This window comes from Nylanderia fulva, unplaced genomic scaffold, assembly GCF_048542155.1.
Source record: "Nylanderia fulva isolate GAGA-0341 unplaced genomic scaffold, ASM4854215v1 Scaffold18, whole genome shotgun sequence".
Lineage (NCBI taxonomy): Eukaryota > Metazoa > Arthropoda > Insecta > Hymenoptera > Formicidae > Nylanderia > Nylanderia fulva.
In genome coordinates this window covers 1929150-2044500 of record NW_028190055.1, presented here as the reverse complement: position 1 = coordinate 2044500, position 115351 = coordinate 1929150, and the positions used below count along the sequence as shown (strand labels likewise).

Genomic DNA, 115351 nt, shown 5'->3' with positions numbered 1-115351 from the left:
TTTGATGTTTAATTAAACTTGACATTATATGTAACTTACATTGAATTTTAATTAATTAAATTTATTAGACTTTTAATTCTCTATTAATTCAAATTAATTCATCTTTTAATTTAAATCGAGTTAGATTCAATTTTGTTGAATATAGTTACTTAGATGCATAAAAAAATTGAGAAATATCTGAATCGCGAAATTTCGTTAAGGACACAATTTTCTCGATTGTAAATTCCTTTAAGGATAATTTCTCTTGTTAGCATCTTTATATCCTCTACATCTTTTTTAATCTGTATATTATATTGTATTATGAGAGACGTTGTTTTCTGTGGTCACACAATATTATTTTCTTTCACTGTCGTTTTATTACACCTTCTAATATTGCTTTAAATATTCTTTTTTTTTTTTGCATACAAAGCAAGCAACGAAATCGGCATCAAAGTTGTCCTGTATTTGCGAATTTGCCGATCGGCGAGCGCGATATTTAACGTCTTGGATCACTTTCTTGGCGCTTTCTCGTTAAACAATAATATATATATTTAATTAATTAACAGTATCGCTTATTGCTGCTGTTTCGTGCATTGACTTGAAGGTGATGCCTTGCTGAGAACGAACCAAGCTGCGTGCCATGGTAATCTATTTGAAACTTAACCAGAATCATGAGATGTTAGATATAAACAAACATAGATAGATATGATTTCACAGATATACGAATTAAAAAAATAAGCACAATGATAAGACATTAGATATAACGATAATTAACGATACATAGTTTCTAGAAGTATCAAAAATTTATAATAGAAATACATATTTAGCGAAATTAGAACATCCTAAAAATCAGAAGCGCATTAGTCTTACATTGTATATCGTATCTTTTCTCCCTTCCTGTATACATCTAGTTAATACTTACACGAGAGACAGCTCCACGCTTAATTTACCTACTTTTTTCTAACATAAATTGCGAAAGCTAAATAAGATACAGGAATTAAAAATCCTGAAATTGAATAGAAATAAAGATAGATATATACATACATCTAATTGAATACTTACAAGAAACAGCTCCACGCTTAATTTACTCCCTTTTTTATAACAAATTATGAAAGCTAAAGAAAGAAAAAAAAGAACAGGAACTGAAAATCCTGGGATCGAACGGAAATAAAGAAATAATAGGCGTAGAAAAACAAAATAATTCATGGATTTATTAAAAATAACACAGAAGTTCGAAATGACACAACAAATCAGAACAATAAGCCGCGCTAACGGATTAAGAAGTCTGACGATTATTATAGCGTATCACAATCGCGGGATCATTACACACAGATCGATTAGGTGTCTCGATCTTTGAGAAAGTCCCTCGACGATATTGCCAACGATCTCAAGGAAAGTTTCGCGTCACGTGGTTCATGATTTTCGATCGCTGTCGGAATAACACTTTCGAGACATTTACGTGCAAATATATTCTCTCATGCCCATTTCCTACTTATTAATCTATTATTGCATAAATATGTTTCACTAGCCGCTCAGCGGAATATATTTTCTCATCGCAAAGTCTATAATTATTCTAAGAGTTATAGTGCATATAAATTGCATTCACCTTTTACCACTTATCTAACTAAAGCAATCCCTGAAAAAATAATAGCGTTAAAAATAAATAACGCGTATTATAATTTGTGAAATGAAATATTTGTAGTAATTCCTGTGCAGAAGGTATAATTGCAAAATGACGTTTCTAACATTTTTCCGGGGATTTCTTCAAGTATTAAATTAAAGTGATTTAAAAATAGAAAAGAGAAAAAAATTATATATATTATATTGAATTTATAATTTTTGTAAATATATTTTGTCGCATAAAATAATTTGCGGTTTATAATTTGCGCAATTAGAATTTATATTATAAAACGTAAATTAAATTGACAAACAAAATATTGATCGCTAATTAAAAGTATTACCACACCACGTGACGGTACTTTTCCTGGCGAATAGTCTGTTTGGAAATCTCTTTAAAAACTGTTCAAATCAAACACCGAATATATCTCTGTTTCGAGATATTCCTAAGTCTTTAAACAAAATTCTCTAATAACAGTTGTATATCGCAGTTCAAAGAATTTCCAAAAACTTGTTCGCCGAAGCTATGAGTATGAAATAGTCTCTACGAGGGTCTCAACCCTAAAAGTAAGTGTAAGAAGATTCTGTGATCGGCCTTTTTTACTTAAAAAATAACATTTTTATCCAAAAATATTTTAGCAATTCACATTTTTCTCTCTTTTGTATTCATATAAATATGTATATATAAATACATAAAAATAATATATAAATAGGCAAATAAAACCTGTAATGTTCAAACACAAATATCGTAAGAAGATTCTTCATTTAATCAAGATAAACTCATTTGAACTATGCAAGGTCTACCAAGCCTCTCTCTTACACTTTCTGTAAATAAAGTATATCATTTAGGGTTAATATTTAAGGTCTAAACAAAAACAAACATCCATCTCCAGGATGACTTACTGTCTATCGTGAATCGTGTATCTATAAATAAATATTAACGCTCGATATATTTCTCGCTATCGTTTTCACAGCTTCTAGGGACTACGCGTTACCTACGGGAAAAAGCGCTCGATGTGTTCTGTTACACGGTAACCGTAAGAATTGCGATTATCTTTGGATAAATTGCTCGTAGTTGATGTTGCGCGGGTAAAACGTAAAAGAGATAAAATTCGGTCGCATAATCCAGAGACGTTCGCACTGCAATAATTCGTAATAGAAATTTGATTCGAAAGACAGAAAACTGATTCGTCGCACATTATGTGGAGATCCTAAGAGACCTAATTAAGAAAAATTAATATCACCCATATTAAAAATATTTAATTCTTAATGTAATTTTAAAAAATACAATACGCGATCTCCAAGTGCAAAAATGACTGACGAACAATCTAACACTCGAAATAAAACGCGAGTGCAAAGATGATCTAAAGCGTACAAGCCGCAGCATATTTGTCTAAATCCGACTTTCTTTTCTTCCCTCTCCTTCTCCCTGCCAGAAATTATTATACTCTGTCGGCCTGTAATAAAGATATTAAAAACTACACCAAATCACGCAGCATCGTTCGACTTAACGGCATCACTTTCCCTACTACATTTTTAGGGATGTTCACTACTCGCTACAATTAAGAGACGAAAGCGCACGATGAATGAAACAAGTTTCCGGATATATTGTTCATATTTTCGACATTTTTCCCCGATTTTTATAATTCTTTTATTTCCTTTCTCAATGTTATCCAATTACTGCATGTCCGTTTAAAGTAATATATTATGACTAAAAAAAATGTAAAACTCTTTTTTTTATACGTAAAATAAAATGATTAATTATCATGGCAGAATACACAAAAGAATTTGACAAGAGAATAGTTTCGTTGGTTTCGATCATCATGCACTTTTGTTTGCCCAGATATTTCGATTAGCGCGGTCACTTGTCGTCTACAAAGACGCGCACATAGCGCTGGGAGAATTCACAAAACGCCATCTAAAAATTTGTTAATCTCACAAAGCTCTACTATTTCTCTTTCTACTCTCCCTTTCTCTATTTTATCTTCGTATGGTGTTACAATGAATAAAGATTTTTCATTTAACACTCTAAGAGTTCCCATCGCTAGGTGCGCTAGAACAATATGGTCTCTCTATGTAGTTCTTATGATTAATTCGCTAATTAAATAGATCTATCTATGCTCTTACTTGTATTATCTATTATTATAAGGCATGGAGTATGTTATACTTGTCCAGTCAACTCTTTCTTCTCTCTCTCTCTCGCACACTTTCATTCATACTTTCTCGCTTTCTTCCTCTTTTTCTCTCATTCATTTAACTCCATCATGCGATACCCTTTTTTCGTTTTTAAATCTATTCCGCGAGTTATCTATACGTGTAAGTGTTGTAACGATTCCGTTTCTTTTCCGTTGGAAACTAATTTCTTATTTACGGTATGCTTAGCACGCAGATAAGTATGCACACTCTACCACCCCTCTTGTGATCCGAAAAGAGAATTGGACTCTGAAAAATTTTGCGCACGCCTCTATAAATTGGCACACTGTCTTTTTTTCTATTAAAGATTTTTTTGGCCGAGTCGTGCTACTCGCATGAATTCGACTCACTTAAATTTATTCCATTCCGAAATTCGATTTTTGCGCGGCTATCAAGATAAACAGTTCGCATTCATTTCTCCCTTTACAACTTGTAACAACGCGGTCCATTCTCTGTTCAGAGCGATACGCTAATCGCATTTAATATAATCGTTAGGCGCTTGGTAAAAGATGAGGGGCTCCGCTTCGAGAGAGGAACCTCTCTTCATACATCTCCTTTCGCTCTCGTAATTAATCGTACATTAATAATCGTACGTTAACATTCGATGAGACTATTTACAAGCTCGTTTATCTACTGGGGTGACTATGTGAACGATCGAAGAGTCGAAACGCTAAGCATGTAGGTACCTCTATGTTGTCTCGTGTCTTTTGCATGCGCGTATGTAAGCACGTAAAGATACGAAGTTGCGATTTTGTTGGCCGTGAAAAGAGAATATTACTTTTGTGGAAAAAAAAAAATAATGTAAAGAATAAAGATTTGAATTAAAAAAAAAAAACACATTACTATAAACTCAGCACTGCTGAAGCGATAATGTGAAGCTTGAATTTAAACGTTAATACAGTTATGTATTATCTCTTTTTTCGCACACGGTTTTGACATTTACTTTTGATCGCGATTTTTCCCGACAATTTTCAGTGTACGTAATAGCAGCGGTCGAATTGATATTTTTTTAAAGAAGTAAAATTTTCCGTGATTAATTTTTTGTAGTGAAAAACAAGTCTCTCTAGCAATAATCACAATTTGAAGTATAATCGCATAATTTTATTTCCATGAATACGCGGATCAAACTCTATTGTTGAGAAAATTGTCGAAAGCTTGCCTTGTTTCGCTTTGATTTTGGCGCGTAAATGAAAACGAGTATTACCTATTGTTCCATCGATGCGCAAATTCGTAAACACGAGAGCTTGCTGCGTGACTGAGTGTACGTATGAGAATGTGAGTGTATTGTACGATACGCGATGTGCATGCATGAATACATATGTATTCATCTACATATATGTATACATGCATCGCGTTATGTCGAACGAATTTCTGCAAGAGACTGTCGTGAGTATCGGTAGTTAAGGCCGATTCAGTGTTTCTCGCCCGTTCTCTCTTTCTTTCGCTCTGAGAGCGAATATTTCTCTCTCTCTCTCTCTCTCATAATATATTAAATTAAAATATATTAATCACATATTAAATTAAATAAATTTCTTCCTTTTTTTAGTCCAGCGTATGATTGAACGGAAACGAAATGACTACGCCGTATAAATAAAATAAAATTTCATTAATAAACTTAATGAGATAATAGAAAATATCATCAATTGAACCCGTTGTATTATAAGTAACGTTAGGCCAGCAATAAAAGGACTACTATTTTATTTTAGACTGTTCAATTAGTTAGAATTATATAAGCAAGCAATAACAAATCATACGTACTACGTTATACGTACAAAGTTAGATTTTTAATACTCCTTTTTCAATTAAACATCAATACCATTCGTTAGAAAATATTAATTGTGCTAAAATGATACTTAATTTCATGATTATTAATTCTTTCCCGTCGCTTATTACTGGTTTTAAGAGTACATTTCTTGTCACTTTCGTTGTTGATGAAACGAAAACAGATAATCTGAACCGGGCTTAATCAATCGATCAATTTTGTAACTTAATAAATCGCAATCGTAGATAACAGGCTGTTTTCAGGCCAGATGAGAGAATCGATAAAAATCACCGTGCCTTAGAAGATAGATTTTGCACGATCGCACTTATCGAACTGCTTCGGTAACGATCAGATCGATGAAAGATGCGATCGTACGAGAACACTTTAAACGTTTCGTATTATACATATCGTCATCAAAATTTGTATACGCTCATGTCCATTCTTCGCTGTAATTCGTTTTTTTTTTTTTTTTTCGTTTTCTTTTTCGAAACGCTTTTATAGGCCGGCCTCCATGCCGCGCGCGCGAACCTTTATAAAAATCATATATTATTATTATATATATATATATTTATCACCAAATCAACAAATAAATATCCTAAATATATTAAATATGTGTAATATATATATGTAATATGTTCTCCCAACAAATAATATATATATATATATAAGTTCATCTATTTCGTTAATAATATAATTTAATATACATAGTAATATATATGTATATGTATATTACTATATATATATATATATGTATGTATATACGTATTTATAATATATTTATATATTACTTCTCATTTATATATACTATATTTATATATTAGGCATACTCTATATGTGAAAGTCTACCCTTGTATCCCGGTAGGATCGGACTGGTCCGTCCGACCTTGCTATTTTTAATAATATTTCTTTTTCCTTTTTTCTTTATAATATTGCCTTCTCACTATTTATCACCCACCTTCACTCTAGAAGGGTGCGTTCTCTTTCATTAGAGCCACACGGATCTCCTCCTTCGCATGTGGTCGTAGCTCACAGCCGAAACCAAATAAATTCTAATGCATTCTTGCACCGAATCGTTCCTTCGTGTCGCGTCTCTTTAATATCTTTGTGTGCCCATGCAGCTTTCTTTCTTACATATGAAAAATCCATATTATCGCGCAGACAAAAAGAAATGCATTATTTGAATCAGAAGCACCTGTGTTAACAGAAGAAACGCGCGTACACAAAGGAACGACTTTTTCAGGCAAGAACGCATTCGCGTAATAATCCCTCGTCGTTATCTCAAATTTTTAATAAACGTAATAAAAACTTCCCTGATTACAATCAAATGTCCATATTGTATAATCTATTGAATGTCCGTAAAGTAAACTTCCTCTCCTACGCTGCTTTCGTCTGTCATGCATTCACGATCACCATTAAAACAAGAGTGCAGATGGAGAAGATAATTTACGATAAGGAAAGGAAATTCATGATAAATTAACAATATGAATATAATTGACTGTACAGTCTAAACATAATAACCCGATACTAATGACTTTATTATTTTATAATGCAGCTAATCTCGCTGTATTATAAAGTTTTATCAAGCAATCACTCATTTCCATCTATCTTAATTTTTCTCTTCTCGAAATAACACGTTTCTATTATTTCTCGCGAACTTGTCATACACGTTCTATTAAACAGATTTATCTGTCACGCTTCATTTTCGTATTTTTTCAAAATACGCAAGCACGATTAATAAATCTTTCCCTGTAGAACGTTAAGAAAAAATCAACCATCCCTGCTAATAAAATCTCCGCGATTTCCATAGCAAAAAAGAAATAAAGAAAGTTAATGAATATCCTGAAATATCGTCTAAATCGTATTTCGAAACGATCAACGAAATATTTCAGCTCTCTTTTCATCAAACCTTGTCTACCATCCTCGGATCTCCGTACTTTATCCTATCCTGTAGGATGATCACACCTTCTCGACTCCATGTTCGACTGGGCTTAAACCAGTAATTAAATGTATGAGGCCGTCGCCGTTCGTAGGGTGGAATGAAATGCGCCGTGAAGCGTGTGCAGAGGCATCAGCTTTTCGAGATCTGCCTGCGTGGATGACGCGAGAGACAAATCGCCTCCGTGCCCTTCCTCGTGATCGCGTCTTAGGTGCTCGTCGACGCACTGTTTGTCACTATTATTATTACGATAATCGCCACGATCTTGCTGCGAGCGTTGCGGCGAGTAAACCGTGTTGGATGAAGGGTGCGGGAGGACGCGACGGAACTGAGAGGCAGGCTGCACCCTGCACGCACCCTGTACCCCCTCTCACTTGTCCTCGGACTCACCTCGCGGTGACGTGTCCGTATCCTGTCTATCGCTGTTATCAGAGAGTGTGAAGACGATCGTTGTAATTTTTTTTTTTTATACCCATCTGTTATATATCTATGCAAAACTTTATCCTTTCGGCTCAACTGGCTGCACTAGTTCAGAGTTTACTCCTTACATTGGAAGAAAAGAGATAAATTTGAAACTACTGCAGCCAGTTCAGCTGAAACAGACATTTTGTGTGAACGAACGGAAGTATAAGAAGAGTCTGCCAAGACTTACCATATGTATCGTATAGACTTCATCTTGAGAGCGGTGGAGTTCTCTTTGCATTTATATGCTAAGACCTGTTTCACGCTGCTAACGTCCACTGACGGAAACCTCGACGTCACGTAAGCTGTAACAGAAGATATTCATTAAATTTTAATTTTCGAGGAAAGGAAGGTTTACAGAAATGTTTGATGTACATGCGTTTCTTAATGTATCCCTCCAAGCATCGTCATTTTCATCGCGTTTACTCACATATAATGGCTTGAACCTTAGCCTTATCGAGGGCAGGTTTGACAGGACGTTCGGTAGCTGTGCCAGCGCGGCTCCAACGTTGACCTGTGACGGAGCACGTCGCCAGCTCCGTCGGGCTGAACAATATCGCGGCTAATCCACGTGTCAACTTGCGATAATCACTCCATTTGACGGCTCTGAGCTGCTCCTCGCAGACAGCTATACCCTCACCTAAATGGACCTGTAAGAGAAGAGATCAGTGCTCAAATTATGACATTGTTATTATTCACATTTATTTGTGAGAGAAACGTGTAGAAAAATTAAACGTGCAAAGACATTTGCATTGTCGAGCGAATACTGTAAAAAGATCTGATACAATTTAAGCTTGAAGTAACAAAGGGATCATTTATTTGTTTCAGGGATGTTAGAGAAGAAATTCATTGATACTGACCACACCGTCCGACGAAAATTCTTCGAATCCACGGAAGGCAGGCATCGCGGTTGGCGGAGTCGTTCTCATATCCAAGGGTAGCCATTCGCTCCTGGAGGGCGAATTTCTGCGAACGGACGGCGATGGATGTTTGCCACCTCTGGTTCCGAGTCGCGGTCTACCGCGACGTACTCTTCGCGCTGGAATCATCAATTGTGAAAAGGTATGCATTTAATTTTGTGTTTCTTTCTGCGTCGCATAAACCTCGGAGAAGAAATGTTAGATGTAACTCTACCTGTTATTATGCAATTATCTTTGCAACAGACATGAAATTCAAACTTTGCCAAAATAATTGTTATATAAACAATAATGTTATGATGTTTATTTTATGAAAAATATGCAAATGATGCATTCTTCTACTATATGTATAAGTTGGAAAAGAAATATATTATTTAGATTATTATTTGATGGTCCAACAAGAATTACAAAGTATTATTAGCTGATGAAAAATATTTCCGGATGAGCCGAACATATATAGGATACATATACAAGTTTTCTGAAAGGATATATTTATTTCTTTTTTATTTTATAAAAAAAATGAAATCTAACATATATGAAAAAAGAAATCATTCATTTAACTTAAAACTACGCAATATTTCCAAAAATGTGGAAATGACGATTTTAGAGGTTTAATATACGTATAATAATAAATACTTTATGCTGCATAATACTTTCAAAAATTAGGAATGATTATGTGCAGATAAAGCAAACTATTTTTAATGAATTTTGAGAACAGTATAAGAGAATATCGGTAATGTTGTCACTTTGCAACAATCTTTTTAATCGAGGAATCGATTCTTGTGCCGATTTATCAGTCTGTCGATACATATAGAGGAACGTGAATAAAACACACACAGACTTTTCATCACTTATCAAACATTCATGTAATCTAACTTAGCTTTCTAAAGAAAACGATCTTGCAATCGTGTTTCACTCTAACTTTTATACACTGTAAAAATATATATAATATATTATATATTTTTTTAAATATGTAATATATTACATATTTTTTACAGAGTGATAATTAGTAAATTTAATTAAGCCCTCTCCCTCACAATTACGCATTAAATCGTTCTTTCAATATCAATATCATAATATGGTTTACTGTATCGATGTATTAAAAACATCACGTTGATAATGTCCATCTTCGTCGAAGAAACTTATAAGTTGATTCGTCCGTTTGACATTACGATCTCAAAAATATTGAAGAATGATATCTCCTGAGGGAGACTTGGGGCGTCTGATAGACTGATGACTCCACGGGATGATCATGATTACGTTCCAACAATCTCTTCCTCGGAAGAAGAAGAGGAGTCGGCAAAAATGAGGGAGGAGGATGATCTTCCATCCTCCGTGACCACCATGACCTTCCGTTGCAACGATGTCATCTCTAGGAGGTCGGGAGCGGTCGCATGGGCCGACCTGAGGTGTCTGCGTAGATTACTGTTGTTGCTGTAGACGCGGGCACATTGCGGACAAGGCCGCGGATTGTGCCAGGTGGAGACGGCGCTGGAAACACTCGATATTTTTAACGAGGTCGGCGACGACGACGACGGTGGTGATCCCGTTCCCTCCGTATCGAAGTTGGCGATGGCTGCAACATACCAGCCGACGAATCTAGATTAGTTTCTCCATCCATCCGTCGTCGTCAGCCAAAAATCACCCTCTTCCACATCCTCTCCTATCTCATCTCTTTTCTCTTTCTTTTTTACATTTCCTTTTTTTCATCATACTCTTGTCGAGCGCAGCTAAGACCGTTTTAAGCTTACGGTCTAATAAAGTCGATTTTCCAATCGTCCCGAGATAATTAAAATATCAGAATATCTTGAGGTGACGTGCTGGGAGATTATAAATCCTTTAAATTGAAGATGCGGCTAGAAAGTATCTTAGAAATCCATCGATATTGTATTTTAATGTAGAATTATATTATTTTTCAAACATGTTCCTCTATACGTGTCGTCGAGTATCATGATATATTATTTCAATATGTCTGTTCAAAAGTTTTATGTTGGATCATATGTATCAGCGGTGTGGAGTGATTGAAGGTTGATTTAATGTAACATGTACCTTATCTGCTATCGCCTAAAATTCTCGTGCAAAAATAACGTAATACACAATATATTCCGTACAAATGTGAATTACTTTATTCAAATGTGTCGGTTTGACAAAATTTCGAATACAGAATCGAATCGCTACGACGGGATATTGCGCTCTAAGCCAGACGGAAAGTCTCTCGTAATTCGTGATTGCAACAGGAATTCGTTTTCGTAGCCGAAAGAGTTCGCGTTAGTTAATTATTACCTTTTTTTCGTAGTCGGAACGTACAAAAGCGCGAACGTAAAATAGGAACGTCGCTATTATGGTAGGATTACGCTTAGTAAATCTGCGTAGATTTGCTGGAAAAATCCCGTCATCGAGTATAACGATAACGAGGTCCTCGTCGCACATTGATATTGCAATTAAATAATGAGACTCGCATTTCGCGAGTCTCAACAATGGGAGTGTGGGCGAGGGGACGGGGTGAGGAAAAAAGCACACTTGATTACAGATCTATGGCTACTTGATTGATGCATCTGTTGTCGCTAGCGAAATTAACGCATGTGTTTGTTTATATGAGTTATAGGTTTCTACATGCTGCGCGATTCGACAATGTCGCGCGATCCTTCGCAAGCTTTCTTTCTAACTAACCATTTGTGCATTTTTCAAACAGATTTTTGTCAGTTTAGAATAATAGCGAAACGCTAAAACATTTTTTTTCCGTCAAGCAATCGATAGCTAATAAATACGTGCTACTTTGACGCGAAGATAAAATGTCCGATTCGAACTTTTTTTTTTACTATTCTCGTTCATGTTTAATTTTATTAATTCATATATCGATAAAGAACGATTTTATTGACCGCTCGTAATAGAAATTTATTTTCTGATTTATGCCACGCAAAACGATTATTTCTTTCGAAACCATATACATCTCTAAAAAATAAAATTAATGCATGCATTGAATTGATACATGTTGAAATGCTTTACAAATAATTAATGTCAGTGCAAAGGTTGCCAAAATAAATTAGTCTACCAGTCTAATAATAAGAAATGGACGGCAACATATAATACTAGTCTTTATCTTTGCCAATATCACATTTGCAAATATCATAATTTTTCGAATATGTATTTTAATCCTGTCTCTTGCACTCCCTCTCTATCTCTCGTGCGATGATGATTATAGTACAACTTAAAAAATAAATGTAAAAGCTATCGTAACGATGCAAATAAAGCTTTTATACAATTTCACGATTTATTCGGTAGTTACGAGTAATCGTGACAATTGCGAAAGTATAAAAAAAAATTCAATCGTTTGCGGCATTCATCATCATGCACAAAGGTTCAAGAGTTCTTGCTCCGGATAATTTCTGATAAATTAAGTGCAGCATATGTGCAGTAAATTGCAAGCGCACTCGATGCAAGCTTAAGCTACTTGTAGTGTTGGGCCTCGGATACATGCGCATACGAATTTCTGTAGTTTCTGTATATATGTAACTACATCTAAATATTTCCGTTCAGATAAGTCTGACGTATTTGAAATAAAAGCGATATTAGTAAAAAGATTCATCTCATATGTGAGATATACCGAAATTATATCTAGAAAAAGAGTCGTTTACGTATTTTCGTAATCTAAAAATTAATTATCACATTATTGGAAATAAAAATTATATATAGATTGATCAGTATAATATTCTTACAATTGTATCAAGCGATACAACATTCAATAGATAATTCAGTCTACGAACTTTGGATAGAGATTCAAATTTATAAAAATATAAAAAATCTTCTGTAAAAATAGAAACAGATTTAGATGAATTTCAAAAAAGTAATACCTGCACATGTATCCAAATACTGTCATATTATTTTGTGCCCATCACTTACTGCTAGTCAGTTAAATATAACGCAGTGCCGCATATAATAAATAAATTACCGTGGCGTATCAAATCTCAAGAAAACATTGTGGAAATGTTAGCCGAAAGTAAAATATATGTCTCTCAATAAGTTATGAATTCGAATTCTTTTTTGATGCAGAGCTCATTCTGTCCAGATAATTGCTTGTTGAAAAAAAGAAGGTCTATATTCCTTGAAGCATAAATCAGATCATTTGTAACTTGCTTTCGCTAACTTTCTTTCGTGTTTATATTAAGCCAATATTAAGTCACTTTTGTGGAGCATATATGAGCTCAGCCTAAAAAGAGCACTTTATCAATTTTTTATTCTATCGGTTTTGTCGCTACAAAATTGCTGTCTAGCAAGTGTCCTGATAAAAAAACAAGGGCACCTTTCAGACATTAAAACTTGTACTCTACTTAAATACAATGCAATAATTGAATAAAATAATTGAAACGATTGTACATTATAAAGTTTGCCTAATAAAAATTTACTGGATCAACAAAATCACACATATATTTTCTATATTATTCTCTCATCTTTAAACTGTATAAATAAATATATATATATAAATTGTATAAATTTTGTATAAATTATCAAGTATAAAAATTGAAGAATTTTAACATGTTAGATTTTAAAAAACTATATGGAAATAATTAAACATAAAAATGTATACTCTTCTTTCTATTAATTTACATAGATTTCATTTTTCTTATGATCTTCGAATTTCTATCAGGAACTCCGACAGGTTCTCTTTCGCACGTGCAATTTTTTTTTCTTTGCGCGTGACAAAGAGAGACATTCATGAAGCCAATACGCATTTTCTCATCAATTATCTGCTCAGAAATTCCGCCAAGTACAACTTGCTGTACTTTTCTTTCCTGTTTTCTTTTATCTCTCTTAGACGCCTTAATACAGTACATACCGCACGTACATACACACACACATACACGCACGCATACTTGCATTCGTCGAAAATCAGTCGTATATCCTTTTTTTGCAATTGCCATTATATAATATATGTGGGATAGCACGAGACGCTATTGACCTGCCCGTTTACTTAGAGAATAACTTACTTCGGATACGCCATGATTTGAATAAATATACGTAAATATTAGCATGTAGTGACTGACTACTTCAGAAGCGAAATATTCGTATTTTCGATACAGTCGTATTGGAAAAATTGCCGCTATTTACATCGAAAATTTCGCACTTTTGCTTTTCGCGCATACTAAAATCTAACACTATCTTAAGCTTATATATTTTTTGAAAAAGTACACTCGGAAAAGATCGACATGTCGATCGGGAACAGAATTTACATAAAAAATTATGTAGAATATATATTGCGTTAAAAAAATGCGGTTTCTCACCCGAACGAAGAAACAATGCCTCTTTTTGCGCTACAATATTTTCGAAAAAAATTTACAATATTTTTTTTTTTTTTTTTAAATATATATAACTTAATTTTTTAAAGAAAATTTTTATCTTATGCAAAACATTCTATCGAAGAATTTTGCCAAATTTATATGTTTTTTAACATATAAGATTAAATTTTTATATTTTTTTAATTAATAATTCGACCTCTCTCTAGCAGTAAAATAATGACAACAAGATAATAATTAAAAATATTAAGTACTACATACTCTTTCACCAAGCTTAACTCTCCTTATATATAAATCATAATATTAATATATTAAAAATATATTTAGTAATCAAAAACGTACATTCTTAAAACCATAATTTATTAAAAAGATTTTTAGAAAATATTTTCCTAAAATAAAATAAAAAATTTAATACTGTTTCAATTTTTCAATTACAGATATTAATTTTAAAACTAACATGATATTACTAATATATATACTCAATGATTCATCACGTTTTCAACAAATAATAATTACATTAACTTCATAAAAAAACATTGTTTTTTGACTAGATTAAAATTTTCATTTCGCATCATTAAATAAATAACGTAAATCAAATTAAAAGTGCAAAGTATGCTTCGCGATACTACATATACAAGAAGATGTCCATCGTTCAAACGAGAAACCATGTATATTACCTTCATTTAAGGTAATATTCCCTATAGCTACACCTATATGTTAATAACAACTAGCGATCGAATATACGAGTTATCTTTTGTAATGTGACGCGCATACAAATTACATAATAATTTACATATATACAACACATAATTAAAATGCGCTAAAAGATACTGGTTTTTATGATGAAGAAAGCCGTCGCACACTGGAAGTCGTGCGACGCGGGAAAAACCGAGATAATATCCTTTCGAACATAAAAACATCTTCGAGACGGCAGACACGCATATATGCGTTCAAAGTTTTAAATTAACGACGGCAATAATAATTATAATTGTAATAGGAGAATAGTAATAGTAGTAGTAATAGTAGTAGTAGTAGTAGTAGTAGTAGTAGTAGTAGTAGTAATAGTAATAGTAGCAGTAATTGTGGTATTGATAATAATAGGATTCGATTGATAATAATAGCGATAGAATAGTTATCGTAATAGCAATAATAGTCGTAACAACGCATAATACAAATGCTAAAATCGCAGTTTATAGGATAAAGTTAAAACTTATTATCGCAGACAAAAGATACTTTTTTTTTTCAGTGAGCTTTTCTGTACCTACTCATCGAGTTGTTTTGGAAAAAAATGGCAAGTACTGTTGGTAGTTTTCATCACAAAAAGAGATACTATTTTTTCACGACTACGCGATGTATGTCGTCGATATCTCTTATTCTCATTTAATTTACAGTAAATTGTGTATTGTTAGACCCAGAAAGAATACTAAAATATTGCGGGGTTTTTTTTCGAGCATTATTTCCTATAAGCTGTAAGTGTGCTTGTTATTGATTAATAAAAACCGTCACCGTTTTCTCTTTTTCTTCTTCTCTTTCTCTCCTTTCTTTTTGCTCTTTTGCTATGTCTCCGTGTTGCGGAATTACGGAATGTTTGCACACATTATTTGTGAATTCGTAATATAATCGTAATTATAACAGTGAATGTTCGGAATTGTATTGTGATATTAGCTAGGTAACCGGTTTTTAATGCCCAGCGAAGTCCGGCCTGTCAAATGATGCTTACTATTATGTGACATTCTGTAACACATCACTCTGATATACACAGTATATGGAATCTCAGGCAAAGGATCGAGTAGACACCAAAATGACTGAAAGCAGTAGCAAAACTTTTATAAATAGTATTAATTGCAGATCTTACTGTTACTAACGAGAAAAAAATTAACAAATATGAATGTTATCTCTATCAAGTAGTGTATAAAAAAAAGGGATGTATTAAATCTACGTTTCTTATTCTACAAGACACTGCATTGTAAAATTCAGTAGTTGAATTTTCACAACTGGAATTAAATTATATATAGTATTATGTGTGAAAAATGCACCATTATAAAAGAAACATTATTCTGTATTGATAAGAGAAGCAGAACGAAATTCTCTGTATATGATCCAAAGCCTGAGAGTTGATGAATGTAACACTGCTTGGCAAATGTATAACAATATTATAATATGATATGCAACATTTATAATCTAATCTTATTTCGGTACTAATTGTCAGTTGTGCTGGGCATCCATTCATATCATAAACGAAAATCTCGAATGTACATTCGTAGTACATTTTTAACGTGTAAAAAAACATTGCAATCGCTTACCAATGTAATAACAGATAATAAAAATCGTTTGTATAATATCGGCAATCTGTGTTATAGTTGCAGTTGTTGCAACTTTTCCCAGTACTATTGTAAATTGTATTGTATGTAAATATATTATAATATATAGCTGCATCTGTTTAGTAATTTGATTGTATGTGAGGTAAGGAGCCTGTTTATATGAATGGTACGACTTAAAAGGTTACGATTCTAGGGGACATACCCTGTGCCCCATTTCCTAGAATCGTTATTATAAATCGTACTTATGGAACTATTGTCATCTGTAAAATATAATATAAAAGATCCTGAGTTGTACTGTGTGGTACTATGGCTATGGAATTGTGCGGCAGATATCTATGCTGGTTTACTTTTATAGAAAGTTAAAATTAAAATGTTCATAACTAATAAAAGATGATAAAAGCAAAATTATGACGGAAATGAATAATTATTGAAATCTAAAATAGTTAAAGAACTGTATATATGATATAAATGTATCTGAAAAATATTAAAGATATTACTGAAAGCTTATACAAAAAAAAAAAGAAAGAAAAAAAAATTACAATTAATTATTGCCTTTTTACTTTCTGTAAAGAATATACTGTAGAGTTTTCTCTTGCAAAACTGTTGCTACATGTATGAACTTTACACAAAATGCTATCGCGTCTCTTAACATTTGAAGAATTCTTTGTTTAAAAATCGATAAAGGTAAATTAAAAATTAAATATATACAACTAAGAAAAAGAATATACGGCTTATATATAAATTACATAAATATCGTTTAAGAACGTAGTTAGATACTGAGCATTATATATAATCTGTTTACACAAGAACAGTGAAATAAATATTTTTACGGTATTGTCATAAACATATGTATCTATCACTGATAGAGTATTTGAAAAACACTCTTATATGGACGTGCTTATATAGACGAGAAACCAGCAGAGACATTGCCTTCTTATTATATATTGTTAAATTCAATCTGCTGCATTATTGCGATCACGGTTTGTTGATAACTGTTAATAATAAATATTATTACTCTGTTGAGCTGTCAATTGGCTGTATATTGCAATGTATGCATGTGAAAAATATATCATGTTATGAGCTATGTCATTGCACATTGCGTTGCAATAATAAAGTAAATATAATCCTCTGTAAGAATATAATATTGTAGTAAATATCTGTAGTCTGTATAACACTGTATAGCATTAAATAAAACAACAAGTATCCAGCTGCAGAATTATCAGTACGAGGTGGGATGGCTGCTCCACCATCGGCATTTTAGTCGTTCTCTCCCCCCCCCATCATCAGCGTTCATCTTTACGATGAATAGGCACGGGACTTTATATGTAAACTAGTCTCCCAAACCTATATACACTGTCGACCTTCGTATGAATGATCATTCGAATGATCTGTATAGGCGTCTTATTACGGACGAAAACAATGAAGTGCGCGACTGTCAATCATATTTGACTTCTTGTCCTCCATTCATGTTTGTGCGACAAGAATTGCATACGCGTTTCTCAAAAAGATTTAAAATTATAAATTATACCCGTGCACACACATACACACCTCTGTGCACAGGACCTGAATTATTAAATACGGAATCAGCCTTGTGTCGTAACGTTATTTCTAGCTACTTGTCGGTCAACTATGAAGATACGTTCCCTATTGAATCACAAGTTCACTAAAGAATAAAGATAAAAACTCGAAAACTTTGTTACTATATCACAAAATGATACAACAAACTGGGCACGATACAGATTAAAAAAATAAATAAACATCCTGTACACATTAGTGATACGTAGCATCGAATTGCAACATACCACTACCAAAATGCTTTGAATCACTAATCTGCGCCACCTCTACCGAATAAGCATTATCGCCAGCTTGTGCCTGATACGATCTGAGCTTTGGTTCCGTGGTGCCACCACCACCACCACCACCGCCGCTTGCGCCACCTTCCTCGGTGATATTCCGGGAAGGTGGAGCAGGAGCCGCTAAAAGCACCTTATTATCCACCTGAGTCTGAGCTTGAATCTGAGCTTGTGTTTGAGCCTGAACTTGTGTTTGAGTTTGAGTCTGAGCTCCTCCCTGAACCTGCGTTTGTGTCTGTCCCTGTCCCTGGACCTGAACCTTAACTTGATGCTGGTAGATTTCTTCCTGACGTTGTCTGTCTGCCACACTGAGGTCGTGGAAACTGACCAGGTGACGCTTCAGGTACAGCTTGGTCTTGAATGGCTTGTTACATAGAGGGCAAGTGACACTCTGAGGGTTGTGGATGAGGCGCATGTGCTGCCGCAGGTTGGACAAGTTACTGTACATGCGGTTGCACACAGGACAGGGGCGTGGGTCCAGCGAGTGCAGTTTACGCAGGTCAGCTGCAACAACACACACAACTTGCTCTAACCGGTAGCAGCCCACAGCATTGCACGTTACCACAGCATAGCACCACGCCTTTTCACACCACGTATATTATCAGAATGATACCACCCACCACAGGACAGCAACAACCAGCAAACAACCCTATTTTTAGCGCTACCCAATTTTTGCTGCCTGCATGGTACAATACAAAAAGAGTACCCCCCGCAAGAATATCACTTGCAAGGATGCAAATATGTTTGGCAGACAAAAACAATGGTAATGCAGTAAGAAAAAACATATAGTTTGAAAACAATGGTAAGCATGAATCGATGAATAATGAGAACTAGTAATTAGTCAAAATCTTTTTGTTTACATGTTCATTGCACATCTCCTTAATTTTTTTCTTTTGTATTTTTTTTTCCAGTAGAAGATATGTTAGCATGATATGTAGACACATTTGTTTTGATATGAGGTAGCATATGACAATTTTCAAGTTAGGAATTATTTAAAGAAAAAAATTATTAATAAAATTTGTGATTATCTTCATAGTTAGAAGAAACGATCCTAAATTATTTTACATATAACTTAAGAACAATATATCATAAAGAATGAATAATATTATAAGATTTAAAATCTGTTACAATTCGACATATTATTTAATATTTCTATCTGTTCATTCATTAACAACTTTATTAATAAAATTTTTTTTATAAATATTCATTAATAATAGACCCCTTAATGCAATTCTATTGTATGAAACATAAATGACATCACATAAACATATTTATATATCATATTTAATTCAAAGCAGTATGTACAAGCCGATTTGAAAACTTGTCACATGTATGTAAAAATGGCATTTATAATGAGTAAACGAAAAAGCAAATGATAATAAGATAATCTATGTTGAACTGAGTGTTAACATTTTTTAAACAAGCAATTATCTTTTATATTAAATATTTTTTCAGGGTTAGATTTAATCTAGTGTATGTATGTATGCATTAATATACACGTGTAAGTGTATATGCATTAATATTAATATACTATGTGAAGCAGGAAAACAAAAGATTATAAAGCATATTGGGATGGGGTTGTTTCTTGAATATGTACACGCAGGACATAATTGTTAATTATTAAATATTTTTTTCCGGGCTATTTCGGTAACGTTCATACAACACAGCTGCTTAACTGCAAACTGCACTCTGTGGACTCAGGCCTGTTGCAGCCTCCGAGTGTCAAATGTCCTACCGCCTACCAAGACCTACCGAGCTACACACGAGCTTACCATTTCAAACCATCAAGATTCCTTTCTGCTTCCTTGTTTCTATTTCACATTTGACATTTGTGATGTAATGGCTAGGTTGTTGCTGTTTGTAATGGTGCTCGCACTACCAAAAAATAATAAATTTTGACTCACCTTGCTGCTCCTGATTTAATTCCGTAGTCCCATGACCTGATGGACCTGGCATTCCTCCTTCTACATTTTGGTTTCCTAAAATTAAAATGTTAAAGTGAATCTTAGCACAATTTTAGATTTAGTTTTTATGATGTAAAAGTAAAAAGAAAAAAACCTGAAAAATTCAGTTATTACAAAACATTTATACAATATAAAATATTTATTATTAAATATTAATATTTTTATTTTAATTTTTTCAGATAATCTTCAAAATGATTACCTTGATAAGATGATGGATAGGATGGCAATACTTCCATACCACTATCCAAGCTGAGAAATCCACTGGGTAATGTGTTAGCTTCTTGTTTTGGTGAGCAATCGTCATCACTGCCATATTCAGGTAATTCTATTTTTGGCTAAAAGTAAAAAGTTAAAAATAAATATTATAAGTATATACTATTATAAATATTATATTGTGTATGTATAGCACATTATACAATATAATCAAAAATATGTTTTCAGAATTCGACAGTGTATAATACAATATATACCTCAACAATATCGAGATCTTTATAACAATCGAGCTGAACTTGAGGCTCGATAAGTGGGCGCGAGCGAGGTGCAATAGTAGCACAAGGCGGTATAGAAGGTGTTGGACTAGAAATTGTTGGAGGTGAATCACTTTTTTTACACAGCCTTTTCAGTGGTGGAGGGCTCGAAGGTGGTGGAGTTCTACTGCGTTCATCGTCAAAGCTCGGTGAGATCAGATCACGGCCATTTGATGCATGGATGTTATTTGTCTTCAAATGCTGCAAAATATTGAAATTGTACATTATGACATGAGCATTATGCGTACATATAACGAAGATGGAAGATACTAGGTTAATGTCAAACCTTTTCGTTGTTGTGCTGATTATTTTGGGAGTCGGTGAGGCCACGAATTTGAAGAGATTCAGCTGTACGTAGAAATGTAGGTAATTCTGCCTGCGAGATATTTACCTCTCCAGCGTACATAAATTCCAATAGCGACTGTAGATGTTCAAACTCAACATCTCGCATAAAAATTATTGGATGCTTGCAAGGATTTGTCTGCAAAATAAAAGGTAATATTATATTTTACTATTAATTATTAATTTATTATAAAATATTTATAAAAAAAGAAAAACAGCCATTCTATTTATTTTTTTACATCAAGTTATACATATTATTGCATATATAATTTTCAATTTGATAAATTAACTATATTTTGCAATGTTTATGGTTCAAAAACGACTATATATATATATATATATATATATACAGGATGTCCGGTAACTAACGGAGCAACGATTACAAATGGATTCTTTGGTCAATTTGGGAACAATTTTTCCTCAGCGAAAAAGGTCATCATTTTTTACAACTTTCCAATATTTGTCATTATGTATCTTTATAACTAAGCCTCGAATTAAAATTTTATTATAGTAGACTCTACCTGAAATTAACTGAAGAATGTAATTATGTTAGACCTATAACTCCAAAACGTTTAGTTTTCAAAAACCCCATTTTTTTCAATCGCTTATAACTCGAAAATTATTGACTTCTCAACATTTTTGCTAAGGAAAAATCGTCTCCAAATTGTCCAGAGAATCCGCCCTTAATCATTGGTCCGTTAGTTACCGGACACCCTGTATATATATATATATATATATATATATATATATCGTGGAAAGTGCTAATATTTAATTATATTAATGATACAATTTTACATATATTTAATTTTGATGCCTATTTTTTCCTCATGTTTCAGATCCCCGACATCTATAATTATAGAATCATAAAATTGACGATATGGAAGTCTTCTAATTAAATAATGCATCTCATTTAGATAATCCTACTCGTCGTATCTCTCTTGAAAAAGATGCGGGAGAGATAACGGAGTAGATTACTGTTGCATAATTTCTCTGTAAAACGCGAGCACGATTAATCGTACGAACATATATGACGAGCTCGACGTCCATTTATCGACCTTCCCCCAACTCTTCGTCGGCGCGTTAATTGCCGGTCAGCAATTACAAATTTTATTCGACGCGGTCGCGAAAGAGCCCGACGACGATCATGGGGAGGGTGAACAAATACATGCAACATCGTGACGTAATCGCGAACACAAATACGCCTCGCTTTGAAATGAGGCGTGAAGACGAAAAAGATAAGAGAGACCTAACGTCACGTAAATAGGTATTGTGTAATTTTGGAATTATTCATCGCGCGAGATGAGACGAAGGAAATGCATGTTACGTATACACACGCACAGACAGGGAGGTGGGCGAGCAAGAGACAGAAAGAGAAGGGGTGGAACGACGAGAGGAGGAGGAGGAGGGAGGGCGGTTGCCAGAGGACGCGAAGGGGTAGAGGGGGGGAGAAGAGGGACCTTAACGTCTAAGGTGGGGAGCGAGAAGAAAATGGTTTTCTAACCTTGAACAGTTCCTTGAAGTAAGGGCTGCACGCGGAAAGGACGACCTTGTGCGCCTGGAGTCGCCTGCCATCGCACGCGAAGGTAACGTCGACGAAGTCCTCGTCATCTCGCAGCGCCTCGAACTGGCTCGTGATGTTCGCCTGAAAGTTATTCCACCGCAAGCAAAACTGCTGCTGGCTATCCGTCATTCTCTTCGCACGCTCGACTCCCCTTCAACAACACCTATGATCACACATGTGGGGGCTAACTTAAAGTACCATACGCCCGTGGGAAAAACTTAACTCTCTCATTACTGTAAAAATGTAAAATGTAAAAAGAGTGAATCGATGACTGAAGAGGAAACGTACGATATAAATAATGACAATCGATATCCAGGTTGCCAGCTGTCAAGCGGAAAAATTCTCTAGGCGGGAAACCTCGGTCGCGCCTCTCGCGAGGCGCGAGAAAACATCTTCCTTTTCGCGGACGCTACATTATTGAAGCTTTATGCTCTAGGCTTCGGTTCGATCACGCTTTTTCGCGTAGGATTTCAACGTTTATAACTTGTCAAATTTTTATATACATTTTATATACATTTATTCGGACACTAAATTCGAAACTTTGTCTATTATTTATATCACAAAGAATGCAAATTTGGAATATATATTGAAGGATTGTCAAATGTCAAAATATCTCTTCGAGTTTCATCTCGGAAATAATCATCGAATAACTCTTTTTTTTTTTTTTTTTTTTTTAATTAATTAATTCTTTTAAACAATCAAATTTATTCCAAGCATTCAATTTTGTTTTCAGACGCATATATTGTTCGATTTAGAATCGGGAATGAAAAAAAAAATATGGTTAGACTCTGACTCGGAGCATTTCGATGTTATTGATATACGAGAATCCATTCGTTGATAACGATAAGAAATTGGCGTAAGTCACATGTTTCTTTAATTGTTTTTTTTTCTATTCTCCTAAAAAATTGCATAAGATTCTCTTTTACATGTCAAGCGTATCGAAAGTGAAATGTGCGGCGATTATATCGACGTCGATGGCCGATTCGTATTCACGGGTGGCGAGTTACGTCACTACTCGGAACGAAATGTCCCTAGACGTTCGCGTCCAGTTGCCAAGTTCGGACGGCGCGTGCGTCATCGCGACCCCTCGCGCCGACTGTCGAAACTGACGGCGGACGAAACGGATATCGAATTTTCGGAAATAATAAGCTACACATGCAACAATGCTTCGATCCTACTGTGAGTATACACATGTGCATGCGTGTTGCGTAATTACGAATGCCCCGTTCCTGGTATACGTGCGATGCAAAAATATGGCCGCTCCGTTGCGGAAATAAAAAAGCCCATTATATCGAATCCTGTCATGATTAATGCAACACGTGTAAATTAACGAGAGATTTTAGAATGATAATTAGAGGGCAAAAAAAGAACCGTTAATAGCGTTTTTATCACTGACTGAATATTAGAATCTTTTATTTTTACAAGGAGGTATAATGTGTATTATTTATATATATATATATATATATATATATATATATATATATATATCGTTTGAAAAAATATTTCAAATATATTGGAAATATTTTTAAATATATAATTTGATATATTTTATATTAAGAAAGAACTAAAAAGGATATTATTTAGAAATTTATTCCATTATGAGTGTTTATATTTAAGTAATAAGATATTTGTTCAAATAATAGAGAATTGCGAGTAACTTGTTAAAAAAAACAATATAAAATATTGTGTAATCAATGTAAGATTAATATTCAATGATATTTAATAATATCAAATGCAACATTTATTTTTGTATTATTCATATATGTCATTTGAAACAAATGTTTCAAATATATTGGAAATATTTACCTACGTAATTCGATATATTTTATATTAAAAAAAAAAACTGAAAAAGATTATTAAAAAAATTATTACATTACGAGCATTTCATTTAGGTGGTAAAATATTGTTCAAACAATAGAAAATTGCGAGTAACTTGTTATAAAAAAAAAAACAATATAAATGTCAGATGATCAATATAAGACACAATATTGAATAATATTTAACGATATCAAATGCAACATTTATTTTTAATACGACGGGAGGTCCATCGGTTCTCGAGCGAGCGTCGGAGTTGCTCCGGCGTGAGATTAGCCGCAGGTAGACTCGAAGGGCGTACAATTATATCGCCCGCGAAATTTGACACCCGGCGTGGTATCGGCGACGTTCGTCTAAAAGCGAGGCACTCGGAAACGAATCGAGCGCGTTGCATCTAGATACTCTACGTGCACCATGACTGACTGACTCGGGATCCTCGGCGAAAACCGATATACGCCGTGTGTATTTTGAGTCATGGCGCACATAATATATCTAAGTACGGCGCGTCGACTCGCCGGCGGCCAACTTCAGACGGGGAAGGCGCAAACAACGCCGAGTGTACCCTAGAGTCGTGCGCGAGGCGCTCGTGAAGAGGATCTCGTAAAGGCCGTACGCGAGATTTTATCTTATATATTTAACATCTCTCTCTCTCTCTCTCTCTTTTTCGTCCGCCCGACCTCTCGTTATCCCGTGACTAGCTTCGCGTCGTTCGCGCTGAAAGACGACGGACACGCGGGAGAGTCGCGGCCGACACGGGAAATGTCAGTGACGTAAAGGTGCACGCGCTCGCGTCGAGCCCTTCGCCTGGTTTTTGCAAGCAACAAGAATAATGTGCGCCAGACATCGACGCACGGTAAGCTCATATCTCTCCTGTTCCTGTGCTTTCTTCGCTCCTTTAACCTAATTCCGTCATTAAGCTCTCTTTCCCTCTCTCTCTCTCGTCAAGTTACTGCGGGAATATCAATCGATACGCGTATTAAAGGAGCACGCGAGTGTAGCTCGCGGTTCGATGCACGCGTCGCCGATTCGCGACGTCAACAGCTGATCGAAATCCTTCGGCTCCGAATCGCTCTTTTATCGTGTACCCGTGTCGCGATACGCGAAGGGAAGGGGCGGACAGGTGTATCCGGAACAGTGAAGTACATCTAACGTGATAACGCGTACCTTGTACTTTGCACCGGGTATCTTTTTTTCTTTTTTTTTTTTTTTTTTTTTTTTTTCCCGCAAGACAAACGTTGTTATAACCTAAAAGATGAGTTCTCCAGTCAGTCGTAGACTTCCTCTCTGTCTCATATTTCTTTCCCCTCCCATCGCCTCTTCGTTATGCACTTTGCTTTACTTTTTTTTCTGCAAGATTTCTGCATTATAGACATTATTCGATGACGATGTACGATTTCTATATGATGCATGGATTTATGTAACACAGATAATGGTTACTGTGAGAATTCTTGCAAAACACATTGTATTACAATGATCGCTTCTCACAGACTTGTATTTTATGTTCGCACAAAAGTATAGATTTGTTTTTATCTTATAGAAATTGGGACATGGAATGAGACACGATGAATAACAGTTCTATGAAAATGGTAATTGATAAAGAAATAAGACAGCGATTATAATTAGAAAAGACAGATATACATAATCATTATGAGAATTGCATAACTTGTCAATTTTATGACCACTTTAGTAGTGCGCAACCAAATAAACTCAATAGATGTAATAGTAGTGAATAAGGTTTATTGTAAAATTTCAACAAGATTAATAATATATTCTTTTATGTGATTTCAGTACCTGCAGAACATCTTTCATTGGTGATTGTGGTGGTTTCCCATAGTGGAAACCGAAAACTTTATACTACGTTACGGTGAGTAATTTCTATTAAATTTATTTTTCAGAAAAGATATATATATATATATATATAAATTTTTTTTAAATATTTCTAAGGTTTAATCAGATTTTGTTAAGACATTTGTAAATTAGAAAATCAGTTAAAAAATAAATAGATTAATATAAATCATATAAGATATTCTTATTAAAGAATCTAATTCTCAAAAATGCAAGTTTTTTTCATTTTTATCTGGCTTTCCCAAAGATGACACATCTTATCTTCGTTTGAATAAACAGTATTAAGTATGAATTATATGACAAGAGGGATGATGATAGACTCCTACCTTTTTGCGACTCCAAATATTACTTTAAAGCTTTATGAATCTCGCGACCACCCAGCGGAAGCACCATAGAGCACTGAAAAGACTACATAACTATTGTATCATATCAACCGAGCATTACCTTAATCTTGGTAGGAGTCGAACGGACTTGGCAATGTACAGTCCGTGCAGAAAACACGATCCAAATGAATATCGGCTTTGTTAATGAGATGTCCACTTCTTTGGAATCACTTCATCGCGATTGAGTCAGTTTGCTCTTCGTTCTCGTGACTAAAGTATACTCTTGCAGTTACAATCCATTCTAGACAACATAAAGTATTTTTTTCAGCAGAGAAGCGAAATTATAAACAAATCTTATTTTTGTATAATAATAGTTTTGTATAATAGAAATATACATTCCTCAAATATACAAAATTGTGTAAGTAGCGCTTCTAGAAATTAAAAATTTATATATATTTTTTTTCTGTATAAAAATTATTTTCTATTAAAAAATTATTCTATGAAATTATTTTTATTAAAAAATAGTTCATATATATATATATATATATATATTTATAATAATTTTGTCAATGAAAACGCAGAGAGGAACTGTAGAGTTATATGTGTTGATAGATAAATATGTATAATATATAAATGTTAATTTTTTATATCTTGGTTGTGATGTTTGTGCATCATGTTTTTGCATTAATCTATTTTACATATATATTACATGTATTATTTAGAAATATTATTTTCCACATGCAGCGCGTTATAAGATGTCTTGGATGTTCTTTTAACAGCAAATTGTTATTAAACTTTAAATTAAAGTTCTATTAAATTTTATCTAAAATTAATTAAAGAATAAATTGCTTATAATTTGAACATTATTAATGTATCGATATTTTCGCTAACATTGTCTAAATTGGCCAGAAAATCTGTTATTACAAAATATCCAATGGTTTTGAGACATATCTTGTACAGCTAAACAAGATACATTCGCATAGTAACAAAGTATTAGACATTGATCTTAATAAGAAAAATTGTGTACTCCATAAATGCGTTTCTTGTAATCTTCAAGAAAAAAAACTTGAATATATTTTTCTAGATGGGAAGTGTATGCAACGTACGTATTATATCAATGTACGATGCGCATAATTAAGAGCATATATACAAAGTCGTCTTGAAACCTGCAGTTCTAATATTACATGATTAGATGCAACAGTTGTGCAAAAAATAAACGTGTAATTTAATGTACTGATCGATAAATAATTGATGAGAAAAGAAACCTATATGACTGGTACCAACCGATACAAAATTATTAAACATTGCCTTTAACGAACGATTAATGTTTTTGATGTTTGAATAGTTGATGATGATGAAATGGCTCCGACACGTGTTGGAGCAATTCTTCGTTATTGTAACTATTAATGTTGTTGTAAATTGTGTACCTATAAATTTGCATGTAATTAGCGTGCAAGTTTAACATAGCATTCAATACATTCTAATGAATTTAAAAAAATGTACATATAACACTTTATCTTTAAGTAATTTACAATGACTATTATATAACTTTTGGACAACAAATATTTAAAATAATTTATATATGGAAATGATGCAAAATCAAATTAATAGCGCATTTTAAATTTTCTTATCTATAGAATCTAGACTATGATTTTTTGTCGCATAATCATCAAATCTTTTTTTTCTTGCTTTGTAAAAAAGCATGCATTTTGAAAGAGCAATTTTACGCAAGATTGTACAATGTGTTATCAGCCAGAGATAAGAAAAAACATTTATATTGCTTTTACATATTGGCTCGACGCACATCCTGCAGAGCCTAATCAAGTTATCCGAGCGAAGGATCGAATTCGCCAAATAACGTTTCGCGGATTTTCGCGCTGTATTATTTCGCGCGTCGCAAATTGCAGTCTCGAAAATTGCAGGCTTACCTTCATATACGGCTCGTCCGTCTCGATTCGTGTCTCGCGCGCGCCACGTTTTAATGTTTAAATTACATCAGCTGTGCAAATTGAAAGCTTCGCGCGCAGTCGAGCAGCCGCCGCTCTTTATCGCCGAAGGTTGACGGAGAGATCGCCGCTTCTTTATTTGCTTCGCGAGTCTCGTGATAAAGCGCTTTTCCGTCTCATTGACACTTTGCGGATCGCACGCGAATATAAGTATGTTGCTGCGCGGAATTGCATTCGCGGAGGCGCGTCGTAATTCGGCGCGGCGCGTCTTCAAGAACCGTGACAAAACTCAGGGTAACAACGGATGCGAGCGAGACGCGTCGGATTTCCCTTACGATGGATCATCCACGCGAAATATGCGCACGATGGCGATGATGGTTTATCGACCCACGGAGCAGCCGCTGTCTCCCGTTTTTTCGACCCCGTTTGTAAGTTGTGAAAAAGAAAATTTAAATTAAAAATTAGGGGATAGTAAAATAACTAGAGCGTAAAGTAAGGTATTTTAATCAAATATTTTAAATATCTATGTGTATGTGCGCGTGTATATATGTATATGTATGTACATATGTTATTGCCACCGGTTGCATCAGTAAGTCGCAGTTTACGTCACATCAAGAAATGTTTTAATTTTGTAAAATATGAAATATTCTATTTGATTTTTTTGACTTTTCAGATAATTTGTGTTAAATTATATTTGGAAAAACGCAGTTTCTTTGCTCAATGGATTATGAATGTTTATGTCTATCGAAATGATAAACAATAAGTGGAGTTTTTTCCACTTTATAAAATTGCATCTTAAAGAGACTTTCTTAATTTGCGTCTGAATTTAATAATGCGATATTGATCGTAAACTCATTGTCAGAGTATACGAAATACAGTGCGCGATCAATGTTCAAGTAATCAATGGTATACATTTGAGGTAGATAAAAAATTCAGCTGCGTGATTATTTCGCGAAGTTAAACTAAAGATTTTTAAATATTTTATTTGCCATTACTTAGGGAATTTGCCTTGAGTAATTTGCCTCACAATTTTTAGTATTCGTTCCATCTCTCGAAAATATAGATATTAAAGTGCTTAAAATAATTTGCTGTCGAATATATCAATTTTTTCACGGTCTTCTTTTACTTTTCGAAATTCCCTTTCTTTTAGTCGCGTCGTCGGAATTATTGAGTTTCGCATGTATTTATATATTTATATGCAAAGTGTGCTTCTTAATTTAATTTTCTTGAAATATTTCCTGCTTTATTTTTACATGTCATATGATTGACTGGACTAACTATATTTGCAATTGCCCGTGCCAATCTTCTAGGAAATCATCAGTTGAAGGTAGAGTCGAGCACAGATCGATTATCTTATGACATTTTCGCGTTTTTCCTAGCGTAGAATATAACATTGTTTCTCATAACCTTGCGTCACGTTGCGTTGCGAAGCTAGAGCCGTCCAAGAAGATCGGAAAGTGAAATTGACGGCGAAACACTAACGAGCCTTGACTGACGTGTAGAAAAAAAATGTGCAAAATGCGTCTCGGGCCACTTCCGATCGCGCAGCTGCGCCGCGTTCACTAAGATGTTGAGGTTTATTCATAAATATCTTCCGCAAATTTACGTAACGCCCGCGTGTACCTTCTTTCTTTATCGATTATGCTCCACGTAAATTAAAGCGAAACGCGTCGTGGAATTAAAGTCCTCTCTGACGTCCCAACTCTTGACGATAATAACGGTATAATTCTGGATTCTGATACGTGTTAGGGACTATAGACAGTGTAATCGCGATTAAAATTATCACCGTATCATTCGCACTGATATGATATCGATGATGACGAAAAAAGAAGTGAGTTGCTGTAGAGTCGACAATTATCAAGTTCTGCAAAATAAGTTGCCTATTTTATCTTCTATTCTAAATATAATCATCTAAATTATTTATTCTCTACCATTACGTGCATAATATCGATCCTGGAATTTTTTTGTTTAATAGGGCTGTAACTTTAGATCCTAGAATTATACGGTTAAAAATTGCTACACTATATACGAATTTAATTCCTGAATTTAAAATCTGTATTGATCTTCCTTCTGCGAACATTCGCATTGATAGAATCAATGCGATCTTCGCAACGGCACGGACTACGAATTTCGTAGACAATATTATTGTGCAGGAACAGTCGAAATGTCTGCTGTCTCGAGTCAGTGTCCTGAAATAAACTCGGTAGAACCGGAAGACGAGCAAAATGAATACGTCCGCCAATGCGTTACCGGCCTAAATAAGCACGATGGTTTAAATACGTGTGTCTCCCCACGTGTATTTAGGGGTTCGGTAATTGTGAAATCTTCCCTGCAAAAACGTTTCGCATTTATTTTAGCTCTATGATATCAGCTCTACGAAATCATATACATTTATAATACAATTCAGCTGTGAAATTCTCATATCGAATTATTGAAAAGTTTATTTCTTGAATTTATGAGTGTAGTAAAAAAAAAAAAAATAAAAAACATATAGGAACATCTCTAATTCTTAAAAGCACTTTACAATAAAAACATTGATTAAAATAGCATAAAAGTGATCTCTCGAATTTTCGAAAATGCCCTTGTTACATTAATTAAAACGTAGGTGAATATCTGATTTCAGGAAAGCGAGGCGATATCATTCGTCGCCACAGCGTCCAAGCTGGCCACCGTGGAAGATGCGGGTCCAAAGCGGCCCGAAGGCCCCATCCGACCATCCGCCGCCTCCTTAAAGGTTTCACCCTCGGCCAGGGCGACTCTCCAAGCATTACGGTCACCGAAGAGCAAGCTAGTCATCCCCGTTAATACCCGCGACGCTGAGACCATCACGGGTAAGATAAAATATCTATATTTTTATATACGTACCAGCTGCGCTGCTCGGACGATGCTGTGGAACAACGTTCAAGGTTCTATTGGTTTTTTTTTCACCGGGTGTCTCTATACCGGGTGTATTTACTACGACTAAATTAATTACAAAATCGAGAGTCACAATATCACTAAATATGCGGGAATCGCGACGATGATTGTCAATATTTAAATATGATTAAAATACACACACGCACGTGCAAGTATGATTATAATTTTAATCGGACGAGGCGATTATTAAACATAGCGAGAATGAATATTTTTTTGAGAAACCTTTTTTTTATAAACGGATATTTTTTAAAGAAATTCGCGCGTTGATTTTACGCGGTTTGAGTATCTCGGCAAACAGGATGCGTTTCGTATTTACTACATCTGACGTTGTAAGCGTACGAGGAGAAACTGTCTTTGACGGTGCTAGCACGAGGAGTTTTATAGAGTGCTCTACGGCTTACCTGTTCCAAGCCTCATGGTGTTTTCCATTGGCCTGAGCTAAATGATGATTACTCCTGCCCGGCGGATAATACGCCACGCTCCATTCTCATCATCATGATCGTCATCATCATTATCGTTATAGTCATCATCATCATCATCATCATCATCATCATCATTATCATCATCATCATCATCATCATCATCATCATCATCATCATCATCATCATCATCATAAATTTTTGTCGTCGTCAGCATCATAATCGTAATCATGATCATCATAATCATCATAGTGAAAATAATTGTTATAATTATTTCGTTATCGCAGACATCTGCAAATATATATCTTTGATACAGTTCGTATCGATTGTGACATCGAAAATGCATTCGATGTTACATTAAAATTATCGGAATATTTTTGAAATAAATATTATATTTCGCGACGCGTCCAGAATATCGAGAACACGTTTTACGCAGATCTTGAAATAGGCGACCTACAAAGGGCTAGTTTCGTAAACGTTTCTAAAATCTAAGCCAAGACGTTGTCATAATTTTGTCTACCTTTGAAGAGATCTGAGCATAAACAATTTTTTTATTTAATTATTGCAATTAAAAATTAATTATAATTAATCGATTTATAATATTTTTTGATTAATCGACATTTTCAAACTTTTAGATTTTGTACGAAATTTTATGCTGATTTAACTGCTATATTATAGCGACGGGGAAAAATTTTTATATGCAAAATTAAGATTCAGGCTGTTAAGCATATACTAGTTTATTCTCGTCTATTATATAATGCAGGCATATGCATACTATACGTACGTTTTTTTTGGGTTTGGTTGACTTCGTGCTGTTTGCCAGCAACCTTGTCAAGAGTTACTACGTTAGTGAAGATTTAAACTGATCGATTGCTTGTGTTACATCTGAAATATCATTTCTATATCGTATTTTAAGAACTGAATTTCTCTCTTGATAAATTATTATTTGTGATTTAATATGCATACAAGTATCGAGAGACATTTAATAATTATTTTTAAAATATATTTTTGTATACGATCATATTAGAGAAAATCCAGAGAAGAGAGAAGAGGGCTATATCAATTAGAAAAAAACCTTGAAAAATTAATTAAAGATTAATTATATGCAGAAAAGTTTTATAGATATATATTATTTATAAATTTATTTTTCGGCACGGAGATTTAACTTTTTAATGAGGTTCATTCTGGATAAATGGACTCGATCGCGGGACTTGAAACTGGCTAAACTCCAAGTATACCGGTCGCTGCTATTTTCCTCCATCGACGTCCGTCCGAAGTTCTTCGGCGGCTGTCGACTCAAAAAGAAGTCGACTCGTTTCTCGAGTTCGCGAACGAATCGCCATCAATAATAGATCGAGAGGAGTTTCGGTTGTCGCGTAACCATCAAAAATAAAAATTGCCATACACCTGTCTCGGTCATTGTGAAGTTAACAAACGTACAGAGCATGTATAATAGTCGCGACACGACCAACATTGTCGATTACGCCATCATTTTCGCTATTATTCTATGCATCGATAAAAGGTGTACACACACTCTCATGAACGGCTTACACAACATAATTATTCGCAGCTGTGCGGAATAAAAGGATTAATAAACGGAATTTACCTTGCATAAATGATTCATTGCAAACACACTCGATGGGGGATTACTGGATCATATGTTTCTATTTGTCGATAACATCAATTTAAAACACGGCGCTTTCTCTTATTTCGTTATATTATATAAAATAAAAACATTGACTTATATTGATATACCACATGATTCGCGAAGACGAATAATTTTGCGGATTATTTTGTGAGGAACAATTATATTTATATTTATAAGAAATTTTTTGGATTAGTACACCTTTCGGGATATTTTGCTACACTCGCAAAACACAAACATTCTGGGTTATTAAGCAATCCGGCTCATATAAATTATCTCGGAGGTCATTGTCTCGAAAGCTAATTACGCAAGTCTTTCTTGGCATCTCGATTTTCGATCGGACAATTTGGAAGCTCGCACAAGTCGCGAAACTTGATCATCAATGCCTCGGTGGATCATCGCCAGTTCAGTTTTACGTAATTCGTGAGTTTCAGGATCGAATTTCCTGAATTCTGTCGAGAGCAAAAATTCGAGTTTGCCGACCACATGCTATATAAGACGGTGCTTTAATGAAGACGGTGGAAGGGCAGGGAATTCGGCCAGTGCCGGACGTGAGATTATGTACCTAGGCGGGAAGGAGTTGAGAAGGCCCAAGGGCCCGGCGAAGCTCAAAGGCATTCTCGAGAAGCGTGAGGCAGTGCTTAGCAAGTGGCGAGATGGTAGGATATTTGCTCGTATCTTTATTCGAAATTTTGCGTGCGAGAATTATCAATTTTTCCGCTATCAACCGTGGACATGTTAAATCGTTTCACACTATTGGAAGGGTGAAAACAAATGCTATTGAGAAACAAATTGAAACAATGCTAGGGTCTATAGACTGAATTGAGAAATGCAAAATTAAGGTATTCTAATTTTTCTTTTTAATAATTGATCCATTAGATATAGTTAGATTATTGTTTGTGACGATTAATTATTAATAGTGCAATGAAATTATGATTTATTACAACTGCTATCAACCGTAGACATGTTAAATCGTTTCACACTATTGGAAGGGTGAAAACATAAATGCTATTGAGAAACAAATTGAAACAATGCTAGGGTTTATAGACTGAATTGAGAAATGCAAAATTAAGGTATTCTAATTTTTTTTTAATAATTGATCCATTAGATATAGTTAGATTATTGCTTGTGACGATTAATTATTAATAGTGCAATAAAATTATGATTTATTGCAAATTATTATTATTCAAATTAATTATTAAATGATAATAAAAATCGTTTAACATAAAATAAATGTAATGCAATACATTATATTTATATCTGGTAAAATTATACTGTTTTGAAATTTATTAATAATTTGAATATTGTGGGAAAATGTTAAATATAAATAGTATATAATTATATAGATATACGTATAAAATTATTATTTTATATTTATACTTTTTTTATTTATTTATATCTCTTTTTACCAATATTCCACGTTACCAATGCAATCTACAGTTGGTAACGATATGAAATATCTATTATCTTCTGCAGTATGTATGTCGGTGATTTATCTTCTTACTTCTGATCGCCGATGTGTGGCAGCACGTATTCCGCATTTAAACTATTTTTATCACGTGACAACTACAATATTTTCCTGCACAGTGAGAAAGTTGGATTTAATCTCGTATTACGCAAAGATCTTAAATTAATGACTATTTGTCTCTACTCACAAAATATACAAAAGAGAACGACGAAGTAATAGGTATGAAATTTATATATTCCATGTTATATTTCAATTTTTTACGTTTCTTTTTCGATAAAACATCAAGGACAATATAGATTGTCAAACATTGATGCAAAAGAAATTATTTTTCGAGCATTATACAGTTTATTGTGTAAAATTGTATCGCACCAGTTATGACTGATGCTTAATTGTAAATCGCGAATATAAAGCATCTTACGTAATCAACAAAGCGATTAATTATACATACATACTATATATTTAGAATACTTTATCTATTCGCATAAGAGTTCGTCATCACTCGAGTCTGAAATATTTTACTTGCACATTTTTAAATCATCATATTCTTGTTCGACATTTTCTCTATCCACGTATGATTCCCGGGAAATAAATCAGTCGAACACAAAAGTCCTACATGCACGATCCGGTTTCCATAATTCAATTCGAACGAAGGTGTTGAGAAACGACTCCGTGAACTTAACTTTATTAGTAATCTGGGAAGTTTTTGTGAAAAGAGCGCGTGGCTCGCGCTCGACTTCGAACACAATCGCAAGACGGTCTATATAATCTAAAGAGTCATCTCGATTATGTGTTAAACCGCGATAACTCGTTGCACGGGTCATCTCGCTCTCACGAGAGACGAGTGTACCGAAAGTACAAAGTTCAGGCAAAGTTGAGGCCTACGCCGCTCTCGATGAAGTCAGTATCAGCGCAGTTGCGACATTATGCACCGGCGCTGCATAAATTATGTCGTATTTTCCTGAGAAAAAGGAGGCACCGTTTTTCTCTCTCGCTATTTTTCTCAATTCACTATGATATATTTTTTACCGCTACTCGACTTCTATGACAATCTCTTGTAAGAATCCCGTATAATATCAGGTTAGTAGTGTCGATTATATTTCCGAGAACTTTGAACGCTCCTCTCGTTGTATAATTGCAATCTAGTTGCAACGACAAATTTTAATCACAATTGTAAAGTGTATTTTTTCTTGAAAAAAAAAATCTGCTAAACAGGTCTTAATTATCAAGACCTATATTATTAATTAAAACTAAGTGGAGTAAATATTAATAATATTTATTCCATGATCTTTGTTGAATTAAATTTCGGGAACTTAATACCTTCAATTTTTTGTACAGCTCTTTATTTTTTTTTTAATTTATTCTCCGCGATAAAAAAATGTTACGCGACATGACAACATTCCATTAAGAAATTTCGCTTATAGGAGACATCCGGTTTAAAGTCCTCTAAGAATCTGTTGTTAGAGTTTTTTTTTGCACATACTTCGATATTATGGTCGTGTCAGCTTTAAAGTGCATCTACATGCGCCTCGCAGTCTTCGCACATTGATGCGAAGCGCTGGTTCTCCTGCTCGAAGGGCTCCTCTCATTTGCGGTTAACGTTAACCGCGAATTCCTCCTCCTTCTGCTGTACCGTAAGAAACTTTTTGTCACCCAGATCACGCACATTCATCTTACATTCATCTTACAGCACAGGTAGAAGATTTCTGCACGCGACGAACAACATGACACACGATACATTGAAATAACTTAATAATTTATATGTATAATTATATATGTATATAAAAATATATTTATATATTTATATAAAAAATATTTATTTATATAATTTATATGTGTAATTATGTATAAAAAATATATTTATATCATATATGATAACGATATATGTATCTTGTGTGTCATTACACGCATTCAAAAAAATAATTGGCAATTTTACCAAATTTATACTTATGCTCAGATTATATATGTGTATTAAATTTCGCGTGCTCGTCTATCTTATATTATTATCCATTAAAAAACGAAATATTTATGTAATGTTTTATCGCGTAATTTACTTCTTTCCGCTGTTTATTTTCGCGCTTCTTATGACATAAACTGTTACGCCAAGGCTATTATTAAATCACATCGTCACCATCGCGAGTCGCGCACAAGTGATGACAGATAGACTGCAATCTGCAATTGCGATTTCTCGCGTTCTAGTCGCGCAGTTAGCCTAATGCAACGAAAAGACGCGTACATACGTCGCGTTTCGTCGCATCGTAATTCAAGTATGCACGTTCCGGATCACGTCGGAATGACGTTGTGTACGTACACGACGTATATGTAATTATGCACGCTCGAGTATGCGCGCAATTTAAAGCGGAACGGCAATTTGTAACGCGCAAATATAATGGAACGCCTTTTTGCACTTAGTAACGCCATGGTGGATGCTGCTTGATTGTTGCAGATGTATGCAGCGGAGAAGAGCTGCCAGAAGTCGAGATAATCAGTCTGTTGGAGGAGCAAATACCGAGGTATCGTTTACGAGCTGACACCTTAACGCAGTTTCAAGGTGAGCTGGCTATCAGTTTCTTCCTTTCCTCTTTTAAGCTTTTATGAAATGCGTATATATATATTGCGAAAAAAAGATACGGCTGTTAATATATAATAAATAGCGGAAGAGATCCGTTTTATCATAAAATAAATTTAGTTTTATGTGAAAATATATTTCCGTGGTGATCTACATTTTAAATATTATTATTGCGTTCTATTCATATTACGTGAAATAATTTATCCATATAGCAATAAAAGATAACTGCAATAAATATGTCGATAGTGATCAGCTGATCGATTAAATTGATGAAGAAAATATATATATATAACCGTTTTGTATAAATGTTATTCTTGCAAGGAGAAAAACATCTCCTGTGATATCATTTTATCGATAATTATATACGTTTCTATAATGTGATGACGCATGTTTGAAAGGATACACGATATTAAAAATCTAAATGAACGAAGAAAACCGTATCATGTTAGAGGGTGCAACTCGTGCACCCGATCGAATGTCGAGGAAATGTGCGGCCTAATTAAACGAGGAAGCCTGTTACGAAGGTGACCATACTTATAGGACAAATGCTTCATTGTGCGGAACTTTAGGGTTTCGTATACTACAAATAAGAGTTTTATCAAGCGCGTGTTAACTTTGTAAAATTACAAAATATAATCTGCGCCAAAAGCAAGAAAAATTACGTACATAAAAATATGGTGAAATAATTTTCTCTTAGAATTTATTCTGAAAATCATGATAATCGTGGAAGAATTTTATAAAAATATCAGATTAATATTTACCATAAAACATATTAATATGTATAGTAAAATTAATTAAAAATATTTTATATCTTATTGTGGATATTAATAATTTTCAATTAAATTTCTTAATTAAAATTCTTCCAATATCATTTTGTTCCATGATTACCATGCTTTTCAGGGTAAATTCTAAGAGAAAATTCTCTCTGTATTATTGCTTTTGCATCGTGTTCCACGAACGCGTTAGATTAAAGACAGTTTGTGCCGATTGATTAATCATTAATTTGAGCTGTGGCCCCGTATCGTGTGTTCGGTCAATAAAACGAAGCTTTAAAAGGCGCGCCTCCTTCCAGGGCCGCGCCTAATGCACGCATATATTTACTAATTAGCTACAGTACATTTAGCTCGCCTCGCGCAAATCGTAACACGCGAGCAATGTGCGTTTTTTTTTGTTATTCGTCTTCAGAACGGATATGATTATCGCATTAATTAGCACGCTAATACATTGCCCTCGTGTATACAACTTGGTGTTCTATCATAATATGCAGACCGAGGCGCTTAACACATTTTTGCAATCTCTCCGTTGCAGCTGATGGGTAAACTAGATTGTTGCGCGTGAACTCGGAACGCACACTGAACAAAAAATTTATTTAATTCGAAAAAGTATTTATTTCAATACTGCCAAATGAATCATTTATTTCAAACTAGTAATATTTATTTGACGTGAAAAATATTTGATATGAGAAAATTCTTTATCAAAACAAATAAATATTTATTTGTTTCAAATAAATGATTCATTTGGCAGTATTTAATTAAATATGTATTAATTTAGTCATTTTTTTTAGTGCTGAAAAAAATTGTTGACTTGACTAAACCTTTCAATAAATATTATTTTGTTAATTGAACCTACAAAAATATTTAAATTAAATATAACATTAAATTGAACAAAACGTATATTTGACTTAAATACTAATATATGTTGATTTAACAAAAATAATAATTTAGTTGAAAGATTTAGGCAAGTTAACAAATTTTGTTTCAGTGCATCAATTCTCCGCGCAATTTAGATTAGACTGATTGCGATATACTATGCGGTGAGATTTTTCAAAGTAACATGTATGCGTGATTTTTGCAGGCTACGAGAACGCAGATTGGTTTATTCCGTCGCCTGCCCTCAGATCGGAGGACGTCGACTTGAAATTATCGCCGGACCAGATCCGAGAGACTCTTAACTACTTCAGTAAGTCCAATTTTTATTTTTCCTTATCGATGCTTGTAGATTTTTTTTTATGTAGATAGTACTTATAAATGTGTGCAGAATATAGTACGTAAATCGAACGAAGCAGAGAGGCCTGGAAATACAATTCGCAGTCATTTGATTTATGTGCGAATTAAGAGTAATCCTTTTAACCCTTTAATAAAAGCCCGCGAGTTTATGTGCACTTTCGATGTTAAAAATTTAATTTTTTTTATCATCGAAGTAATATCGACATTCGCGTAATTGCGTTATTTGTTATTTGCTTACGCAATTACTATATCTAATTGCACTGTATTATCATAGCAATTAAAATGTAATAACATAGGAATTGAAGAAATACCGCAACGGGAAAAGCGGAAATGAAGGAAGTAAGATCCATCAATCGCGTATATTCATACAGAGATCGCAAATGCTAATGCAATAAGCGGAATAAATCAAATGTAATCAAAGTCGCTTAATCGAAAACCGTCGACCCGACGTGCTGCAAGGCGCAATCGTTTGCAATTTCACGATGCGTGGAGAGTGCACAGAAACGCAAAGAGATACAATACTTACATTCTGCTAAACGAGATGGAAAAGTGGAGAATTATCACCGGGTATGTGTGTGCATTGTGTATATATGGTCAGGTGTGGAAATCGTGTGTACCGCGATCATTATAACTCGCGCAACTGACTGATCGCGTGTGAGAGATTTCGTGGGTTCTCTTTCGTAAACGAGGGAAAGAAAAAAAAAAGGGAACAGCTCGACACGATTTTCCCGCACGAGCGAAATGTGACGCACTCGCGGGTTTTTTTTCGCAATGCAGGTGCAAGTGTCGCGACCAAGATATATCTTGCGTGTCACTGATTACCGCGCGTATCATTTCTCTATCTATTCTTGAAACACACGGAGAAATAATGCCGCGATTTTATTTTCATTTACATGCTCCAGATACCGTGAGAGACAACATCTGATTACCGAACGATCGCATTGTTCGCTGTAAAATGACGTTTAATACGGTAAAATTTGATTTGTGCCACGCGCGTGATTTATTTTTTTCGCAAAGAATTGTTTAAAAAAAGGGAATATTCATCACTCAATATATTCTGTTTTTTTGCATAACCAGGGTGTCTAGTGGTCAGGGCAATCTGGAAAACTGGGCATTGTGAGGGAATTTTATAAATCTGGAATTGTCAGTGAAAAGTCAGGAAATTTTACTATTTATCTGGATTTTTTCACATTTAAAATTTTTTATTAAATAAATATAAACTTTTCCTCGACTCCCAGCACGGTAATTTTCTGTGTTGTTAAAAATCATCTACAGCGTGTTCGTTAATTTATATTTTCATCGTCGTGTTATTTTATTTCAATGTGTTTGATAGAGACAAAACTAAAAAATAAAAAAGGTGATTATTTAAATAGTTTATAGTGACATGTTTGTTTCGATTATCGTACATAATGCAGTTTGTATAATTGATTTAAATTTTTGTTTGAACTTCCTAACCTTTTCATTGTTGACAAAAATATCTCAAAGATTTCATGATTTAACATTTAATTAATTTATCAAATAAATATATGCAAATTATATATTGGGAAAAAATAATACTAAAAAGTCAAGAAAAAAATAAATTTCTGGTCTTGGAAAATCTGAAAAAGTCAGGGAATTTTTCTCATTGAGTCTGCTGGACACCCTGTTTATTTTCTTCGCGAAGAATTGTTAAGAAAAAAAGGGAATGTTCATCAATATGAATATATTCTATTTTTTGCATAACATGCACGTAAGTATTCTAATAATTGAAGTCTTAAGCGTCAGAAATTGACGTACCAGCTTTCGTTCATAAATATGTATTGCATGAAATGTGCGCAAACAGATCTATTTTCTGAATAATGTTTGATTTGGCTGGAAGAGCTGATGTTCTCCTCCGCGGTTGAAAGTAGATAAATAATCGCGACCTTTCAGTTCCTTTACGGAACATCTCGGCTCCGCGGAAGGAGTCGATATTTATGCGCAGCCAGGTCAGACGTTTTTGTGACTATCGACGAATACGGGAGAGAACGGTACCTAAGATGTACCAGTCTATTTAGTAATTGGTACGCGAAAGTATCTCCCTTTCTCCCTATCTCTATCATTCATCATTGAACCTTTCGTCCGTCTCTTTTCTTCTCACAATATACGTCTATTTATTAAATTTCATTGATGTAAGAGAGGAAGTATATTTTTCTATTATAATTAAAACTCTAAAATTATGAAAAAATAAGACTAATAATGTTGAAAAATATATATACATATAATAAGAAAAGATGTGATATTTGATTTGTATGAATTATGTGTTATTGTTCTTCTTCTTGTGTAATTTTTAATGATTTTTTTCTGTATTTATTTCGTGGGATAATCGCGACTGTATAATTTCACTGTATATACAATATATATACATTTCTTTATAACAAATGCGCATTTAATGACGCGATCTATTTGAAAATAATCCGGAAGCGGTAATAATAGAAAAAATAAGAGGAAAAGGCAATCTAAAAATAGAGACACGCAATATCGATTAAATTCATCCTCTGTGGTCAAAAGAAATGATTTAAGTTAATCGCTTTCATTTTTGCGAATTTTTGTATACACCATATTCTCTTTCGTTAATCATCTATTCAATTACCTCCGCAAAATCCAATTAGTGGACAAATAAAAAGAGATATAATACCTCAACTTGTTTGTACGGATATTTCAATAATTGTATAGAATACAATGAATATTAATAGAAAGAGGCAATAAAAAATAATTATATATATTTTCTAATATATTAACTTTCTCTTTCCCTTATAAAATCATCCAGCAAAAATAATATTTTATTCATTCATATTCATTCATGCTTTATATCGTAACAGGATGAATTTATTCTCTCTATCGAATCGCGATTAAAACTTTTCGTTCCGCCTCTCTCTTACTCTCTCTCGCATCGAGTTTGATATTATTATCGGAGGCCACCCCATTTACACAACTAATCACAGTTTTCCGCGTTATTACCGAAGATAATAATGAGAATCCTCTCACAATCTCGCGAGGGTGGAAGCGCGCGCGAGATCTCATTGTTAAGTCCTCTTTTAGCCGCTCCACTTTTCTTATTATATTTTGCATATACGTCGCCTTTTCCTCGACAGCGTTAAGCGGTGAAATTTCATCAGAGACGGAAGGAGAATGATACGACATTTCTTTTCTGTTTCCTTTTTTTTCGCTTCCCACGACAATTCATGCTTGTTTTCTGACAACGCGCGTGATTTCTCCATTCAATTTTTTTCGTCGCACCCGACGTAGAAAGTTGCTCGTAGGTTTGTCATTTAATTACGCTATTCAGTCATTTGTTGTCCCCTTCGTTCTCCGATCGATTCGAGACGTCACTTTTCTCATCGGTCGAAGAAACAAGGAAGTCGAACATATAAGTACTTGAAAATGTTGCGGCATCAAAAAGCGCGTAGAAAATATTAATACGTTTTTACGTGGTTAATGATTTTATTTGATTACCTGTAATTTAACTATTAAACCGCGAAGATATTTTGCGATTTTTATATAATTTTTTTCTTCAATAACAAGGGAAAATCGTCGTCTCGATGAGTTCTTTAATGATAGTAATAATAGATCTTTAGTGTATTGTATGAGAAATGTTATTTATATACATATAGAGAGAGTGAAGATAATATCCAAGAAGTGTACAATGAACTTTTTAATGTAATTGCCTTCGAGGCATAACTCTTCCGCGTCGACATTTTTTCTCTAATCTTTCACTAAGAAGATTAATGTGCTTTATTTATAAATATTCACCGTAAACAAGAATTAGCTACCATAGCTACATTTTAGCTGCTCCTATATTACAATCTGAAATTTAGGTATGTCTAAATTTTAGCTATGTAAACTAATATTTTTAGCTATCAAATTCTCCGTTTAATATAACTATAAAAAATATTAACTATCATAGCTAAACTAAATTTCAGATGTAATATAGAGACAGTTCAAATTCAGCTATAGTGGTTAATTTTTTTCGTGTGCATAATTTTATATAAATAATTAATGATATTTCTATGCATTTATTAAGTTACAAAATTGTTTCTTGCATTGCGTATGTGTGAAATTACTCCGAAAAATTTTAATACTGTAGGCTATTTGTACAAATATCATATCGATATATGAGATTTGTCTCTTGAAAAAATTCTCATAAAATATTTAGCTGAGAAATAAAATGCATTACCTTTTGTTAGATATATTAAATAAATAAATAAATAAATATATATATATATATATATATATTTCTTTTAGTGAATGAGAAATGCAGATTCTATTTTTGCGCTTTAAAAATCGCAACTATCCGTTAGACCTTCCAAGAAAGAGCAATGCTTTCTCAAGGAATAGCTTTTAAACGTGCTCGAAGTATCCTTAAAGATCATCTCGTGAAAATGTCGGATGCTTACCTGCGCTTAACATTCTTGTGTTTATCATGAACGATCGAACAATTTGATAACGCAATTCGCATTCTTCTTTTGCCAGTCACGAATTATCTTGCACGAAAGGATTATTGCTTATCACGAAGTATAAATTAATTTTGACTCAGACATAAAGAAATTGCGCATTTCAAAACTAATAATCAAATAATACAATTACATAATGTAATGTAATCATTATTATCAGACTCCTAAAGATAAAAGATTGGAATGTCAGATATATAAATAAAAAAAATGTGCATACATGTATATTTTAAATTAAATACTAAAAAAATTCTTAGAGAGAATGTCGTGATCACGTGAAATTGTTTATATGTTATAATTAAGAAAGATATATCGCGGTGTAATATTACACATTGTACGACACAAAACCTTGATCCAATTTTCGTCACGTGATATCATATACACGATGTCGTTCTCTCCGCATTGCGTACACATCTGCGCATCTTTTCACACGAATTCGCAATGTTACTTTTGTGCATCCTATAATTCCTTCAACTATAATTGAACGAAAGTATTGAATTGTTTTTAAAAAATTTAAAGAATCTCATGAATTTAAATATTTCTCTCTAAAAGCTTATATCATACATTCAACTTCGCGAATTGTCGAGTGCAATATGGACGAAAGTATTGAATTATTTTTAAAAAATTTAAACGATCTTATGAATTTAAATATCCCTCTCTAAAAGCTTATATCATACATTCAGCTTCGCGAATTATCGAGTGCAATATATATGAACGAAAGTATATAATTTTTTAAAAATTTAAACGATCTTATGAATTTATATAAATATCCCTCTCTAAAAGCTTATATCATACATTCAGCTTCGCGAATTATCGAGTGCAATATGAACAAAAGTATATAATTATTTTTAAAAAATTTAAACAATCTTATGAATTTAAATATCCCTCTCTAAGAGCTTATCAAACATTCAGCTTCGAGAAGAAAAAAATTGGATCGTGCAATCTTATCAGCAGTTCGCTCGAGGGTTGTCGCGATCAACTCGCGCTTCCTCATTTAATCCCGCTTTCCTCGCACTCGCGCTATCCACGTTCAACGCACTCGTCGACGGAGCAGGAACGGCTCGCGCTCGGCCAATCACGTGGCGCGACACTTGAAACGTCAACTCGCCTCGCCGGCCGGGCCGCGGCCGCCTTTACGCGCCACGCCACGCGGCTCGTTGTCAGTCACGCTCGTGCGGCTGCGACGTTTGCCTCGTCGTCGTGCGCTCTCGTGTCGTCGTCACATCCGACTTGCCCCTGTCGCGAGGTTAAGTGCGCGAACCGCATCCAGTGTGCGCGAGAAGAGATGTTTGACGCAGCGACGTGAGTACATCCTCCTCGTCGCGTCGGTCCGTAGTGCGATGATACGTGGAGCATGCGCGTCCGCTCCTCTTCTCTAGATATATACTAGTTGCCGCCCGTATCTGGATTCTGCGAAAGATCTTGCCCCGCTCGTGCGCGTGACGGAGCAAGATTTTTTCCCTTTGCTCGGAGATGCGTCGCGACGACTCGAGCATCCTCGGGCTTCTTCTGGCGGATCGCAATCCAGCGCGCGAACGAAAGCCGGATTATCGAGAGTCTCGTCGTAGTTTCAGCTCGATCGCGAATTATTTCGACGACCCGGTGCAGAGCGAGCTCTAGGTTAGGTCGCTCCGAAAACAGGAAATTGCCCACGAACGGATCGAATCCATCCTCTTTTCCATCCATTATACATTTATTATACGTATACGTATGTTTGTACGTGTCTCGAAGACGAATTATCGCTGTTCCGGCGAGAAACTCGCGTCACGTGATCGTGATCGTGACACTGTTCGAGAGATCGAAGAATATTAAAGAATGTCACGAAGTGGTGACATAGGAATTGGATTAACGTGGTGATCGTTTACGAGAAAAGCATCGAAGAATTCATTATCACCGAGGGCAAAGTTCTATTCGTATCTGTTTTTTTATTTATTAATTGCGACTTGGGAGAGAAGGTTGGTGAGTTTTTAAATCTTGGATTAGAATTAATCTCTTGTTATGAAGTTAGATTTTTCCCGCTTCTGAATTGTCCTTATATTTTATAGAAAGCACGTCGTTATATTTTATTTAATTTTTTCTAAGAAATAATTAGTCTATTTTTCATGCAAAATTTAAAGCGAGAAAAATCGATTATTTTTCATGCGGAATTTGAAGCATGTTTATTTCCGCGTGCGTAATAACTTATCATGGTAAAGGTTGAGTCTCGCTGATGATTGCTGAGGATAATGACCTTCGTTCTCAAAATACGAAGGGAGTAGACGACGACGACGATCTTTCACTCGGACCACGACGCAGTCCTTCATGAAGTAACTCTATTTCCGTCTTCCTCTCGCGTGACGTCACGAAAGTACGGCCTTGACAATCTCACGGGGGTTGACCTAGCCCTACCTACCCCTATCTGTATCTCGGATAATTTGCTCCTTCGAGAATTTTAATGTAGATTCGTGCGAGAACTCGGAAATGCGCAATATTTCCGACTTTTTTTCTTTTTAGACGCGACTATTAATAGAACGCGATTGATCCCGCTCGCGTAAACCGGCCGCTATAGATGTAAAAGATTGCATTCCGCATTGCATCAGCGATCACGGCGAAAAAGTTAAGCATTGTTACCGTTACGCAAAGAGTTCGCTGCTCTTGCCGGCCGCAATGCGTAATTAACGTTGCACACGTCAATATCGTTCGCATCCGGTGCCGTAGGCTCTGACACTCAGGGTGTCTAGCGATCAGGGAAATCTGGAAAACCGCACTGTTCAATTCATTGTTTTAAATTTCACCCAATTTGAGGTATTTTTAACCATCCCTAAAGGTCGCCACTGCTTCTATACTCAATATGTTGTTAATTTAACTAAAACAATGGAGTTAAATAATTTAATTTTAAAAATGTGTTAAATTTGACTAAAATTTAGTTTATTATTTATTAGGTGTATAAGTTAATGTAATCCTTTGACTTAATAAAAAAAGTTTCTAACTATATATTTTCTGTTAAAATAATAAATTTGATATATGTGATAGTTAAACAAATTTAACTCAAGAAATTGGTTTAAATTTAATCTTTTCATATTTAACAGTGCGGCTATTGTCAGGGAATTTTATAAATCTGGAATTGTCAGGAAAAAATCAGGAAATTTTACTATTTATCTGGATTTTTTCATATATTATTTAAAATTTTTTATTAAATAAATATAAACTTTTCCTTGACTCCCAGCACGCTAATTTTCTCTGTTGTTAAAAATCGATTCATCTACGGCGTGTTCGTTAATTTATATTTTTATCGTCGTGTTATTTTATTTTAATGTGTTTGATAGAGACAAAACTAAAATATTGATATAATATAAATAAAAAGGTGATTATTTTAATAGTTTATAGTGACACGTTTGTTTCGAATATCGTACATAATGCAGATTGTATAATTGATTTAAATTTTTGTTTGAACTTCCGAACCTTTTCATTGTTGACAAAAATATCTCAAGGATTTCATGATTTAACATTTAATTGATTTATCATATAGATGTATCCAAATTTTATATATTTGGAAAAAATAATATTAAAAAGTCAGGGAATTTTTTTCATTGAGTCCGCTGGACACCCAGTGACACTGATCAATGTTTCCAAATGCAGTGTTCCTCCGATTCTAATTAATTTTTGACATCTCCGATTCGCGCAGTCGGATTGATTCTAGTCGCGATCCAGTCTCATTTACTTTTTATTAAGTTTATTTCTTAAGTTTACCGGTTTACCTTTCGTCAAGAATTTATTTCTGACGCACACAGATCGATATTGCCAAATATTTGTAGCCTCCTTCTTTCTATATTTATCTCTTTTAAATTGAAATTCGGAATGCACGATGAATTTATTCCGAAAATTTTATATTGGTCAGCATTTAAATGCAAAACAATTTCATTATTTGATAAATTTAAATGTTTAGAGCGATCGAAATAATCTAAAATATCTTTAACACAGTCGTGGACAGAAAGAATTTTTTCTTAGAATTTATCATGAAAATATCATGGTAATTGAGGGATAATATGGTATTGCAAGAGTTTTATAAGAATTTGTCTAATTAATATTTTTATTACAATAAAAAATATTAATATCTACCACAAGAAAGATACAAAGTATGTTCAATTTAGTTTACAATATATTAATATTTTTTATTATAATAAATATTTTAATATTTTTTGTGATAAATATTAAACAAAAAATCTCTTATAAAATCCTTTCTTATAAAATTTTCTGCGTAAATTCTAAGAGAAAATTCTCTCCGTTCTCCGTGTATTTTTTTCAATATGGGTTACATGTTAAATCGAAGTAGAACTAATACGTTAGTTGACTGCACAAACAATTGTCAGTCGAAGGAGCTAGGTGTATTTACATTATCATTAGTATCACGTGTAAGGGGAAACGACGAGTTATGAGTTAACGACGCATGCGACAATCAAAAACTTCTCGTTATATTTATTTCAAAATTATACGAATTATATATAAATATTTATTACAGTTTCTTCGTATGTTATTTCGTAGACATTATTTTTCAAATATACCGTTAAGAAGATGTAACTAGCCAATAAATTTAGATTGTGTACAATCATTATCTGATCACGGCACTCACACAATGTAGGTCTTATCAAGAAATTATTTTCGATCAATCGCTGTTTATTATAATTTCTTGTTTTACGCGTGTCGATTATACAAACGCTTAATCATGTTTTCGCGATAATTCATTCTTATCTCTCGCGTTGTTTACTCCCAAATTTACTTTCAAATAGGCGAGATTATTGTCATCGTAATCAGCGATATTCAGCATTGTTCACGATCTGGGATCTCTACCTTTACGCATGATAAATAAACATCAAGCTTGTGCGATACCTGGCGCGATATCACCAGCTGGCACTTTTTCTTTTTATCTTTGTATATATGAATTTCCTATAGGTGCAATCGAAACTCCTTTTCTACGTTGCTCTACTTGAGTCTTTGTACAAATACACGTACGGTCGGTGCCATTTGACATTATTCCCAGAATGTCGTTGCACTGCGTTTAAAATTATCTTTAGAATGTAGAATTCTACTACGACGTTTATACTCTCTTCCCTTTTTACTACGCGCGTACTGAATAAATTATCTCCATGCATAAGAATATGGCACACATATTTTATTCATTTATGAGTTCATGGCAGAGTGACCGTATTTCAAAATGTTCGCGTGAAATTATTGGTCTCTGACACAATATTATCGCGCAATGAGACGCGACGATAACGATTAATGTTAGTAGCGTAATATCGTATTTGCTATAATACCGTTCGCCTACGTTGCAACGGGACGCGTAAAATTTATCCTATATACAGACACGTTTAGTCTAACGGTGGTAACGATTTTTTTTTTTTTTTTTAATTTAAAGAGGCGCGATCGAGTTCGCCGCGAGTGCGATTTTTGATACGGAGGAAGCGGATTTTTCCTTCATTTTCCCTTAATACTTTTCCTTATCACGCTATCCCTAAATTTGTACGAATTAAAACGAATTCGTGAAAAGTAAAAATTGACTCGTACTCACATTTGTGTTGCGAAAGCTTTCTTCGTTGCGAAACGATTTCGTCGATTTAGGGCAGTCGACCTCGCAGACTGAAATTAACGCAAAAGGGGATCGCTCGATATCTTTCGTTATACACGTGGTTGAACATACATATATAGTAACACAGTACGTGTATAACTTGTTTCTCTTCGTGATTAAAGTTTTCGAGTACATCCGTTCATTATTAATGTGCGGAATTTATATTTTCACAATTGTAAAATATTAACGGGATCTTTTCAATAATTATTTTTATCATTGATGAGTTAATATCATTGCGCAATTATACACTTTCTAAAAACAAATGAATTGTCCAAGTCACTCGTACTAATATTTATGAATAGATCGAATATTTTTTTTAAGGCCAAACATGATTTTAATAAAGCACTTTTAACACATACAATATTTTTTGAATATTAATATAATTTTAAAATATTTATTATACAATAACAGTATTTATTTATTTATTATTTAACGATATAGTTTTTACATTAAATATAATAATGATATTATGAATAGATCGAATATTTTCTTTAAGGCCAAACATGATTTTAATAAAACACTTTTAACACATACAATATTTTTTGAATATTAATATAATTTTAAAATATTTATTATACAATAACAGTATTTATTTATTATTTAACGATATAGTTTTTATATTAAATATAATATATTGAAAATCGATTGTCCAAGGGATTTTTTTAGAAACTTGATTGTGTTAGGTTTATCCGTTTTTCGGTGTCTGTGGATCTTGATGCATTTCGTACGAACCAATCGGTGACTCATACAATATATCTGATTACTTTGATGCTCCGTTTTGATAAACTTGCGTTTGCTTCTTTCTATTACGATATCGAACCTTCCTCCTTTCTACTTCTACCTCGATAGACATTATCATCGCAGTAACATCGCGTAGACTATACATTCGCGTGTTTAACATGACATAAATAATGTTTAAAAAAAATACATGAAATTTGATTACATAATAATAGCTATATAATTATGAATTCTGCACTGAAACAAAATTTATTGAATTCGAATAAATATTTATTTCAATACTACCTTATATATTATTTATTTGTAACTAATATTGATTTGATGTAAAAAAATATTTATTTGCGATATAAGAAAATTCTTTTCAAAACAGATAAATATTTATTTGCTTCAAACCAATTATTTAAAAGGCAATATTGAAATAAAATATTTATTAATTCAATAATTCTTTTTTTCAATGTGTAAATGGATAAAACACTTGCACTGTTTAATCTTTCGCGTAAATTGAAATATTGATTCATTCCTTCGCGGCCAATTTCCAAACGGTTCGTGTTTTCAAACGATGATTAATTGTATTTTTTATCAAGCCTTGAAAAATTTTTAATCCGTGCTAATTATTCTTTATCGCTCAAGCGTTTTTGGTCTTATCATATTAAGAATTTTTTTTTTATTTTTTTTAGTACGTGGAACTTAGATTATAATCCTTGATTTTTGACAGTCTCCGGAAATAGTTGACATTCTTTGATGAATTGAATAGATGATTGCATAATTTCCTGACTCGTGATCGAGTTAAACTGCCGTCTACATCATAAAAGTGTAAAAAATGCAACGGCATGAACTAGTTTAATGAGAAAAATCTACGACGCACATGTGCAGTTTTACGTGTATGTACATGGACTCTAAAGACTGAATAAATCTTTGTGTGTCACCGCAAGATTAATATTGATTTTCTGCATTTTCTACGGAAGACTGATATACGCGTAACGACACGTTCGTGAAAAACACTATATTAATAATCAAACAATCGCACAAGTAATAAGACAAATGAAAGGATTTATCGCTGAATGGGAAGAGACACGTGCCAAATTATCCACTATATTCGATGATTTTATCGAAAAAAATCAAGATTAGCACAAAAGCACGAAATACATCTTCGAAAATGAGAAAACGATTTTTTACGATAAAGAATTTAACGATGAATATTCACATCTTGACATCTGCTGATACATCTTGACGACATTAGAGAGACCATATCTCGGACGAGATCAGGACAAGATCAAACTAACCAGAAAACAAATTTCCACCGAGCATTTTTTCGGAGAGCTTTCGGTCTCCCAAAATCTCGATCGTTCATGGACATAGGGTCATGTCAAGGTCATGAACAGCTCGACTCCTCTTCGAACAAATAGCGACGCATCTCCGAGCCCTTTGCATTCGCCTTCCTACGAGCGTGATGAGGCCACCCCGTCGACCTCGAGAGGGAGAAGTATCGGTTCCATCATCGCACTCGGCGAATCGACCTTCGATAGTCTCGCATTGGACGTGTCTTACGCCGGTCTGGACGTATCCGCGGGAAGCGATCTCGTTGATTCCGGCGGTAGACGGGCGAATTTAAGAGGAGACGCATCGCGCGAGAATGCGCCGGATTCGCCGCAATTTTGGGAAGACATCGGGGTGGTCGACTATCTCGATAGAAAGCTGGGTCGGCCTGACGAGAGCACACCGGAAGAACGTGTCGCGACGCTCCGGGAGATCCTGTCCGAGAGAACGGACATCCACGAGGGCGACGGCGATCTCTCGGACTTCCTCTTCCACGTCGCGAGGACCAAACACGGCAAGATCTACATAAGAGTTATCCGGACTCTGCTGTTGAACAGAGGTAAACACTGATTTTTCAATTGCGCCAGATCTCTATCTTGCGTTCTCAGTTATGCGATATATACGGTTCAAAATTAGGATTATTGCGTATTTTGTGAATCTGTTTCAATCTGTTTTTATTCAACGAATATTTTTAACGATTATCATATCGTTTGGTATCCGATTCATTTATTAACAAGTACAGCATCCAAAAGGATGTTTTTATTCTGCTATTTTGACATTTTTTTAATTAAATATAACATCAAACTTAATTAACGAAACAATTTTAGCAAATTATATTTTAATATAAAAGGATTAAATATATATATCATGGAAAAAATTAGCTATCACAGTTAAATTTTAATTGTGTCTATATTGCAACCTGAATTATCATGCCTAAATTTTAGTTATGGTAACCTACATTTTTTAGCTATAGTTTAACGGAGAATTCTATAGCTAAAAAATATTAGCTATCATTGATAACTAAATTTTATGTGTAATATAGGGATAGCTAAAATTTAGCTATGGTAACTAATTTTTTCCGTGTAATGCAAATATAACAAAGAAAGAATTTGCAATTAGAGAAGCACTCCCTACTCTTCTATAGAAAAAAGGTGATTTTTCTCGACATATAATAGAATTAACTAGGAAGGATTTTTCTCGACATAGAATAGAATTGACTAGAAAGGATTTTTCTCGACATAGAATAGAATTGACTAGGAAGGATTTTTACGATCGAAATAATCTGTTTCACTTAAACGCCATTAGGATATTGTTTCATCAGTCTGATGGGATTTTTATTAAATTAATAATAATAGAAAAAAAATAAAAGGACATTATCTTTGATTAATTGATACAGAAACTTCTATTAAAAATTAATAGATCAATCATTAATAGATTTACAGAATTTTCGATTTTAGGGAAAATTACGTGGAGTAATTTACAAATGTCATTTGTAATTTAATGTGTACTCACTATTTAACTATTATAGTCAGGGATTAGATTAATATTATCCAGAATTAAGCGATTAGTGTTTTATTCTTGATCTTGACAGCGTGAAAGCGGAAACATCAGACATGTAACTCATTAATCACTCTTTTAATATAACACGCCGTCTATGAGATAAAGTCTTATGGAATCCTGGACCATGCAAATTCTGATGACAGATAAATATTTTAATCAAAGTTTTATAATTCACAATATTCTAAAAAAAATTAACAAGATACGGACAAGAATTTTATACGCTGCTATTTGCAAAATAGATATATACATTTTCTGAGATTATCGGAAATAACTATAAGTTATTAAACTCGGTCTAATTCAGTGACTTTATTTACAAGACAGAGATATAATCTTATATATATATATTGACAGATTACAAAACATTTCACAAGCTGACGAATTGATCCAATAAACATATTCTAGTATGTTTAAAATATATCTCTTGCAAAATTTGTACAATAATAATGGATTGAAAGGGAGGAATTTTAAGTTAAATTCTCGATATATACGAAGGTGTGAGAAAGTCTCTTAATTCGCGGTAAGAAAAATATAATTAACATAGAACTTCGCGCGAACTCGTTAGAGATGAGATCTTATCGAAATTGAAGAATTTCGATCGCTGCATATTAACGTTGAAATTACGAAATGAAATGTGACCGTTCACATCAACACCACCGTTTATCATGCGTCTAATAGAGACATGCAATTAATAATAATTTACAGTTAACGAAGCATTAACATCTTCTTATGCATCGCTCTTCCGGTTCTCGGGTCATGTGAAATCTGTGAACTCGTCTCGAGTATTTATACGCGTCTATCTTTATATCTCTTCCCACAATTACTTCTTTACATTTACATGGCACTTTGCACGCGAATCGCGTAGTGCGAGTTCCTTGACGCCTGTCGCTCTTAATTACAATGTTATAATTTTACGCTCGATAATTTTACACGTCGATTCATATTTTTCCGCTAGGATACCGATCTATTTAAAATAATTTGATCGAATTTTTAGACTTCAATATTTATATCCTTTATCAATATAAATTATCGGAAATTAAATTCATATATTTTTGCGATTCTTACTGCTTTTACTTTATCATAACTTATTAATATCGAACAAAGAGAGTATTCAATATTAATAAGTTATGATAAAATAAAGAATATTGTATAAGAATGAAAAAAAATATATGTAATATTCAAAGAAATTATTCAATATTAATGAGTTATGATAAAGTAAAGAATAATTACTAAAGAATAATATATTACTTAAGAAGACTAAACATTAGATAAAATAATTTTAAAAAGATACAAATATCCTAGATTTATTGGAAATTAAATTGATATACTTTTTTTTTTATTCTTAATTAATTATTTATTTTATTATAACTCATTAATATTGAAACTAAGAAAGTATTTAATATTAATAAGTTATGATAAAATCAAGAATTATAAGAATGTATATATAATATACAAATAAATTGTTCGATATTAATGAGTTATGATAAAGTAAGTTATTTAAGAAGTTTAATTAAATAAAATCGTTTTAAAAAGATATAGATATCCTAGATTATCGCTTTCGGAAATTAAATTGATATACATGTTTCGATTCTTATAATTATTTACTTTATCATAACTCATTAATATTGAACAATCTCTATCTTTCTACTTTCATTCGCTATCAGAAAAAGCAAATTTTCTATTATGTGAAAATAGTAGTTAGATCCGGACGTTCTAAAAAAATTTTATTTTTTTTCCGAAAAATAATCCCGTTAGAAAGCTGTTTGGCGACGAAATTAATGAATATAAGAAACACACATTTGCGTGTCATTTCTCATCTCTTCGGTGCGCAAACAGGAATGTTTTTTTTTTTTAGCTTCAGCATTTACTCGAGCCGGAACGCTCGACCTCGCGTTAACCTCGAATTGTCAGTATTTTTCCCTTTTTTCCATTTTAAAGCGCACGATGGAATATAACGTCGCGCACGAAATATTCGACACGCTCGAGAAATCGATCGGATCTGCGCGACTTGCGGCCGGAAAGACCGCTTCAGGACCGTGAAAATTTGATTTCCACGGTGTATTATCTCGCCGATGGGCGATGCAAAAAGGAGCGCGTTTCTTCGCGCTACTTTCAGCGCCCCATCCATTTATTTTGTGCCCTCCGATAACAGGATGCATTTTGCAACAATCTAATACCGCATAGCGCACGATATCACGCATTTAAAAATCTTGGAAGTGCATACTTCAATTTTTCATAGATCCTTGATTTTTTCTCGTTGCTTCTATAGATATTCAGCTAAAAGAGCAGTTGAGAGTAAAAACTATTTCATCTTACTTTATAAATATAATACAATATATTTTTATTAATTATTTATTAAATATATTTTTATTTAGGAATCCGAAAATGTGGTACGCATAATTTATTTATATAGATTTTAAGCGTTCAAATATAATATAAGAGAACATGCAATTATGGATTTGAAAGAAAATAAAGTTTTGAATTTCTTGTGCATTTTATTATACTACTGGAAAATCGTGCAAATTTCCTTGAAATGTCTTTAAATTTTATTTTTGAAATTTTACTAGGCACTCTGTAATAGCAGTATTATCGATCTCAAACGACTATAATATATAGTGTGCTAACATGTCATGTAATACGTCTCTATTTCTCGAAGATATGATTTGATATATTCGCCCTAATTATTTGCGATTATTGGCAAAAGCCGCAGCGAATAGTTCAGATTGCTGCAATTTTTCTATGGCTAACTTGATATTTATTACCTCAGTATATGACATATTGTAAGTCTATATGTGTTAAATGTGTTCGCTTGTTTGTGGAAAGGTCATAATATCAACGTCTCGTCGTTTTCTAAATGCACAACTTGCCTTTTAATATCACCAATCACGACGGCTTCGCTTTTCTCTCTTATTGTTACATCATTCTGTCTCGAACCGCACAATATCCCGGAAACAAATGGTATTTTGCATGAATATGACGTTCACAAAATTTTCAATAGTTTGAAAAGTGATTGCCAATCTTCTATACGATTTAATTGACGTGTCTCTCATCGATCGATACTCTTTTCCATTATCTTTTTGCTTATTTTACCTCAACTTATATAATAAGTATTTGCATTATATGTTAGAACTATAAAAATAGCAATTAATATTTACATCAACTCTACATATTTTTTTATAATACCTATTAAAATACAGAAGCAGCAATGTGCAATGAAAATAAAAAAAAAATGTACCCGCTCATGTTTTCGCATAAAGTCCACAGTTTCCCAAGATGCTAGATGAAAGAGTGCATTTTGAAAGTGGGAAACGACTTGGAGCGATTAAAAGGCGGTCATCGAGGTCTTCGTTAATTAAGCCCAAGGTCGCCGAGGGGTTGGGATCTTCATAGTTGGCGGGGTTGCGCGCGCGCGTTTCCGGTCGTTCCGTTCCGTTTCGTTCCACCCCATCCAGCCTTGCGTTCCTGTTCCATCGTCCCCGGACGGCTTTAACATGGCGCATTGATCCTGTCGCGTGACGTTTCTGCTCGCCATTTCGCGTTCTCGTTCGCGCGAATCAGCGTCACTCGCGCACCTGGAGAGATCCCTTTTTTCTTTTCCTCCGCGAAAAAACTGCGCGCAAATCTGTGCGAAACGGAAGAACGAAATTGGAAACGATGCGTTCTCGACGCGTCGCCGACTCACGCATGCCGAGGTGAACTCTCAGAACGTGACGTCACACGCTCGCTCGCCACCGGCTTCGCCTTTCGACTCGCCTCTATTCGGCGGAATAACGCGTTGAATGGTAAATATATATCGCTATTACGAAAGCTGCACGCACATAGGCGTCATTAATCAATCGGACCGTGAAATCCAGCTTTTCGATCGCGATATTGGCTCCGTTTCGGAGAGAGGGTAAAGTACGTCGTCTCGCAATCAGACTAGGCGTTTCACCGTGTCTATCTCTCTCTTTCCTTTTTGCTGTCATTTCGCCTCTCCCTCTCTCTCTGTCTTTAGCTAGTGTCGACTCCGATTATTATGACGTTTGCGTTTGCGTTGTCTAACGAACTTTGCTTGATGTCTTTTTTTATTGAAAAATATCGCTTTTAAGGACAAAGTTATAATTCAGTGAAAGATATGCTTTTACGCGATATTTTTGTTAATATTCCACGATAAACATTTAATATATGGATACATATTTTTACGTGTAATTTTTAATATTCATAAACGTTACTGAGTTTAATTCATATTTTATTTTTATTCCACGTTTTTATTTCTAGAATTTTATTTTATGCGCGTATATTTTACGATATTGCGAGCCAAATTGCAAACTTGTTATTGGCAGTACGATCTATGAGTGTAATTTTACGTGTAATCTAACAGTTTCACATACAACAAATACACTACATAAAATCTCAGTAATCAAGTTTGAGTACATGCCGATAAGACGGTCTCAAATTAACGTCTTGTGATTAAACGTTTGTTTCGTCTTTTGCGCGTGATATTATTCCAAGGCCGCTGATGGCGTAATCTCAAGTTTAACGTATTATGTGGTATATCAAACATTATTGTTATCGATTTATTAGTCTCATGCCAGAAACATTGAAAGATAACGTAAATAGCACATTCACGAATAGACTTGCTTTGCTAAATAAAATAAAAGAAAATAAGAACTAACAAATAAGAATAATAAAACAGTTCTTTAACGCATTTAAAATATATTTAAGGTTTATTTAACATTTTCTAATTTTTACATTTTTCTTATTCCTGATTAGTCTAAAATAATTTTTTATACGAAAAATATAAATTAATTAATTTTGATAATAAAACATTTCGATGCATGTCTCGCCGTAGAAAAAAGCGCGAATGACGATAAACAGCGATAAACAGTTGTGCACGAAAATTGCATATTATAGTCTTGAACATTACATACCGCAGAAATGGGACATAAAACACAATGAATGGCATTGATAACAGAAACATAAGTTTCGTAATTCAATTACAATTTTTTTTTACAATAGCCACTTTGCATTCGTGTCGCAAAAAAGCAGGAAACTCAAAATGATACTCATTATGCGATAATCACCGAGAATTCTGGGGGATACTGTGAATCTTTTTATTCTTCTCAACCTTAAACGCGCACGTGCTTTATAATTATTCGGGGAAAATTATAATGATATATAATGATTTTGGAGAATTAAAAACGTACGAGAACAAAAATTAAATTCTTTAAAAATGTACATGTATCAAGTACATTATGTCATATATAATATATTAAAAATAACCCCTCGCGTGCTCCATAAAAAATTATCTCTGTTGACTCTTATATAATATTGCTTGCGCTGTTATGCATCTTTTAAGTTCCGCAAGGTTTTGTAGATTCTCCAATTATCCGCTGCAGATTCTTATGCAAGTGCGGCAAGGAAATCAATAATTACCTGCTCATCTTTACCTCAAGCTGCTATGCAAGCGCAACGCTATTCGCAAATCATTTTTATATAAGCTTGAAATGTTTTGACACATTTTAATATATATTATCCTGTTATTATTTCTCGTTTAATATTTTTTCTGAAAAATTAGACCAAACATATTTAAAATTTATTCATGAATTGTCGACTTCAGTGAAATAAAAATTAATATTGTATAATTATATATATATATATATATATATATATATATATATATATAATATTACATAATATGTGCTATTGAAACATTGTTGTTTCTACTTGTACAATTCATGATTTTTGCGCAATAATTTTCGTCTCGAGTTTTTTAATGTTAATTACAAGAGAAACAAAATATTCAATAAACGCAAAACTATAGGATTAAAATTATAATAAATCAAAATTTTAATTGCATATAGTAGACTGATAAAGTAGCACTGAAAAATGATGTAATGACAAAATTGAAAATGTAGTTATAATCCTATTCATCAGTGCCGTCACCGTATTAAAATATTTCAAAGTGTTTCTACGAAAAAAGTCAACAGAGATTAAAATCATTATGTGCACAATTTATGCAGGAACAATATGAAAGGGAAAATATAATGGGAAGTGATAACAAAGGACGCTTATCGATCGGTCGTGATTAGATCAGAAATTACGGGTGACAAAGACGTTAATTCGAATTCCGTCGCGCGGAATGTGTCAATGATTTTGCAATCGTTTAATTTCGTTATTTATGAAAACGCGCGATCAGAACAAAAATTTGTGAATTATTTCTATTTTTATCATACATATTTCTCTCACAGTTGAAAAATTTGTGTTAAAAACAGATCTCACATGTCTCAAACGGCTCACAGAAATTTTTGTGTTAATTTAACATAATATGGATATGTTAAATGAAGACACAAATACTCTGTTAATATTTTAACTCAAAATAAATGCAAAACTTCAAATAATTTAAAATAAATTTTGTGTAAAAACATAAAATTTTAATGTTAAAAAATTAACTAAAAATATGTTAATTTTAGATTTTATCATCCCCACTTATAAAATCAAAAATCAACATTTCTTTTCGTTTAAAAATTTTAACAGATAAATCTTGTCGCTAATAAAACAGAATATAGTTATTATATAAAATTAAAATGGATGCACATTGTGTTAGTTTACATCTTTTTCAGTTGTTTTAATAATTTAACATTTATGTTCAATGAACCCAACAGCAATATACATATGTTAAATTAACACATGAATGTGTTAAATATAACACCAAAATTTGACCAAGAAAACACAAATTTTCCTTCTGTGCTCAGTTAAAATTCCACACATCGCGCAGTCTTCTTTCCTCAAGATTACACGTCCACGATACAACAACATATTTCATCGATATAAAATAAGAAATTGATTGATACGCGGTAAAATAAATGACTCATCGCACGCGGAGATATGTAGACGCGCCCATCAGACGACAATCGCTCGTTTTCTCTCATCCTCCTCCGAATCGCTATGAACAATCGCGAGAACGCGTGGGCATGAAAGACTATTTACGGCAGCTCTTGGTCCCGGAACCGGTCCACGGACGCGTATACCCTGGAGGAGGACAACGCGGCCCGCGAAGAGTGTACGCCGGACGTCGTGGAGCCGGAGGAGCCTGGCCAGGTGCAGGACGATCTCCAGGAGGATGATCCGTACGAGTACGACGACGACATCAGGCTGCCGACGACCTCCGGCGAGCGTCGCGATTCCGATGACGACGACGAGGACGAGGAGTGCCTGTCCCTGTTCGAGGCGGCGAATTACCTCGTCTCGGGTGCCTCGGTGCCGACGACGAAAGTCAGTGCACCCTGCTGGGGATGCAAGGGCTGCGCCGTCGAGGGCTTGCCGTTGTTCCTCCTCGGCTCGCCGGCGGCGGAGGCATCCTGCACGTGCACCTCCTGTCAGTAAAAATCCGTATTGTTGCTCTAATCGATGTGTCGTTCGCGTCCGCACTGCGTTCGGATTACGCGGATTAATGAGAACTCATTTACATTTAATTCATTCGACCCGGCTCTCGTTGCGTCGCGATATTATCGCCGATACTATGGGATTCTGAATGCAAGAATCAATTCATTCAATTATTAGAACAATTTTTTATACATGTATTAAAGGATAGGTATAATTAAAGGAAGGTTGTTGTATGCTATTTTTTAATTATTTTTTTTTTTTTTTTTTATTATATACTTAATTTTATAAGATTTTTAATGCTTGGCGCACTTTACAATCTTTTTAAAGATTATTAAATAAATTTTATTTTTGCGGAAATCGAAGGGGGTCGATACACTTATACTACAAAATTTATACATGTATTAAAGGATAGGTATAATTAAAGGAAGGTTGTTGTATGCTATTTTTTAATTATTTTTTTTTTTATTATATACTTAATTTTATAAGATTTATAATGCTTGGCGCACTTTACAATCTTTTTAAAGATTATTAAATAAATTTTATTTTTGCGGAAATCGAAGGGGAGTCGATACACTTATACTACAAAATTTTTAATCAACAATTGTTTTTTTCTGGATCAACCTTTTATCAGTTCGTTATAGCGAATTAGCGAACACACGTTACAAAATTACATAAGCGTAGACTTTCTCTTGACATTAACGGATGAATGATACTTTGTATTCTAATCATTCTGATGGTGCGCGACGATTATTATGAGAGATATACTTTTGTAACAATTAATAATAATCAAAGTACCTTCTTTATACACACATGCATGTCGTTTTACGTCATGCATCCGCAAAATATTTGACCAGTCAATATTTATCTGGCGCAGTGTGGACGTTCTAATAAGTGGCACCGTCGTATTCTGTCTCTTCAACGTTGTGCATTCCACTTGTCTGTTTTACATTCTAAACTTCGTCGCATCGTTTTCCGTGCTGCTTTGAATTTCGTTTTCCGTCTGATCACGATCACTTCTCAAAATATCGAGTCTGACACAGACGGCTTATTCGAAATTACATAGCTTAAACTCGAACATAAATTCTGTAATGCACGCACATTAGATAAGACATATATTGTACATCGATAATAAACAATGGCTTGTCACGATAATATTAGATAAGATACAATCGAACGAGACGTGCCGATTTTTTTCTTTTGCAAATATTATTGCGCAGTTTTTTTTATTATAAATTGCAAATTGCTTTGTTATTATTGTATAGAAATATTTTATCGTTTGCCGCTATATGCACGTACCACCAGTTTGCTTGGAAATACGCTTTTGTAGAAATTTATTTTGGAATTGGGATATTATTTAAAATATAATACTGTTGCTAAAACATATGTATTCTACAAGATAGATCATTAGCGTAGCTAAGTTAGACAAATTCTTATTCTCCCTTTAGCTTGATATATATATATTGTATTTTTTTCTTTCTGCGAATATTTAATGATAAACGTAAACTCTTCCGGAAATGAGTAATTTTCTCTTTATATAATGCGGGAACGAGTTAACGCGACGCAGGATGTTATTTGCATGCATCCTCGTGATTCTTCAGCATCGGGAAGAAGGGAGAAAGGGCGGAGAAAGAAGGGTTTATCTGCATTCCGATTATCCATACCAGATCGACGAGTCTGCCGTATGGAATGAAAAGAAACACACAGGACCGGTTTAAAGTCCCGCGTACAGAATAATCGGCATTCAATATTAATATAGTTGTAATCTGATGTTTGGCATTTTCGATGAGTAGAGATAAAATACATGTTTTGATGTATTTGTTACTTGATTAACAGTGTATCGTAGTCACCAGTAAAAATTAAAATTAAAACTTATTAAATTCATTAAAAAAACTACCAATACTGGACTAAAAAGATTTTTTTATTAATTTAATGCATGACGTTTCGACCTGTGTTTTAATGATAAAAATCTAAAACACAGGTCGAAACGTCATGAATTAAATTAATAAAAAATCTTTTTAGTCCAGTATTGGTCGTTTTTTATGAATTTAATAAGTTTTAAAATACATGTTGTTATCTCAGAGAAATTTCACGATTAAAACGAGTAGAGCATTTTTATCAAATCTTATTTTAATAATATTTCTTTTCGGCGAAAGGTTGATTAATCTATCTCGTCAATATGTAATTAAAACGTAATAAATAATCTAAAAATATTAGAGATATTATTCATCAGTATAATTTTATCTATGACACGTATATGAATCTTTCAGAAGCAATTTACAAAAAATTGAATGATCAGTTTGATTTCTAAAAGTAATAGCAGGCAGGAAAATTAACAAATTTCTGAAATTCGTAAAATAAAAAGGAAAGATATTTATATATTATTAGATTAAATTTAGTGAAATTATTGGTTGCATTCAGCCGTATCCATTATCAAGGATAACAATGCATAAAATGGCCTTTGAATAATGAGTTGGCGTTATTTTAACTATAGTCTGTGATTTCTAATTGCATTGTTTCGCAGCAAAATGAAAATTAGAAACTATTAAAAACGTGTATCAAGTTACAAACACTATATTATAACAAAAATATTACGAGGTCATCGATTTTCTTCGTATCATTTATTCATGACGAACGAAATACAATACTTACTTACTAAAGGGAATACATGAAGAAACACGATGCATTATTTAAAACCAAAAAGGCATCTATGTTCAAGGAAAGAAAGTAAAATGCCTTTTCTATAAATTATATATACAAGCAATGAAAATAGATCTGAAGCTTAGGATTTTATTTGAAAAAAACTCTTCTTTCGATGAATCTTTCTTTGCTGAAGTTTTTATAGTTTTAGAAATTAAATCATTGTAATTTCCAAAAGTCTACAAAATAATTAATTGTATTTGCAAGCTGACAATTATTTCTCGGATAGGTTCAACGCATCTTACTGTTAGTTTCTTATCATTCGATCGGTAGGAAAATTTTCTTGGGCGTGTCCAGGAATTTGCGGCACTTTCTGAAAAATTTACGTATCGATCATCGCGATCAATTGGCCGTGAAGGTGTCTGTTAAACATAATTTTCTCGTGAAGACATCTCCGTCGTGAAGATAGAGAATTCATTCGAAATGCAGTGATGGGCATCGAAGCGCGTGTCTCTCATTAGAATTGAAAGTGGCCCGTTCATTTAGTCTTGTTTCTTCAATTATTATGCAATAACTAGCCGTCCCTCCTTTTCATTAAAAAAAAAAAATTGCTCGTGAGAATCCATTATGTAATAAAGTCAGGCGTAAAGTGTCTATCTTGTCAAAGACGGCTGCCTTATATAGATTTATTTCGTTTACAGCATCTTTTACATTTAATATTTTATAACAACCTGAGAAAAATCTACGATATTTAAAAAAAATAAAAATATTATTATAACGATGTATCAGGTTTTAAATAATAATAATAATAATAATAATTCAGTGCTAAATTACATATATATAATTCCCTTAAGAAAGAGATGAATGCATAACAAAATTGAATACATAATTTTTTTGACGTTCTCATCTTGGGTTGCCAAGACTCCAAAACGTTATTTTAAAGTCAAATCTTCTCGAGTGCTCCTTTTGGAAGTGCATACCCACCCACCCGTCTGGTCACGTGCGAAATGGAAATCTTCGAAAGTGAAACGAATGCGTCTGCGCTTCTGTCAAGCCGGCGAAGTCGATCGATAGGAGGGAAGCGAGGAACTCTCGACTTCACGGCGCTCTTTTATAAGAGCGAGTGCGTCATTTCGTCTCCACGCTTTCCTCTTCTTTTCGTTCGCGTGCCTCGTTTTCTCGCCGCTCTCGTTATACGTCGCATCCCGCGAACGCAAAACACGCGATGTCGTGTGTCTCCTTGCCATTTTCCCGCGATTTTTCTCGCCAAGTTCGCCTCGCGCGCGGAACGAGCGATCAGTCGCTGGGAATGCGCGACGAGCATCCGTTGCCTGTTGCTTTGTTTGTGAAACCTTGAGAGAATTAATACTGCAATTTTCGTCAAATATTGTGATTTTGAAAAAGATCGTACGTGGAAATCAGAAGTGAAAATGTTGAGTGTGCGTTAAAATCGTCTACGGTTTAACTTATATATAGTTAGAATTCTTTTGTGTTTTAGAAATTTACAATAAAAATTAGGGATAACAAATTTACTTATATTCACATGAATAATTTTTGGTGTTTTTCAAACTTACACTTTTAACTTCCACATTGTTGAAAGTATGTTTGCGCGCGCTTTTGGCGCAATCACGTTGCGAGATCACGAGTACATGAGATATACGTCGAAATATTTTAATTTGAGAACATCAGGTAATCGGAAAATACATTGTATTAAAGAACGAACACAATATTGGTATATTTTAATAAATAGAAAATATGAACATTTTTATCCATATTTTATCTATTTTTTTATCTATTTTTATACTATATAATGTAGCTTTGAAGGGAAAACTAAATATTTTAACAAAACATGAAAATGGTATTTAAAAAAACATAATAAAAAATGGCATTATGAACATGTAAAACTCGTGAAATAATAACTGATGAGTTAATATTCGGAGGAAATAAGCGAAAAAAAAAAACAGATTTAAGCGTATGCGCAGACATATTTTTGATTTAAAAAATGGCCTTTAAGATTTTTGAGCAATAAAATTTCACAAGTTTAATGAACAAGATTAAAATATCGTGCTTTTTACGAGTCAGAATAACAATGTATATCTATTCACTATTCTTATTTTTACGAGTTTAAAGAATACAAAATAGTGCGCTTTGCCTATTCACTACAATTTTAGATATCGGAATACTTACTAATATAAGAGATTATAAATAGCGGAAAATCGATTATTGGCAACAAGATAGAGTTGTATTATGCATCAAAAAATCTAACTCGTATTATTCTTCTTGTTCTCGACTCGTTTCCGAGACGAGTGAAATTTCAATTTGTATATATAATGCAGCAATTTTTGTCACATTGCAAAACAAAATTCGAATCGATATAATTTTCGGTAAATTCAATTTTTGATACTATATAGATAAAGAAAAATCGGCTTTTTTACGGATCAGTTGACGCGAATTCAATTATCGCGAACGAACGTCGAGATTTTGCATTCTGAAATCCGAACTCGTTGAAATTACACCGAGGTTTCAATCACTGTCGTATAATGCATCGTCGATACGCAAATAGATCACGTGCGAAGTGTCGTTCAACGAAAGAAATATGATATCGTATTCATAGATCGATTGTACGCAACGTAAAAATAGTACAGAAGACATTGTATCGCACTATGCCGTTCTATATTTGACGTATTGTTAGATAAGAGGATAGCGGGAAAATATTAATATTTAATGTGTATTATTTTATCAAAAAATTAATTAATATTAATATAAATATTATATTTATATATTAATATTAATATAAATATAAATATAATATAATATTAATATAAAAACTTAAAAAACCGATGTATTTATATAACGCAATCTTTTAAAATGTATAATATTATAAGAACGACTTTTTTTTTATAATATTTAAGATTTTAGAATTGTATAAAAAATTTTTGGCAGGGCAATTATACACAGCAAGTCGCAATTATATATGTATGTATGTATAATTTTAATTAGTGTATTTATAATAAATATAAAAATATTTTAGGCGATATATTTTTTACGAAAGTAAAAGAAAATGCGGGTATAAAACCAAGCCTATCAAATGTTGCGCTTACGTTGTTCTCACAAAATTTGTACGTAATAGTCCGGCCTCTCTGCATATTTTTTTATCAAAGTGCTATGATGACTTTTTTTTTAAAGATCTGGCAATTTAACGATAAAATATTATTCCTGTTTCAGTCTTATGTAGCAACCGGGTGAGCCAAATGACCAAAACCTATAATGACATAGAGGCAGTTACAAGGCTTCTAGAGGAGGTAAGTCTGATCGGCAGCTACAAGAGTTAGTAGAAACTAAACCCCGCGTCATGCATATCATTTTACGAGTTGTGATATATCTGTATCTGAGAATATTAATGAGACGTGACAAATCGATAAAATGTTACAAACCAATAAATCTATATATATAGTTAAACCATTTAAAAATAACAATTAAATAACATATAATCGCACTTCGTGTGTGTAGAATGTATATTAAACTAATTAAAGTTTGTATTTAAAATTTGGGTCTAATTGTTACTTGAGATTTAAAAAAAGAAAACTTTTTTACATCTTGCAAATTTAAAAATAGTTATTCAAATTCTTTAGACAACATTTATATTGAGATATTGAAAAAAAATACATTATTCTGTGGAAGAGAAAAAAAAATATATATATTTTTACAGAAAGAAAAAGACTTGGAGCTGACAGCGCGGATCGGCAAGGAACTGTTGGCACACAATCAGAAGCTTGAGACCACAGTAAACGCGTTAGAAGCTGAGCTCAAGGAAGCGAACGAGAAAATTACACAGTTGAATCATGAGGTGTTAAAGAAGACCGAGCTGATACAGATACTAACGAATGATGTGGACGAATCTAGCTCGGAGGCCGGAACTCCCACCGGCCTTCGTGGAATTAATTTGGAGATGCTCCAGAGGAAGGTCAGCTCTCTGGAGGATGAAAACAAACAGCTACGCAGCGAATTCGTTAAATTGGTGCGCGATACCGACAATTCCGAGGAAAAGGAGGCACGCCTCGTAAAAGACATTGCAGCACAATTAGGTGCATATTTCTGCATTTATTTCTATACGCAAACTTTTTATCATTTTTTGCATTTGATGCGTTGATCAATCTTTTGGCACAAAATTTAACTCTTTACCAGACAATAAAATTGTATCGAGGAGTATATTAAAAAATTAGCTGAAAGCAGTTATTGATAATTTCATAATACTATTATTTTAGGCAAACTTTTTATGACTTAATTGTTTTTGAATAAAAGCAAGTGCCAACATGGAAGTGGACGTTTTATTTGTTAAAATTTTTTGCATTTGATGCGTTGATCAATCTTTTGGCACAAAATTTAATTCTTTACCAGACAATAAAATTGTATCGGAGAGTATATTCAAAAATTAGTTGAAAGCAGTTATTGATAATTTCGTAATATTATATTTTTGAGACAAACACTTTTATGACTTAATTGTTTTTGAATAATAGCAAGTGCCAACATGGAGGTGGACGGAATAGCGGAGGAGCTCGGTCGCCAAAAGGAGGAGAATCGCCTGCAACATGAGCAAATAGTCAGTCTCACAGCGAAATTAGCTGAGACGGAGCTTAGGCTCGCTCAGCTTATGGCGGAGCACGACGAGGTGGGAACGACTCTAGTCATTACTAGGGATAATCAAAATACACTTGCCAGTGAACTAGCCGAATTTAAGGAGCGATATGCAGAGGTATGTTTCTTGTTTTTGTAAATTAAATAAGACAGTTATTACATCTTTTTTTCTATACAATTAGTTATTCTTTTAAAATTTTACACGTGAAAAAAATTATTAGATCGTAGTATAAAAGATAAAAATAATTTTCACGATTAATGATTTAAAAAGACCTTAATTATCATTTTTATGTCACTTGTCTAAACCTGTTGAAATGTTCTGAATGTCTCATGTTATTTATGTACACCAGGTGGTAAACCTTCTAGCTGAAACTCAAGAACAGTTGCGAAAACAAAGGAAACGCGGAATGCCGACAGTACGCGGTGGATCTCTGTTTCCATCGATGGGCGCGGCGCCTCAACCGGATTCTATCGCCTCGGAACTAGAGTCGTCCTTATATTCGGAATTGAGTCTCGACTCCGGAATCTGTGCGGGTGACAAAATGTACGTTATAAAATTTGTTGTTATTGTTCTTAGAATTAAAACTATTATTATATTAACAATACATTCTTATATATTATAATCATGAGAAATATAATAGTTTGAACATTTACTTAATAAACAATTATTATTTTGATTCTGTAGATCAACTTATAAGAAGGTATTCGAAACCGTTCGTAGCGCATCCCGAGCATCGTACGCGGGTATGGATCCAAATCAATTCCCTAGGTTAAGCTCTATGACGACGTCCACGTTATCCAGCAGTTCTGCTGGTCCACGGATGAGTTGTGGACAAATACGACCGCAGGTATCTACATATCCTAGCTTGGATTCTACCGGTCACAGTGATAGTGAAGGCTCTTTGCTGGCCGAGTCGGAAGATTATCCGTAAGTATCTATTTTTTTATTTTTGTTTATTCGCGAACAAATATATATATAAATATATATATATATATATAATAAATAATAAAAATATATATATAATAAAATATATATATATTTATTTTTTAATAACTAAAATGGTAAAATTCTCCATGATGTTTCAGAGGGCCGCAACGAACGGGTGTACCTGGTGCTCCTGGTGCAGCTGATCTGGAGGCCGCTTTGCGTCGTTTGACACCGGCCGAAGTATTGGCGAGGCGTGCATGTCTCAGTACAGGCGCCGGTTACAATTATGATTACGATGGCGGCACGTTACATTCCCCGTCAACCTTTCTGCCGTTCGACTGTCGTACTCCCGATAGTATTATGTCGACCGGCAGCAGCGGTAATCTGAGCGGTTTTAGTGGCAATAGCGGCAACGCTTGGCGTATCCCACAGAAACTTCAGATAGTCAAACCGATGGAGGGCTCCCAGACGTTGCACCATTGGTCGCGATTAGCGACACCAACGTTGGGTGGATTGCTGGAGGACAGGCCAGGTGTGAAGACCAGGGGTGGTCGTGCTCTCGAGGATCTCGGTCTCCTTACGTTCACCCTGAGCGATTTAGAAGAGGACGAGGAATACACAAATCCTGGTAAACCTTTCCAGGATACCGGTTCCGTTTACACGTATACTAACAGCACTGTGATGCATCCGGACGATCATACCATTAGCAGCGTGACACCGAGTATCGTCGGCAGCCGCATCGCTACTGCACCTAACAGCGGTATGAATTCAGGTATGAACTCCGGTATGAACTCCGGTATGAGTACTCCTCGCACACACAGTCGACGCAATTCGACGTCGACGTTCTCCACCACGCTCGGACTAGCCAAGATGCTGAACGAAAGAGGGATCAAAGCTGTTACGCCTTCGTGCGTAGCTACGCCTACCGACGACCGTAATTTCTCGCCGACTGCTACACCGTGCAACAGTCCGGATGCGAGTTTGTCGCCTACGAGATCGTCGTCGCCGCCGCCATCACCGGAAAGCGGTGCTTCTCTGACGTTGGGTTTGCTCAGCAGTGGTGCGGAATTACTCAGGCGTACCTTTAGCTACGAGGTACCGGCGGCGGCGCAGTCTAAGAAGAAGAGACCAAAGTCAACGATTACGCGCTCCGATAAGAAGGCTCTCACGGGAATACGTCTGGTGGAGAAATTGGAAAGAATCGGAATTGATACGATTATGGCTACCACGGTTAGCTCGTCGATCTCGCCGCTAGCTCTACAAGGTGCTCTGTACACGCGTCGCTCGACTGGAAGTCCAATGGCACAATTGACTTTCCTCAAAACTTCCATGTCCTCCAGTACCAGCCAAGAGAAAATATCTCCCTCGTCTTCAACATCCTCCGCCAGTGATGAGTTCCCATTGGACAAGTCGCCAGACAAACAAGACAACAGTAAGGAGCCTGAATCTAGTGTGTCCGATTCCAGTTGGGCATTTCACTCGAGAGCATCGGGTCAATCGCCGGATCGACAACGACGATCGGGTGCTAGAGCGACGAGGCCCGATCTGGGACGAGTTAAACCGCCAGTTTCAACGCCCGTTACTAAAGAATCTACTAAACAGTCGGCATTAGGAGCGATAAGCTCGCTTCTTTTTGGTCGCAAGGGCGGTTTACTATGAATATTTTGTAGGGTCTGTATGAATGGATCGATCAATTCCAGCGAATTAATTTTTAACAGAAATTTGCAAAAGAATTATTTTTTTTATTACAGTTTATTACTTGGAATGCGTGATATGCGCCTGTTGACAGTATTGTCGACCGTCTACATTTCTTATTTGCTGATTCATGCAATACAGTTTTCTCAAATCCATCTCAAATCCATAAATTATAAAGATATAAATGTCAAAAATAATTTTGACGAATGTATTAACTTCAATTATTTTTACAAATCAGGTTATTATATACTTTGTACAGTAAACTTTTTTATTTTAAGTTGTGTTATAAAGATTATAATGGACTAAGAATGTAAATACAGAAGGGCAGATCTTTTGAACATATTTTGAATAGTGAACATGAAATGGTATTCTAAGTTTTATCTTATAATTAATTAAAAACGGGACAGAGATATGCACACCTGGAAAGCTGGATATTTTGATAATATGTGATAAATGAATGAAAATGGGGAAAGAAATCTATCAAAGAATAGAAAGAATAATTAAGAATGTGTAAACTATTAGCTCATAAATGAAGACTAAAGATTATTTTAACTTGTGATTACATTAAGAAATCTTTGACTGTATATTTATAGACTGCTAGTTGCTACATTCACGTATCTTATACTTTAGCAATAAAATAAATTAAAAGTCAAAGTATGTATATTATGTATAGTTCGCGTGCATGTGTATGGTTCACAAAATAAGATTAAAATTTGCTAGAAGAAGAGAGGAGAAAGAGTTACATAGATTATAAACATTAGTCTAAATATCTAAATATTTTTTTAAAAGATATTTATTATTTTTTTGTTTAAAAGTTAGAAAAAATGCTGACTACTATTATGAAAATGATTTTATAAAGGGGGAGGGGAAAAGGAAAGATACAAGAGGAGGGGATAGAGAAAAGATGGAGAGAGAGAGAGGGAGAGAGAGAGCAGAGGTGGAGATAGAGAGAGAGAGAGGAGATAGAGAGAAGAGAGAGAAGACAACACAACAGAGAGAGAGAGAAGAAGGAGAGATGATAGAGAGAGAGAGAGAGACACAGAGAGAGAGGAGAGAGAGGAGAGAGAAGGAGGAGAGAGGAGAGATATATAGATATATATACACACATATATATATTATATATAATATTATATATATATATATATATATATATATATATACATACACATATATATATTATATATATTATATATAATTATTATATATATATATATATATATATATATATATTTAAAATAAAAACTAGCCAAAGAGAGTATGAACAACAATTCGCAGCTTTTTAGTTCATATAGTCTAGTTATTGTATTTATTCTTTTCTTTTATATTGCCAGTATATGTTTATAGTTGAGTGAGATATGTAAATTTTACCAGAGGGACATCAAACGTTTGTTATATTTGGGAACACTTCGCTAAAATTTGCTGTAAACACAATCCATTTAACATATACAGTCCATATTTATACAGTTAAAGATTGAAGATATATGTTTCTAATTACATAAAGCGATACAAATGAAAGCTGTATAAGGGCAAAATAGTGATATGAATATCATATATTCGAAATTTGGATTATGATTCTGGAGAACAAATTGTTACGCAAATATTATATAAATAATATACAAAGCAAGAGGAATGCTACAGTACGTTTTATGTAGTTTGGCACAAAATCAAGTTGGTGCTAATTTATTTTTTTTTAGTGAATGCTTGGTGACGAAGTTGTAGTATCACCAATACTATTGTCAGTCTTTGCTCACGGAAGATTGTACATTTAGCATTGATCATCAAGTACTGTACATAATTGTAATGTAACAAGATGATAAAGGGCCTTTTTCTTTTTTTTTTTCTTTTTTTTTTTTAACTTCTATAACTTGCAATAATTTATTGCAGCTTTTCATTACTTGTAAATGGAGCTGAATTTTATGTAAGAAGATTGCAATGTGTATAGAAAAGGGGAATATTTAGCTCGATGCAGCTTTGTACATAGACGTACAAATAAATTAAATTATAAAATAACGCTGTGTCGCTATCTTACTGTTTGCTAGCATCTCCCTGTATTCTTTTGATTGTTTGAAAGGCCTAGCCAAAAAAAATTTTAGTGTAATAGCTATGTGTGTTATTGTAAATAGAGCGATTGAGGTGATTGTAAAAAACATATTTTACTGCAATTACACATTGTATATTGGTATTTGAAGAATATGGTTTCAAGATAAATATCTGTTAGCATATTCTGATGATGATTTATTCCCGCAAGATAGTATTACATATTTTAGAGATGTGATTACGTAAAAAACTTCTTGAGTTTATCTTGTGTATAAAAAGATGATTTTTATGAACAAGATAAAAATTAAATATTCTGCATGAAAGACTTAGAGTATACTAAAAAATTGCATTTAGATAGTTTGTAGATCTCTTGCGAATAGCAGACGTATCATATCTTCAGAGTGTATTATTAAGAATTGTAGTAATTGCGGTAAAATCAAATAAATGTACCATTTAACGAAGCACTGCAATACACAGATAAATTGGTTTCCTATGAAAACTGAAATCTATGTAATTATATACATTGCATAAATGATATGAAATAAGCAAAATATAAAAATAATATAATGTAAAAAGTTTCACTAATTTAATTTACTGAGAATGTTTTTACATGATTAAATAAACCTGGCAATTGATAGATTTTACATTTCAGTTTTCACAGTAAATGGACAATATATGTAATATAAACGCGGTGTATTATGAACATAGGCGGCGCCAGAACTATTTTATGCAGGTGGGCCATAAGCGGGCTCTTTTATTTATATGGGTGGGCCAAATTATTTATTTATTGTATTATTTATTATATAATATATTAATTATATAATTTAGACAGAGTAGGACAATATAATTTTAGGGTGGGTCAAAGGGTGGGCCTGAATATTTTTAGGTGAGCCTACCAAGGTACACCCTTGGCGTCGCCTATGATTACGAAGCGACAAATATAAATTAATTTTTATGATTACAAATTGAAAAGTTATGTTGCTTCGACAAAAAATGTCACTCTGGGAGAGATACGATTGTTGGAGCTAAATAAGACGTCAATGTATTACTATATATCATCATGTACACTGATGTCTGTTAGATTTACTATAAATAACGAGGCCTTAGTACCTGTAAAGCTTTAGTTTCAGTGTCTGATATTTTGTTTCAGATTGTGATATCTTTATGTCTGGCATGTACTTGAATTTCATGTACTTACATGTACGATTTGCGTTGATTTATTCTAGATTTATCCAAAGAGCCATTTCAATGAGAAATTGATATGAGTCGTGATCCAATTAAAAATTTATTCAACGAAATTTGCTTTGAGTTCAAATAATTAGAATCACTATCTTCCTGACATGCATAAATTGAAGAATTAAAAAAATTATTATTTGGTGTTTGAAGATGAAAAGAATTATCCTTAACAAAAGACAGATTATTTGGAAAATCATTTAGAGGCAGTACGACGATTTTGCTTTAAATTAATTTTTTTTCCAAATTGCTTCATCTTGAATGTTTTTTATAAGAATGATTTTCTTTGCTTTATCTGTTTTTCCCAATCGAAAGCCACAAGTTCTTAATACATTTTGAATATAAGGATAAAAAAATGAAAAAAATCTGCTTTTTCATTGAATAAAGAATGTCTTGCTATTTTGCATAGATCTTCGGATAAATCTAGATATACAATTTTTAATAATACAATAAATATTTCTTATAAACCGAATTCGATAATTATAATTCGAATATGTTCAATAAATAATAAATAAACTATATTATATTAAAATAATAAATAAGCTTTACTATATATACTCTCTATTTTAATTTTTAAGTAAAATCTATTTTGAATTTTGTTAAATAAGTTTTATTACAATATTTTACAAGTTTACAATTTTAATTTTAACATGTGTTCTTTTCATAATAACTAAAATTGTTTTTTTTTTAATCTCAAGATAATTATTCGTTTATAATATTATGAATGAAATATTATTAATTTTTTAAATAAAACAAATATTTTTAATCACTTCTTGTGGTTTACCGTGTTATATAATGTTATTAATGTATTATATAATGATAAAATTATAACGTAGAGAACAATTTTCACAAGAAGTTAAATTCTCTAAATTTTTTCAAATATTATATGCTGTGTCATATGACAGCTAGAAGGTAAGTTTGTTAAAATTAAAAATATATTCATCTTCAGTAATTTATTTATTAGAAAGTATGTATGTACATATGTAATAGAAATTCGACAATTAAAATTATGTACATAATTTTCAATTCTTAATTGCGAGCTGCATAACACTAAATAGAATATGAAATTAATTTACTGAATGTATTTTTTTCAATTTTATTTTGCAAAGTGGAATCTGGTGAAATAAATGAATTTGTATTCTAGGGAATTTTAATACACGAAAGAACCGGAAATCGAATACTATTGGTAAACTTGACGGATAAGTTGACGTTTTCGTCGTAAGAGAGAGCTGCTATGAGAAACATCATCCTTTTTCTTCATCATGGCGGTGAGTGCGAGTTCTTTGCGTCAAAAATGCTTATTTTCTTCCGATTGTATCTGTTACATCGTTCAATTCCGTTAATTATCATCTCGACACAGAAGTAGCTGATGGTATTAATAAATCGTTGCTAATATTCATTTTTGTACGAAGGCGACGATATTGTAGAAGTTATCGCTGACAGGTGGATGTGATCGCACGCTTGTTTTCGATCGAACATCGGCTCGTATATGACCTATTGTTACTGCTATTCAACTTATTTAACAATAAATTTCTTCATTAATTTATTCCATTATCGGCAAAATTTTCACATAATTAATATTGATTCTATTTCATTCAGACACATCAATGATTTACTGAAATATACGTTTTATATCGATATTAAACGGAAGAATAAACTAGTTCACGACCAATAACATAAATTTCATATGCAATAAACTTTACATTTTTTACTTGTAGGATGTAGTAAAGAAAGTATCCGAAAAGAAGTCCGAGAAAAGGACCAACAAAAAGGCGAAGAAGGAGCCGAAGGATGCGTCGAAGAATGTAATGCGCGAAGTACGAATTCGCAAGCTCTGCTTGAACATTTGCGTAGGAGAATCTGGTGATAGACTGACCCGAGCTGCTAAGGTGAGTTTGTATAAATTCATGTCATTTCTTATTTTAATTGAAATATTTTTACGAAATTAAAAGAAATAAATATTGTAGGCCAACTAAACGAGCTCGTTTAGTTGGCCTACAATATTTATTTCTTTTAATTTTGTTAATTTATACGAGCCTTTCATCAATTAATTGAAATATCTTTGATACATAAATCTTTAATGCATTCAATTATTAAAATTAGTTTTTCTTGCTTAGGTCTTGGAGCAGCTGACTGGCCAACAACCCGTGTTCTCTAAAGCCAGATACACAGTACGTTCCTTCGGCATTCGTCGTAATGAAAAAATAGCTGTGCATTGTACTGTACGTGGTGCAAAAGCAGAAGAGATTCTTGAACGTGGTCTGAAGGTAAATCAAGGATTTTTATATCTATATTCTTTTTGTTTATATTGAGATTTTAGTATTAGTATTTATTTTGTATTATATTTTAAAAATATTTATTATTAGTGTTTTATATTTTAATATTATTATTTGATTACAGGTGCGTGAATATGAATTAAAAAAAGAAAATTTCTCTGGCACCGGAAACTTTGGTTTTGGCATTCAAGAACATATTGATCTGGGAATCAAATACGATCCTAGTATTGGTATCTATGGTTTAGACTTCTACGTTGTTCTTGGACGTCCAGGTTAGCAATTAATACAACTTTAAATACTTTAAATATTGAACATTAGCACATTATTTGGTATCATATAGATATCTCTGCTTCGTATGTGATGTCTATAATTATATTAAACATGTGCTAAAGGAAACTGCTTCATATTTGCAACTCATATCCACTTCACTTTACTGGGTGTGTTACTTAATTGAAGCTACACTTAAATAATAAAATATTTACATAAAATTATTAAAAAAAAATAAAGTTTTATATGCTTCATATACAAATTATAAATTATTGAATTTATATTTGATTTGTAGGATTTAATGTAGCACATAGACGAAGGAAAACTGGTAAAGTCGGTTTCCAACACAGACTTACCAAAGAAGACGCAATGAAATGGTTCCAACAGAAATATGATGGTATCATTATAGCTGGCAAAAAATAATATGCATACTTTGTATTTTACGATTGTATCATAAAACATTTTAACAAAAATCACTTTTTGCGTAGTAATATAAACGCCTCATATTACACCTTAATTATACCTTTAAATTACCCAAGATTCTATATATATAATTATTTAGTAAGTTCGTGTAGTTTTGAAAAAATGAGTATATTGTATATATTAATATATATTTAAATTTTTATTTGAATTTTTCACATTTTGTTTACAATACAATCAAAACACTGATAAATGCAGAGCTAAATTAAGAAGATATAATAGTTTCTCACTGCAATGTATAAAAATAAGGAACAAGAATAAAAATATAGATTTATTGCACTGTACGTAAATTTAAAACACAAAAAAACATGTATCGGAATAAAATCGCATTTTTTAAATTCCTATTTAAAAAAATGTAAAGTGCTATTCTAATATTTTAAGACATCTCTTGCAGTGTCATATATTTTTCAATGGAATGACATTGGAGTTTTATTATAATCAAACTTACTTAGGCCTAAAGCATCGTAACACTTGCAAAAGGAACTTTATTATAAAATGAATATTATATACAATAAAGATTTTTCAGAATTAGAAATATGACTGCTTACATTTTATATGAAATCAAATTTCTTAATGTAATTTCTTGGACGTTTTGATATAATATGACCGGCAATATTTCTGTTTCTCGATTTATAAAACATTTAGTGTAGGAGAATGTAGCTTCAAGAAGCAATTTATGTGGTATGAATATTCACACTTCTATTATTGGCACCTCAGATACAGATAGTTTTTTTAAAGCTAATTATGTCAAAATTAGAAAAATTCTAGCTCTAGAGAAATTTTTATTTTTATTTACAGGCTAATATCAAAAATTGAATGAATAAAAATAAAAATTATTTGTATTTGATTTGACAATATGTTAAAAACATCAAGAGAGAATTTCAACTATGAAGAAAACTTGAAGTCAAATAATGGTGCCACAAATATAAATTATAATCACAATCAGATATTCACGCATAATAATTGACCGACTGTTCGACTTCTCTTTGGTTTTAATTTAAATAGGTACATGAAAATATCTTGTAAAAGAAATGAATAATTGTAATTACAACAAGCTATTAGGAATTGTGCTTATTGAGTCATTTACTATAATAGTTGCACTTGAATATCTTTTTACGAGATCTACTTAACTTGAAGTTACAAGCAGATAAAAAGGCAAGATATATCCTTCAGTCTCCATATTGTTACCTTATCTGGACGTCATATCACCAGACTTTGATATATATAAGTATATACAGAATAGTCCGGAGTTACTGTACATACAAATACGTACTTTTATATACATAATTTCTTTAATTATTTTAACCCTTTATGGTCTAAAGTTAGAATATTCCCAAACAAAGCTCTTTGTACCAAGCGACTCGAGACTGCAAAGGATTAAAATCATTTTGCATATAATTGAAAGTTTGAAGAATGGACAGAAACTCCGATTCATTCTGAATATATATGTACTTGTATATAGATATATATATATATATATATTCATTTTATTTATAACAAGTAAATATATAAATAAATTTATTTATCTATGTTCTTTCGGGGATCACGACGTAATAACGAGAAAGATATATAATATTCAACTTTCGTACTCGTACATGGGCACATGCATTTCAAATAATTATATAAATTTTTGAAATCCGACTTCAAACTCTTTCTTAGTCATTTCGTTCATCCGTATCACAAACTTCTTGCTCAATTTTGGAATACTTATTATGATATACACAATGCGTTAATTAAATCATTGAAAGAGTAAAACGTGATTTTAGCAATAACTAGACAATATATTTTCTTTCAAGTATATTATTAGAATATGCATGCTTACGCACTAGTTTAGAGCATGTAAATCGCACGAGTGATACGTGTAATATTAAATTTGTAATACATGGCCATTGCAGAGCATTGATGTTACATACAGCCATAAATAAATTCAGTCTATCAAAGCCGCATATGTGTATGTAATTTGTAACGTTTGTAAAATCTTAGGACTTTAGTATATATTAAAAAATAAAAGCAATTTAGTTTGTCCGAAATTGTCAGCTAACACATAAAAATATAACATATATGTGTGCGAAAAAGTTATAAAATATAACAAAATTGTTATATACTTAAAAATTTCCCGAATATTTTTGATTTATATTTGCTTGATATCATATCAAGTGCTGTTTTTCTTTAGATATTTTAATTGTAACATAAAAAATAAGAAAATATTAGGGTATATCTATGAAAAAAATCTGTATAAACTTGACACTTGAATTTTACAAATTCGAAAGAGTGAAATTGTCATTATAAAAACATAATTTACTTTTATAAATTAATAAATTAAATTACTTTTGCTATGAAAGAATATATAAATAAATTTTCACGATTAATTTTTTTCTTTCATTTTACTAATTAAAAATACCCTCAAGAAATAAATAAATAAGTTAATACAGATCTTTCTCAAACACACATACTAAAATGTTTATGTTAAAAATTTGATTTGTCAATAAACTAAATAAAACTCGTTTAGGTGTTAAACCTGGTAATGTAACACCACTTGTCAACAGCGATAATATTGCTTAATATTGAAGAATTTTAAAAAGCGCTACTTCCTCGCCGATCGATAGAGCTTATCGATGTTATGTTTCTCTGCGTCCGTAAAGCCCAGGATACTTTCAATAGCATTTAAGTGACCGTGATGATTCTCCTTATCCGTTAGAAAATAATAGATCGCTGATTTTAGGAACTGCAGGGTAATTTCTGGATCGAGAGAACCCTGACTGCTTTTCGCCTCTACAATACGCCGATACATTGCCTAATTGAAACAGAATGACATACTTGTTAAATAATGAAATTAAAATATCGTGACATGTAAAGAAACACATTGAAAATATATAACTGTTTATACGTATAATTATGTTCTGAATCAATTTTGAATCCAGACACATTCGTACTTTCCATTTTCAAAAAATATCCAGAGATCTCGATTAATAATACGCGTTTACTATACAATATAATAATCAAAAGTTACGCATGTGTCTCAATTTTCACATCAAAAAGCATAACGACACCATTTAAAATGTCAATTGGAATCAAAATCATTCGTTCGAACTTAAAGATAGTACACATCTTATACGCAGTGGAAGCGTGCATTGGCCATAAGCACGTGCAAACTTACATTGACCGAAGGTATAAGAAGGCTGTTTCTTCCAGGTGCACTGGATAATATCGCCCGATCTAAGAGCAACCAGTATAAGAGTATAAACCATCTACATTTGTGCCTCATAATCCACATGCAATTGTTGCAGCGAAGCATTCACTAACGCGATTGTAAAAGAAAGAGAGATACGAGCGCAATTGTGTTCTTTTCCACACGCCCATATCAAGAACTGACTCGTCAACTTGTGTGTAAGATACATTCGTGAAGTTAAATCGCTTATAAATAAGCGATGATAATTCTGGGATAATATTTGTATTTCTTAACAAGTTAAACAATAATATAAGCCATTAAAAACAGTCAATAATAATTATTAACTATACTATTGCTGTACTTTTAATTAATTTTATTTGTTTTCAAAACTTCTTAAGAATTTTTATAAGAAATTTATATAAGATGGGGACGCATTACGTTTATGGAACATCAGTTCTTGATATAATAAATAAATAAATAATAGATACACTGATAAAAGATCGGTGCATATTATAGGTATAAAGAAAGGCTACATATATGGGCGATAAGAAGTAGATGAGAATTGCGTCACGTGGCAATCGAATTAAGATACAGACCTTACGTGTGCCAAGGACCCAAAGAGAAACAGCCTCCTGAGCGCTTAATAAACTTTGGCAATGTTCGGCTGAAATGTGAGGTTCAGGCGAGTAGCTTGTGTCCTGGATTGTGAGCGGCGACCAAAAAAAGTGGCATATCGTTAGTACAAGAGTATTGTGAACTACGAGGATGCTCGAAATGTGATGTATCACGCCTTATAAGTGTGTGATAAATATAAAAAAAAATGAATAAACGATGCGTTTCTGAGAAACGTATGTAAAAGCTGATTAAACTACATAAAAAAAATACGTTCGAGAATCAATTAGGCGTGTTATTGTGTTAGCATGATTAAGATCGCGAGAAAATCTCGCTCCTCTTTCGCAAATGTGAGAAAATCGATATGATCATTACGCGATTCGGTTGTTATACTTTAAGTAGAAAACGCACATCTATTACAAAAAAGATTATGCTAATGATTAAGCGAGAGAAAATGCAAATGTCAAACTAATAAGGAACTCATTGTAGTGCAAATGTATGCAAATGTTGCGATGCATCATGAAAGCTCGTTAATGACAAAACGAAAACGATGAAAAATCTCGCTGAAAGAAATTGTCTTGATAATAATTCATGTCTAAAACGTTTAATTCTGCATGTTTCAAGTTAATGCCAATTTTTAAAATAATCCCACAGAATATAAGAATAAAATTTTGACCAAACCGCAACCACCGTTATGTTATCCTACTATATTTGTCAAATTTGAAGAATAGTTTAAAATGGCAAATAAAAATCACCTATTACCTTAATATTTTCTAATTCAGCTTGCGTGACGGTTAGCTGTTGAAGAAGTTCCGCGACGGTGACTTTAGGCGGTGATTGATGCGCTTGCACGAATATCTGTTCACGAAAGTTGATAAAAAAATATTCAAATAATGTTAAACTTTTATTTTTCATATATAATATCCTCGATATTTCATGTCATACCTGATCAGCTTGTTCAATGCGCGCGGCTTCTTGACCTTTGGCATACATTTTCAGGTACATTTGCTTATTTCTTTCCTCCTGCTCGTTCAAGAGCTCTTTCTGTTCACTAAGCTCAGTTTTCACAGCCTCCAATTCCGCTTCTAATTCACGCGCATGAGCCTCCGCGATATCCAAGGCTGGTCGCATTTCGCAATAACGTGTGTTCACATCAGACAATTGATTCAGCAAACTTTCCACCTGGGTAATAAATTTTTTATCAATACCAGGTAAAATTGCATATGCTTTTTTTTAAATTCATGCGAAAAAAATGAGAAAAAAAATATTTACCAATCGAAGAATTACCTTTACCTTGTCATTGTGCTTCTGCTTGACATCCTGCAGCTCGTCAACGTGCCGCCTATGCATATCTTCGATTCTATTCTCGTAATGACTAACCAATCGACGTCTCTCCTCGTCTCGCTCGATGCTCGTCGGCGTTATAGAAATCGTATCGGGAACAATATCACTAGATTGTACTACATTAGTCGGTCTGATCTCCGGCTGCGGCTCAGGCAAGCATACAGAGTCTTTCGAATGGACGGAACCATCTTCAAAGTGTCCGGAATCGGCCAACGATGGGGCAAGATCCGTGTGTAAACGCTTCTCCGGCGTTTCCGGGCTGGTGACGGCTTTTTCCGCGACGCTCTCATCCGGAAGATCCTTGCTCGGTGATTCTGGCGAGAAGGGATTGTTCTCACGCACGGTGAGGGCGTCGCTGCTGTCCGTTCGTTCATCCGGACTGTTCAAAGACGCCTTGTACAGTCTCAATTCCACCACCTCCTTCGTCAAACGCAACAGCTCTCGGTCCTTCTCCTCGATCTCCTTACGCGCCTCTTTCAACAGAGCCTATATAAAGACATATCGATCAAGATAAGAAGTACAAACAGTTCATTTTTAAATTAGCTTAATTTTAATCATAGATTTGACATTAATGAAAGATTTATGAAAATTATAGTCCTCAAGAATCAAATAAAATATTATTAATCTAAAGAGATACATCTTGTATTACGCTTAATATGAGCAAAAACTAATGAAGTAGCGTATATATAATCAGCGAAATAAAAAGCGCACCGAATACAATAATTGCAAATGTATCTTACTGTTAGACCTAATTACCTGAAACCTCCTCACTTGTCTGGCCGCTCTCTGAGTAGGCGTGAGATACTGTTCGTTGTCGCCGACGTGATTCGAGCAGTGCACGACATATTTTCGCGATCGACCGGACCAGGTGGTGCCGTTCAACGCGAAGGAAGCGTGCTCGCAGGCGCTCGCCGTGCTGCAAGCGCTACTATAACTCTTCACGCTCTCAACATCGCTGTCGTCGTTGGCAATTCCTGTCGTCGATCCTCCAGAGGCCGCGTGACCTGGCCGCGGCCTCACCGGTGTCAGTGAGAGACTCTGAACGGTACAGCATTCAATTAACCGAGTCCGTTAGCGCAATTAATTTAAAAGTGGAACAGACTATGTATATATTACTATGTCTGTTCGTTTTAGCTGAGAACTGGCTGAGCTAGTTCAGAATTTATATTTTTCCTTCCAATGTCGAAAAAACAGACTCCAGGTCTGTTCGTTTAAGCTGAATTGGCTGCGCTAGTTTAAAGTTTATTCTGTTCTTTCCAATGTCGAGTAAAAAAGATATCTGTGAATTAGCCAGATCAGCTAAAACGAACAAATTTACTGTTGAATGAATTTTGACAGAATACAATCATCCTGTAAAAAAAATTAGTGGCGAATTCAAAACATAAAATTTAATATAATTTGAAATTTATGAAATACATTATTAAATAAAATGTAGAGCTTTTAAAAGCATTAGCAAATTCGATCTAATTTTCGTTTGTGCTGCTCAATTATCTTCAAACTCTTTAAAGGATTAAAAAAAGAGAGAAATAAGTTAACGACTTACATACACAATTCGATTTACTAAAAGTCAATACGTGGGTGGATTTATAACGCGAGGTTCCTACCTGTTGGATTATTTCTTATATTTATACTGCTGGCTTAGGATAATGACAGACGTCCGGAATATATGTATCTGGTCACGCGAGGGAAACAGACCCGATTTATTGTGACCTACCGTGCAAATTAGTCGCGTGTTGAATCAACGGAATCTCTCTAGCCTCAAGTTACGGTCAGCGAATAAAGGTAAAGGTCTCCATACGGACTCTGACGTATAATCGCATGCAAAAGCCAGAAGATCAATTCCTTCGCGCTATAGACTTGTCGAGGTACCTTCGGCGGATCTTGGAAAAAAACGAGAGCAGCGATATTCTCTTTACTCCAACAATAAGTATATGCATTCTATTGCACTGTGCAAAGGACAAAAGGCGGAATATATCGAATGTTTAGAATAAAATATTCAGTGCACGTTTACTTGCGCGTCGAACAAAGTGCGCAGATCGGTCTCGAGAAACGTTGTTCAATTTGGAACTCGAATTGAATGATCATCATCATCATCATCATTTGTGCCTCTTCTAGTCTATCTCATTTTTTTCTCGCGAGAATCATCGCCGCGTCGCCTATTGTGAAATCTAACTTGGAGAGGAGTCCGTCTAAGGTCTACGATCAAGGGTGACCGATCCACGTCTAGTGTGCGACGATATTTTGCCAGCGTTTCCAGATTTGAGATCTTCTAAGCAGCGGGATGGTACTCACGAGGGATCGTTGTCGCGGCGAGTCGGTTCCATTCTCCGTGATGACCGGAAAGATACGATGATCCGGATGCTGATGCTGCTGCGACGACTGCAGGAGGTGGTTCTGACGACGGTGATGGTGTTGATGGCCGATCAGGGCTGCGGTGGTGGTGGCTCGCGGATGATGTGGTGGTAGTTTCCGTTCGCCGCGCAAGCGCAGACTCGCGGCCCGACGCAGAGCCGACGGCGATGGCCTCGGTATACGGGAGTCCAGCGACGACGGCGGCGAGGTGGCAGCTACTCCACATGCGTGATCATTTTATTAATTATTAAGACACGGAAAATGAAACTTGTGGCGTTCGCGCGAGGGCGATTGTCGCGGAGGAAGGCTTTGCTACTTCGAGATCGAATATTATGCAATAAAAACTCTCTATAAGAAATGCATTTCAAGAAATTTGAGAAATTAAACCATTTTTCAATTATGTAAAATAGATTCCTTTTTTTACAAGAAATGTAGGTCGGAATGAAACTGAACCACAATGAAATCGGAATGCATTAATTATGTGTCAACGAATTTTTTTACCTCTATTCTCTATGTACTTGTGATTTATAAAGGTATACGGTAGATTTTAATTAACGTATTCAAAGCCGCACTCCGAAATTAAAAATTAAATTTTTAATTTAAATCTTCTAATGGCGGGACTTTTGTTCATCATTGTACAATTGATAAATGATTACGATGATAACTTCCTGAATATACAATTGTAGATTTTTAATTTATAAAAGTAGTAAAAATTGAAAAGAAATTTCTAAATCTTCTCGAAATCATTTTAGCCTTTATTACATAAATTATTTTGTAGGATTACTTAAAAACACATATGTTACATTAGATATAAATGAAAAAATAATGAGTTCTTATGAGATAAATAATTGAAATGTAGATTTGTATACACATAATTTAAATTGCGAAAATATTAGTATTGATAGTAAAATAAATTGGAGAAAATGACTTCTCATAATTTCAGAAATTAAATAAAAAATAATAATAATTAAAAATTGTCGAAATTTAAAACATCTATTAAATGTGAAATCGAGACATTTTTTCGAGATTAATCTTCAATCGCGTCAATTAAAAAAGTTGAAAAGTTTTCACGGACTTTCACTTTTCTATTGACTTACTAGGACTGTCAGGTGACCCGTCAGTTGGCACGTGGATAGAACTGGTAGTGACCTTGGTCAGGGTGATAGAGCACGTTGTTGTTGTCGGCGTCGTTGGAGACGTCGGGGCGGCAGCGTAAGTTGAGTGACCTGGATGCATCGGTTGCAGGGAATTCAGGGATCTCTCGCTGCCGTAACGAGCCATGTTCTCCATCGAGTTTACCTCCAGGTCATCACACGACGACTGCCACCTGATTACAGCACGCGTTCCAAATTGCCGAGATTACAAAGAAATATTTCTTTCACAAACGTTTAATGATTTTCCTTATCGGAGTGTCTTATCGGAGATAATATTTGCACTCGACTCTGATATGTGTATATAGAATGAAGTATCGCTTTTATTACCAGAACTTCAACCGAATAACAAAACCCAAAAAATGAATACAACAGTTGTAAATCATGATTTAAACAAAGTAGTTAAAATTTACCGTCCGCAAAACTTTTCTGATTTTAATCTCTGTTTAAAAAGATTATTGTGTTGAGAAAACGACATTGCCTTTGTGACGCATCGTCGTTATTTTTCGGCAAACATCTTATTTTCTCAGAAATGCTCGTTCAAACGACAATTCTTCGGCAAGTAAGAAAGAGATGTATGTATTAGCCGAGGTCGAGGACGTATCGATTGAACGAAGGCGTCGTCGTACGCTGAACCTAGGTCAGTTTTGTCTCCCCGAAACCATTGTTCCTTATTTTCAGCACGATATTTTCTTGGACGAGAACTTGGACTAGTCTCAACTCGTCCAAGATCTCGTCAAGATTCATTTCCTCTCGCGACGCGATTTAATTTTATCTCAGTTCCAAATCGCGGAATATATTGCATTACAATCCGTTGTGTCAAAAATTATTTCGGAATCGAGAGAAAATTTTTCTTCAATATAAAAATACATATACACAGTAGGAAAATTTGTGTCTTCTTGTGTTAAAAACGATCTCCGTGAAAATGTTTGTGTTAAATATTTATTTAACACATTCCTGTGTTAATTTAACATATTATTGCTGTTAATTGAACTTGAATGTTAAATTATCAAAACAACCGAAAAAAATGTAAAAATAACACAATGTGCATCTATTTTTAATTTTACATAATACATATGTTCTGTTTTATTAGTGACAAGATTTATTTGGGGATGATAAAATCTAAAAAATTAACATATTCTTAGTTAATTTTTATATTAAAACTATGTTATAATTTTACACGAAATTTATTTTAAATTATTTGAAATTTTGCATTTATTTTATGTTAAAATATGAACTCAATATTTGTGTCTCCATTTAACATATCCATATTATATTAAATGAACACAAACATTTCTGTGGACCATTTGCGACATGTGAGATATCTGTTAAATTTAACACAAATTTTTCAACTGTGTAGAATTTCAGAAAATAAATTAATCGAAGTCTGTTTCTCATATATAGAGACGTTAAATTCTGTTTATTTTATACATATTGCTTTTTTTAGTTTGCAATTACATTAATGCAACGTCTCGCAAATAAATCTAAGAATCTGACGCATTTTTCACGGATATCCACAAAGTGGTGCGACCTCGATCATTATTCGCACAATTATCGAGCGCTTTAAAGCGTGCCGTATGCGGTTGTTAACTTCGCGTGTATTTCGTCCTTGTAAATACGCGGAAGCCGGATACGAACCGTAATTTTGTGGCGCACCTTGGAATGAATACGTAGAATTGCATAAAAAGATTTCAAAGCGAAATTGTAGGTCCCCAAACACACCTTGACACTTCGATCCTTCGAACGATACAAAAAAAGAATCGTAAAACAAGCATACAGAAGGCGAAATTACGACATGCAATTACGATATACGATATGCAATTTTCACGAATGCATATATATATATATATATATATATATATATATAAATAAAAAACATTTAAGCAGATAGAGATTATATAAATTGTGAAATAAGAAGAATAATAATTACTTTAAATTGCTGTAAATTATTGCAAATTATATACATTCTGTCAAAAAAAAAAAGAAAAAAACAGAAGAAAATAAGGCTCAAAAAATTGTTTTTATCATGCAATTTGAATTATACGAATTTTACGTTTTCACATATTTAAAAATTTTTATAATATAAAAAAATTAGAAAAACAAGCTCTTTACAAATTGTAGATTAAAACTCCAAATAAGTGTGATTAATTAAAAATCATGCAAAGTATAATATGGTCTTCAAATTACAACAAGAAATTACAATTATTTTTACACATAACTGTACTTTATATATAATAAATATACAACTATTCAGATAAATATAACAAAGAATATAAATTCATCTATTTATTTCATTATATATTTCAAAAATTCCTATCTGCTATTCCAAACTATTTTCCAAATATCTTTCCAAAAAAATACATTTACTTCTTTTTTTAATATAAATTTTTTTTTAATTTTACAAAATTTCAACATTCGGAAGATTTATGTAAAATACTCGATAATTTCAACAGCGTCGAGCTTACGAAATCGCTTAGAATGCGGAATCTCATTCCTTCAGATAATCGTAATTTAAGGTCGACGTGATCGTAACAAAGTGATAGCGAGAAAACAGTCGAAATAAAGTGAATGGCGCGACGAATGAAACTGTGCGGCCTTTATCGAAATAAAATAATCGATCGCGTCCACGTTCTATTTCAAGGATTATGCTGCGGCTTTTATGCAGCGTTTACACGCCGACGAATCACAGCGGTACGATTTCACGTCAATAAAAGAGAGATCCGATATAGTTCTTATATAAATATTTTCACATAAATGACATTTAGAAAATGCGTAAAATTATATTTATTTTTTCTTTACTGATTACTCTGTAAAAATTACATGGAAATTTATAGTTTATTGTTAGTAATTCGTGGTTTAATAGAGAAATCCCTGTTAATTTTATATATCTGATAAATGTATCTCCATTCATTCCACAATACTACAGTACAAGTTTTTCACATACAGAAAAATTTTAAACAAAGAGAAGAGATGATTTATTTCTTAATTTATTTCTTCAAGAAACGAATCCATATATTTTTGCCACGTATGAATTGCGTTTAACGGGTCGACTATTACGGAAACCTAGAGAGCGACACGTTACATAACACAAAAATAATTATATGTCAACTAGGGGAATAGAGATTCGCCAATTTATTTTATAAGAGAAGTGAGGATGAGTTAATATTTGCACTACGCAAAATCAGATACGTATAATTATCAAAATGATAATACATTTTTATTCGAAGCTTTCGTCTCAAATATATAGATATACTTTATAAACGACAAATTCTGTACGTTGGTCGCGTATTTTTTAATGCGATTCGCGATATTTCGCGATAAGAGATACTGCATTCATTATTTTTTTGCCGCGTTATGTTAAACCTTCTGAACTCGAAATAGATATCAAAAGCGCGATGGAAGGAAAAAAAGAAAAGCTGACGATCAAAAGAAATACAGAAGATTGAAAAAAAAAACAGACTTATTGTCGATTTAGCGTGAATTTGTTTTTTAATTCTTCACTGCATGACATTCGAAAAAAATTTCGCGGTGTCTACACTTTCTCTCTTTTTCCCTCCCTCTTGAACAAACATACTGTATACGTAACATATGCATCTAATCAGAGATCCAAAGCTTGAAAGAGGCTCTGGAAAATCGCGGGCACTCACCTCGGTGAAAAACATCGATGCAGGAAAAAAACCAGTAATTCTTCGTCAAGAGCTCGAGCTCCTCGAAGGATGCACTTAACCAGAACGATAGCGTCCACCACTGGTCGAAGTGAACGGATGAATGATCCGCCTGACGAACGTCTTTCCTCGGGCAGCCACTGTTAGCTGTGAACGGGCCACGTGGGCTGTCAGCTGTCACACGGCTCGTGTCAGTTCCCGTCAGTCGGCGAGGCCCGCCGTCCGTCACTCTCACGAGTTTCACTCGCACGAGAACGTCGCGAACGCTTCGTCGAGGCGGAAATTCATACGCGAAGAACCGGCTAGAGAGAGATAGAGAAAGAGAGAGAGACGACGTTGCGCTCCAGGCGCCGTGACGCGAATCCCCGCACGTGACGTTAGCGACGATTCATCAACGTCCCTCACGCAGCTAGATCGCTCGATCTAAATTCGGACGGAACTGCACGTGACATCTGCCGATCGCGAAACGAACACTCGATCGGCCGTCTTTTTTTGTACATGATATAGACGATATTTTTTTGCAATGACATCGAGGTTTCTTTACATCTACCCTTCCGGGAATATATTCGCGGTTTCGACGGCGAAACTCTTTGTTTATCACGCGCGCCTCGATTTCAGTACCACGTATCGATGTGGAAATATTCCTCTTCTGTTAATTAATTACTCACGGACGATGATTTTTGGAAATTCACGCACAGCGCGAGACGCTCTCGAGGATCACGTGTGTGGGTTCTAATTCTAACGATAGCGTTCGTAAAATGATAGGTTGTGCGATGGCGATTGTCTGTGATTGGTGATTTAGATCTACCAATCAGACTCGTGCCTTGAAATTGTTGTTTTCTGAACACAGCTGATTTTAGTACCATCCGTTCTCGTTAGTAAATTTCGCGTTTCGATTTGTTGAGATTGGTTAAGCTGATTGCGTAATCGTAAAATGAATTGTAAACATGGCTGCTTCCTTGATCAGGACGTGTTCGGAGTTCAGGTATTTATTTTTCCCTCTGGAGAGACGATGTCATGATGATGAAAATTACATCTTCAAAGATTCGCTGCGAAATCTATTCAATACAAGTGAACATTGTGAGAAAATACAAGTTTCTTTAAAAATTAAAAACCTAACCTACTTAATTTTATATACACATATATTATAAGTCAGTTTAAATTTGTCCCCTTTTTCAGAAATATAAAAAATTGAGATGCAATAATTTGTATAAATTACATGCTAAATTCCAGATAAAAAGTACATATTTTATACAATAATTTTATATTATAATTTGCAGTTTCCTGAGACAACAACTTTGCGAAATTGTCAGAAGTGATAATGCAAGGAAATACATCTTGCCCACTTTGTTTCTCACATGCACACAATGTCAGCATTATCATACGACACCGCAATATTTCAAGAAGAAAGAGAAACTAAAGGTAGGTCTTGAATTTTTTTCTATATGCATAACTACTTAATTTTTTTTTAATGTATACACACACACATATGTATATACTGTATTAAAGTAATATATGTCTATAGGATCAAAATAGTTTCAAGCAGTTGAAACCAAAAAAGAAATTGCCAATTGTGGATGTATGGAACAGAATGACAGTATCAGAGCTGGCAATATCTGCTAATAGGGACATAGATGATATTTTTGAAGCAATTTTTATGTCCGATCCAGTTAGAAGTTACAATGAAAATACAGCTATAGAAGATAAGAATGTACTGTACAGCGTTGTACGGAAACTTGGAGCAAAATTTAGGATCATTTCTAAGCCAGATAACAAAGCAGAAAAAGACACAAAGGATTATGATGCCGTTAAACGGTATTGAATAATAAAATTAGAGTGGAATTAATCTATTGTAGGATAAAAGAATAGTTTGTATTATTTATATCTTATTTATCAGGCCTGCACCGGATAAATCTGTGCTGCTAAAACGTCATCCAGTAGTAACAATTATGGGTCATGTTGATCATGGCAAAACTACATTGCTAGATACGTTACATAACACATCTATTGTGGAAACAGAATTTGGTGGTATTACTCAACATATTGGAGCCTTCAATGGTAAATATGATTTTGTTGGTTATTAAATTTGTTATGTATTATATGTAATATAATTATTAATTATATTACATAATAAATTTTCACAACTTTATTTTTATTATGTAATCGACAGTAACGTTGAAAACGGGAGAAAGTGTTACATTTTTGGATACTCCTGGACACGCTGCATTTAATCTTATGCGAATGAGAGGCGCACAGGTAACCGACATCGTGGTACTAGTTGTGGCAGCCGATGATGGTGTGATGGAACAAACCATAGAGAGTATACAAATGGCGAAGGCCGCTAATGTTCCAATTATTGTGGCTATCAACAAAATCGATAAGCCCGAGGCCGATATTGTAAGTTATTGTTGATTGATATAGGAACAAGAAGCAAAGTAATATAATAATAATTTTTTAATAATAAATATAATTTGTAATGCTTATTTCAGGTGAGAACACAAAATATGCTTGCGCAACAAGGAATTCTAGTAGAGGCCTTAGGTGGGGACATTCAAAGCATTAATATTTCGGCGTTAAAGGGAACAAACATAGATACTCTGACAGAGGCTATAGCGTTACAAGCCGAGATCATGGAATTAAAGGGTGATCCGACAGGACTAGTTGAAGCTGTCATAATCGAATGTTCTACCGATCTTTATCGCGGCAAATTAGCGACAGCTTTAATTCAACGCGGCACTCTAAGGAAGGGCGCGTTTCTTGGTAAGAACCAGGATGTTTCAATTCAAGAAAGAGTAGTATTGAAGGCAGAAAAAAGTGTAAGAAAAAAAATTCTATCGAAAAAAAGAATGAAATATTCTCAAGAACAAATTTTTTTGTTCTTTCTTTTTTTACTTTCTAATATACTTTAAGACAAATTTAGGACTGATAATGTGTGAAACATTCTATAATCTTGAGTATATAACATTCGAAATTTTATAATATATGTAATACATATGTTTATTTTTTTATTCAACAATAGTAAGTGGATTAGCATGGGCTAAGGTGAGATCCATGTTCGATCATTCCGGAAATCCAATTACGGAAGCTAAGTTGTCCGAGGCGGTGCAAATTATTGGCTGGAAAGTTTTACCCGTTGCTGGAGATGAGGTATTAGAAGTCGACAACGAGAAGAGAGTAAATATGGTAATACGATATAGGGAAGCACAAAAAGCTGCGCAACTGGCGGAGGAGCATAAGATTGCAGCGGACAAGAAGCACGAAGAACATCTAAAAGTAAGTTTTTATAATTTCTATAAAATTATATTATAACAAGGACATCGTTATTTATTTTATTATCTGATTGTAGGAATATTTGGTACTTCGTGAAAAAAGAAGAGCGATCGGAAGATATTCAAAGTTATCAAGTCCTATTAAAGTAGAGAAACCCGATGACAGAATACCTATAGTCAATGTTATCGTAAAGGGCGATGTCGCTGGCTCCGTAGAAGCTATATTAGACGTTTTTAGTACGTACGGAAGCGACGACAAGTGTCGATTAAGCGTTGTTCATTACGGCGTCGGACCTGTTACAGAGACAGATTTACAAGTAGCAGACGCGTTCGGTGGTAAGAGTATACAATATTTCGTGAAGAATTGATTGATATTTCTTCTATAAATCTCAACATCATATGAAATCTTTATAGCTATCATATACCCTTTTAATGTGGGCATTATGAAAGACTTGAAAGAAGAAATTGAGAAAAAAAAGATATCGATTCGTCCATACAATGTGATATATAAACTTATTGACGATATTAAGAAGGAAATAAATACTAAACTACCACCGCTCGATACCGAAGAAGTGATAGGTACAAGAGAAGCATTAGTAATCGTAAATTATCGTAAATGTTTATTTTGATTGTTCGATCTTTCTGTAGGCGAAGCGAATGTATTACAAGAGTTTGAGGTCACAGAGAAGAAGAAAAAAGTGAAGGTCGCGGGCTGTCGATGTGTCAAAGGCAACTTGAAAAAAGATGCTATGTATCGATTAATACGTGAACAGGAGGTTCTTTATACCGGTAAGAAACAATACTAAAAATTATAAGAGACAGCGAAGAAAAGATAAATAGATAAATATTACTTATATATTTTTTAGGGAAATTGGTATCAATGAGACATTTGAAAACTGAAACAGAAAGTGTCAAGACTAATGTAGAATGCGGTTTGAGATTCGAAGATTCCACATTGTCTTTTAAAACTGGAGACGTTCTAGTTTGTTATCAGATAGGCCAGGAACCGCAAGAGACTGATTGGGATCCTGGATTTTAAGCAATTCTAAAAATCATAAAGCTAAATCAGATAAAACGTGATCACAAACTCCCGCATTTATCGCCTTGCTTATTCATTATGAGGATGATGGAGATATTTTTTAAATTAAGTACAAATTTTTATTTATTATTGCCTGAGAGAATCGCAATCTTTCTTTCACATTGTTTTTACATCTTTTGAACGTACAGTCTATATCGTAATTTCGCTTCGTGGGAGAAATATATCAAATTCTTGAATACATATTGTGAAATTAAGACGAATATATATGTGTATACACACACACATATATAAAGCGCTATACCGTTAAAATTCGTCAGGACTAAAAGTACGAATCTTGTCTATACTTACGTTAAGTGGAATGAACATTATGCGCGTTTTTTAAACATTTTTTTTCTTTCATCATATGTATCAAATGATATGCAGGAAGACACATAATTGGTCAAATTTTAAAAAAACGTAACCTGCAAGCTTAATCTTAATTTCACTGTTCGTTAAATCAAATCTTTTCTGAATCTCCGCGAAGTTTTAACTTTGTTCCAGCGATCCTGCAAAAATTTACTTCGATTGTGGATCGGCAATATAGATCATCTCAATAGGATAAACGAGAAATCGCGTGGAGTCTATTAAGACGCGTAAGTTTCGCGAAATCGTCGTTGAAGATGCTGATACGCCGTGAGAACGCTGCGCTTCTTCTTTTGGAGACGACAAGGAATCGTTTCCTGGCTGGTTGTGGTGATCTTTGTTTCTAACGGTTCGATGGGAACGTTGTCGTCCGGATGTACGAAGAAGGCGATGGAATGACGACCGCGGCCGCAATGTTCCGGCATAACAACGCGATGTCTAAGCGCTGGAAGTTGCTGATTAGTCCAATGTGCCAGTAGTTCGCCAGTATTCACCAAAATAGCGCCTGGAAGATGGCCTACTCTGACCCATCGTTCCCCATGTGGAGTTTGTATTTCAAGGCCGCCTTCGCAATCCTTGAAAAGTTTTATTGTAAAAAATTAATTATTAGGCGTAAATCAATGATGTTAATTCGCAGCAAGTTGTATATATATATATACATACATATATGTATATGCTGTATATAATATAATGTTACTTTTATATTGACTCGATATTTGATATTTCTTAATCGCAGTCTTTATAATATACATATACTGCATATGAGTCACGTATGCAAAAAACTGTTTAAATATTTAAAAATTATGCGTTATCTTTTAACACGCACGTGCCTGATACGTCTTTTCCTCTCCAGAATATTTTCATATTTTAACGGCGTAGAGCCGCTTATCACAAAGTGAACTACGAACGAACGAACGTGCCGAGATATGTATCTCTGTCAGTTTTGTCGAAATTATAAAGATACGTAGAATTTACGACACTTTAGAGCGTAAGGTGCCGTGTGTAAGGAATATTTTCTAGAATATGATTTACGACCGTGTAATCGTCTCTTTTTAACTATGAAATGACTAGGTGTCGAGCTTCAAGCGTGCTTCAATATGCTGCAATCTGCATACTTGCGCCAACAAAGTGAAAGTGCCATAGTCGCAATGGGCGCCGCATCGGGTTAGTCCTTGTACCGGCGCACCGAGTGGCGGATAGTAGAGGAGACGTAGGGTGGACCCGTTGTCAGGGCCGAGCATATGCGCGTGCTTGGACAGCAGGAAGTCGTGGGACTGTTCCAAGCCCACAGACAGAGCCTGCAAATGCGAAAATTTTCAACGTACAGATTAGATTTTATTTATCGACGCGCGAGTCATGAAATCCTTGAGAATTACAATGTACTTCCGTTCAAAGGTCAAGAGCGCGGAACGCACGGTTCTTCGTCGACCGCGAAAAAAAATGGAATGATAGCGATAAAGCAGAGAAATATTTCTCTAGAAAAGATAAAATAAGAGAGTGAATCCAAGAACATTAAATTTATGACGAGATATAAAATTCACGGGAATAGATGAAATATAATTCAAGTAACGAATTCAGGGATATATTAAATTTACGAGAGAACGAAATATAATATGACAAGATGAGGTAAATAATTATTACAGTAAGAAGCATGGAGGCCAATTGTTTGAAATCGCGTGCCAGTTCCTCTACAGCTGATCTAAATCCATGAACATCTTCCTCCGGCAGGGTTTGTTCACATCCGGTTAAATTGAATGCATGGCGAAATTCCATCTCATCTGTAAATCTAATCACGTAAAATAATTAATTGGATTTAAATACAAAAAGGAATGTATATACTTGTGGAAACTTGTATGAAAGAGAACATGTATAAATTATAAAAAGAAATCTAAAAACACATATACATTAAAAAATATTTTAAAATACAGATAACATTAAATATATACCCTAATTTTATTTTTTATTATGCTTACATCTATCGAATAATTTATATTTCAGTAGCGTATAGTTATAACAATTCTAAACATTTTTAAGATTTTTATTATAAATTAAATTCAAAATGATATATATTCTTTCTCGTATACATACTATTATATCGTCGGATTTCAAATTGCATTTGACTACTAGAACGTTCATCACAAACAGAATTATAGTGAATTACGAGAATAATTTGAAAATACAATCTCCCAACTTACTTCTCCATGCCTGGTTTAACATAGCCGTGATTATCCGGCGAAACGCGCTCGTATTTTGCTCGGGTTTCGTCCGGTAGCTCGCAAAATGTATCTAGGGCTCTGTAAGCTGCCTTCATCTGTAAATATATGGAACATAGAATTTTAACAAAGTTTTAGCGAAGCGAGGAAGAATGAAGTTTTTTTTGTGCGCCTTTTCAAGTGCTCTATAGAAAATGCAACGCAAAAATATGGATATTTACGTGATGATAAGGAAACCTTGCCTTCAACAAAAATTATGATTCTCCGAGAGAATGAAGATTCGCATATCTCATATATCTCGACATTCATAATTCGCATTTTTCACATTTCGAATTACACGCATTCGAGTATTGTGTAACATGTGGAAGTTGTAAAGATATATCTAGATAATTCCAGTAATACTCGATAATAAACAATTTTATCAATGACGAAAGAGATATATATTTTACCTAATAAATTTCGTCGGTCAATCAGGAATAAACTGCCCAGAAAAAAAATATCGCGTTGTTGAAGAAACATTTTCGTGAAAAAAATATATCGCGCAAGTCTCTTAATTTGCCACATGCTTCTCTGTCATTACAATTGTACAAACATTTAGTATAGAAATAATTGGCAGGAATTAATATATCTGTAAACAGAGTTATGTTTTTAATCTTAATTTTTTCACAGAATAATTGTATCTTTATTTTAATTGAATAAAATTGCGAATTAATATTCTCTCAATAAAAATTTGATTAGATCTCTCACTTTAATTATGTTATTACAATTTTCAAATATTAAATACATATATGTACATACGTTATATACAGATTGTAAAATTCTGCATTAAAACAGAAAATTATTAATTAGTAAATATATTTAAACTGCCTTATTAAACCATTTATTTGAAACAAATAAATTTATCTGACAAACAAATAATCTGTTTTGAAAAAGATTTTCTTATATCAAATAAATATTTTTTTCATATCAAATCAATATTATTAGTTTCAAATAAATGATTCAAATTCAATAAAAGTTTTTTTCACAGTATACATACATCACTCTATAGCTCGATAACACTATATGTTTGCGGATAAATTACAAGGTAAATTTCGAGAAAGGAGTCTCTGAATAAGGAGACAATGATTCACACGCTGACGTATGGGTCAAATGTCACCGACGTGTGACGTCGCGACAGTTTTTCTTAGTCAGTCTTTACGAAGATGATCGAGTATATACGGGCGATGTGTATTCTAGCACCGTCGATGTTGTAATACTACGTACTTCCGTTATGTAATGTCAGAAAAGAATCACGAAGGAAAAAAACCGAGAATGATCTTCTAATTCCGCGAAATAATCGCATATTGTTGCATGCACGAGCGATGCATGTGTCGTGTGTTTGTGTGTATTGCTTATCCGCGAACTATTTCAATGCTGGAAATGAAAACCAATGTAGAACAAAATATATTATTGTCGTATGGCAAACATAGGTTTTATTCTAGCATATTTTATCGCATATTTTTTATCGCACAAACTGTCACTGAAAATCTCTTATTTATTTATCTTTTTCATCGCGAGCTATGCTGATGATTCAATGAAAATTATATCAAACATACACGATGAATCGTGCTCTTTAAATTTTTTGGAGCGAAAACTGAACAATCTCATTCCAAAAGAGTGGAATTCCACTCTTTTGGAATGCGATTGTTCAGTTTTCATTCCAAGAAATTTAAAGAATGTGATTATTTTTAGATAATTTTTGGTCAATCTTAGAGCTCAAAAATGATACAGTATGAAACACAATGATATAGCAAGACATGACAAAAATCAAGATAAAACGAGATTAAGAAAATTTCTTCGTCCCTTAGAAAGATTTTTAATGAACACTTCATATTCATTAAAATAAGATTGTTTTTTACAACTAAATAATTAATTTGGTCACCAACAAAATTTAATTTTTAAATTGTGTTTCATATATTTTTAAAAAATATTAAAAACTTCACACTACTCTTATTAATATATATTTTAGGCGCAATCGATTGATAAAAATAAAAGGTTTCTAAATTAATCGAGATAGGTATATCTCGATTAATTAAATTTAATGATCTCAAAATCGTCATTACGTATACATTTACTTTACGATAAGCGCGATTATTTACGTTTTAATGAACCTTCTGGTTTACGCTGATTAGTGCTCAACGACTAAATTAAGATCTCGCACAGCTTCACATTTGCGACTCTTTTATGTAAGTATCCTTGAAAAAAAATCGTCTCTTATTTTCATTCGGTACGTATATTTGCGCCTGTTTTTCGTACACATGTTTTCCAGGCGGGAATAATAACATTATATCGACACGTAGTCCTGTTTACTCGTCAAAAGACATATGTTCCTGGTTGTAAATAATAAGTCATAAGCGAGTCGTAAGTCGGATTATTGCGCGAATAACTGTAGCACGCTGTATTTGCGATATCACTCGCAAAGTTTCCGATAGCGAGCACACAAATGGCAAGGTCATCGCGAGCAACGTATAGTATTTATCGTGGGCCCTTGAAAAGAAAAACCCCGACCATTCTCTGGTCGCAACGTACTCAAGATATCGAAGCGCGTTCGATAACAAAGAAAAAGGAAAAGGAACCGCGCGATTATCAGTGTAGAATTTTAACGTTATTTATAGAAATTTATTAATATTTAAAGAAAAATTTATTAATTATTGACATTATTGAATTCTACGGAATTACAATGACCAACGCACATTTTCTCTTACAATAAAAATAATATAATTATATATGCGCAGACAATTTAAAACTTCAGAATACACCGCTTTTATTATTTCTTATCACATTTTAGTTATTTTTGTAGATTCCAATTAAGATAAGAAGACTGTGAAAATTAGGATCAAAGTGTACATATACAATTATGTAATTTTTAATACGACCAAGAATCTGAATATTTTATAAGCGCAATTTTTCTTTCCAATTTCACTTATTATTTGAACACTGCATGAAGTTACGCCGCGAGTTTAATTGACCCACTTTCAATCGATGTGTCGAATTATTCGTCACGACAATAAATTGCGACAGCGCGTGATATCGAGCACATTCTCGTGTGATGGAAATCGGCAAGACCCGGGCAACACCCGGCGCCTGATCAATCAAAGGAAGCCTCCCCAGGCCTTAATCACTTTCGCGCGTAAAGGGAGCCCATCGTACCTTGCACTCTGGAATGCCATGATTGACGAGCAAGGCCAATCCTTTCTCGGACAGCGCCCTTAGCAGTTTCGAGGCCACCTGCTTCACGACTCCCTTCTGAGGGCATCTCTCCGTGCCTGAAATCGCAAGAAAACGCCTAGTCAATATAGCACGAGGCAAAAAAAAAGAAGCTTTTTCTTGCCGCGGTTATATTTTCCACCGATAAAAATTATTATTATACATTGACTCATTTTCGGAACTATCAGTCGATCGATCAATCAGTCTGATATTTCCTAAGAAAAAAAACAGGAAACGTCAACTTTTGTTTATTACAACATTGGTTTGATTAATTTTGTCAATTTAATACCGTTGTATGTAAATGCTTAAGGAGGCTCGGGTTTCACGGAAGATTACAAATGTGCTGATTACGTCTATTTGCGAATTAAGGAAGCGTTGGGGTATTTAGTATTAAGTTTCTCTCCTGTTTCTTCTGAGTGACACCGATATTGGATGCACTGATGATCGATTATATGCGTTTTGCTCAATGAGCGTTCATTGACGTTCAGAGACCGAGACATATCGTGATAGTAAAGTAAAAAAAACAAAACTGGCTCATCTTTCTGTCATATTTATAAATGATATTCACGCGTTATATATCCGGAATTATGAGATTAAATTAATGCGCGGTTACAATTAAACCGTGTGTAATTTTTTATATTGTACTTTTTAAAAATAAAATATTTTTAGGAATAAAATAAAAAATAAAATAGAAAAATAGAAAAAATAAAATGGAAAATACGGTTGCAAATTGCATTCGCGTATCGTCATATAATGCGTGCTAAAATGCATATACATATTTACATATGCTAAGAAGTGTTTCCTCGTTTAATATGCTTACATAATTACCATTATGTATCGAAATAAATATTTTTTTCGCATGTATGCGAGAAACAATTTCAATATACTGTGTATTAACCAAAAATTGATGAAAAATAGTGCGAGGAAGTTAACGTGAAATTACTATACGTCGTGATTTTGTCCTCGATTGAAGTAAACGAAAATCAAAAATGGCTAGCGGCGCGTACACAAGCCTTGGAATCATAACGCGAGGTCATGATTCTCGAGAAAGCCATCGTCCCCGAACCTCTCGTGTCGTAACAAGATCCGTCCATGAGCGATGAGAAGAGAAATAAACTGCAGATATATACGCTGCACGCGCTTTTATCGCGCTGACGCTTATTATAAACGAATGTTTGCCCTCGGCTAGTATTCATACGGATTAACTTTTGTTTCCGGTTATGCATCCTCGGCACAATCATCCTTAAGCTCCTGCAGGCTTATTGTTAGATTAACTCTAATGCATTTATAATTCTTATTGTTAATATATCTTTTTAATTGATCAATTAATTAAAATCGCATAAAGAAAGAGATGATAATTTTTTTCTAATTTATATAAATGTCGACATAGATATTCTTTTGCAGTAAAAATTTCATTTTTAACTCTGTAACGTATATAATAGTATTTTAATTTTCTTTCCTAAATAATTATTCTCTTTTATAATAATTGTAGTATATTAAATAATATTATAAATAATTGAAAAATAATTATAAATAGTTGAATAAATTGTGCAATATATTAAAAGAAAAATATCCATTTTGCGTATTTTTAATGTGAATTCAATTTTCTTTCATGCTTCTTGTTTATAGATTACTTTGCAATTATATTGTCAACGAAAATATTGTAAAGGCGATATATTTTAATAAATATTCTGACGTGCTTCGTGAACGTCAGCTGCACTCTTTTTACTTTGTTTGCTATTTTGGTGATATCGCGACGTCACGATGACGACAGAAAGTCTTCAGAGAAGACTTTCGTTTCCTGGAGGTATATGCATATATACATCAGTTACGGGCGTTCTGCCAAAATCATTTTGTGTGAAAAAGCCGACAAAGCTGACTGAAAAATCATATTAATATCGTGAAACTACAAAAAAAAACATCTATTTATAATAACGAAATCTAACGTTGAAATTTGTCCAATCTTTGAAAAATTGCAACAAGCAGTTGGTGATATTTAAATGTCTACCTACGTCTTAATCTTCTTTGTTGTGCTAAAAAAAATTTAATACGATGAAAACCAAATTGCCACGTGGTGAAAATATATATACTCGCATCGTAACAACAAAAGATTATCGGATTATTCATGATCTATACTGGGGATACGATTCAAAGAATTATCTTGATACTTTATTTGTGAAAGCATGCTTCTCTCTCCTTTGTTAAACATTTTGAGTGATATACTCTTTGTGAGATCAGTGTATTTTCGCGTTTTAAAATAAATATTAATCTTTCGATAATCAAATATTACTTGGATCGACATTCCTTCTTATTATTCGCAGATAATAGATCGCAAAATTCAGTTTTATTCGATATTTTCTCTAAAAAAAGAAAATTAAAAATTACAATTATTATTTTAATATATAATTACGCTATATGGCACAACATTAATTTTCTAACAATTGTCTAAAATAGAATTGTCGAAATTTAATTTGACTTTAAAATATATCAGCTGATAAAATTAAAAATTACAATTATTATTTTAATATATAATTACGCTATTTGCCATAACATTAATTTTTTAACAATTGTCTAAAATAGAATCGTCGAAGAAATTAAATTTGACTTTAAAATATGTCAGCTGATACGCAAAACGGCTAAAAATATATAGCCGAAATAGCCATAGTCTCTCACGAGGAGGGAGAAAGAATATGCGCTACCAGGGGTTAACGACACGAAAGTGGGAAAAGTACAAGGGTGTACGAAGCTGACGTTTAACAACGTGAGACCAATTTTTAACGCACAAACATGCGCAACGGATACATATCGTAGAGATACATGTACAGTTGCAGCTAAAGACGCTGCAAAGACGTTTGTTTCTAGGGTGTACGTATACAATCATATATGTACGAATAAGAGAAAATATTTCTTGGAGTTTCTCCTGGTAGCGACAGACTCCCCCCGATACTTTCGCCTAGCATGTAACGATCGAATACACCGTTACCGGACATCGACTCTGAAGAAGTGCGCAATATATAGTCTACCAGCAAATGCGACACATTACATACTTACTCATCGCGAATATATTTCCTTGCCGATAGACAGGGTTGACTAATCATATTCAGTCCACAGAGCGCCATTCTACTACTAGTTAGATGACCAGTGTTGTGCTTACAATTAGATGATTTTTAAATTAGCTAGATGAAGATGAGATGAAAATATGTCAATTCATCGTAGATACGATGAAGATGATTTTGCTTTAAATTTATCTAGATAAAATCGAAAATTATACAATTAATTTAGATAATTTCTAGATAATATGATTTTTAAGACCGTTTATGTAAACGCAGGTAAAAAAAGATGTAAAAAATGTAAATTATAAAAAAAATATAAAAATGTATTCATATTTTTATTTCGAAGTTTTTATCGCTTATTGTTTGTTCTACTACTTAAGTTTCAGTATATTTTTGTGTGCTATGACTTTAAACCAAATTATCTGAACATTATTCTAGATCATTTATAAAGATAACACTTTTTTCATCTAAGATGCAGATATATATAATACATAGTTTTATTATCTATATAAAAATTAGATGACGTCAAAGTTTTATCTAGATGATCATCTATATAATTTTATTTAGATAACAGCAAACACTGTAAATTACTTGATTTCATGAGTGTTGATTTCATGTATTCCATGATAAGTGCTATATATTAATCGATCTGTTTAATATAATGTTAACGTACACGGAGAGAATTTTATAAGAGTTTCTCTGATTAATATTTACCACAATAAAAAATATTAATATGTACATAGTTAATTTTAAGGAATAAAATTCTTCCAATACCATATTGTCTCAAGATTACCATGATTTTCAGGGTAAATTCTAAGAGAAAATTCTCTCTGTGTTTCCCAGAATTTCCTTAAAGTCACTTTAAACGATCTATAATTTACGACAAAATTCTGGAGTAAAATTTTAATTATCATGTTGTACATCGAATAACGCGTAAGAAAAACATCTGAAGAAGAGAGAAAAATATGCATACATGCATACGAAACAGAATACACATACAATTAAATTAAGAGGTTTAATCAGTTTGTGTTAATGCTGTTTTGTATCTGATTGTTACATCATGTCATGTCTAATTCTCGATTGCATAAGCTCGTGGTGCGATTCATGAAAACCGAATGAATAAATTCATGAACAATACATAAACATATTTTTATCTTTGCTTCTTCGAATTTTCGATCTACACCGGCAGGAAGTTCGTGGAAGTTTCCCGCGTGCGCGTGAACGATGCGTGAAAAAGCGTATATTGATTTATAAAGCAAAAACAGCTTCAGATATAAGAGGTAAGATAAGGAAAGATGGAAAGATCCGATAATGTCTTGTTCAACGTATGCGATGCATCGTGGTCACGTGGATCTATGTTTTTGTACACGTGATTTTATATATATGTAATTTTATATGCAGTTATATATATATATATATATATGCAATTTTACAGCATATATTTTTTTAATTCGTTCTGCGAAAATTTTATTCCGATCATAAGTTTCTCTTTCTATTCGCGATTCTGCATCCGCGTTATTCACTGATGCGGTGCGAGTTTCATTGAAATTTTCGTCATTTAGTAGATTAACATTTGCCCGACTTTTAACTTTTCACTTGCGAAACGAAGCGAAATCGTTCGATATTTTTCAATATAGCGTTATCAATTCGACGATATCAACGTCGAGATTTCTACGTCATCACGCAAACTCAACAGGATGTTTTGCAATATTTTCTCCTATCATTTCTTCGCCGATTTCAATCCGAGATTTACATAAATCAAGTATAAGTTTCAAATTTAACGAATTAATTCTATTTTTTTTTAATTAAAAAAACTTCGAATTACATCTCATTCATTTACATTTGCTTCATTGACATTTTCGATCGCATGTAAGTCGCGTTCCCACAGATATCTCGAATCCGTCTCATGTTTAATGTGCACATATGCATATATTCGTCTCTGACATCAAGATATGAAACAAACCAATCTTGCAATCTTACATGTGGCTTGTAGCTACAATCCCGCAACTTCCATCGTACACGTTTTCGTGTCCTCGTTGTCTCATATTTCTACTTGCCACAACAGTCATCAAATGCAAATTTCGCAGACTTCGGCTCTTGTCTATCGCATCAAAAATTTCGCAGGCATCCAGCTGGCATGGTCATTAGCCTGGACGTACGAATGCACGTGACAATGTGCGAATTATCAGCGTACAGATAGAGAGACAAAGAGAGATAAAGAAAAGCGGAAAACCTTCCTCTCTATCCGCATATAAAGATAGTCTGATATTCTCTATAAAAGCATTCAGCAAAATAAAATCAAATAGGATAAAGTGAAATTAATTGGATAAAAAGTACATTATTATTTAAATCATTCAGCAAAATAAAATCAAATGGGATAAAGTGAAATTAATTGGATAAAAAGTACATTATTATTCAAATCATTCAAGATCGTAAAAAAAAAATATAAAAAGTACAATAAAACCATAAATTATTTATTCATATACACATGGGCGTCCGCAGGAATTTTCTCCAGAGAGAGGCATAATTAAATTTTTTTGTTTCCTATTATATTATTCTTTCGTAATTTTTTGAATTCAAAATTTTTTAATTATTTTTTTATTTTAATATTTTTATCCCTAACAGCACACGTATCCCGAAGATGTTCAGAGAACATCCTAAGGATGTTCGAATGTCCTCTGGATATCCTTTGAATATCCTATAAATATCTTTCGGATATATTGTGCTATGCTATTAGGGATATTAAATAAAATTGCAAATAAATTCCAGTGTTTATTCACAAGGAGAGTAAATGTTAATTAATGCTTAATTTTTTTTATATACATAAAGATCAAGCGACTTGGAGAGATTCTCGATTCGAAAAAAAAAAAAATGCATATTTATTAATCCAAAGAGCGTAAAAACATGGGAAAATATGGAGCATGGCGCGAAAAGATGCGCGTCAACGAGAAATCGCGAGCACTCGCAGATATCGAGATGATCTCGCTTTTCTCTCGCACGCACTCGACTTTAACACACGCGGGCCATTATAATACCTACATCTCTCGAACTCGTTCGGCGTGCACTCGAATCGCATTATCTAACACCGTCGCGCCTGCCGCACGCTCTTGTGTTATACATTTGCCGCTATTTAAGCCGCAAAGCCTGCAAAGCAAACTCGCGGACGCACGTGCGCATTTCAAAGCTGACACGGGTGCACGCGCGCGCGGGTGTTCCACTTTTTTTTCTACGTGATTCATCATTAGAGCGAGACTTTTGACTCGCGCGTGCAAATAACTCGCGAACGATAGGGCACGTGCCGATGATATAAAAAACCAATATGCAGTATTGGACTTTTCGCTGCAAAACGTAAAAATGTGCTGCAACGATGCATAATTATGTGATCGAAAGAAAAAATAAAGTAATAATTAAAACATTTAAAATAAAAGAATATAATAAAAATTATTAAATTTAAATTTTATTTGCTCATTAGAAATTAATAAAGAAAAATAATAAGTGACCCTCTAATTATAATTAAAAATAATATAATTGAATAAATATAAATTGATTTTCATATAGATATTTCTTATATCGCGTAAAATATTCAAAATGTATATTATATGTAAAAAAAGGAATGCGTGATTTTTGTTTGATATGTCTAAATATATCTATATAAAGAATGTGCGTAACTACAACTTAAATTATAGGTGATCGATGTAATGCATAAGTGTCGGTTGGATAAAACAAGTGATCTTTAAATGGCAAGCAAGCGTTACGACAGACGTATGATTTTGTTTCAGCTTTATTCTTATATAATTTAATAATGATATAGGAAGACGCGCTAATCTTAATGTATAATGTCACGTCTGAAATTTGACGCATATTGGGCAAAAGTAGGCCATTACTTTTAGGTCAGACATATCCGGTTAGAACTTATTACAGTGGCCGACTTAGAACTCCAAGAGCTAAACGCACAACGGTATTTAAAAGTGATGCGTAATGGACCCTTTGGTTTATATAATTAGGGGAACACCTTTTCTGAATTATTATTTTGAAAAAATTAATGCATTTTTTTTTAATAATAAAAATAATCGAAAATGTCCGGAAACACTGGGAGAATCGCTGAATTAATCGCTACGCTGCTTTTTAACATTCTCGCTTCGCGAAATGGCGCTTAATGAGTAGATCCCGAGTCGACTCATCGTGTGTTTACTCAACTGTGTGTGTACGCGACTTTATATGCTACTTTCGTATATAATCACCACTTCGTCCATTAACGGCAACTCCTGACGAGGATAGAAAAAGAATGACTTTTCGCGCCCAAGGACTCGCCGCTTAATTGAAATATTTAACGTACAGGTATCTCGGGAAAAAGTATACATATGTCGATACACGTATATAAAAGCATGCGAAGACGAATAATTAATCGTTGGAAAAATAACGTTACGTTGTAATTATAAATTCTTGCGCAATATAATTACTCGAGGTAAACAAAATCATATATTTTTAATAACAGGATGTCTTTCCAACATCTTAGCATAATATTTTGACCGCATAAATTAATATAATCAACGTTGTTTTCGCGGAAAATGTCGTATATAGATGGATTCTCATTAGTTCACAAATCGTTACGTTTGTATGTCGCAATTAATTTCTGCACAATGATAGAAAAACAAGTATTACAAAATAGCGTGTTTTAATCGTCTCGATCGGTTCGGTCGAATTTAAAGTGGAATGAAAAAAGCTCGCGGAGATAAAAAAAACTTCGGGGAGGATTAAAAAAACGAGCGAGTTTGCCCGACTCCGAAAGGATGGTGCACCACGTCGCGAACCCGATGATGCGTTCGAGTCGTGAGGAATTTCGAGGATTCGCGAAAGAAAGACGACGGTTTTATGGCTGCTTGGCAACGAGGCCAGGCACCTAGCCAGACAAACCAGCCAGCGGCAACCGGAGGCGCCTACCGCGGGTCCGACGATCCGTTGAGGTCAGAGCCCCTCTTCACAAAGAAGGGCCCCTCCCTTGGCGCCCTCGAACGTCTATACAGGGTGTCCCACTACTGCCGATTACCCCGAAGCGGTACCGAAATGCAGGGTTGAGTAATAACTAGTTGATTAGTTAATAGTTAACAAAAAGTTAAAAACTTTTAACTTAGCTTATTTAATTTAAAATGTATTAATTTTTGACTTCAACTTAGTTAGTTTTCACCTTAAACTTATGAACTTTTTTCCTAAGTTAAATATTTTTATCTCTGAATACCATTTGTCTTTTTATAAGTTATAAACGTATTATTTTTTAATTAAAGTATTATTAATTTTTATGTTTATTTGTCATCAATTGTAATTACCAAAAAATATATTATAAAATATAGTTATTATATATTTCAAAAGAATTAACAAACCAAATTCTAATTTTGATTTAACTTCAGTTAATTTAATCTTAACTTAACTTTAACTGAGTTAATTTTTTGTTCATCAAACCTAACTAAATTAATTTTATAAGCAACTATAACTTCAACTTAACTTAGTTTAAAAAAATCATTAACTTACCCAACCCTATGTCGAAAAGGTTATTAATCGCAATTTGAAAATTCGCTCGACCTAGTCGGCCGATGATGCATTGCAAACAAGACGTATTGTAAATAAGACTGGTAAACATGCTCTAGACTGATAAAAAATGCTATAGTGTTATTCGTCCATTATGATTTGTTTGCACGAGAGATTTTCGACAGCTCGTTAATTGTAAAATTTATCGTCCGGGTAACATTTCGAGTTTTAATAATATTTTAAGTCTTATAAAATGATGATGAAATAATAAATATCTTCTTTAAGAAAAATATTCCAGTCTGAGAATAATTTTGTGAGATTACGTAAAAAAATATATCATTAAAATATATCTGTCTGAAATGGATAATGTATAGTGTCATAAATATAGATTGACTAGAATTTTTATTAGACATGGCAATAAATAAATGCCCATTTATTTTGTTGCACTTTATGCATTTGTGTATAAAAAGCATCGTTTACGAGCTGAGATAATTATTGGTGTTCTTACTGTATTATAAAAATAGACGATTTTATATATATATATATATATATATATATATATATATATATATATATTCAAACTGAAAAGTCCAAATCTGTCGAAAATCTAATTGTAAGATTTTATTAACATAATACAAGTACATGTTATGATATAGGCAATGTGCCAATAATTGACTCATCAGATTTCCCGATAATGACTGATAAACATCAAATACAATCTATTATTGAATTACAACGTGCAACAATAGATATCTTTTCAAAATACGATAAGACAATTTCCTCACAATACGAAACATACAGATTCTTATGTATTTCTAGTTTCAAAGTGCAAATAGAAAATTCATCATTATTAAACGATAATAAAAAAGAAAGGCTATTTCAGAGTACAAGGCCGAGATATTAATAGAAAATACTGTTGTATGCACAGACAAACGCACACTTAAGTGATATCAATTTAGGTAATGGCCGTTACGGTGCTGGTCTTTTGTCTCTATATAATGTTTTTGCCGCCAATATAATTACTATCAATTTAATGAGGTATTATTGTATCGGCTATTAATAACTGTGTATTTTTGACCAAAGTGACATTTAAGGTTTTCAATCAAAGAGAACAAATATTCGCGCGACTTCTCGCACGGATTTCGAATTGTCAAATGTCAAAAGCGCTACACACGCGTTCTATTCGCTGGCAGCGTGAATTTCGAGGCACGCCACAGTCTAGTTTTGCCGTGCTATGTTAATTTCGTCATCGAGGAGCCGACCTATGACCAACTTGCGACACCCAGCAACGAGACGTTTCGCATGCCGAGACCGAAGCCAGTTTTTGCATTCCGCGATCACGTCGCTTTTACAACTGCGAGAATCGTACCGGGAAAAACCGTTTCATATATCGTTCGTAAATAAAAATATGGAAATGTCGTTCCCGGCAGAACCAGGAACCGGGTCATATAAATGCAGTTTTACAGTTGTTGCGCGCACATGCCGGCGTTTCTCGCCGAAACTGCGCAAAATAACGTTAACGGAAAATAACGTGCGGATTTAAAGAAAAAAAAATATGCATCACTCACCCATATGAGCGAGATCGATGATCGGGATTTCGCACTTGCTGAGAAGAGTCTCGCAAGTCTGCGTGACCATAGGCGCGCTGGTACAGCAGCTCATCCTGCCAAACTGACAACTGTCGTCGAGTCCTTTCGCGGAAATCGGTCGATCCCTTTCGAACGCCGAATACCCTCTCTCTTCTCTGTCTACGATGACGCTCTCGTTCCAACTCAGGCGTCTCGACTTTCTCTCTCTCTCTCTCTCTCTATCTTTCTCTTTTTCTTTTTATCGCTGCACAGCCGTTAGCGAGATGCTGACAGCGAAGGCAGGAACGAGCCACTAAACTTCGCGCGCGATATCGATTCGGCCACCCGGTATAGGGGCTCGCTAGAGCAGACTCACTGGAATATCCAAGAGATCATACTATCACTGCACACACGATCATCCGACAGCTCTCGAACACGCGCGCGAGATGGGTCAGATCGAAACGGGGTACTTATATTCTCCGTCACGCGTGAAAAGCGTGAAAATATGGCTGTTAACGGTCGTTTAACGGTAGCCGTAAGAGACGAGTTTATTGCACGATTGACGATGCGGCGAGCAGTGTACGTGGCTCCGGACTAGTGAGCACATGCTACGACGGCGAAATGGCGGTCAGAAGCGATCACTCAAGCACTAAATTCGAAATTAATCATACGTGAGAACCGAACTAGACCGTCGCGTCGCGCGGCTGTTCGCGAACTGTCGAACTTGCGCGATTTATTCAAGCGTCGAGCCGCCGAGGCCGAACGGCTCCGAGCGGCTCCGAACGCTCCCGAACGGCTCCGAGCGCTCCCGAACGGCTCCGAGCGCTCCCGAGCGCTCCCCAGCTGATCCGAAACTCGCCGAGGACGCGGGAAAAAATTCGCGCGCGAAAAATCTTGATACATATACATATACATCAACGGATTATTCTCCTTGTGTTTTTTTCCTTAGCGGATCTGGCGGCGCAAAGCTGATTCTACATTATGAAATCTGGTAATTATATTTGAGGAATGACGATTGATTATCGCATCTGACGAAAGCGATCTTTCTCAATCTGTATTGCTGCAATGTCGCTTTGATAAAATATTATATTGATGTATCATATTGTATTGATGTAATGGATATTTTAAAATAATTATATTCTGTTAATTACTATTTTGAAGAACTATTTGTTTTGCAAATTTCTTTGATAAAAACGTATTTAATTTATGCAAATGTCTTCGCTATCCATGTTTGTCTTATGTATTTTTTTACATTTATAATTCAATTTATTATTATATAATTGATATGAAAATTGCACTTACATATTATTATTCATTATATTTTGAAATCCATTTTACTTAAATGTAATATTAATCGAACAATCTGCACAAGATCGACATATGGCTTATCTATCTGTTTCTTTAAAACATATATGGTGCGTACGACTGTTGCTCGATCAAACAACCTTTGTCTTGTTATTATTTTCATAATATCCGTTATTCAGGTTTCACATGTGTTTGCATCCAGTTTAATTTCTTTGTAAAGCATACTCTAAAGATGTTCATTATACGTTATTTATACACGAAATAAATCAATTTTTAAATAATTTTTTTTTTTAATTCTTTACTTCAAAATCTTAATGTTTTTTAATAATTATTTATAATTAACGAAAAATTGTAATATATAATATTAATATTATATTTAAAGTAACGATTAAATAATTTTAATAATTGAAGATTGAAGAATAATAGAAAAATGTATTATTACAAAAATTCAAATTTAAGTATAAGAACTATATATGTTTAAAATAAAATAAAAAATCTCAAAGCTCATTAAAATAATTACGATAAGATCTTATTAATTAGATGTTTTAAGTGACAAATGTTAAATATGATTGATATGAAATGATCAAAAATATTAGAAAATATAGGAAAGATATCCTTGTTTGAACAAACAGATACGCGTTGGAGTTACAAGCACTTAAATAAGGTTAATGACAAAGTCACATGTTACTGTTTGATGTTTATACAACTGAGCTTCTATTATGTAGGTCAACTAAATCTATAATTTCAGAAAGAAAAACCCTAGATCATTTATTAAACAATACATGTAACACGACTTACCTCTAATCACTGCAATTGGTATTTTATCAACGTTAATGCGCAGTTTATTAGAGAGCCGTCACTATAATGACCATGTGGAATCTATGAATCATTAACGCAGCAGAGGTTTTAACGTGTGCGTTTGTTTCGAAAACATTCCACAGATATTTTATGTTCTTCATGAACGCTCGGTTTAATCTTTGCTACGTCCCAAGTATTGCTGAGCAAAATATCGTTTTATTACTTTCATATTTATCACACAATTAATTTTATATCACATGATTAAAAAATTAAAATGACATATAATTTCTATTTAGAATAATTCTCACTACGAAATCCTTTTAGTCTAACATCTTGGTTTCATATTATACATATATTATATTCATAACAAGTTTATCACATTCTAATGATTGCTGACAAAAGTTATCTAGTTATCGTATTCAAAAAATAATAATAAAGAAAGTTATGTAGTTCAAAAATTTCATGTAACTAGAATTATAACAATAACTTTAGTTTTAAGGTAGAAGAACTCTCTCACTAATTTCTGGAATTCAGAATAGAGCAATTGCGTCTGGGTAATCTAAGTTTCTGGTTTTCCTTGATGCAAACGACATTCGTGGACAATGGGTGACGATGCATCGTTCTTTTACGCCAGGTGGATTTCTTAACCGAAGAAAATCGTTGCACGTAAGTCCTTGGAATAGTGTTTATAATGGTGAATGGCACAGCGGTACATCTTACCTGCTGAGAAGACGTCTGAAGAGGCACAAATCTGCAGACCATCTGTGACAGTAGTCCAGCATTCATATTTAAAACATTAAAAAATATTTCGCTTACAGAATGAATCTAAAAATCTACGAACTTGTAAAATTGGTATAAAAATTATTAATTAATTCGATGATCAAGATATATTAATTTAAAGTTAAATCCAGATTGTGTGAGTTGACAAACTTTTTCTTTCATATAATATTATTAATTTACTATTTAAAATGCAAAATGTATCTTTCCTTCAAAAATTTAAGATGCATCAATACTTTGTTATTAAAATATCTTGAATCTTTGCTTTGAAAGTACTTTATATATGCAGATAAGATTAAGTAAGATAACACACTCTAGTAATTAAAAAGATCAGCAACACTTGTATAATGATTAAAGTGCTGGTCATGACGTAAGCGACTATGACGATTCTAAGAAGTATGGGGCTGATGACTTCCGCACAGCCGTTCACGTTTATCGTCTTGTCATCTGTTATCTGCATGTGCATACAAGGTGCCACAACGCGCAAATTGCAGCAGCTAAAGGGGACTCCGAGATATCTGTAATCCTCGTCCGAGATTCTGCTTTGACCTGCCATTTCCTCCCGGGATGCGTAATCCACTCTCTTTTATCGAAAATAATTTAATATATATTTTTCTTTTGTTAATTCGTCTTAAAAAAATTATCATCGAAAACATGTCGGTAGAAAATGTCATATATATTGCAAAATATAACATGGTCAATATAAATATTCGTATAACATAAATAAAAATATTATAAATATTATTTAATAATTTGCAATTCTTAAAGATCTGAAATAAGAAAAAAAACAATGTTACATGGCAAATTATATATCAAACTACCACGATAAAAGGAACCAATAAAACGGATCGATTATTTATCGGTATTCTGCGAATCTTCGATAATCGATCGAAGCGGAGAGAAAAATATTTAAAAAGGTTACCTGCCAGTCGAAATGAAACCAATCAGTATAGGAAGTATGGCCACAACATTGTAAGACGAATTGGATTTCGTCAATCGCGTACTTGTACGACGTTACACTGACGTACAGGCGCATGGATGTGTTGAAGACGTCGACCAGCGTCTTCTGTCTTACACTGACATGGTACCCTATTGAGGCTAAGGTCGCCGTGTTCATAGCGGTACACACAATTATTATTATCAAAAGACACCTTAGCATTAGCTTCGCCTTTAGACGAAAACTCGGTAAATTGCGCCTGCAAGAATATCTGTTATCACAAATTGTATATCGAGAGAAATCAAACAAATTATTAAAAGAATATAATTCTTATAATATAATTAAAATATAATTAAAATAGAATTATAATATAATTAATTATTAATATAATTAATTATTAATATATTTAATTATTAATATAATTAATTATTACTATAATTAATTATTATTATAATTAATTATTACTATAATTAATTATTATTATAATTAATTATTACTATAATTAATTATTATTATAATTAATTATTGCTATAATTAATTATTATTATAATTAATTATTAATTATCTTTCTGGTTTATATCTGCTAGATATACACATAAGTGACTCGTCATAAGATATTAAATGAAGCGAAAATGACATAAAAAGAGGGAGTGATTTATATTCCGTGATTTTTTCCTTACTTATTTATATCTGTTATTAAATAAATAAACATTACCTGCGTATGGTGCGCACTGTTAAAAGGGCTGACGGCAATCCTAAAGCCATCTCCGCCAAGGTGAGAGCGATCGGCTGGAAACCACCTGCGAACCGGATCACCTGCCACTCTGCGAATATCTCCAAGGCGACTACGAGGAGACGTTTTGCCTCGAAGACGGCCAGGGTGAATGCTACACCATAGCTGAATTTTACATGCCATTCGCAGGTGCAACTTGGATTTTTGCGATTAATCCGCCTGCGATTATCTCCCGTCATTCAAATGACGCTGTGCCTATTTTATAGTCAATTTTATGTTTTGTATATATTTTTATATGTAGAAAACGATATTTATATTGCAAATAATTTTTCAGATTTGTATCAACTATTTGCATTAATATATATCTCATCAATTACAACCTTGCTTTAGCTATTTTAAAATAATGTTTCTGTGTATAACATTATTTCGCGATGTCGAATTATTGCCGACGTGCATCGCAGTTATTTTGTACACCATTCATTAATCATCGTTGTCGTATACAGCGGAAGAGGTATGCAAACAAAAAATTGTTTTGATGAGCTACAATTGGACCTGCTGCGGAACTATAATGATCGTGGGATTTAAATGAGTTATGCTTGCAAATGTCTCACTATGAAAATTGATGACAATATTTTGCGTAAAATAATTAATTTTCTATTTCTTTTTCTTCTCTAATTGTGTAATCATTTTATGATTTAATCTAATAAATAATAATATAAATAATAAACTTGACTTGACAAAACTCTGAACTGTTCTTTGAGAATTATTTCTTAATATTATCTTAATCATTATCATTATTAATTATTGTATACAGTTTATAATATTAAAAGGGAAGGAAAACTTCATATTACACAAATTAAATAATTTATATATATATATATATATATATATATATATATATAATATCAGCTTAGAGATTGAAAAAATCAGGATTAATTTTGAAATTATTGCAAATAATTTAAACTTTTGTGTTGAAGAGAACTTACCAGAAGGCATCATGCGCTAAAATAGGATAATTTACCGAAATTTAAAAAGAAACTTATGGTCGTTATAATTATGATTATATGGTTAATGTAAAATGTGAAACATATCACAACGTGAAATGCGTCTAACGTAATAATCATTGTTTTCAATAATTTAATATCGATTATCGAGGTTTTGATACACAAAATGTATCTATCAAAATGCAAGGGAGGTTTTGGGGTTAAACCCCCCCCTTTGCATATTAAAAAGCTATACAATAATACAATAATTTGTTTCTTAATTTTAATAAGAAAATTTA

The 115351-nt window shown here is 33.6% G+C and overlaps 7 protein-coding genes and 1 long non-coding RNA gene across 26 annotated transcripts; 4 read left to right on the top strand and 4 right to left on the bottom strand.

The window, feature by feature from the left end:
- Window positions 1–1170: 1170 nt before the first annotated feature.
- On the bottom strand, window positions 1171–30379 carry LOC114943748 (uncharacterized). Of its 8 annotated transcripts, XM_029319435.2 has the most exons (9): window positions 22666–24101; window positions 21109–21303; window positions 20766–21023; window positions 20495–20630; window positions 20236–20310; window positions 8810–8988; window positions 8380–8599; window positions 8140–8254; window positions 1171–7909 (listed from the first exon to the last, which is right to left on the bottom strand). In XM_029319435.2, exons 1-9 carry the CDS (start codon window positions 22852–22854, stop codon window positions 7858–7860), a joined length of 1419 nt encoding a protein of 472 aa, XP_029175268.1. In that variant the 5' UTR covers window positions 22855–24101; the 3' UTR covers window positions 1171–7857. The 8 variants fall into 8 exon arrangements, with proteins under 8 accessions (XP_029175268.1, XP_029175270.1, XP_029175264.2 ...); XM_029319431.2 differs by lacking the exons at window positions 1171–7909; window positions 8140–8254; window positions 8380–8599; window positions 8810–8988 and adding exons at window positions 10968–18835; window positions 26830–27009; window positions 30062–30379 and having other exon boundaries at window positions 22666–22888; XM_029319433.2 differs by lacking the exons at window positions 1171–7909; window positions 8140–8254; window positions 8380–8599; window positions 8810–8988 and adding exons at window positions 10968–18835; window positions 26830–27009; window positions 30278–30379 and having other exon boundaries at window positions 22666–22888.
- LOC114943749 (uncharacterized) lies at window positions 23373–28177 on the top strand. The gene is made up of 3 exons (XR_014924469.1): window positions 23373–23904; window positions 26329–26404; window positions 27793–28177. It is a non-coding gene; the product is annotated as an uncharacterized LOC114943749 (long non-coding RNA).
- On the top strand, window positions 28844–71473 carry milt (trafficking kinesin-binding protein milt). Of its 5 annotated transcripts, XM_085481454.1 has the most exons (11): window positions 28844–29082; window positions 31278–31485; window positions 34069–34293; window positions 37546–37650; window positions 39523–39627; window positions 66588–66664; window positions 67072–67447; window positions 67880–68115; window positions 68348–68541; window positions 68683–68925; window positions 69084–71473. In XM_085481454.1, the coding sequence occupies exons 1-11, from the start codon at window positions 28867–28869 to the stop codon at window positions 70582–70584; spliced, it is 3486 nt and encodes a 1161-aa protein (XP_085337580.1). In that variant the 5' UTR covers window positions 28844–28866; the 3' UTR covers window positions 70585–71473. The 5 variants fall into 5 exon arrangements, with proteins under 5 accessions (XP_085337580.1, XP_029175263.2, XP_085337581.1 ...); XM_029319430.2 differs by lacking the exon at window positions 34069–34293 and having other exon boundaries at window positions 28847–29082; XM_085481455.1 differs by lacking the exons at window positions 28844–29082; window positions 31278–31485; window positions 34069–34293 and adding an exon at window positions 37284–37402.
- A 3619-nt stretch (window positions 71474–75092) lies between these two features.
- On the top strand, window positions 75093–76909 carry RpL11 (ribosomal protein L11). Of its 2 annotated transcripts, none has more exons than XM_029320239.2 (5): window positions 75093–75158; window positions 75609–75779; window positions 76008–76157; window positions 76291–76438; window positions 76729–76909. In XM_029320239.2, exons 1-5 carry the CDS (start codon window positions 75153–75155, stop codon window positions 76854–76856), a joined length of 603 nt encoding a protein of 200 aa, XP_029176072.1. In that variant the 5' UTR covers window positions 75093–75152; the 3' UTR covers window positions 76857–76909. The 2 variants fall into 2 exon arrangements, with proteins under 2 accessions (XP_029176072.1, XP_029176073.1); XM_029320240.2 differs by lacking the exon at window positions 75093–75158 and adding an exon at window positions 75182–75262.
- A 469-nt stretch (window positions 76910–77378) lies between these two features.
- On the bottom strand, window positions 77379–89348 carry qtc (GRIP domain-containing protein quick-to-court). 7 transcript variants are annotated; one of them, XM_029320246.2, is made up of 10 exons: window positions 89189–89246; window positions 85488–85717; window positions 84331–84608; window positions 82795–83076; window positions 81982–82524; window positions 81640–81876; window positions 81457–81552; window positions 80679–80780; window positions 80071–80129; window positions 79617–79707 (listed from the first exon to the last, which is right to left on the bottom strand). In XM_029320246.2, exons 2-10 carry the CDS (start codon window positions 85678–85680, stop codon window positions 79686–79688), a joined length of 1812 nt encoding a protein of 603 aa, XP_029176079.1. In that variant the 5' UTR covers window positions 85681–85717; window positions 89189–89246; the 3' UTR covers window positions 79617–79685. The 7 variants fall into 7 exon arrangements, with proteins under 7 accessions (XP_029176080.1, XP_029176081.1, XP_029176076.1 ...); XM_029320247.2 differs by lacking the exon at window positions 80071–80129 and having other exon boundaries at window positions 77379–79707; window positions 89189–89348; XM_029320248.2 differs by lacking the exon at window positions 80071–80129 and having other exon boundaries at window positions 77379–79707; window positions 81988–82524; window positions 89189–89348.
- A 597-nt stretch (window positions 89349–89945) lies between these two features.
- On the top strand, window positions 89946–96188 carry mIF2 (mitochondrial translation initiation factor 2). The gene is made up of 11 exons (XM_029320242.2): window positions 89946–90191; window positions 90487–90628; window positions 90732–91021; window positions 91104–91264; window positions 91377–91603; window positions 91696–91966; window positions 92226–92479; window positions 92553–92811; window positions 92890–93054; window positions 93124–93264; window positions 93342–96188. Exons 1-11 carry the CDS (start codon window positions 90154–90156, stop codon window positions 93512–93514), a joined length of 2121 nt encoding a protein of 706 aa, XP_029176075.2. The 5' UTR covers window positions 89946–90153; the 3' UTR covers window positions 93515–96188.
- LOC114944350 (uncharacterized) lies at window positions 93620–110227 on the bottom strand. The gene is made up of 6 exons (XM_029320249.2): window positions 109520–110227; window positions 99319–99434; window positions 96112–96227; window positions 95558–95702; window positions 95032–95214; window positions 93620–94491 (listed from the first exon to the last, which is right to left on the bottom strand). The coding sequence occupies exons 1-6, from the start codon at window positions 109611–109613 to the stop codon at window positions 94138–94140; spliced, it is 1008 nt and encodes a 335-aa protein (XP_029176082.1). The 5' UTR covers window positions 109614–110227; the 3' UTR covers window positions 93620–94137.
- Window positions 110228–111628: 1401 nt separating this feature from the next.
- LOC114944351 (uncharacterized) lies at window positions 111629–114308 on the bottom strand. The gene is made up of 5 exons (XM_029320250.2): window positions 114052–114308; window positions 113322–113595; window positions 112713–112982; window positions 112140–112384; window positions 111629–111821 (listed from the first exon to the last, which is right to left on the bottom strand). The coding sequence occupies exons 1-5, from the start codon at window positions 114306–114308 to the stop codon at window positions 111731–111733; spliced, it is 1137 nt and encodes a 378-aa protein (XP_029176083.1). The 3' UTR covers window positions 111629–111730.
- Window positions 114309–115351: the final 1043 nt, after the last annotated feature.

Excerpts from the sequence above, each read along its gene's own strand:
- LOC114944351 (XM_029320250.2), bottom strand. The coding sequence starts at position 114,308 with ATGACGGGAGATAATCGCAGGCGGATTAATCGCAAAAATCCAAGTTGC. Across the intron at positions 112,385-112,712 it reads TGATCTTTTTAATTACTAGA|ATGGTCTGCAGATTTGTGCC; the intron begins GTGTGTTATCTT and ends CTACTGTCACAG. Across the intron at positions 111,822-112,139 it reads ATTCTGAATTCCAGAAATTA|CAATACTTGGGACGTAGCAA; the intron begins GTGAGAGAGTTC and ends TATTTTGCTCAG.
- LOC114943748 (XM_029319431.2), bottom strand. The coding sequence starts at position 22,854 with ATGACGGATAGCCAGCAGCAGTTTTGCTTGCGGTGGAATAACTTTCAG. Across the intron at positions 21,304-22,665 it reads ACTTCAAGGAACTGTTCAAG|ACAAATCCTTGCAAGCATCC; the intron begins GTTAGAAAACCA and ends TTTATTTTGCAG. Across the intron at positions 20,311-20,494 it reads CTATCCATCATCTTATCAAG|GAAACCAAAATGTAGAAGGA; the intron begins GTAATCATTTTG and ends TTTTAATTTTAG.
- milt (XM_085481454.1), top strand. The coding sequence starts at position 28,867 with ATGTTGCTGCGCGGAATTGCATTCGCGGAGGCGCGTCGTAATTCGGCG. Across the intron at positions 31,486-34,068 it reads CGACGCTGAGACCATCACGG|GATCGAATTTCCTGAATTCT; the intron begins GTAAGATAAAAT and ends CGTGAGTTTCAG. Across the intron at positions 66,665-67,071 it reads TTACAAGGCTTCTAGAGGAG|AAAGAAAAAGACTTGGAGCT; the intron begins GTAAGTCTGATC and ends ATATTTTTACAG.
- RpL11 (XM_029320239.2), top strand. Across the intron at positions 75,780-76,007 it reads GACTGACCCGAGCTGCTAAG|GTCTTGGAGCAGCTGACTGG; the intron begins GTGAGTTTGTAT and ends TTTCTTGCTTAG. Across the intron at positions 76,439-76,728 it reads CGTTGTTCTTGGACGTCCAG|GATTTAATGTAGCACATAGA; the intron begins GTTAGCAATTAA and ends TTTGATTTGTAG.
- LOC114944350 (XM_029320249.2), bottom strand. The coding sequence starts at position 109,613 with ATGAGCTGCTGTACCAGCGCGCCTATGGTCACGCAGACTTGCGAGACT. Across the intron at positions 99,435-109,519 it reads CATCGATCTCGCTCATATGG|GCACGGAGAGATGCCCTCAG; the intron begins GTGAGTGATGCA and ends TTGCGATTTCAG. Across the intron at positions 96,228-99,318 it reads ATGGCATTCCAGAGTGCAAG|ATGAAGGCAGCTTACAGAGC; the intron begins GTACGATGGGCT and ends ATATATTTACAG.
- mIF2 (XM_029320242.2), top strand. The coding sequence starts at position 90,154 with ATGGCTGCTTCCTTGATCAGGACGTGTTCGGAGTTCAG. Across the intron at positions 90,192-90,486 it reads AGGACGTGTTCGGAGTTCAG|TTTCCTGAGACAACAACTTT; the intron begins GTATTTATTTTT and ends TATAATTTGCAG. Across the intron at positions 91,022-91,103 it reads GATTATGATGCCGTTAAACG|GCCTGCACCGGATAAATCTG; the intron begins GTATTGAATAAT and ends CTTATTTATCAG.
- qtc (XM_029320247.2), bottom strand. The coding sequence starts at position 85,680 with ATGGAGAACATGGCTCGTTACGGCAGCGAGAGATCCCTGAATTCCCTG. Across the intron at positions 83,077-84,330 it reads CGCCGCGACAACGATCCCTC|AGTCTCTCACTGACACCGGT; the intron begins GTGAGTACCATC and ends TGTACCGTTCAG. Across the intron at positions 79,708-80,678 it reads GGGTCCTTGGCACACGTAAG|GCAATGTATCGGCGTATTGT; the intron begins GTCTGTATCTTA and ends TGTTTCAATTAG.